This window comes from Brachionichthys hirsutus, chromosome 14 (assembly GCF_040956055.1).
Source record: "Brachionichthys hirsutus isolate HB-005 chromosome 14, CSIRO-AGI_Bhir_v1, whole genome shotgun sequence".
Classification (NCBI taxonomy): Eukaryota; Metazoa; Chordata; class Actinopteri; order Lophiiformes; family Brachionichthyidae; genus Brachionichthys; species Brachionichthys hirsutus.
This window is the reverse complement of record NC_090910.1, coordinates 5,203,650-5,346,801: the sequence shown is the minus strand read 5'-3', so window position 1 is coordinate 5,346,801 and position 143,152 is coordinate 5,203,650. Positions and strand designations below refer to the sequence as shown.

Below are 143,152 nucleotides of genomic sequence, written 5' to 3'. Positions count from 1 at the left end.
TGACGTTGTGTATCTGCCTCACTGCGTGACGGTTTATGCACAAGCAAACACACATTTTCACAAATCCTGAAAAACAGTAATGAGCTCATTTCATTTAAATGTTCCGCGACTGACAAAATGTTCATGAAGTTCTCAGTGCAGCAGCTCCAGCCCTCCCGCAAGCATGCATTATAGTTCATAGACAGATGGATTTTCTCTATGGGGATCCATTCTGCTGAAGCTTGGCTGTAATTTTCCTCTCCACATTGCAAATGGACTGCATTTTTACCCCCCCCAGCTCTCCATGGTGCATCGCAATTGCTCAAAATGCGATGCCAAACGCCAGTCCTGCAATCATAAGTTCACCTGCTCCACCACCTGAGCTGTGACAACCCCACAGACATACTGGCAAGGTTCAAATAAAGAGCACTTCTCTCCGGATTGTCCCAAATAATGGATTGTCTTTTCTGCACATTTTTATTTCTGTCTGTCATCGACATGGCCGTCCAGTGCCCCCCCCCCCCTCTGCTCTTCCCCCCCTCTTCCTGCTTTTGTTTGCCCAGAGTCCCCCCCCCCCCCCTAACGTGCACATCTGTGCCATTCTCCATTCTCTTCGTGACTCCTGTTGATCCCCCCCCCCTGCATGAAAGCCTCCATAGAAACAGCTTGGATACTTCTCAGCCAAGAGGGAAGAAGAAAACCCTCCGGAGTTTATCATGTGCTGCAAGAAAAGAAGGGATTTTTCCATTGTGGTTTTATTCTTTTAGTCTCTAGGAAGTATTTCTTTCTTGCTGTTTAGTGAAGGTTGTGTCAAAACTAGTGTAACATTCACTTTTTTTAAACGACTGTATTTGTACACTTCTTCCTGGTAACATTCCCAACATTTCCTGAAAATTTCACTCAAACATACAGACAAAATATTTTAGGAGTTGCAGTAGGTGAGCACATAGGATCAATTATCAGCTAGAATTATTCACAAATATGCTTTAAAAAACACCAGGTGGCCCAGGCCCGATTTAAATGGATGCTAATGCTGTACATCAGCATATTAAGGCCATCATTTGTTAATGTTAAAACGTGTTGTAATCGAACAGGAAAACAACCAAACAACCAAACAATGATTACATTTCTGTTTCCAGAAACATAGTTCGTCCAAAATGCTAACGGCTAACTCTACATTGTATTGCATGTAAAAAAGAAAAAAAAAGATGGCGAAACATCATCATCTTCCTCTTTTACAACAGAGTAATTCTGCGAGCCGTTTGCTTTCTTCTCTCATCTTTAAACTCAGACCCACAGATATCCGCCGTCGTCTCAACACGCAGCGCTGCCCGGTGGCCTAACACGGCCAGGCCAGGTTAATGCTTCCATCGCTACAACATCCTCTCCTTGTTATTATGGCAGGCGAGCAGACCGTGGGGGCCTTTAATGGCAGACCTTCACCGTGAGGTCATCCACTTTCCTGTGGGAGAGCTCTGCTGATAAAAAGGACCAGTGACAGACAATTACTGTCAGTTAAAGGCTATTAATGCTTTGAAGGTCAAACTCTTTGTAAAATCAGTGTCGAGGCTTCTATTTACCTGAAGCACATTCATACATTATTCATACACATCGCGTTTGATACACCAGCAAAACAGCGTCACAAGTAAAATGGATGAGGGTATAAATAAACAAGTTTTTGATTAATATTTCTTCAAAGCTTCAAAGCACAAAATTGATGGAAAATTCCTGCCTCCCTTTTCAGACAAAGAGAAAATAATAAACTTCCTCCGGGAGGAGGGGGGGGGGGGGGTGCAGATAAGTAGCAACATCCTCTGTTTGACGGCAAGACTCCGGCAAACACTTCAGCTAATGTGTCTGAGGCTCCCAATCACCTGATTTTGTTTGTTCATTAGGCGTAATTTGAGGAAGGTACCGGTAATGATGTTGAGGTTTCTGCAGAGCCGACGATGCATCCTTCGAGCCATTTTTCAGATGTTAAATTCGTCTTTATGATATAACTCATCCAACGTTTGTGACACAGTTCATCAGTGTGTTTGCTTTTAAATGTATTTTAAATAACTCATACCTGCTTGTGCATCTTCACTAAAAATGTCCTGTACTTTTGTATCATGTCTCCCTGCATGTATAGATCTCATTTACATTTTGGTACATTGGCCTGTTCTTCTGTGTAGGATGAATAGAGAGCAGTGCTACAGGAAGGGGAGAGAGGCAGTGACACCTGAATTATTTCACCCACACTGTCTGAAATTCGATTTTGAAAGGGGATGCATTGTCCCTGAGGGAAAGATAAGGAGTCAGACAAGACATTCGTATCCTGTTAAGGATGCATCGTTCATCACGTTATCTTTCCATGTGTTTAAACGTAATTTGATAACATCAGAAATCCATTTCAATTTGCTGAAAAAGTAGATCCAATTGCAAACATTTCCTCCAGTTACGTTTTTGATCACTTGCAATGGCCTCAAGGTTCTTTCATAAACCTTGTCACTATGTGTGCTTCTAAACTGGATGATAGCTCTGGGAATTCAGACTTTCTTTCATCTTCAATTTCCCCCTCATCTACATTTATCTTATCAACCTATGAGGCAGTGGGTGACAGCGTGGAGGTGTGACCGACTGAGTGGATACTCTCCTGACAAACTGTTGAATTATTTCCTAGTGTAAAATAGCGCTGTTGGCCTCCACGAATGAAAAGTTCAAGAACAATTTTAAAACAGCTTACTGCAATTTAATTGAGCTCTAAAGTTTTATGTGAATGGAGAAGATCACAAAGCAATTTCATTCTGCTGAGGTGGGAAATGTTCTTGGAACCAAGTCAATAGCCGCAGCCTGTCGGCATGCTGATTTCAAGCCCTTCCATGCAGTGAATCCAACATGCACCCTGCAATATGGATACAGTAATCTCCCCCTTGATGCAGCACACAACAAAGGCTGTTAACGCAGGTTTATCGCGTTAGTGGTTTGTGTTTTAAAGAACCGAGTTTGTTCTTTATAAATCACAGCTTCAGTCTATCTTCAAATTAAAGCATTCCTTTGTCCAAGAAAGCCATTGTGAAAGTAAAAACACTTAAAATAAACCTTTGATGCTGTCATGTCACTTTCTTTTTCTTCTATGTCATAATTGATCGTTCTGGGTTTGATCCATACAGACGCTGTTGTAAGGAAAGGCTTTATTAGCCTGGCTGTGTGAGCGTGTCTTGTTTCTGACTCACCTCAGATCATTCAAGTCAAAAATAGCTTTCACTTCAAGTTGCTGCAGAGCACCAGCTTCGGAAAATTGAAAACAACAACAACAACACTACAATCAAAAGGAGATGCCGATAGACGACTGTTGTGTTACTGAAAGGTTGTTGCTGATTTCATCCACTACAGCTAAGAAAAGCTCTTTTATAGACCATAAAACATTCTATACACATTAACTAGCTGCAGTTTCACACACACACACACACACACACAAAAAAAGCCTATAAAAATAAATAAATAATAAGAGGAATAAGCTCTAAACACAGCACTGACATTAATAAAAACAATAATACAATAAAACGAAATAATCAGCTAACCCCGCATTGAAAAACGGGTCTTTCCGTCCACCTTTTCTCTAAATCCACAGCGCTATTGGTCTGGCAAACTGTCATACGCCAGGATTATGCAGCAAGCTTCTCTCATGCATATTCAGTCACTGCTGATGTGTCTGCTTCTCTTCTGCAGTAAAGCCAGCAGCCCGCTCTAAACCGTTTGTAAAATGTGAAATGCTCTAAAAACACGTGATGATGATGATGAATATATTTATTAGATAGAATGTTAGAGTACAAGTACAGTCACACAGTAGCATGTATTACAGTACAAATAACGTCAAACATCCTGTCTAAGAGGAGCATTTCAAAAAAGCCCTTGCGGGCTTGTTTCCGTTGAAAGTCCTTCGTACATAAATCATCCACAAAAAACAATACAAATAAAAATAAATCCAATATTAAATTACGCAATTGATGCAACGTAACATTAGAAAGACAAAAATAAAATGTTATTACACCGCCAGTGCAAACTAACAATTAATCTAAAATAAATTACACCACTGATGCGAAATGACAATAAATAACTTACATAAATTACAATAAATTACTAAAGCAATTAATACGTGCAACATAGGATTGAAAGATTATTCACAGGCAAGGATGGACTGAGGTTCTACTCTTGTCACACGAAACACACGAGTGCATGAAAGATGCTCAGGGTCTGAAACTAAACGCAAGTTCATTTCAAGTTATTCAACTTCATTTTAAAGTTTGCCTGCAGGATCCCTACCTGTTTTTAAGGGTTGTGTGTTTTATAGCAGCATATAATAACATAATATAACAAATAGCCAGGTTATATATTTAAAAGACAAAATATTAACTTGATAATTATTTGGTTTGTGAGTGTTAATCTGGTTTTATACTTTATTGAATAGGAAATAAATGAATGATGTGTATACATTATTAGTTAGACTGCTAGCAGTTTATTCTTCACTGACAACTGCCCTGTCAATCCGAGTTTCTTATTATTTTCTGCCATAAACAGGAGAGTTAAAAAAATTAATCTGGATTAAATATTGGAAACTGAAAGATCTGACAAGGATGATGACTGATGTGAAAATGTGTGAACGTGTTTCAAACATAATGAGACGTTAGTTAATTATTCTTGCGGCTGCTTGGTTCTTAAACAACCACATAAAGTGTGAACTGTTACGCCCACTTCTAATAACTGTAAACTGTCTTCTTGTTATTGGTCTTTGATGCTGTCCCACAGAGTCCATATTATGAACTTAAGCTGTGGACCAAAAGGCACAGGTGGGCTAATTGATTTAGCTGCTGCCTGGGCAGGAGCTGATGTAATCAAGATGTATTAATGTTGGATGTTAAGCACATGATTTTATTTTTAGACATCCCCGCATGAGACTCATTGTGACAAGGAATGAGCTGCAAGAGGAGACTCATTGGAACTAAAAAGATTGAAAGCCAAGTTTTAGAGCCAGACGACTTTCAGAGTGCTGGGTAATAATGGCACGATATTTGATTTGAAGTATTGATCTGCAGGCACAAAACTAGCTGACTTCTTTTATTTATTTCTTTAGCTCTGACAGCATCAAAGAAGTCTTTGGAAATGACTTTCTGTCACTGTGTCTCTAAAATTCTCGAATGACATTTTTTAAAGAAGGACAGGAAGTGGATTTAATGCACTGGGATAGTAGAAGAAAAAAAAGAATCTCCGACAGTGTTGTTCGCTGTCTCTCACTCCTGTCTCTCAATCCTGTCTAATAGAAGTGGCGGTGACTCAGCCGGCACTTCTAGAGCCTCGTTCGCTCAAAGACAGTTGGTGTGAGACTTCCCTGCCATCTTTTTATTCTATAGCCGGGAAGCTTTTAGAAGCTTTCTCCTTTTTTTTTTTTTTTGTCAAAACTCAACACTCACAGGAAGTCTGTACACTCAATCTTCAGTGCAGTAAATTCCCCCATGACTTATGAAGATTTTCAAAGGCGTTTGGGGAAATGTAAATTACTAAATTCTACTGGGGAGTAGAAGTAGTTGAGACCAGATGAAGGGAAGATGGAAAAAGCTTTTTCCATCCAAGTATTAAGATAAGATGAGGGGATGTTTTCAGGCTGACTCGTTTATAAAAAAGAGCTTCTGGCATAATTTAGGAGGATTTTTTATCCCCTTTTAAGACATAACGATTAATATTAACCTTTAAATTAAATTATAAATTATGGTTTGAACAACAATCTCACTTTTTGCCAAATACAAAACATATCTGTAGACCCACCCCCCCTTATATTTATTTTCTCATGTTGTCAGGTTGAAAACTCAAACAAAAGTGTCCCAAATGCTTTGTTCTAACTATATGCAAGACAAAAGCCCCACATTAAATAATCTGACCGAATCACAAACAAGCCGCCTCAAAGAGGAAAGTCTCTATATTTAGCATGCTAACTTGGTAACAGTCTTTGTCCTGCAGGGCGTCTGTCAAACGGACTGTGCTTTCTTCAAAAGCAGATTCACCTTCCTGTGCAGCAGCAGCAGGCTGAGCTTCGGTCAGTCGTGATGCTCTGCCGCTGTCACAATGAGCTGCCGCGTGGCAGTTTGGGTCAGAGGTCAGCCGTCCTCCCTCTGACGTGCAAACTCATTGCATTTAACAAATGGATTGATTCAGTCGCGACAGTAATGATCACACAGGTGGATTATAACACAAAATCAATACTGCGCACGTCAAAAGGTTCGACTTTGAGTTACAGAAGCCATTTATGCTGAAGGCCACATTGAGTCCTATAAGTCTTTGCTGATCAGATTAGTCCCTGAAGTCCGGCTCAAGTGACTCTGAACCGGACCGGGATGGGAGGGCTCCTCATCTAACGGATCCATGCTTCTGTTCCTGATCCACGAAGCAAACGCTGCTGAGAAAGTGCTCAGTAATGACCTTAAATTATCCCTGTGATTTACATATCTTTGAATATGAAACCTGTCTAATGGGAAATTTAGATTAGCAGCAGCAAAGATAGAGGAGACGGAGAGATTTAAATTAGGGTCTGAGAAAGTTCCTGATTTGTTGACTGCGATGCTTTGGGATCAAGTTGGAAAGAAACCCTCAAATTTACATTTGAGGGTTTAGCATTCAGTCAAACACCTAGCAGGCAGGCTAATCATAACCAAACATATAATCTCTAAAATTTATGGTTTGGTTTCTTTACAGTCAATGCCTGGACGATGAGAGGGTTGTTAGGTAAGCATATCCATCCGTCCATCCATCCGTCCATCCATCCGTCCATCCATCCATCCATCCATCCAGCACTATGTTCTCCTGTTCTTTGCCACCTCTCAGCTGCAGACAGCCTCCACATAGAGCCTACTACCCCATGGCTGAGGAAACACTGCAATGAATCCCGCCTGCAGTGGGAGGTTGAGGCCTGTGGAGACGACTTCAAGCGGGACATGGGTCTCATAGATTCGCAGTATTGGTGTAACCTCACGTACTTCATCAGGTACGTCAGCATGCGGTGTGATATCGGTGAACAGCTGTGCAAATATTGCCAACGAGGATAAACCTTTTGAATATTGCATTTGGAACGGTTGACACCTTTTTTTCTCGAGCAGAATAATGCTGTGTTTACAGCGAACCATTTCTCTCTTTAAAAGGCCTTGCTGGATTTTGTATACCCCACAAACAGGATTATCAGCAGCACCAAACATTCCTTGTTGATTTCAGTTCAACTGTTTCTTAAATATTTACTTCCTCTCATATCGGAGCTCCTAAATTCTGCCTTTCGGCTCAAAATTAATCTCAGAAATGCCCGAGAATCCGATTAGATGCAGGATGTGGCAAATATGAGTCACCTCATATATATTTTATTTGACAATGATTGAAAAGCAAATGGCTCTCTGATGAAATAACACTGGAGACTCTCACTCAGATGTGTCATTTTCTTTTACAACCTGCAGTATATAGTGAAATATATACAATTGAAAACGGAAAGCTTCTCATGATTGTTAAGTTTCTGTTTTTCTTACTCCTTTTTTCTCAAGTCATATTTGTTTTACTTGATTCTTGATCCCATGCTGCCCCCGAAGAATAAAAGAAAGAATAATCCACCTCTGGCGCTATCCAGGTGGGATAATGGGGACAACAGTTTGATTTCTGCTTCCCAACCGCAGAGCTGTTTTCAAGAATAACCTGAGCCCAGACCACCCGTCCACATCTATCTTTATCTTTTTTTTCTTTAACCACAGAGCCGGAAGAGGCGGGATCCAGGTCCATTAGACTGGTCTAAGGCAACATAATACACACACAAGAGAGTGCATTTAAAGCCAGAATGGTGCCACAAAGTCACAGAATTTCAAGAAAAAATATGAAAGATTCAGAGGACCACCTTTTCCATCCAGCTGTTCTGTTTATCACCATTATTGCTTTCCAGGAAAATCTGTTTTCTAGTAACACAATGTTTTAGACAGATGCAGTGTCACTCTTTGACACTGATATAATTCAGCGCTTAGCAGTTACAGGAAGAGGAAAATGTGAGACGAAGGCAAGCTATGAGTTAGAAAAAACCCCCAAAACTACAAGGACAGTCGTCCAATGTCAGAGGGACATGAAGCCAGATGGTGGTCTGCAACATCTGGGAGGCCAGTTAATTCTTTCAGTGCCAAAAACGTCTAAAGACGTTTTTTATAACCCAAACATTCACTGCCAACCCTGACATTGAAATGGCTGCCACTGAAAGAGTTAAGAGCCGATGCCTGCATTCTGACAATGACTGAGTGCCATCTTTGTAGTGTCTGGCTATCACGCGTGTCAAGGCTAGATGCTGAGGTCAAGAATGTCATCAGAAATCAGAAACAGCTCGGGCTTCATGGTGTGAATGAATGAAGTCGCAGACAACGAATGTTTGTAATGGTGTTCATGTCTGTGTTTTGAATTTATGTTCACAGACGGGTGGGAATGGAAATTGTGCAGCAAATAAAACACAGCGCAAATGTCGATGTAAAAGGCGGTTTTGTAGGATTCATCGGTCACATGGCTTCTTCCAGACCATAATCTTTCCCCTCAGATCTCCTCTTTCTTATCATCGAGCATAAAGGCAGCAGAGGAATGCAAATTATTCAAAAGCACTTCGACAATGTGTTTTGAACATGACGCAGATCCGACCGCGGCTCTCACACTGTGAGTTTAAATTGACTTAGTTCTGGTCTGGCATAAATCAAACGTGACTGACACAGTCACACGGTGGGAAGCACAGAGAGGCTTGCCTCTCATGACTAGAAGTTATTCCTCTGGGAACCTTGTGTATAATGTCACACGACGTTGGAGGATACGCTGATATTCTCAGCTGGATGAAGGTGATATGGAGGTGAGGAAGACTAGAGAGCGGAGGCACACGAGGAACCAGAGAGTGGTGAGAAGGATTGATCTTGGACGGCACACATGAAAGTCGTGCAGTCTGTGTGCAGTTACACCCACCAGTGATTTGCCTTTACTAACATATTGATTTTCTACCCTGATCAGTTTACAGCAGCAGGAGGAGCACGCCTTAATGTTTGACGCGCAGGTGGAACACTGATGATGCTCTAACAGGTTAATGCACGCTGTTCGCTATTATGGTATGGTGTGTGTCTGTGAGCACCAGATGCTCCCCTGAAGCCTCACAGCCTTTTCCTACAGCCACCGATGACAGCTAATTGATCAGTTAGTTGAGCAAGCACCAGTTCAAATGGGTTACGTTGCACAGGGGTTACAACCACACGAGGGCACGTGGAGCTAAACAGAGATATTGTCGGATGCACTGTTTTGTTCACCGATAATAGTCACACAACAAAAGTTACAAAATGTCCCCCCATTTTCTTTTTCCAATTCCAAATGATATTTTTAAACTTAATTTAGGTCAGCAGTTGCAGTATTCAAGATGCTAAAGTGTGCTGATTTCTCATGTGATGTAGAGGTAAAGAGGATGTCAACTGTATTCCACTTTGAACAAGATCAAACTGTCACTAATTATTGTTTTATTGTGAAAACCTGTTAGCTGTGTCCATGAAAGGACGCCTGAAGTTCCCCAAAACTCCTGCTTGTCTGAAATGTATTGATTGTCTGCATTAAGAAAACTTGCCTCTTCGCCAACTTCAATCCAAACAAAATTTGACCGTCCTAAATGTTCGCTTTTAACATGCATAACATGCTGTAATTCCTACTGGGATAATAATACATTATTTCTGAGTTCAGATTTAACAGGAAGGAATATGTCATATTTAAATTCTGCTCTATAATCAATTTCCTCTGTGTTGTGGTGGAAACAGAGCTGAAACGCGTTTTACCAGCTGTGTCCTCTTTGCCGTTTAAATAAGCACATGGAGGATAAAGGTTTCAGTCAAAAAGATTACTGAAGTTCTATTTAATGTTCTGCTAGCAAGAATGCCAATATCTAGGTGTATGAGAATACAGCAAGGACCTGGAAGATTGGGAATTGAAGACAGAGAAAAAGGGAATTAGTGTTGCGTTTCAACTGAACTACTTCATCAAAGCAACGATCTGCACCTGGAGCGCTCAGTGAAAGCAGTGAACGGCACTGAATGCGTGTGGCCAGAGAGGAAAGTAGGCAGGTCAACTGGAAAGGTGTTATATTACCAATCACAATGATGGATTACTTTGAAAGCCGCCAGTGCTTTAACTCTTTCTAAACTCTAGTGCCGTATTAAAGGGATGTGCTTCCAGAGATTGCCACTGTTAAAACAGATCTCAGTGGAGACTTACTTCTAATTTCTCCTTTCTTCCTCCCCAGTGAATACCACCTCTTCACCCTCTGCACGGAGGCGAAGTCCCAGAACGTGCACTGCTACTGGCCCAATCCGCTGGTAGAGGGCTACATCATCCGCATACACAAGCACTTTTTCTCCAACTGCACCGCTCAGCACGTGGAGTGGGTGGATCCACCAGACGACACGCTAACCATCCTCATTCTCGTCCCTGTTTTTCTCACCCTGGCGATGATCGCCCTGGTCGTCTGGTGTAGCAAGAGGAGCGATATCCTGTCTTAGGTGCAGAGGAAAGCTGCCGCAGCTGGAGGCGATTGGAAGGACTGAATTTAGTCTCCACTAAATCAATACTGTACAAAAGAGTCCACGGAGCTCGCAACTGTTTGCTTCAGTTGGTCAAATTACCCCTCAAGTGTCGATAGACCTCATGCAGGCACAATGAAAGTGGTGCCTGGTAAAAAAGTAATACCATATTTCTTATGTTAGTATATTATGTGTAATCGTACACATGTCTTACTATGACTCATCATGTTCAACAGTACATTTGTTTCTGCGTTACTGTAGAATTTTGTAAATTCTACACATTTGCTTGTTGCACAGCAAATTACGTATGCTGTTGGAGCCAGTATCTTAGTTTAGCTTAGCATAAAGACTGGACAAAAGAGGAAACAGCTAGTCTGACTGTGTCCAAGCAAATTTTTTTTACAAAAATATCAGCATCTCTTGAGCTAATTAACACATTACATCACATAAAAGACCAAAGTGTAAAAAGAATTTGTGGATTGTTGGATACATTATTTCCTGTAGTCACTGTCATAGCCTGGAAAATAGTAGAGACTCCAGAGGAGTAACTACAGCTGACAAAAGAAATAGTACAGCATGTAATAATCTCAAAATATTACAGTCATACTTGTTGGGACTGAACGCATGATAACACACATTATTTATGAGATATACAGTTGCTGGTAAATGTATTTTGTCACCTCTGGATGGCTGTTTTCTCTTTATTCCATTATTGAAGATGAGTTTATTAAATTTCTATGACTGGCAGACATTCCTTCAAGAGACAAAGACTTTCCTCATCTGAGGCAACCACATATTTGGTAAAATGACCAGCGGGCCGATCAATCAGAAAATGTTGATGTAGTGTTTGAAGCTCATAGAATCAGACTCTTGATCGGAGGGATGCTTGTCAGACCACTGCTCAAGGCCAAAGCATTTGCCAATGATCAGAAGCAGTGACTGAACTTGTGCTGGCGGGAATGACGTTCCCAGAGGACGCATTATACTATAACATGAATCTGCATGATGGCTTTTCACCACTGGTGTACAACCCAAAGACAAGGTGACACTATGATTGCGTTATTTCGGGACTTGATTAAAGGACCGTTCCGTCACGCTGTAATTTATTGGATTCTGTTGGCTATAATGGCGCAAAGAGGAGCTCTCAGCAGAGACAGAAACCACGAACTCACATTGAGACGTCACACTGTACAGTATACTCTCTGTCCGTGCTGTCTAGTGTATCTGCATTACCACCCCATGTTTTTACTCAAACAACAGATGCTTTGAAATGAAATGAATTTGTGTGGGAAAGGCTCGATTTAAAGTATGAACCTCATCACTTCTTTGAGACGGCCATGGGGGGGGGGGGGGGGGGGGGGCAAACCTAAGGCAAGCATTGCTTTGTCATTTTAAACCAAAGCACTGGTTCGTCTGTACTCCGTTGTCTGTGGAAACCCAGCAAATGTAGCTGAATTAAACGTCTCGTAAAACATCTGGTCGCTGCCCTTCATGATATGAGCACACAAGAATATGTAGACAACAAACATTCGATATGCTCTCGCAGTCAGTTTGATAAACGTTTGTATTCCTTGATTTGATGAGCCAAATAGATAAACTGGCACACAGTAGACTTGTCAGAGGTATGTAAATAACTCCAGGTTTATTTTTTTTTACACATTTTGATCCCCCCCCCCCATTTATTTTTGAATGGTCTCCCTTCATAGGCAATACTCAGTATTCTACTGTGCTGCACAGCCAGGGAGCATTATGCATATGGCGTAATGAGATGTGCTATTTTGCATGAAGTATTGCTGGGTATGAATTCATAATGCATCGTAGACTGTTAAAAGTTATCGCACGCCATAAAACTAATCCCTGCTGATACTGTGTAGACTAATAGATAAAGGACTGATGATAATAGAGTACATGCTCTGCAGCTATGCAGAACGGATCCCGTAGCATGCGGCAGATTGTGGAGAACTAAATTAATTACATCATAATCACTGCCTGGGTGTGTGCATGTACGTGTGCATGTGTAAGTGTCTGTTACAGCGAGTCCAAACAACCTCCAGCGTCTTGGGAATTGCAGCTTACATTGTGTGGTTATGAGAGGGCATCTTAATTAATTATGAAGACCTGCTTGCTGGATTATTTACTTCATTTCCTTGTTGTCACTAAACACTAAAAACACACCTAAAACGAGAAACAGCTGTTTTCAAGTTGATTGTGCAAATATTTTAGACCCAAAAAGAAATATAATCTTTTCACAGCACGTTGAAAGCTTCAGATAAGAAAAGCAAATGGATTTGCTGCTGTTCGAACATCACTGCATCATGCAAACATGTGTGTCCAACTAAAGAAATAACATTTGTACAACAAGAAAATCCACTGGTGCTGTCATCACTTTAATTTCGCCAGCATGTGAAGTACGACCGACTGTGAAGGCTTCTGAGCCCCTTCAGGCATTTCTAATTCCCCAGCGTTGAACTCGCCTATGAAAGACAAGAATCCAGCAGATTCTGTCTCACTGGGGATGGACGCTGTTTTACCTTCAGCTGTATTTAAAAAAAAAATCCAATACATCCTGTCATAGCACTGCAGTAAGTCTTTTATATAATTTTCTGCATACAAAATAGTATTCACACATTTAGTTTTATATATCCTACATGCAAGAGGAGCATTGGAAACTGCAAACGTCCTCCAAGGCTGAGCTTTCCTTCCATAGGGGACCGCCACTCTCTTTTTTATATGCAACACCAGTATTTATTTTCTTTCTCCATGAAAGTACACCTTGAAATAAACCACTCCTCAACATCCTGCCTGTCTTTGATTAAAAAGAAAAAAAAAAAAAAACTTTAATCACAGTACTTTTGAGTTGTAATATTCAATCCAAAATTCTGTGTTTCCTTTTTTTTGGGACAATTCTATTCCATCAAGTTATGTCATGATCCATCTCATAATATTATGCATGAAAGACAAAAACCTTTGATCCAGATTGATCTTTTATTGTAAGTGAAAATGGAACAATTTCCTCTTCTACTCCCTATCTGGGTCCGCTTTAATAATTTGCCACATGCCTGCCTCTTTTACTGTGCCAGGTTTGATCAAAATCTGTCATGGCGGTTCATGCATAGTGGATGGAACTGGTGAAAAAAAGTCTTATCTTGTAATATTAATGAGAGTGGAAAATAGTGATGGATTCATGCCCTTATCTGAATTCCTTCCCAAACAGGACAGTGTAAGTCGATGCAGCACAGCGATGAACAACAACAGCTTGTTGGTGCTTGCTGATTTGTATCTTTGAAGTCCAGCAGCTTATCTAAGTTGAGCATTATTGCTAGACTTGCTTGCTCCGATCAAACATCTGCACACAACACATCTCATTGTTAACATGAGACGACAGATTGTCTGTATATCAGGGTTTCTTTCCATCCTTCTGTTTTCTTCCTTGAGCCTAAAGACCTGACCTTTTTATTTGTGTTGAAATAAAGTGTAACCATTGATATCTGTCCACCCGTCATTTCAGCAAGCTATCAGGCTATACCTGGGCAGCCGGGCCAAAGGATGTAAAGCCTTTCTGTGTATCCTTTTTTTTTTTTTTTTTTTAAATGTAGTGGCGAAGTGGAAATAAGACAATGCGCAACATTTTTGGCATGGCAGGGAAAATGTGCTTTTGGGAAAATGTGTGTGAGACTGCGATATTATTCTTTTATTAAGTCAATATATGCCAGTGTAAATATTTGAAACAATACAAGCACAATCCAGGAATGGCGTTTCAAATCTTATCGTTTCATCACGTAAATACATTCATCGTAAAAACAATGGCGTCGTCGCATTCAGTGGGAGATGGTCAGCAATGTTGATGTGGCTGTCGACCCCCCTGACCACAAAACAATCAGATCATTACTGACTCCACGTCAACAAACAAAAGGAAAAATAACGGGCAACATTTATTCCATTTTAAACTGTCTAGGAATCATGTATTTTGGTGATGTGTGGCCATGAGTGGCCACATCACAGCGCTGCTGCTCTCAAGGATAGCGTCTCGTAAGGCTTCCACGGCCAGCGGCTCGGAGGCAGGAAGGATATGAAACTGTTTTCCCAGAGCCGACAGAAGAATACAGGGAAGTGGGTTGACCCGGCAACTCTGACCAAAAGAGGTGCACCAAGTGTGTGTGACTGCCATGTCGCACACACAGAGTGGCACTGCTGTGACTGCTGAACTGGTAGCAATGGGAGCTGTTAGCCTCTCAAGGCCGAGCTCACTTCATGGCATTGTATTCTGGTTATTTTTGCAAGCATTGTGATATTAAACCTATTGAATTTATGTTGTAAAAAAAACCCAGCAGGCATTGTTGTACCATTGAACGGTTTGCCCTTGTGGGCCAACAGTCCTCAGGTCTTAATTTCAACAATCCTCAGAATGTGATTCCAAGAATTAATTCCTCCCCTTGAAAGACATGGTATAACAAAACCAATGGGTGCGAGTAAAAGGTCTTAAGCTTTGGTCCTTTGGCACATGGTACCCGATACTGGCAACAATCAGAATCAGGATGCTTTACTAATCAGAGAGGGAAATTCAATCGGCAACATTGCTCCACTCGACCAAATCGGAAATACGAAAATTACATTATGCACATAGCGCATTAATAGAAATATAAACGTATACAATAATATTAAAAACGTAAAAAGCAATTTAAAAAGCAACAGAAGGTTACAATGATGTATATCATTTTTAATTGATGGCATGTACTTGATGTAAATTTGTTGTTTTTGGCATGATAAATTATGCTAATTATACATCATAACAACAAGAAACAGTGTCTTGTCTCAGTATGAGACATCAGATACAGGAAATGCATTTTTACATGTGATTTAATTGCTGCCATTTTTTCCCTTTACATTTCTTCGATAGTCTTTACCCCACAACGCACACATGGAGGCAAGATTTCTAAAGAGTCTATTTTTTTATGTGATGTCCACACCGTGACTGATCACTGCAGGGGTCAGATGCTATGTTTTGGTTTTATAAGTAATGGTAAAAAAAAAGCAGTTTCATGCATACGTTTACGAGTCTTACACACAAAAAACAAACACACACTCTCCACATGTACAGAAATACAAGGTTATTACTTTGATGGGGCCTCAATCAATGGCTAAATGGGCAAGAAAATGCATAGACGACACACACACACACACACACACACACACACACACACTTTCCCACAGTAAAAAAGCACATGACCAAAACAGGACATCCCCACGCTTGTATGTTCCCACTCTCTCTCTCCTCCCTCATAAATTACTATGTTGTAGTTTTTTAGTGCGAGGACTGTGTTCACCGTTTCCCTCTGAGGGAACAGTTTACACCAAAATAAAATTTCAGTCATTTAGTCTCACACTGAAACTAAGAATGAATTTTTTTTTACTGGTGGTACGTGCTCCTGTGGAGTGGAGCGGCTGGAAGTCAGCGCTTAGCCGCTATCCCAAAGCTTATGTCACATACACCGCAGAGAGCTGAAGTAGATCTCAGCCGTGGCACACTTTCATGAAATGCCATCATGCGAGATGCTAGCCATGCATGCTAACCACTATAGCGCTCAGGGCACCAGCAGACTTGAGTTACAGCACAACGGCCACTTGAACTTCATTTTGTTTCTTTTATTATTTTTGACTGAAAACAAATTTCCATAATTCGTTTTTTTTGAAGGTAATGCCACGCTGTTTGTCTGTGAGGCTCCTCAGTGAGTAGCAAAGTAACTGGACAGTTGTTGTCCCCCCCCCCCCCATCAGTGGTTTGCTCAATTAACATTGCTCATATTAGAAGCTAGAAATGTCCCCCTCCTTCTGACGTCCTGCTCCCTGGCCTTTCTGTCCCTCTGAGCAACAGTGTCCCGTAAGTCACAGACAAAAAGTCTGTGTTTTGACAACAGGGAATTATTGGCATAATAAACAATCTTGGAAATTCCTGTGAAAATAATCCAGTGTTCTCACAAAGCCTTGAATTTCCCGTGCAAGACAACAAGACTTTAGTTTGATGGGAATGAAGTGATCTCTGTTGAAAAAGACCGTGATTACATAATTCAACTGTTTTAATCACTCTGCCCATCATCATTGGGTTTACCTTTTTTCAATCACTTTCTCCATTCTTCTTTTCAGCTTTCACCTTTCTCATATATTTCTTCTCCCTCCCTCTTCTCCTCCTCTCCCTCCCCCCCCCCCCCCCCCACATCCTCCTCTCTCCTTTTCCCCAGTGATCTCTTTGCCCTCCTCTGTCTGACTCCCCCATTGCTTGCCAAATCACCACACAGCTGGACTTCATCACACTCTCACACATGCTTGACTTGCACACGCTGCTCAATGCCATTACTAAATTAAGTTCTGCCATGTGATAAGAACAGACATTTTTGGAATAGTGCGATTGTGTGTGTGTGTGTGTGTGTCCTTCTCCACAGACTGGGGGGGGGGCACTTCAGGAATCTAGCCCGACATCATGCATCTGTTTCCAATAATAGCATTGACATGTTTAAGTTTTCATGTCTTTTGAGACATTTGTCCATTAAGTTCATTGCAATGATCGTTTCTTATTTGCAGTTCTGTGTATGGATTTAAGTGGCAGGTTTTCTGCTGTCCTTTGCTAAGGCTATGTTCATGCTTCCTGGCTGAAGTGACTCTATTTTGATTTATTTCTCTCTCTCAATATGAGACAAATCTGAGAGCTGTGCGACTAAAAAGTCTATTATTTTGAAGAAAAGATTGAGTCTGTTCCTTATGTGGCTTTACATGGGGTGCGTAAACTGATTGGACTGACCTGCTCCAAAGATAAGATCAGTGCACATCGACGTGCACGTGCAGATGTATTCATGTTAGAACTGGATACAGGTTACTTGAGGTTAATAATGTCCAGTAAAGATAGCAAAATTTCATCTGAGCAGAAATAAATCCAATTTGAAGAATGACACTTCATGTGGACGTATCCTTACCGTGTGTTTTTCATTTAATTATTGCCATTGATATGATACCAAATGAGTGATTTGATGTTGCAGACCGGACCCCACACGCATGATGATCTGAGCATGATTTGACAACATGAGAAAAATCTACACCCGCTGCGAAGTAAATCTACACTGATGTAGATGTCGGAGCTAAACTCTTCACGAGATGAAATATTAATGATTCCAATGTTAAAACTGGGTCATTTCCTCAGTAAGAATGGGACTGAATACGTCTCAGAGAATGTGTTGAAGATTACGATACAAATATTATGCTGACTTGCCGTCGGGTCGAACTCAATCCCATTATCTTTTCGTGTGATGGATTTGTGGGCACCACAGTTGGGAGATTCTCATTATTCCTCTCCCTGTTCAGGTGACAGGTTGGTCACGTCTTTAGTACAACAGATGCTGTGGTGCATGAAAATGTGCATCAGTGGCTCAACATAAGACTCTTCATAGGACTCGTGACGTGACACGGACTTGCAAAGCAGACGCATCTATGCATGGTTCTATTTGCGTTTCCATTTTGCTGCAAGCTGTGCATCTTTCTGTGTAATCTTCATGCCAGGAAGTCAGCTTTCTCTGTCTGCACACCTCATGCTGGCTGTGGCTCTATATATACCCCACAGACATGAAAGTGGTGTGAATCTTGTCATCTCGCTCAAAGACAGAAAGCAGATACGCAATCTCCCCAAAATATTCCCTTAAACCTGTTTTTGGACTCTACACACTGGAAAAAGGGAGATAGATTAGAAATGAAGAAATGAAGGGTCAATTTTGGGTGAAAATTGGTGCTAGAGAAATGATCTGATTTTAATTCTTCAGATTAATAATTCAGAATTATTTATTTAGGGTTAATGACATGGTCTTCTGCATGCTTTTGCCCACTGCATGACTTCAACTGATGAACCAGCTGAGCTAGCTCCCAAAAATAATTTCCCATGACAACAGCAGTCACAATATCTCCTTGTTGTTTGAAGAATTTTAAATTTACTTCCAAGCAAAGAATGAAAACAAACCCCATGTGTCATGCAGGAATAGTTTGACTCATTAATGCCTCATCTAAATAAGTGGAGGAGAGAGGAGGACAGATGTGGATCAGAAACAGGAGACAGGAATAGTGAGGAGGGATCCAAATGAGTCGGGTTGAATTCCAAACAATAAACTCATGAAGACATGAGGATGCTGCCTGGAGCTGGAAGGAGTTTTCCTTAAAGGGGAAAGTCAACTTTAGGAAGGTTTTGTGACTTTGTATCATAAATCGATCTATCATAAAGTGATAGATGGAATACGACTGGTAAAATAGAAAAGTAGAGGTGATCTTTTCTAACCCTTCAGTCAATATTATGTTACTAACAAAATATCTTTGTTTCCAGTGGTCATTCTTCATTTCTCTGAAGAATTGGTGATTATTCTTAGTATTTGCTTTCGGTGATGTTTTGAGTGTCAAAGTGTTCAGTGATGGAAGGTGGTGATCAGTCAACACAGTTGAGAGTTAGCTGGCCTTGCATTTGCATGCATGCTGTATGAGTCACGTCTTAAGTGCAGCATTTAAAATCTCTCTGTAATTATACAAACCATTAAGCGAATCTCTCAGGTAATGAACTGCTCTAGAAGATGAACATCTTTGTGGTACATCTGTGGATTTGATATCCAACTGTCACTTCATGGCGCTACCTTTCTTATTACTGCCCGATGAAGGCCCCATTAGATTCCTGTTACCAAGCAAATAGAGGTTTTATAAAGCGAAATGGTCACTATACAAATCTTTCTGTGTGAGAGAGTTTATGCCTTTAAAGGTCTCCAGGGGTCACAGCAGCTGGGTTTGATTTGTATAGCAGCCAGTATAAATACACACATCAGTACTGCAGCTGTTACACTATATGTCATTTATAATAGAAACAAACTCAACTTACCAAATCTATTGAAATTGGTATACTTGGTTTTTACATCGCCTCTGAGTAGCACATGAGAGTTCACAAAAGCATTTAAAAGACTTGTCATCATTAGTTATTATCAACATTTCTGCAGCTGCCTGTGGGCTTTTCATTGGGTGGCCTATCCTTATAAAGGCTGCAAGGGCTACTCTGACACAGCAACCTACACCGTAGGTTGTGTTGACCTGCTACAGCTAATAAATTAATAAAAGACAAAAAAAAGTCCCCGATCAGAGCAATGTGTGCCGAATGAGAGAGAAAGGTTCAGAGCTCGAGAGGAGAAATGAGGAGCGACAGGCCCTTTGAAAGAATACGAGTTCATGTGTCCTACGGAGACCCTCAGCCCTCATCCCTCAGGGAATAATCCTGCTTTCACAAAGCTGCCAAATATTGAGGCCCGTTAACGCCAGGAGAGGAGATGCAGTCGAGTGTGACAGCGGGTGAAGCTGTAGAAGGTGAAGTTTTCCCTCGACGACCTCTGTAATGCCCTTGGAAACATTAAAAATCAATGCGCCCCTGCAGCATTTATTTACATGCAACCAGCAAGTGTTACATAAAATTAAACACTGGCATGTTGTACTTTTTTATTATTATATTATTATTATAAAAAATCCCAATAAACGTTCAACACAAGTATTGATTCAGTTCTGTCATTGGTGCCTGTAGGCCCAAAATGTGTCTGTGAGCTAATCACTTACGTGCGCTGTATGTTTCCATGGCGACTGCCAAGGATCCAACAAGAAGTTGGTTGGAGTGACATGAAGGGTGCCATGGTCACAAGAAATCTGTAACCATTCATGTGCAGGGTGTGCAACGTGGCTGATCACATCCTCTTTCCTGTTTAGTAATCAAAGCCATCCTCGTAACAGCGGCGGATCAGCGTCATTATTGGCTTTCAATCAATCAATCATAGCCTGCTGAAGCCCAACAAAGCAAACGTCATGGATGCAACTCATCGCTGCAAACGGCACGCCTCAGCCCCGCCTCCGTTTCAGTCCACGGCTGGGACGCTCTCCTCTGGTCTTTGCTGTCAGGGAGACAAAAATGGCATTTTATGGCTCTCAAATGTTCAGGACAATGAAAAGCCCGCCTTTCTGACAGGGCCTGAAATCAGGCCAACAGTCTGAATTATTGAACAAACACTGCTGCGAAAAGCTGCCTGCAGATGACAAGGACTTTGCTCTTCATTCGCTGCAAAGTAGGGCACAGAGCAGAGTCTGAACGCACAGCGCTGCAGCGTTGTGTAGCTTCATCGGTTTTCTGAATATTCTGCAAAACAGAGCAGGATTTCTTCGTGAGAGCACGATGGGATTTACTGCTGCCTAACGTCGCTTACATTCCAATCGCCGCTCTGTGTCTCTCGTCATTCCAGCACCGTAATAATATTGCAATAGTCCTTTTGTGGCTGTGACACCGCATTATGATACATAAATACAAGCCACAGGCACCCTTTACTGGGCTCCTTCTGTTCTGTAACAAGTCACATTTTTATCTGCGCTATCTGAGCGGCGACTGTGATTTTATAAACACAAACGTTGTCTCAGCGTCCTCGGTACTTCCGAGCGGCTCAGCTGGGAGTCTGTTCACCCCCAGAGCTTCAGGGAGTGTCATGGCAGCACTGCATGGTTACAAGAATCCACTTCCTGCTGTCAGCGGAGCGACTTATCGAGCACTCGGGCGCTCCCTCAGTTTCCCGAGGCGCTGCAGTCTTGAGCCTCTTTAAACATTCAAATTTGAGTATCTGCACACGGTAGACGCTGAGCCGTGACGTTGCCATTCTGAAGAGCCTGCTGCTGGAAGCAACAGCCTCGAATTGCTTTTAGCCACTTTATAGACATTTTATAGACCATATAGACGTCATGAAAGGCCTGTACGGACTCAGTTCATCCTCATTATAAAATCCTTTCTCTTGCCGTTGAGAACAGGAAACAAGAGTGGAAAAATACCGGGAGGCTGCAACGTGCTGCAGGAGGGTAAACAGAGCTCCTGTTTGCCAGCATGCTGATTGGCTTCCTCCATCTATGTGAGTAACGATGTCTGAGGCCATGACGCAGATGTTCCAGTCTGAGGGTCAGAACTGCCGCTGACCTCATGTCGGTGACACAGTCGTGTGTTTATCTTCTACTCTGCTGTTAATGTTCGTTTATCATTTCTAAACCCAAGTGTGATAAAGTCTCCGGTTTCACGCTGAAGCTTCACCGCTATGCTTTTTCTTTGTCTGCATAACTTCACAGTAAATTTGTTTAAGAAAATCTAATGCCTATAAAAATAGTTTCAAGCTGTTTCGTCCCGAAATGAATGCAAGTACAAAATAACAGTACACCCGTTATCTCAGAACTATTATGTTCCCTGTATGATGAGGTTTTCATCCTGGTTCTAATCATCTACCAAGTAAAACTGCTCACTCTAATACCCACTACACTATATATTTAAAAAAAATAATGAATAACATATACAGAGTTAATTAAATATGCTTAAAATCACATGACCAACAGCTTAAATTTAGACATTTCTGTATCGCAATGGACTGACATGTTACTTTATTTAGGTGGTCTTTAGTAATCATGAATTTAACATTAAAATGAGACGAGAATTAAACAGATTTTTTAGATGTGACTACACACAACCCTCCTCTGCAAAACAACATGCAGGATTTGTGCTGCTTTAAAGTGGATCTGAGAAGAGACCCCCCCCTTCTCCTTACAGTACTACCCTTCTTGGAAAGGATGTTTGCTTTATCATGCTTCGGGGCCGAAGGCTCTGTGGAGATTTGTTTGTTACACAAACAGATAAAGCAGTTTAGTTTGACCACTGGCCTGCATCCTGCCTGCTGCATAATAAACTCCAGTAACACAATAGACCCCCCATGGGTCATCCTCGGGCGTCCCACACCCTCTGTCTGGTCTGTCCCTAGTGGGGGGGGGGTCCTCTCATGTAGTGGGTGCTTCTGAAATGAGTTGAAGTATGTAAGTAGATTGTTAATCAGCCTCGACCTTGTCGGGCTGTCAGACTCACGTTTCTTGGCTTCGGTCTGAAACGGAAGAAACTGATATCATAGTGTTTTGTCAACTTTTTTTTATCTTCTGGGTATAAAACTGGAGACCAACAGATACATGAAATAATTGTAACAATCTATCTTATATTTGCATTCCAAAGCAAATGAAAGCTTAAAATCTGTTGGACTAAAGCTTTGCATCAGTGATGTGTGTGATTAATGGTTCCTCTGTGATCAGGCGTGTCCTACAAGCCTGACAGGCAATTACAAGATGAGCGTTGCTTTCTTGTTCAGTCACTCGTAGTAATATTATAGTGTATCGATGCATTGAGATTCATATTTCTTTTAAGTCATGATATCGCTGCATCCATCGTCTGGTCGGAGACCGCACAAAGACACTCGTGTTATTGCTACAAACATGGTTGGAAAATCCTCCTTTGTCCAAACTTACCAGTTTTGGTCCTGAAAGATAGCCAGTTAAGGAAATTGTCTTATATTCATGCGATTTGGCAAAGTAAAAAAAATGCACATCGACCTAAACATGCAGAAAATGTAGCAGTGACTCGAGTGCTGAGAATTACAGAGCAAATAGTTCTCAGCATCAGGTTATTTAGGAAAGAGTGATTTAATGCCCTTCTAAATGGTAGATGCCTTTTGAGCTCTGTCTGCAAATAGATTTTAATACATGCCTTCTAATACTGGAAGTCAGAGTCTAATTTTTTATGTAAAGAATTTCTGACAGATTAGGAAAGAGCTTTTAGTCTTTGGTCTTTTAAAAAAAAGATTTTGACAATAAATAAAGTGAATTCCTGGCCTGTGACCTCCATGGCAGGGCTTGTTCTGTTTATTTTAATTGTCTGGGAATAATTTAAACCTTGGCTCAGAATGAATGGATTTCATTACCATGGTTACAACAAAAACAAAAAAGGCAAGAGTTTGATGGCTTCTGTTCCGTGTCCGTCAGCTCACACTTAAAAATGCAAATGTGGGCTGAAGAAATAAGTGAAGTCTCCTCAGCTTTCCTGCATACAGTTTGTGTTTGGGTTTGTTTAAACATGCACAGTACACAAGCAGCCATTACTCCATTTTTGTGCACCTTCATGATTGCCAAGGCTGGTAGCGCAGCCTCCTTGAGGATGCTGCCAGACAAGAGGCACTTATGTGTATGTGTGTGTGGGGGGGGGAGAATGTCGGATTGAAGACACCCAACAGATTTGCCAGCAAACAAGCAGGCTGATGAAATGCTCAGTGATGAAATAAAATGTTCTACACAGTTAAACACGCAGCAAAGCCTTCAGTCCGCGGTAGTTTCAGCTTTTTATAAAGCCAAGCCCGGTTAGCCTGATTCTTTTTTTATTCTGTGTGTTGTATATAAGAACGGCTGCTGTGTTTACATTCTCTACTAACTATCCATTTTGTGTATCCGCTGTTCATTCATTCAGGGTCACGGGAAGCTGTAGCCAATCCCAGCATGCAACGGGTGAGAGGGATTTACAGCTTGGATGGGTCACTGTCCATCGCAGGGGTCTCTCTCTCTCTCTCTCTCCCTCTCTTTCTCAGACGTCTATCTGAAAGAACACAGATGTCTATAATGAAGTACGCTAAATGATTGAGAATTTAATCCAGTCGGAGCTAAATATTGTCTGTTCAGCCTTTATTTCGTGGAGAATGTGACAAATCAGACTAAAGGTCTAAATTCAGATTAGTGGAAGGTATTGCAACCATATTTAGCATAGAGAACAGCAATTCGATTTATTGACAGGATATCACACAAGTCAAGTGTCTTTGTCAATTGAGCATTAGTGATGGGAAAAGTGTTGATAATCCCAGAAACACAGTCACGCTGTCAGTTCTGTGGCATTCAGATTAGATGGCAGGTTAACGGCGCTATCTGTCAAAGGCTGCTGTAGATCTAAGACAGAACGTCTGCTGTCGCAGACAGAATCATTTGTCTTGTCCGTCCGTCCATCCATCCATGGTGTTATCAATATTGGAAAATATTGGTTTAGGGTGACTGATTGACAAATAACTGCTTTTTGTTTCCTTCACTGCGTCCATTTTAGTGTGACTGACAGGAACTTGCCTTTCATGATGATGTCATGTCTCCATCTCCAATTTGGCATGTTTTCTATGGGCAGTGTGACTTTAGTCAGGCACCTTTGGAGATTCTTTGTGGCCTTTCTGTCGTCTTGACAATTTGCTTCACGTGCTCAAGCAGTGCGATAAGATTGATTGCTGTCTGAAGTCCAGTTCTCGCTCAGCTATTGCTATGGACAATAAGAATGGATACTAAAAGTGACTGCTGAGGTGCGGCTGACTCACAGAACTGCTTTCAGCTTCTAACATAATCCAATTGTGGGACGGAAGGAGTGCGCTCAGGCCTATTTCATTTTAATTGAACCAGACAACCGAGTTAATTATAGTTTCGCTTTCAGAGGGTTTTGTATAACTTTTTTTTTTTTTTTAATCTAGTCACATAAAAAAAAACAATAACCAAATGGTGCCAGTTGTTTTCCAATGACAAGTGTACTTTGTACTTTATTGTACTTTGCTCTGGGATACATCTGAATCTGTCTCATGGCTTCTGTAATTATTTATTTCTGATTGCTTGTATCAGCAGGGCAGCACCTGCTATCTGACTTTCTCCATTTGTAAAGAGAAATACTAATTTTTCTCACATTGCTCAGGATGTTATTGGTGATTGTTATCAAAAATGTAGTGACTTTTCCATAAAAGGGCGTCGCCTCTGGGTCTGAACGTTGGGATGCAAGCCAGATGCCTTGCTGAAGGAAACCGGCATCCTACTGGGCTTTATTCTTTGTTGCGATTTTACTCACACTCAGAGGGAAATAAACAGAAGGGACTGAAAACCACCGCGAGGAGATGATAAGGCTTTTTCATACGCTGCGTTCAAATAAGCAGAACAAAGCAAAAGAGAAGCCAAAATATATTTGTACTCGCTATAAACAGGCCTCAAATAATTACCTTTATTTCTTGCTGTATAGAAGCGTCTCTGTATATAGGAAGCCGCAACAAGCTGCATCTGAAAAACGGGGCTTCAAGCACACCTTGCCAGGTTCACAGTTTACTGTGCATGGAATAATTAATGAAATTAATGTCAAAGGAAAGGAAGCGCTGACCTTTACACAGCTCGGCAGAAATAAAACAGATCAAGAATAAAGGCTTGTTTAACATTAGACAGACAGACAGAGAGAGAGAGAGATAGAGAGAGAGAGAGAGAGAGCGCAGCAGATGTGTTCCTGCCCACAGCTGTGTCTCGGTCCCACATGGCGAGACAGAAAACAACACATTTCAATGCAGCTCCGTCTCTTTGCGTCCTGTGATTGCAGATATTTTAATCATTTTTAAATAAATTTTTCATCTTGATTCATTTTTAATCAGCAGTTCGGCAGGCAGACGGCGTGCGTCCATTAAAATGAAGATGGCTGTTTTTCACCACTGCGACCCCGCTTCCTGATTTAAGGTGATATTATTATGATATAAGATCAGCATAGCTCAGCTTAAAACGAGTGACCATTCTGACATGTGAACACACCAAGAGTCCTGTTTACGTTGCATCATTCTGCAGCAAGAGCTGAGGAAACATCACGCCTTAAACTAAAAACATTGATGTAAGAAAGAAGACGTTATTTTGATATGATGTCATAACTATTTCTCCCATTAATTTTCTTCCTCTGGACAATGTAGATGAGGGAGAGGAAAAAAAGAACCAATGAGAGCTCACTGCTGAAGCAACAAATGTTCAGTTTTTATCAGCAGCAATGTGATGCTAAGCAGTCCTTGATTATTTATAGAGGCTTGGTTGGATGTGGTTTGGGATAAATCTGAGGAATATAGATGCAGAAGTCAAACTTTTTTTAACCTCCCATGAACACTGGCTCTTTACCTCACTCATTTTACATTACCTGGCAGCTGTGTCTACATCTGCTCATCCATATTTCATTATACACATCAGCCCGCTCATCAACCAGGTTGTTGTTGTTGTTTTTACAAATAACACGTGTGACATTAGCTTGCATGAGCAAACATGTGTTATGTGTGAGTGTCTGTGGGGTGTGTGTGATCAAATGTCATCCTGCAGAGCAGGGCCATAGCAATCCAGCAAATAGCCTTTTCCTGTCCTTGTGATAAACCAGCACCAGTTGATAATCCCATGTAATCCCAGACTTCCCAGTGCAACATATTTAAAAGGTTTCTAACCTTTGTGCTATTTCCCTCCTCTTTCTATTTTATTATGGGTGTTGGGTTTAGCATTATCTTCTGACCTCGTGTGACCAGTGAACCCCATATTCGCTCGCTCATACCATCCAGCTGGGTGAAAAGACGATGTGCGGATTATTAATTCCAATTTAGATTCAAAATTTAAATTACATTTAAATAAATACCATTACAACGAATCCCGAGTCTTGAATTAAAACCACTTCGGTTTAATCACATGGAAGTCTAAATGCTGCACGTACTATTCACTAAAACAAATGCGCTCGAAGGGTTCCACTTCCGTTAATGCATTTTCAGCAATAACCTAAATTAAAATGAATAATTAACTTAAATAGATATTGTTAATCCTTTTCATTGAGATTCTCTATTTCCCTTTTAATGCTCGCTCCCCCTTTTGTAAAGCACTTGATGAGAAGAGCCGCACGTCCAGAGCCGTCTCTTTGAAGCCTGAGCTACTGAATTAATTCTTTATGAAGTCTCTCGCTGATGATGAAATGTGGTTGATTGAAGTGGTTTCAGTGTCACGGCACCTGGTGCACCACGGCAAACAGAAAAGATAGAAGAAGTCAACATCCCACCTGCAGCTCCTGTGACGCTCCACACGTAGTTGTCATATATGTTCCGTTGCTGCAGTGTTCATACAGCATCGGTATTTTGTGGTTATCACTTTTACTAATTAGTCAAAAGGTGGAATCGTGGGTAAAACTCTCTTTTGCAAGGCTCAGTGTTAATCATTTGATTCAAATGGTAATGTGTTTTTGAATGAGATTGCTTTGCCAACATGCTGGATCAAATCACCTGAAGAACAACAGCTCAGCTGATGAAAGGAGAAAGGTTTTCGTCTGTTCTGGAGCCCCATATAGACCGAACCCTGCACAGCGGGTAGTTGCTCCATTACTTTATTACGTTTCCTAAAACATATTTTTCCATTTCTTATTCATCTCCAGTCAGATTGAGCTGATAGAAAGGTACAGTAATGAGTCTTAGTTATTACCGACAGTGACCGTGACCTTCTCCTCCTGCTGCTAAGGCATTATGTCTATGTGTGGATGGAGGTAAAATAATGAGTCAAAGTTTACCTCTACTCTTCTGCGCCTGCTGTTTTCAGATGATGCTGTGACACACATGACTGCACAACACACACATTCCCATGGAAGCACGTGGATGAATGTGAGATCAGGAGCTGTGAGAGCTGAAACTCACCCATTGGACTCACATTCGTACATCCCTACAACAACATCACTTTATTAAAAAAAAAAAATCTTGGCAAATTGGCAATACATTTTAGTCATTAATTCACAAAATAAAATAAAAAAATACAATAAAAGCTCAATAATTTTATTATCATTTACTTTTAATTATTATTCATCATTTAGTGATTTACCGGTATTAGTTCATTGTTCATTTAGTTAATAAGCGTTTGGACATTTAAATGTTTTTAAAAGAAGATTAAATATATATATATATTTTGGCCAACAAAGGAGCTAAACCTATTTGTCTTAGCACTGAGGAGTCATCGTATCAAAATGAGGGAAATCATATAATTCATTTCAGGAAACAACTTGTCATAGCTGGAACACAAAAACTGGAAAAAGACAATTATTAAATAGTTAGAAAAGAGGTACAATTCAATTTGCCCAGTTTGTTCAAATTGTCTCTCACTGTTCACCTAATTGCAGATTGCCCAATTTGTACTTTCTTGCAGTTGAATACTTTTTGTGATCGTACTACTGTGCTGCTGGGTATGCCAACTTCTTTTGGAATCATTAAAGTAGCTTTGATTTGACTTTGATTTGAAAGATTTTGGTGAGAGAAGCGTGGGTATCGAGAACCGGGATGCCGGGTTTGCGAGTCAGGGTTTCACATAAGTGTGACAACTTTGATTTTACCAGAGGAAGAGGAAGAGGAAGAGGAGGAAGACTGGATCTGGATTAAAGCTGACAAGGTGATGAGATGATTGCAAATGCTCAGGTGAAGTGGCCGACCCGACTGTCGGATAAATGGACATAGCAGGATTGGTCATGATAGGAAAATAATCGGGGGACACCTGCTGGATGGGAGGAGAATAACACTTTACAGAATCATGTAAATGATTGGGATGATTCGAGCTGCAGAACATGATCCCCACTGTTTTATTATTGCAAATTTGACAGAAATAAGTTAATGGATATCACATAGTTGTTTTCTGACTGAACTCTTTAATCTACACATCAGGAAGCCATAGTTTGACATGCACAGAATCTTTATCCCGGCTGACTCAGTGCAAGGTGCCAGGCAATGTAAAAAAACCCAAAAGAAAACAAGACAAAATGTGTTGCTGTTTGAGAGCAGTGAGATAACTATCAAATATTACTGAAGAAAAGCAAAATAAATCAAACACGTTGGACCAATAAACTGTAAGAGAGAAAAAAAATCCTTGAAAGCTAGAAAGAGTAAAGAGAGTGTGAGCAGCAGGAGTGATGATGCAACTAATGGTTTCCAGCCAATCATCCATTCTCGCCCAGTTTTTTCCACCAAGCATTCATCTTCCCTGACTTCTCCTGACATTTTTGTCAACACAGCTTGCATTATTCAGTCATTATCCCCCCAGCAGAGTTTTTATGAAAACTGTTGTGAGGAACAATCCAAGATCTACCTGAGGGTGTTCAGCTAGATATGAACAAACAGCCTCACTGAGGAAAGAGGAAATAGTATCAGGCATAAGATGCTGGTTTTTGTTCTTTGTTTCTTCTGCACACAATTTTGTTGGTAATAGTCAGCGGTCGTGTTTAGCTCCTCTTTGGAGTATCCAGTGGCCCAAAATTAATAAATTGCTTTGTGTCATTGATGACAACTGGTTTTTATATTGATTACCTTTTCCTATTGAGCTGGGTCACACCAGAGGTGATTTTACAGACTCAATTTTGAAAGCAATTAAAAAGGCCATTGGCATGGAGCCATCTGATGAATGTGAAACCTGACATTCAAAGGTCTGACAAAAACGTTTACAGCACACAGAAATCCGAAAGTCACAAAGGGAATATTTACGTTATAGCCTCAAAAGTAAATCTGTAAATGACAAGAGAACAAATAAATGGCTTCAAACTTCCTGCTTTGGGAGCTTTTCATAGCATCGGATGGCACACAAAGGCTGTCCTGGGATAATAAAAGTTAAAATAAACTGCAACTTATTGTGAAGGCCTGCCTTCACAAGGAAGCAGCTGAGACGATGCAACAGGAAGAAACACATTAAGAATGTCTATTCGTCATCAAACAAGCCTTTGATGCAGCAAACCCCGACCCTGTGCTTGATGTGGGACTGAGCCTTATTAACTATACATGTGAGTCACTGTTAAAAGGCTATCATGACATTTTAGTAAATAAAATGTATGATGAGAGACGAAATTGTAGAGATTGTTATGTTAAGAAGCAAAACAGCAGAAGGTTAAAAAAAGAGGATTTATTTAAAGTGACTATTGCTATTTATGTAAAGTTATATTGAAAGGTGCGATATCCTGACCTATTTATGACCTTTCCTAGTTGGATTTTGTTGCTTCTGGACATGGTGCATAGCGCAAAGGGATCCTGACAGATTATCCAGCTGTATTTTCAAAGCTGTTGATGCAGCGTAAATCCAGAAAGATAATTCAGTACGGTACGGGGAAAACGTAATTAACAGCCTGTAAAACATGTAAAGCCTCACATGTGTTAGGGAGCCACTCACCTGCTTTAATGCATTTCACTGGTGAGACTATATGAAAGGAGAACATAAATGCCCCATGGGACCAGCTTCTATGCTTTCACAGGCTTTCGCTCCTTGGGGCATCACTGAACGTTGTACAATACAAATTTCTTAAATAAATAATGAACTAAAATAAATACAGATTGCCATTAGTGTTTTAAAAAAATTAATCTAATTACCGGTACCTATTTCTGCTAAAAGACAAGAACATTATGAATATTCAGCAATGAAACTAATAAAAATGCCCACGATAAACAGTTTTATTGGCAGAATACAGATTACATTAAAACGGAGGTGGGGGGGCCCTGAATCCTGAAAGAAATGGTGCAGAGTGACAAAAGAAGTTTAATTATTTATTGAATCCACTCTGTCAACAGCAAAATGGCTTTTAAAGGAATATTTTCCACGTCATATTCATCGCAATAGTAAAAACACAACACGAAAGAAATGGAGCAAACCCTGACACAAGTAAAAGAAAATGCATTTACCTTGTTTTAAGTTCCACACCTTTTTAAATTGACATGTTTCTGTACAGCCAGTGTTCAGTAATAATTCATTGATTTTCAAAAACCATGTAGAATTAAGAGTTCCACATCATTTCAACTGGCAAAACCAGGTTAAGCATCTGCAACATATACTTTTAATGAGACAAAGGTATTTTAGTGCCTTTAAATTTGTAAATAAATTCTGTGTGCCAATAAATTTGATATTTTAAAAAGATATTTGGTCATTTGAAGGCAAAAAAATAGATATTTTCCTGACAGATCAATGAGCCCTCATCCAGTTTGTTTTCTGCTTAAATATAAAATGCAGATTTTATATTGTTACAATATCAGAATTCAACCTGAAAAATGTGTATAGGAATAGAGAAAAGAGCAATGATGACAAAAGTTAGATAGAAAGACACTGTCTTGAGATACAGATAACATTTTAAAGCAAGTCTAAAGGTCCAGTCTTCCAAGCTCTTCTTTGCTCAATGCTATTTCTATCTTCTGATTTTCATTCTTTTTTTTTCCAGGTGTGCCTTTATAACGTTAGCATATTTCAGTGACCAGCTTCATCCTCTAAAAACGTTTGAAGCTTGGAATAAAATTACCACAGAGCACAGGTGGAAAACAAACCGGCCACAGATGCAGATATTTTCAGCGCATCATCGTGCGGATAAAGCGAAACTGCACGGCCCACATCGCTCTGATATCTGCAGGGGAAAGACGTCATCATGTTCAAGTCACATAACAACAAGCAGGGAGGGACAGAGCTCAGGCAGCATTCGTTCTGTGGTGTTGAAAAAGACACCGAGGGTCACGTATGTTTAACAAAAAGCAGTTGTGAAAATATAGCAGTAGGGCATTTTAAAGCATTTTTAAACACATTATATATATATATATATTTTTTTTTTATTATTTTGCATCAATTGAGTAATTTAATATTGGTTTTATTTTTATTTTTATTTGTATTGTTAAATGTCGATTATTTATGTGCTAAGGACTTTCAACGGAAACAAGACCTCAGGGGCTTTTTTGAAATGCTCCTCTTAGACAGGATGTTTGACTGTATTTGTACTGTAATACATGCTACTGTGTGACTGTACTTGTACCCTAACATTCTATCTAATAAATATATTCATCATCATCATCAGCGGTTATAGAACGGATAGCGGCTGGAAGGCAGTTCCAGTCAGCAGGAGCTTTGAATCTAAAGGCAAGTTTCCCTATTTCCTTTTTAATCATAGGAACAAAAAACAGCTTGTTGAAGACAAATAAAGGTTCTTCTACTATAAATGATTAAAAAGCAGAAATACATGCTATTGTATTATTATACATCCAGTTTAGGATTATCTTCCGTCTATTGATGTTTCAAAATTCCGCCAGCAAGCACAACTCCACATGATTAAAAGTCATCTAAGACACTCATCTTACGATAGAATCCTGCCCTGGAGTTTATAAAATGCATTCATGTCACATGCATCAGCGTCTTTGGAGTCATAAACCCACATGTCATGGTTTCTAATTATCGAGTTCTGGGATTGGAAGGCGTCTCCATTCCTGTCGGACTCCAGGGAACAATCTCCTGTGAGAATATATCATCCTCTGAAGCCTGATATAATTAGGACAGATGCCTAGCAATATAAACCCTCAGGGAGCAGCCAGCCTCATGCAGCTGCAGTCATCAGGTGCATATAGGATGAGAGCCATGTTTGATCTTTGTGTGACGACAGCACTTTTTTCCTGCATGTACACCGCTGTGTGCAGTTTTATCTGCTCCACACATCAATAAAACACTTCATCTGAGGTCATTGCAAAAGGCATTCATTGCTGCAAAACCTTCATATGAGTTATTTTCCACTCATAGATCTTAGCCTCAGATGACATTATGAAGACCAGTAATTTGATTACAGGGATTTTTGTTGTCTGCAGTAGGACTGCTGCTGTGCATTAGCCAGTCAAAAACAACAATTATTATAGAATAAGATAAGAGACAAACAGAGAAGAGGCATGGATGTGAAGGAGGTAATGAGGGAATGAGGTGAGGTGAGAGCAGCAGCGGAGGAGATTAAAGGACTTACTTTCCACACAGACATGAAAGATGAATAAAAAGCTAAGTACAGAGAGACATAAGAAAAAGGGGGTGGAAAGGGAACAAAGGGGGCACCATGGGGCGAATGCTCAGTATAATCCTGCCCCACTGTACTACTATTGGCTAGCAGATCTTAAAAGTCTGAATGACAGACAGGATTCAAGTGACGGCTTTAACATTATCTTCTGATTGCAATGAACAAATATTGCTTTCATCCATCTTAACTCTAATGTATACGTCAATACAATTATTCTCTTGGAACAAATTGGTCAAACATAAAGAAGATGATGCAAAAAATGTAACATTCTATTGTCACGCACAATGTGAATTTACTAATTCATGTTCCTATTTGTATCCATGTTATTCTACAGCATAGACATAGAATGTAGACCAGAGCAAAAGGGTACTAAATGTCTGGTTTTGTTGTTTTCCCTGAATACTAATTTGCATAAGAAATGTATGCACGATAGGTCCACACATTGAGAATAATGCAGGGGGGCGTAACATCCCACTTAAGGCCATGTTAAAAAGAAGTGCTGAAATAGGACGCACCTGTATTCTGTCCGTGCGTGATTGCACACACGCAGTCACGCACGCAATGAAAAGATGCTAATGTTCTGCATTCATGATCTTAGCTTACTGTAAGCAATTGGCATGTTAATGAGTAAGTCAATATCAACTCAATATTTATTTCCTTGAAATACATTGTGTTTGAATTCACCATACTATGGTGGTGGAGAAAATGCTCACAGAGGGTACATTCAGATTTTAGCATCCTGCTTTTGCTGTAAACTGATTAAAAATAGATATATTTTAAAAGCAGAAGAAAGCTCAGCTCTATTTATGATTATGAGGCTTTCACAGTTTGGAAGAAATGCGTTATAACTAATGCTGAAGCCCTGCTGTTTTACAGAGGTTGATTTCACAAACACTTTCTGACAACGTTTGGTTAAAATCATGATGCCATCTTTAATCCGACTGATTCAGATTCAGGTAAATATGTTTGTAAAGTGCCCAAGAACAACCAATTAAACCAATTTTAGGATTGTGATTTCCCAGCTGATGATGTTGTGATCTCTCTATTCACATATTCACCAATCATAAACTCAATCTATGAGTGCGACAGCTCAAAAGCAAAGTCGATTCTAATGATGTATTAAAGGAAGTGGAAACGAAGACTGATGGACATTTGTTTACATGTAATCAAATTCTGGGCGGTAAACAGGAAGGCAATGCCTAATGAAGCCTCAGATCCTATTGGGCTTTGCTTAAATCAATTATAATATTTATAATAACAGCCGTCTCAGGCTGGCTTCTTGTGGTTTATGCTGGTGTGTGTTTGTGTGTGTGTTGAGTTGTCTAGTCTTTGGCTGTGCAATCACCCTCATCTGTCACAGCAAGGTCTTGTCTTGATTGCATTTCTGCCCCGGTGTAAATGTAGACACACACACCTACACACACAGACACGCACACACACACACACACACACACACGTTAAGTTTAATGGACACAGCAATAAAAGTCCTCGTCTCGCCGGGTTTCACGCCTCATTTCCAGTGAGTCAATCACATCACATCATTTCTCCTGACTTTCATGCGTGTGAATCGTTGCCAAAACCCAAACGTTGCTTGAGTTGTCTGAGTTGCTGCACTTCAGTGCTTCTGTGTGGATAAATATTATGTAATAATAAATGGTTAATAATTCATTATCATCAAGCTTATCTGTTTTTAATACACAACCAGCGTTATTCTTGCATGTTCTCAGAAGTACCAGTGTTCTCCCTTTGGCTTTGGATGGTGAAGATTTTCTGTATCTTCAGTTGTATTTCTGGACTTTTTCAAATAATTCCGCACCACAAACTGTACAATAGTTCATCTTTTATCAAGATTCATGTTAGTCTTATATATATAAATATATATATTCTACTTGATGGACACCAGCATGACTGGGTCACTAACCAGGACGGAGAGAGAAACAGGCAGACAGTAAGGTGGATAAAGAAGACAGATAACAGATAGGCAAACAGGCAAATGGAGGACAGGTAGTTACAGCGGGTAAAGATTGACAGGCTCTCTAAAGCAGCTGGTTCCTTCACAGTCTTTGGACAAGCGAGTGAAAAAGATCCCGTTCAAATGTGAAATAACTTTGGTTTGCGGAGTTAGTCCAGTGAAGGAAAATGCTGTTAATTTGAACATTCCTTTTGAATGAAAAAAACCTGAATTACCTTAAACCAGGCATGGGCAAACCCAGGCCCGGGGGCCATATACTTGGTCTCTCTAATCCGGCCCGCCATACCTGTCCAAATCATATTATTAAATAAAATTGTATTATAATTAAACCTCAGTCATTTGACCTTTTCCCTGTAATGCTACCTGTAAAAGGCCAAATCCTTTAATGCAATAGCTTTCATGTGTCATTTATATTAGCTCACACAAACACTCCATCCATCTGTTCTTGGTCCGGCCCCTCTGCCAAATTTTAGAACCTATTGTGGCCCACGAGTCAAAAAGTTTGCCCACCCCTGCCTTAAACCATAGTCCTGTAAGACTATTGCTTTCAGATGATGGGAACGATTGCAGCCTGAAGACACAGAGAGAGAATACAACGATGAAGAGAAAAGACAAGCTACTGACATTAAACCAGAGTCCGAGGAAGAGAGGACAATGTACAAGTACAAGACTTCGTCTTTACTGCATCTTAAAGATCAGTGCAGCAGCATCTCATGTTTCATCTGTTGTAGTTCACATTTTCACCACAACGTGCTCGGCGGAGGTCTGCGCTCTCGGAGTGCTTTTCTTGTTCAATATCTCTTTTTTTTTTCATTTTAGGGATACAGTTCGTGCATTCTGATGACATGTTTAACTCATGTAAATAGGTTGTTGTTGTTGTTGTTGTTTGCAACATTTACATTGGTCTTTTACTGCCCCCTGCAAATAAAGGCATGAACTGTCTTCTCCCACCTTCAGTGAAAGGATCAAGTTGCCCTGCGTGAGGAGCAACCTGTCCCCCCCCCCCGGGGACTCCCCTGGGGTTGGTTTGCTGAGGTTCTGATTCAAATGCCATAACATTTGTGAGAGAATAATTAGTCTCTCCGCTGACTGTGTCAAGAGACCGATGGGATATTTGTGTTGCTGCCATATTGATGAGTCTCTGGAGGGATGAAAGCATTTCCATTTCAGAGAGACCATCGACATATACAGTAGCTGCCATCTCCCAACAGCCCGCAGGTAAAAGCCATTTACACCAGTACAGAAATAATAGCATGAAAACTAAAGGAGAAAATAACACAGCTTCAGCATGAGGCTGAAGCTGACGGAGAGAAATTATTCAGAGCCTGTGTGGCTGTCTAAATTTGGCACACCTAGTTAAGATGCAGGTTTGATATGAAAATGGGAACATCATGGTAATAGTGTGAATATGTAATGTGTTCCTGTCGGTTATTATATGAGGACGTTGCATATTTTACTGTATTTTCATCAGCGAAGGTCAAAGTGACGGGCTGAGGTCATTAAAAAAAAGATACAGTGGACAATTATGTCTACAGATCATAATCACGATATTCTTTATTGGACACAAAAATGTCCGTTCTAATGATGAATTCTTTAGCACTCTGGATTAGTGTGTCCAAACCATGAAATGTCTTTTCACCTCCACCTGCACAGATAAAATCTCAAATGCATGCTTCATTGGGAGAATTAGCAGAATGTATTAAAATGGCTGGAATTAAATCAGGACCTAGAGGACAGGGTAAGGTGAGGACGGGCAAGACTGATAGAATGTTAAATATTGAGAGGATCAATCACACTTCTTGTCAGAATCTCAATGTCCTACGGGTTGCAATCACATAAGTGGACCAGCTGGGCTCTTGTTTCACCCTTGGACCAAAAGCAGTGAAATTACAGGATCAAGAGTAAAGATTAAAGCCGCAAGCGGCGTTGTAGGCCCTCGCCGGCCGACAGGCCGTTGAGCTGACCCGCCGACGCACGCCGCTTTTGTCCTGAGTGCTTCGCAAGTGTTTAGATTTGAGCTGCATGAGTAGCTCACAGTTTAGTCAAATCGTTATTTGGATTATATGGCCATCTGCCGTCAGGAGTTTCAATCCAATATGGCCGCCTTCCTGTGTGTCTGGGGGCGTGGCCACAATACATTTTTTTTTTGCCCTGACATGACGCATGTCTGTACCGAATTTCGTGGCTGTCCGACAAAGTTGGCGTCGGACCCCTCCCCATAGGAGGGGTTGCCATCGCCATGGCAACAGCGTAAAAACAACATGGTTACGATTGTGTTTTTTGATCGGGACCACATGAGGGACTTTTCTGGTAAGTTTCAATCATTTCTGGCAAAGTGTTTTTTTAATTCCCATTAAATTTTTGTTATCGTTCTCTAGGGGGCGCTGTAAGGCTGATTGTCAAAGTTTCTCTTTTAAAGTGTCCAGGTAGGAAGGGTCAATCAGTGTTTAAAATTTGGTTTGGATTGGATTGTGTGTGTGTGCAAACGCTGACTCAGCAGTTTTTAAAATTATATCCAATATGGCCGCCTTCCTGTGTGTCTGGGGGCGTGGCCATAATACTTTTTTTTTTTTGCCTTGACTTGACGCATGTGTGTACCGAATTTCGTGGCTGTCCGACAAAGTTGGCGTCGGACCCCCCATAGGCACAATGCATTGTGATTTTTGTAGGTGGCGCTGACGCGCCACTTTTTCATGCCCAATTTTAAAACACATAAAATAATTAATTTTTCGCCGGTTCTGAGCTTGGTTCAAAGTTTGGTGAGTTTTCGAGCATGTTCAGGGGGTCAAATTGCCGTTTAAACAGCAGAACAAAGAAGAAGAATAAAGAAGAATTAAAGCCGCAAGCGGCGTTGTAGGCCCTCGCCGGCCGACAGGCCGTTGAGCTGACCCGCCGACGCGCGCCGCTTTTGTCCTGAGTGCTTCGCAAGTGTTTAGATTTGAGCTGCATGAGTAGCTCACAGTTTAGTCAAATCGTTATTTGGATTATATGGCCATCTGCCGTCAGGAGTTTCAATCCAATATGGCCGCCTTCCTGTGTGTCTGGGGGCGTGGCCACAATACTTTTTTTTTTTGCCCTGACATGACGCATGTCTGTACCGAATTTCGTGGCTGTCCGACAAAGTTGGCGTCGGACCCCTCCCCATAGGAGGGGTTGCCATCGCCATGGCAACAGCGTAAAAACAACATGGTTACGATTGTGTTTTTTGATCGGGACCACATGAGGGACTTTTCTGGTAAGTTTCAATCATTTCTGGCAAAGTATTTTTTTAATTCCCATTCAATTTTTGTTATCGTTCTCTAGGGGGCGCTGTAAGGCTGATTGTCAAAGTTTCACTTTTAAAATGTCCAGGTAGGAAGGGTCAATAAGTGTTTAAAATCTGGTTTGGATTGGATTGTGTGTGTGTGCAAACGCTGACTCAGCAGTTTTTAAAATTATATCCAATATGGCCGCCTTCCTGTGTGTCTGGGGGCGTGGCCATAATACTTTTTTTTTTTTGCCTTGACTTGACGCATGTGTGTACCGAATTTCGTGGCTGTCCGACAAAGTTGGCGTCGGACCCCCCATAGGCACAATGCATTGTGATTTTTGTAGGTGGCGCTAGCGCGCCACTTTTTCATGCCCAATTTTAAAACACATAAAATAATTAATTTTTCGCCGGTTCTGAGCTTGGTTCAAAGTTTGGTGAGTTTTCGAGCATGTTCAGGGGGTCAAATTGCCGTTTAAACAGCAGAACAAAGAAGAAGAATAAAGAAGAATAAAGAATTTTTGCAAAAACAATATAACTTTTTTTCTGAGTATGCGATTTTTACACAAAATACATTTTCGGAATGGTCTCGACGAAGGCCACGCGTCTGTGGGGGCACACAAACACGAGTTGACGAGCTTCGCTCGTCAACTCGTGTTTGTGTGTGTGTGTGTGTGTCTGTGTGTCTGTGTTGTTCAGTGTCGGGGTGTGTGTGTGTGTGCTGTTGAGTGTCGTGGGTGTGGGCGTGGGTGTGTTGGTCGCCCGATGGTTGACTCGCTGCGCTCGTCAACCATCGGAAGACAGTTACAAACACAGTTGACTCGCTGCGCTCGTCAACTGTGTTTGTCGATGTCTGTGTGTGTGCGTGTGTGTTGTTGAGTGTCGGTGTGTGTGTGTGTGTGTGCTGTTGAGTGTCGGTGTGTGTGTGCGTGAGTGTGTTGGATGCCGAGGGTTGACGAGCTGCGCTCGTCAACTTTGTTGAGGGTTGACGAGCTGCGCTCGTCAACTTTGTCGAGAGTTGACGAGCTGCGCTCGTCAACTTGTCGTCTTCTGCGTTGCAAAAGCAATAGCCCCTTACGCCTAGAATAGGCGCTCGGGCCTAATAAAGAAGAAAGAATTTTTGCAAAAACAATATAACTTTTTTTCTGAGTATGCGATTTTTACACAAAATACATTTTCGGAATGGTCTCGACGAAGGCCACGCGTCTGTGGGGGCACACAGACACACACAAACACGAGTTGACTCGCTGCGCTCGTCAACTCGTGTTTGTGTGTGTCTGTATGTGTGTGTTGTTTAGTGTCGGGGTGTGTGTGTGTGCTGTTAAGTGTCGTGGGTGTGGGCGTGGGTGTGTTGGTCGCCCGATGGTTGACTCGCTGCGCTCGTCAACCATCGGAAGACAGTTACAAACACAGTTGACTCGCTGCGCTCGTCAACTGTGTTTGTCGATGTCTGTGTGTGTGCGTGTGTGTTGTTGAGTGTCGGTGTGTGTGTGTGTGTGCTGTTGAGTGTCGGTGTGTGTGTGCGTGAGTGTGTTGGATGCCGAGGGTTGACGAGCTGCGCTCGTCAACTTTGTCGAGGGTTGACGAGCTGCGCTCGTCAACTTTGTCGAGAGTTGACGAGCTGCGCTCGTCAACTTGTCGTCTTCTGCGTTGCAAAAGCAATAGCCCCTTACGCCTAGAATAGGCGCTCGGGCCTAATAAAGAATTTTTGCAAAAACAATATAACTTTTTTTCTGAGTGTGCGATTTCTACACAAAATACATTTTCGGAATGGTCTCGACGAGGGCTACGCGTCTGTGGGGGCACACAAACACGAGTTGACGAGCTTCGCTCGTCAACTCGTGTTTGTGTGTGTGTGTGTGTGTCTGTGTGTCTGTGTTGTTTAGTGTCGGGGTGTGTGTGTGTGTGCTGTTGAGTGTCGTGGGTGTGGGCGTGGGTGTGTTGGTCGCCCGATGGTTGACTCGCTGCGCTCGTCAACCATCGGAAGACAGTTACAAACACGAGTTGACTCGCTGCGCTCGTCAACTCGTGTTTGTGGATCTCTGTGTGTGTGCATTTGTGTTGTTTAGTGTCGGGGTGTGTGTGTGTGCTGTTGAGTGTCGGTGTGTGTGTGCATGGGTGTGTTGGTCGTCCTCAACAGCATGGCAAAGTTGGATGCCGAGGGTTGACGAGCTGCGCTCGTCAACTTTGTCGAGGGTTGACTCGCTTCGCTCGTCAACTTGTCTTCTGCGTTGCAAAAGCAATAGCCCCTTACGCCTAGAATAGGCGCTCGGGCCTAATAATGAGTTCAACCAACCTTAATCTTGTGCTGGTGGGTTTGTGGACCGCTAATATTACAGGGTTTGACTCTGCTGAGTGTTTAACAAGCTCAAATGCCCGCACAATGACAGAGTTCTTCTCACTGTGGACAACGTCTGCTAAGCGCTAACTCTGTTAGCTTCCTCATTGACTGATGGAATGAATGAAACAGGCAAAGTGGACTGAACGTCTTCCTGAATTGTTCAGGATGCTTCACACTGGAATATATAAATGTGCAGTAGCCGAGACATTCTAAAATGTCTGGGGTTCCCCAAGAGTCTATTTTGGGCCCAGAACAGGGAGTACAAGAAAGAACTGAACATGCAAGCCTGTTTGGGCCGGGCATGTTGAGACTCAGGCTGGAGGATGTGTTTGCTGCCTGCGCGGACAGCCTGGGTTCTGCCTGTCAAGAAATTCAGGGTCATCACGGAGGGCGTTGTTGAGCCCAAGATCTCTGAGTTTGATGATGAATGAGTTTCATGAATCATTAAAGGTTCCTTACTCATACTGCCTAAGAGTCCAAACCATCTGTCAATACCATAAAACACAAACGCATGCGGAATTATTCATTATTGCCCCCCCCCCCCCCTTTCTTTGGGGGGGGGGGCTTACATATATAAAACCTGTGAGACAGGACCTACTGGTTGGAACACTAACAAAACAATTGATGTGTTATGGGAAATAAAACTCCTCAAACCAACCAACTGATTATATCCAATGAAAGACGAACAAAAGTACTGGGCCCAACCCAAAATAAATAAAAACTGAGAGTCATTGGAAATTAAGGGGGGGGGGGGGGGGGGGGGGGGGGGAGAGGAAACCATGCACATTACCTTATCTATATCTATATAATTCTGACCAAAGAAGAAACACAGAAAGTTAATTGATCAAGCTTACTCTCTGGAGATATCAACCAATTGTGGGGAAACATCAACCTCCTAATATACCAATACAACAACCCCCCCCAAACACACACACATACACACACACACACCTCCTCTGGGCTGTCATAGCAGCAGCAAATTCAATTGATCATGATAAAGGAGGGTGAATCCTATCACATTCAGTCCATGAGAATCAATGCACTGAGGAGACTAAGACCTCCATCTAGTGGCCACCATTGGAAATATATTGAGACATGCCGTGTCAGTATTGATGATCGATTGACGATCGATCCTAAAGCATAAGCAGTTACACAAAATGAATGACTGAATTAATTGATAATAGTTTATTATAATTATAGATTCTGGGTTTAAACTTCAATATGGGATCCAAGACTTTACATATTGGGTATACTCCCAGATATGTTTAAATAAAGTTTCAAATTATCTGTTGAGATTTTCATTTGATTGCACAAAAAAATAAAAGTTTCAAGGCTGGTAGTAATATATGTAGAAAAATAGATCTAGCTTTATATCTTCTTCAATTCAATATTGAATAATACAACGCTATACAAACATGTCTGGATATTTTTATAGATCTATTTATTTGAGGAAGGAACACTTTATCTGACCTTAAGTGAGGGTAACGAAAATGTAACCTTATTTTGTTGAAAAGAGGGGGCACCCGGATTTGAACCGGGGACCTCTTGATCTGCAGTCAAATGCTCTACCACTGAGCTATACCCCCTTCTCTAACGTAAGAAACGTATCAAATTATTTCAGGATAACTAGGGTATCATAGTTCTTACTATTTAGGTGCTGTGAACGCATTATGTACAATGTAATAAAAAATAAAGAGCACAGATTACATGAGACAGCGCTTTTTTCTATTGAGTACATTGCTAATTGCTACATGGCACCGTAACCATGAACGCAACAAGGGCGAGCGGTAGTTCGTCACCAATACGCGACTCAACCGGATATTCAGGAGTGCAAAAAAGAAAGTGACAACAGAATCGCGATGGTATGGTTGTAGTCATTCTCTCGTTTATTATAGCCTGGCATATTTTTACAAGGTTACTTACCTTTGTTATCTGAAAGTTGAGTTAATTGTACTACATTTTGCGTTTTGTCTCATCAATCTCTCAAATCCAGTAGTGTATTTGATTAGTCATTCAAGCTAATGCTAGTTAGCGCTCCGTCACAGTTACCTCGCGGCTCAGTGAATTTTGCCTGTACTCTTTGCAAACTGGAATTAATGTAAGCGAATTTAAACGCGTAAAAGTTAACATTTAACGCTGTTGTTCCTGTCTTGTCACAGAATACTCGAGGTCTCCGCTCTCAGCTGGAAGACAGCGTGCCGGTGGCAGGTTTATCTCCACAGGGAGCTTATGGAATGCAGGACACCCTGCGTGGCGGGTGAGATAATAGATTACACTTGTCTTAACTTCAACTTACTTGGTATTTATTTCCGTCTGTATTGTAGGGTAGTATTCATCAATGTAGAGTAATTGTATACCATTAAATTATTGACTGCAGTAATGGACAAGGATCACTAGGCCCCCGAGCAGGGCCTGCTCTTTCTTAAAGCCTTGTCTTGTTTTTTTCCCTTCATTTATTTGTTTATTTCAAAGTTTCAGAATAATATCAATTACCAAATCACACGCATGTGGACAAACTTTCATCATAGTATTAAACTCATTCAGAGCTTGTTCAAGGTCAGTCTGCAGGTTAGTCCAAGAAATAGGTGCAGAAAATCTACTAGCCTTTTTTTCCCCAGTTCTGCTTGGCGTTTGGGGAATATTAAAATGCAGGAGGTATTTGTGTATATAATTTGTTTCCCGAGAGGAGATGCTACAATCTTTCTGTCCTTTTGGATATAACTTTTAATGATTCTAGCACAAAAGATGGATGTAAATGGCACCAATTTCTATTTGACTGTTCAATTTGTGTTCTTACTAAACAGCTTCCACAGTGTAAAGAATGAGCTTCTTCCAAGCCATGCATTGGAGCTTTCAGAAAAAAATGTGAGTAGTCTGAATCGCAACATAATATGTCGTCAGAGCGTCGCAGTTAACCTAGATTAAGCCAGGACTATGGGTATACATTTTCTGCTGAACTGGCATCTCGGAGCAACTATGAATAGTTTTGCTAAACTTGACAGAGACGAGAACTTGCGCCATAATCATGCAGGGTAGTGTTATGTGAATGCAACCACTAGTCCAAATGTCGCTTGAAAATTTGCAGGACTTTAATAACTGCCACCTACTAATTTTCTGGCATGATAATGGGAATAACTTTAAATCATATCTACATAAGTAAACATGGGCTGGCGGTAGGTAAAGCACAAGTGGAAAGCCATCCATAAATATATATTGTTTATTGACTGCTAGTTAAAAAACCTGACAGGCTTAAGTGAACTGCTTAAGTAGCTATACTTCACTTACCCCAATTTATTTAGAATAAACTACAAGTTAACAAGTAAATTGTATATATATATTTTTTTGTCTCTGTGGCATTAAATGCGTTTGTTTCTGTCGTGTGCAGTTCCAGCTGAACCAGGATAAGATGAATATTTCTTCGCTCAGAAACATCCAGGGGCTTCATGCTCCACTTAAGTTACAGATGGAGTACAGGGCAGCGAGACAGATCCAGCGGCTGCCATTTTTACCAAGTTCAAATCTGGCTCTCGATACTCTGCGAGGCAGTGATGAGGTCATTGGATTTGAGGATATCCTAAATGGTGAGAACCTCAGCTTTTCACGTACGCAGAGTCTGTCTGGATATGATATCTAACCTCTGTGTCCTCCCACCTTTCAGATCCAGCCCAGAGTGAAATGATGGGTGAGCCACACATGATGGTGGAATACAAACTGGGATTGATGTGAAAGAAGATGGATACACACAGTACACAGCTACATAGATTTAGTGTTCTTTGTCTACATTTGTTCAGTAAATACCAATTCGGGTTGTGGGGGAATTGTATTTCTTTCTAATAAACTCCATAATTGTCCTCATGATGTGGTTTCCTTGGATGACTTACTTTACAAAATTGTGTCCGCTATTTAAGTAAAAAAATAAAATGAAGGTACCACTGTGTCAATAATAGCTATACAGTACATATATTTAATGTTGAAGCTATGAAAATCCAAAAGAATAGTGTGGTATAGTTTAACAGGTCATGACTTTTGTTTGCTCTGATGTCATTTCCTAGTTTAAAGTGATAATGAGCGATGTCAGAAGATAATGTTAGTGTAGATTTACACACCGATGATAAATATTAGTGATACAGAATTAACGACAGTAATGAGTTTGAGGATCCCAGAGTGATAGCACAATAGCAAATCAAGGGTCTAACATTGTTATACTTCTGGGATATTTTGATTTTGGTGTATAATATAAATCGAATAGCTCATATATTATGCATATAACTTGACCAAAAGAACAGAAAAACTGTTTAATAGTAATAACGTGTATTAGAACCGATGGGAGAATTCGCCAAGTCTCACTTCCTCAAAAGTTAGTTAAAAAAAATACCCTGAACATGTCTTTATTGATATTTAAGCTAAGCTCGTATAGAGTGTTCTGAAGTCGACAATCATGAAATGTTTTATTATGCTTAACCATCGTCTTCCGGGCTCCATCGTACTGGCTCTTATTTTGAAATCCACCCCGGTGTCCCGATTCCTCTTCCTGCTCTGCGCGCGCGCGATGGTTTTGAGTTCGGATGCGCGCAGGCCGGACTGACCGTAGTTCCACACACACACACACGCAGCTGTGAGAGAATAGTTTTCACTGCTAGTTCAATGTGCATTTTGCGATACTGACGTTAGCTTAGCACAACGCTGCGGCCATCATGGCTGAGGGCAACGCCGCCGGAGGCATTCACGGCTTTCTGCTGAAACTACACGAGTCGCTTTCCGAAGAAGACTCCAGAGCGGCCGCCTTGAAATGTCACGACACCGTCGGAGACCTGGGGCAGGAGTGCATGCTGACCCCGACCGAGAACGAGCTGGGTAACGATTGTGACGTCACGCGACCCTCACGTCAATATTCACGTTCAACGCATCGCTACGTCATCTGCCAGTGCGCGGTGTGGTGGGCGGAAGTGAATAAATATAAATAAATACATGCTGCCTGGATAAAAGTAAAGATTACAACAATTAACTGCATCTTCTGCAAACTTCTGCCCTGTTAAACTCAGTGATTTTAAACGACCTGCTTTTGTTGTGTTCCGACCTCAGCCTCCCTTTATGGATTGCGTCTTGCTTCTCAGGGAGATTTAAATCATTTCTACACGTGAACAGTACCGTCCTTTAAAAATAAAAATAAAATTCATTCTGATTTTGTCACTGCTTCTTCATCCCGAAGCTTTGCAGACATCCCTATTGTTCTCCAGAGACTATGGATTGCTCATCTTCCTCAGGAAGTCTCTGCCATCAAATGAGGTAGAATGATCAGGAATAAAGTGCATTTTTTACAAGCTGACATGCGTCTAATGCTGACCAAATAAATGCCTCTTTTTTTCCAGTTTCGTGACACCCGAATCGAGATCTTGGGTTTTCTGGAGAAGTTCTTGGACAGGGTCTCTCCGAGAGTCAAAGGCTGGGAGAAGACTTATGCCATTGACATTAGAGTGAGTTTACTTTTTTTTTACAGAAAGGTTAATGCTTTCCCCTGCCTGTCTGACACTTGCTGCTTACAGTGACGTGTGAAGATGCTCCTCTATAGATCAGAGGTGAGACAGACGGTGGGCGGTCGAATCCATGGATTAACAGTCATGGATTTATTTAGTTTAAACGCACCAAAAACTGCGTAGAATTTTTTTTAAATGGAAAAAAAAAAATTTTCGGTACAGTACAAGACTTTTGAGGGATTCATACATTCCATAGATTGACTGTTTCTTTCTCTTCTGCAGGACACATGCATGGCTGTGTATACAAAGGATAAAGCGGCTAAATGTCGGACGCCGGCACTTGAGCTCCTGACGAAGGTTGGATTCTCTTGGGATCTCATGTATTTTCTTTGACATAAACCCGAGTGTGCAAAAAATGAGAAAGCATAAACTTCATTCTAACCAAAAGCCGAGAGCCTGCTCGTCCTTCTTTGTGAGATCGTCTCAATAAATACCCTTCACAGGTTCTCCAAAAAACAAAGGCTTCCAGCGTGGCTGCAGACCTTCGAATCGGCGAGATATTCAACCGATATTACGGTGAACTCTTTCAGAGGGGCAAACAGTCAGATTCTGGTAAGTCTTGCTTGCTGAAAGCAAGTTTTTTTTTGGCGCCATAATTAGATTGTCTTTATACGTCCATTCCTGTTAAGTACACAATTGTGTTTTTTTTTCATATGTTTGTCAGTCCTTGGCAAAATCTATGAGTTGCTGGGAGTTCTTGCAGAGGTTCACCCCAGTGAGATGGTCAGCAACTGTGACAAGCTGTACAAAGCCTATCTAGGGGAGCTCAAAGAGCAGGTGTGTTTATGGTCTGTGCAGCGATTCGGAAGCCATTCGGGTTCCGCTCAGTTGTTGTTGTTGTTGTTTCCCAGATGACCTCTTCAACTAAGGAGCCAAAACTTATTGTTGTTGCTGGCTGTTTGAGAGGGCTCACTGCTCTGATGGTCAACTTCACTAAAACCATGGAAGAAGGTAGGCTGCTGTGTGTGTGTGGGTGTGTGTGAGAGAGAGAGAGAGTCACATTAACTGCACAGGTTATGCAGCGTCTGCCTCTGACCTCCAGACCCGACAACATCCAAGGACATTTTCCAGTATACCCTGAAGGCAATCAGTCCGCAGGTGAGTCATTGTCTTTGTGCCGTATTAGACATGGAAGTTTGTCGTATTGGTACCTCATAGCCTGTTTTAATGTGTCGCAGATGGAAATGAGTCGCTACGCCGTCAGATTTGGTGAGACCTGCCGTCGCCGTCGCCAAACAAACACGACCTCTCCCACAGCTAACGTCGTCTCTTTGCTTCTGGAGCAGCTGGGCTCCGATTATTCGCCAGACACGCCCCCCAGTTCAGCAGCTGCCTGATGGACCACTATAAATCGTTGTTTGAGGTCATGTCTAAGCTCTGTGGACATATCAACGCTGAGATGAAGAAGACGAGCTACTCTGCGCTTGAGGCCTTCCTCAAACAGGTATAAAACTTTAAGGGATATTTCGTTGATGAATTTCAGTGTCTCTGAATTCCCAACCGCCACTGTTCCCAACCTGATGGCCGTGCTCCCCTGAAGGTGGCCACGCTGGTGGCAGAGAATGTCGAGGAGCACAAAAGCAAGTTGAAGTTCTTCATGCAGAAGTTCTGCGCCATCATTAAGACCATGGACTCGACACACAAAGAGCTTTCCATCGCCATAAGAGGATATGGATTCTTCGCAGCCGTAAGTTATTGCCTCGTTTGGTGTCGTCACAAAATCGTCATACAAAAATTAATAAATGCACAAACGCCATGTCGTTTTTTTTTTTTTTTATGTGTGTGCAGCCGTGCAAAAAGGTTTGCCCACAAGATGTGGACTTGATGTACACTGAGCTGATTCAGCGCTGTAAGCAGATGTACCTGACCGAGTCTGACAGGGATGAAGACAGCTTCTACCAGCTGCCCAGTTTCCTCGACTCCATCGCCAGCGTCTTGATTCAATTAGACAAGGTAACAGTCGAATTATGCTCCACCAAATGTTGAATAACTCAAAATCCTCACAAAGACTCACCCCCCCCCCTTTAATGATTGTCTGGTTTTAACTCCTCCCCAACGTCTGTAATCTCAGATTCCAGAGGTGTACACGCCGCTGCTCGAGCGTCTCCTCGTGGTGCAGATCGACGTCTTTCCTCAGTACGGCGAGAGAATGCAGACCGTGTGCTGCCGGTCCATCCTGAAGGTGCTGGTGGCCGTGGCCTCCAAAGGACCAGTCCTGTGGGGTTTCATTAGCTCAGTGGGTAAGTCCGACATAACGCGGCTTCGCGTGTGCGAGCTGGTTTGATGCGACGTCAGGATGAACCTAGTTTTAAAGTTCCATCGACAGATATTAAGCCTTAATAGTTAATCGCTGCTTGTCGTTCTAGTGCATCAGGGCTTGGTTCGTGTCTGCTCCAAACCCGTCGCACTCCCTGAGGTCAGTCGATGTTTTTATTGAAATTAATTCGAATAAACTTCCCCAATGTACAAGGTCTTTTTACGGCGGCCGTAAAATAAATATGTCTTTTGGTTTTTATTTTCGCAGGACAAAGATGGCGGCTCCTCTGAAGCTTCTGACGTCGGTGCTGGAAAGTGGAAAGTTCCATCGAGTCAGAATTTTCTCGCTTTGTATAAAAGCCTTCTCGACTGTGATCGGCTGAAGGTGCGGCTGCTTCACTTTGAAGTGTTGTGATTTTATTGTATGCAGAATTAACACGCTTGCCTGCTTTATATTCCACAATACATAATATCAGAATTATTTTGGAAGACAGTGTTCTACGGTATTTTCATGGACATGTTCACTATTGAGTTGTAAATATTTAGGCACTTGATGAGGGAGGTATATTTACTATCCAGTATTGGTCCCCCTCCATTTTCCTTATTTGGTGTAAGAGTACCGGTACGTTACTATGGAGACTGTCGCATCATTCTTGGTTGAACAAATAAACATTCATTCATTCACATGCCGTAGGATTCAAGATTTCTGGAAGGAGCTTTTGAAAGTCAGAACACCGCTCTGCTTGCTTTGAGCCACCTCCTTTACGACGAGTTGGTGAAATCAATTCTCAGAATTGTGGAAAAATTGGACTTGTCGGTCCAGAACGTGTTGACGGGAGAGGAGGTGAGGTCTCAGATTACTGAGGAAGACTTGAAAATATAAGACTTTCAACTCGCGTATTAAACAACATTAGCGTGGATTCAGTGGCCTCTCGTCTGCTGATCGTTAACCCATGACTCTCTGTTTTTTTTTAGTCTCCAGATGATGCATCTCATGCTCTGCCCTCTTCCGACCCAACGGCTCATCTGTTGCCCAATAGGCTCAAAGATTTCACTGCCTTTATCAACCTGGTTGATTTCTGCAGGTAATAAAAAAAACGATAATTTATCAGTGATGCTACTAGTACTACTACTACTAGTAATACCGCTGCCTGTTGATGGTCAGGAATAAAGATGAGGATCTCAGGTGGATACTCTTTTCTCCTTTTTTCAGTCAGTTGCTACTGAACACGCACGTGGAGTTCTTTCAGTGCTGGGTTTATCCCTTAAGCCATGAACTCATCCTCCACTCGATACGAAACCCACTGGTCAGTGGCTTCTACAAACTGCTCTCTGTCGCCATGACGATTTCGAAGAGGATCCACTACTACCAGGTAATATTTCCACGCTCGCATGTGCAAGATGTTAGATGTTATCAGAATAAAAAAAGGGAAAGCAGTAACATTACAAATACAAATCGAGTAAATCTGTTTCTAAACAGGGCGTTGGCCTGAGAAGCTCCACGTCTCCCCAGAGGGACGCAGTGAAAAGTGAATGCTTTGCACTCTTCTCTAAGTTTGGAAAAGAGGTAACCGCTCTTGGCTGTATTTCCTGGGGAATGTTTAAGACGATCCTTTTGCAGGAGATGTGACTGATGCGTTTTTCCTTATAGGTGTGTGTGAGAATGAAGCAGTACAAAGATGAGCTCCTGGCGTCCTGCTTGACTTTCGTTCTCTCTCTGCACCACAACATCATCAGTCTGGACATGAAGGCTTACTGCCCTGCTCTGGAGGTGGGAGTGGGGGGGGGGGTCCTTTCATTTTCTCATTGCATAACGGTGAACTAGACTAGATGAAGTATCAGTTCTGACAGTCGTCCAGTGGGACAGTACAGCGGTGTGCATGCGTGAATTCAGAGCTGTAGGAGTACAGCAGATAATAAAACATGGTTTGCTGCGGGTCCATGGTCATTGATGTCTGTGTCTGTGTATAGACGGCGCTGAAGTTGGGTCTGAGCCATGTCCCTTTGGCCAACGTAGCCCTAGATGCTCTAGAAGACTGGTCCTGCCACATTCCCTCTGAGATTATGCTGCCCTGCTATACGACCGTCCTTCCACTCCTGGATGGATACCTGAAAACCCCCTCGACCAACAGTAAGCCCACGAAAGCCAATAGTCGGGGGCATTTGGTTACATTTTAGCAAAGCGAAGACGAATTAGCCTAATTAATAAGCTTCATCATTCCCATGTTTTTTCTGCTTCAGACAGAGATGACAGCAACTGGGAGGTGATGTCCTCCGTGTCGTCACGGAGTGGACGAGGATACAGCAGGGTGATGACGAGGCTGCTGAAGAAAATGAACCAGCTCTCCATGGTACTGAACGGCAAAGTCGTTTCACCCTTAGTGTTATTTCCTACTCAATGCAAGTTTAACGTTTTATTTCTGACGTGTGTAGGAATATACTGACCCCTGACTAAAGGGTGACTGGGGGGGGTCCTGAAATACTTTTTTCTAGGCACATACGCTTCATGTTCCTGTGATCACTCATGACCTGTATTTGATTATCTCTTTGTGACTGCAGGAAGATGCTCCTCTTGTTGCCCTGAGGCTCAGGGTGGTGAAGCTGCTTGGTCACCTGGGAGGAAAGCTGAACAGGAATCTTGTCACGGGTAAATGTTTACGTTGACACCTTTGGCATCTCATGGTGACTCTACACATTGCTGCATTTCTGTGTCTCAAGAAGAGCAAACAAGAATCAACTCAACTTCTATTGATTGCAAGACCTTTTTTTACTTTTAGCGGTTTCTTCAGAGGAAATGATGAAGAAATTTGTTGCCTGGGATTCTGAGAAAAGGCTCAGCTTCGCGGTGCCATTTGCCGACATGAAGCCAGTCATCTACCTCGACCCCTTTCTGCCTCGTATCAGTGAGCTGGCTCTGTCCACCAGCGACAGGCAAACCAAAGTACGTGGGCTAATATAAAGGGGACATTCATTTGTCAGTTCAAAACGCAAATGGAATTCATTCCTCTGCTCGATCATGGCAAAGCTCAACACATGTTTGATGCAGGTGGCAGCCTGTGAGCTGCTCCACAGTTTGGTGGTATACATGGTTGGGAAGAGCGCTCAGATGGTTGAGGGAGAGCACAGCCTACCACCGATGTACAAGCTGCACAAAAGGCTGTTTCCTGTGCTACTGCGTCTGGCCTGTGATGTGGATCAGGTATATAAACCCCTACTGTGATTAGGAAGGATTGTAACCCAGTCAGGTTAAAGGTTTTTTAGGTCTCACACATATTTAATGTGGATGAAAGCTGCCTTCTTTCTTTTTTTTTTTTATCTAGTTTACATTATTTTGTTAAAAGTCTGAGAGAGATTTATTCCATACCCCTTCACAAAATAACGACTAACAAACACAAGAGATGCCATGTTGTACGTGATCATCCGGTGCACGCAGTCTGGGAGCGTGAACCTGTCTGGTTGCTCTTTCTGGATCTCCAGGCGCCTGGATTTATTTGGGTCTTGAGTGAAAAGTGTGTGTTGATGTCATCAGTCATGTTTGTGAGTTTGAATTTGTTTTACAAGGTGACCAGACAGCTGTTTGAACCATTGGTTATGCAGCTGATTCACTGGTTCACAAACAATAAGAAGTTTGAGAGTCAAGATACGGTCGCTGTTCTGGAATCCATTATGGTGAGTGTCCAGAGCCGAAGAAGGGCTTCCTAGAATAAACATCACGGCAGGTTTCTGTTGCGTTGCCTTCCGCTCTTGATCGCCGCGTTTCTTATTCTTTTTTATCCAGGATGGTGTGGTCGACCCATTGGACAGCACTCTCAGAGACTTCTGTGGCCGCTGCATTGAAGAGTTTGTAAAATGGTCAATCAAACAGACCACCCCCAAGCAGCAGGAGAAGAGCCCCACTAACATGAAGTCCTTGTTTAAGCGCATCTACAGCTTGGCTCTCCACCCCAACGGCTTCAAAAGACTGGGTGCTGCCTTAGCATTCAATAGCATCTACCGACTATTCAGGTACGACGCCCTCCGGTGTTTTGACAGCTTCTTTTTGTCTCTGTAGGCCTCAACTTTACGATCACTAAATTCACATTTAGTCATGCATCATATTATTACCAAGGAAAAGTCCAGTTATAATTTAGATTTAATTCTTAACATGCTGTATTGGTTGTATTTGATCAATGCTACCTGCTTGTCTCTGCAGGGAGGAAAGCGCTTTGGTGGAGCAGTTTGTTTTTGAAGTTCTTGTCATATTTGTGGAAAGTCTGGCTCTGGCTCACTCGGATGAGCCGTCGATGGGTAACTGTCCTTCAGAGTTACGCACTGCACTCAGAGTTCATGTCTTCATTAAATAAATCTGGTTTATCAGAAATGTGTATGTTATACCTTAGAGGCAGCTTTTTCTTTTGATATGTCAAATAGCATAAATTGTACTTTTATTCTAAAGTTATGTACCTATGTTTTAAGCCTCTTTATTTTCTTGCTTTTTTTTGTGTCATTTATGAAAGGTATTTATTTTCGTGAAGCTTATATGCTGCGTTTAAATTATATTGTGCACAATCAGAAAATTCAGATGATTGAAATCTCATTTAATTCTCCTCAGGCACTTTGCCACAGTGCACCAGTGCTATTGATCGCCTGAAAAGAATCATCAAGCACAAGGCTCCCGTTCTCAATCAGTTTTCGGCAAAGAGGCGCATCCCAAGGTCGGTCCTCCATGTGCAACTACTGTTTATAGATGGATTTTGGCAAGCTGGGACACTTCTCATACGTTACAAAGAGCAAAAACCAAGCATCAAGTTTGATTGAAGACGCTCATCCAATAGGCTTCTTCAGTTCTGAGAGACTGGTAGAGAGATGCTTATACTCCTGTTGGAGCAGAAAACAAAGAAACCAAGAAGGGACCGAAACCACCAAGGCCATAAGACTCCCCAAGAGTCATTAGCATTCGCCTAATGAATGTTATTGGCTCCTCGGGAGTCATTAAAACCTGTGAGGATTTATTAGCCTCCATAAGGTTGATGCCCCCGCCCCCCAGCTGAGTCCAGTTGATTCTTCATTTTTACTCTCCGTGATTTACCTCAACCTGGATGACCGAGAACTTGCACAGATCTCCCAATCATTGGCTTCAGTATTTATAATGTAACAAAATATGTAGCATCTTGGAAACAGAATTCAACAGCTGAATTCTTATTTTTAGCCTCATCTTTAATAGATTTACGCTCCATAACTAGGTGTTGTGGATATCATTTAACTTTTGGCCTTTTATATCAGTAATGCTCATGCACCGATGAGCTCATACCTTTTTAATGGAAAGTTCCTTTTTTCTCTTCAGGGGCTTCACCCCTGGTGGAAAGCTGTGCCTCTCTGATGTGGTTTTGTGGCTTCTGGAACAATGTGGACGCCCTCAGACTGAGTGTCGCCACAAATGCATGGAACTCTTCTATGAATTTGTAGCTCTCCTTCCAGGTGAGCCCCAGTTTGCTACTACAATCTGGATTTTTTTGAATTTGACTTTCATTTTAAATGACTAATCGTGACTGGACATAGGAAAGAAGTCTCCCCCTCAGTGGTTGGACGGCATGCTGAAAGATCACGGCATAGGCTTCTTGATAACGCGCTTCGAGGGCGGGGGTCTCCTCTCCCAGCCAACTCTCAGGGACCTGAGGGGCTCTTTCAGCGTGCGATCCACCCTGCAGTGGATGGACCTACTGCTGGCAGCTCTGGACTGCTACAACACCTTCATCAGCTTGCATGTAATCAAGCCCGGTCACATTATTGGTGAGTCATTATTATTAATTAAGTTATTTTGTTAACAATAAAAAAAAAGGTGCTGCTATGATAGAATCATCTGATGATGCTTCTTCTAACACAATTTCTTACTCACTATACACACATATATTCTGTATGAGTAATGTGTGTATAAATAGTTGCCATGTTGGTCCCTTTTAACAGTATTGATTGTTTAACATGTATATCAACCCTATTTTCTGGCGTTGTTGGATTTCACTGCGCTAATGGAAACAAATGTTGATTTTTTAAGAGTCCAAAGAGAAATCGTGCTTTCTCAAGGCCGTGAGTTTCTTTTTGACTGAGCTGGCGGCTTGGGATCTGGCAGCAGCAGAGAGCTGCTTCCCTCACGGTGGGAAGACCCCTCACTTCAGCCCCCGAGAGGTGGACCAGTACAACTTCAGCAAGTGTTCCATCACGGTCCGCCTGCTGGAGTTTACCAAAATGATTCTGACCAAAGCAGACCAGGAGTTTTGGAAGGTATCGCTTTTACACTCTGACATCAACAACATCATGACTCTTGCTTTGAAGAATTGTTTTATTTGATTTTTTTTGCTGATTTGTATCCATTTTCTTTTTTTATCGCAGCTGTTGGAACAAGACATTTTTGTGCCAGGATATTTCGATCTGACTGCGCTTGTGGTGTGTGAACCGTCGTCTGTGGGTTTCAACATGGCAGATGTGGAAGTAATGAAGAACCTTCCAGACATGTGTGTGGATTTACTGAAGGCCCTGCTGGCCTCACCTTACCGCACTCGCATTGAAGGCAGTCTGCGAAGCAAACTGTCACGTAAGAGGTATGTTGCTCATCTGAATATCATAGAATAGGTGAGAATGCACCTCAGTGAAGATGAACCTGTCATTCATGACTGATTGGAAGGATTAAATAGTTGCACATGACCTTTCAAAAAACCCAAAATTTAAACGTACATTTCTTTTCTGACACATTTCTGGATTAATTTTGATGCACGGTAGAATTAAGGGGGAGTTTGAGGATCAGAAAATAATGAGCAGACATATCTGGTAACCTAATGTCAGACACAAGATGTGGTTATCCTCTGAAAGGGTTAGGGTTATATGTTCTGGGAGCATAATAATTATCACAATAATACAATAATTAACACCACAGTTCAGATATGAATTTCATTCTTCCTCTCTATACTGATCTCTCTAGTGTGGAGGACTTGTGTGCTGTAGACCTCTATCATTCCAGCACCCTGAGCCACTGTGGCCAGATGGAAATGGTTCTTTCTTCTTGTAAGCAGATCCACAAAGCCAACTTCCTGAGCAGCATTCTGCACAGCCAGGTATTGATTTGATTCACATGTGACCATTAAATAATTTATTTTTTAAAAAGACCAGGAAATAAATTAATCTTTTTGTGTGTGCTTTTTTATTTCCTTTGTGTTGTAGGACGCCTCCTATGCCAAATCACTTGGGTCCCGACTTCTGATGACTGTCTACAAAGGTATAGCGCCCGGCGAGGACAGGAAAGCACTTCCATCACTGGACATTAACACCAAGCGGCTCGCGGACGGCCTGCTTCAGCTTGCCTTTTCGCTGAGTCAGCAGGTTAGTGTTACCTCTGTTTAGGTTGGACTTTATAAAATGGAGCGCTGCGCTGCAGTTATTTAATTAGAACGGAGAAAAGTAATGAATATTACTCATCCATTAACGTTATTTGTTTACTGGATGTTGAGCCTCTTGCTGTTTTTGCTTTTTCTTTATTTTTGCACAGAGTGAGGAACTGGTTGACTTGTTGCTGAATACAATTGTGCTCTCTGTGCCAATATCTGGAAGCCATGGCCACAATTACCTGAGCTTCTCACACGGCGAGTACTTCTACAGCCTCTTCCAGACGACCATCAACACCGCGCTGCTTAGAAGCCTGGAGACCACCGTGCCACACCTAATGAAGGCTTCCTCGCAGAACCCCAGCATGGTACCTATTAAAGCTCCAAATGCACAGCAGAGACAAGTGAACAGGATCAATCAAACAACATTCTTCATCTGTCAGGTGAGTTTGTTGCTGAACGGCATGCTGGACCACAGCTTCAGGGAGCGCTCTACGAGGAAGACTCGGGGGAAACAGCTGGGCGATGAAGTCCTGAGGAGATGGGAAAGCTTGCAGTCATGGTGGGTAGGATCGACCTCAACGCCAGAGAGCAAGACCGCCACTCTTCTGCTGCTCTGCAAGCTGCTGCAGGTATTGAGAAGCTGGAAGCTTTGTTTGAAGATATATCAGCACACCTGAGTGGGGAAACAAATACAGAATGCATTTCATCCTGTTGTTTCCCCTCTATCAGCTTGATTCTTCTGTTTGCTTGGACGTCAACCATGAAGCGTTCAAACCCGTCTTTTCCACCTTCATTATGCTGCTGGGTGACATAAACATGCCACTGAATCTCAAGGTAATTGAAAAGGGAGTACAGAGGATTTTCTCAAATGACTGATGGGATAGACTGTCTGAAACGTAATTCATTTATGTGGTGTTTCCGAACTTCTTTAGAGCCAGGCCCTATTGGTGTTGCCCTTTTTCACAACCCTCCCAGAGGACCGCCTGGCTGAGCTGCAGAGAGGCCTGGACACCCTGGTCGCGTCCCACTTCCCCATGCAGTCGGATGAGTTCGCTAAGGGTTCGCTTCACCGCAACAACTACATGGACTGCATCCGAAAGGTAAAGTTAGAGCTTTGGGGGTTAAAGTATGGAACATAGTCAGAACTTTGGTTAACTAGTTACTCAATACTTAATTCTTTGTATTTCTTTTTACCAAACGATGCATTTCTTTCTCAATCGTAGCTGCTGGATGCTCTCGAGCTTTCTCATTGCCCACTCCTGCTCAAACTGATGGCAGGGATCCTCTGTCGGGATAGAAAACACATCATGGAGGAACAATTCCAAACCTGTTTCCAGAGAATTGCAAAGCAGTCAGTAAAGCATTTGCAACCATTCTGCATTAATGGAAGACGTTGCTTATTTTGTGCCCGCTTCTTTGTCTTTGTCATCGTCTGATAGGTCGAGCCATGAGCGGCAGATAGAGCTGCTGTTTGCAGTATATGGCGTGATACAGCAGGGCGATGTTCCCATGAGCTTCATGCTGCAGGCCATGATGGAGAGGGTTCTGCTGCCTCTGGCCTCCCACTGCAGCAATGAGGCCCTCGGGGACTTCTTTGTGGCAAACGTCTGTGACATCACCGGCTTGCTGCTCAACCGCTTCACTAAGGTCTGCTGCTTAGCGTTTCTGCAAAAGGGTTTATATATAACAGCTTTATTTGGGGTTTTATTGTTCACTATTAGGATATTCTGTGATTTCTGGGGTACCGGTACTTGGGGCTCAGTGGGTTGGGCCTTGGGCTGGGAAGTGGAGGAGTTCACTGGTTTGAGTCCCATCTTAGACGAAATGTGTGCGCTGGTGGGTCCAGTCCACCTCCAGAGCACGGCCGAGGTGCCATGAGCAAGGCACTGTCCCCCCCCCCAACCGCTCCGGGTGCACCGACCATGGCGGCGCTTTCACCCTATTCCCTCTCCGCGTGCTGGGGCCCCTATGCATGTGTGTGGCTGTTTCAAGGGGCCCGTTGCACACGGGTGTAAATGAAATTTCGTTGTGTTTGCAGTGTGTAATCATTACAATGACAAACTAAAGGCTTTCTTTCTTTCTTTTCTTTACTTTGCCACGCAGCAAAACACAGTCATGAATATTTTTTTATACTCACAGCTTGAAGTATTACTTTGCACTACATTTTGTAACTTTGGAAAGACATTGGAAATAAATTTATATGCAGTATATTTTTGAATTTCAGTCAAATGAAGCAGATTTTGAGCTCCAGCTGCTGAAGAAGAACGGCTGCCTCAAGCTGATGGAGCTCCTTTATTCTCGTCTTCCGAAAGAAGAGGTTTATTCCAAGGAATCTCGCGTCAATCAAGCCTTTTGCCGCTCGGCCCATCCACAGGGGAATGAGTTATCCAAGACCTTGATCAAGTAGGACTCGCCGGCTCTTTTTGAATTGTGATTATTCTCCATGAATAACTGATGATGATTTTTTACCATCAGAACATGTTTCGAGGCGTTCACTGAGAACATGGCAGGTGAGACTCAACTCCTTCACCTTAGGAGGCTTTATCACTGTGCTGCGTACAACTGTGCCATCGCCGCCATCAGCTGCAGCTTCAACGAGGCCAAATTCTACCATGGCTTCCTCTTCAGTGAGAAACCAGACAAGGTACTGGCTTTCGTAACCGTTCCCATCTCAACTCTGATTGAACTACCTTCACTTTGGTTTTCTCTCCTTGTCCAGAACCAGTTTATTCTGGAAAATATCATTGATGTTAAAAGGACCTACAACTTTCCTGTTGAAATTGAGGTATTTTTTATCATTTTTTTTTTTTTTATCATTCTTGTTGGATACAATGAGTTGTGTTCCTGGTTTATTCATTAATTTTTTTATTTAACAGGTCCCGTTTGAGAGAAAGAGGAAATATGTGATGATTCGAAAGGAAGTGAGCGAGGAGAGTGGAGGTATTTGCTCCTCCTAACATTGGTTTTGGCCGTGCTTGTTGAGAGTTGTGTTTCCACCTTGGGTACTTTAACATACATGTATCCAAACATTTGAAGATGGTACTTGGTCATGAGATTCATGTTGTTGTTTCCATAGAGGCAGCGGTGTATCTCTCCTCCCAGTCTTACATGGCCGACAGCAGCCTGAGTGAAGAGATGAGTCAGTTTGATTTCTCCACTGGAGTCCAGAGCTTTTCCTACAGCTCCCAGAATCCCGAAGGGCACAGACGCACCGCATTAAAGCGAGTTAGTCTGGATTTTTTGTTTGTTTTGTTTCCGCTTTTCACACGGCTGTTTATGTTTTAATTCCATGTGATTGTCATGATATGATTGTTTAATAGTTTCATCCACCATGCCAAGATGAAAATCTGTGGTTCTGATTGCGATAAGGAAGGTGGGCGTGTTTGTACATCTAGGAAACGGAAGAGAAACATCCCTCCCTGGATGCAGTGGTGGATCTGGAAATGGATGAGCTAAACCAGCACGAATGCATGGCAGCCATGACGGGTCTTATCGGACACATGCAAAGGAACAACATCACCCCCGAAATTGAACAGGTCAGCGCACGAGTGCAGTTTATTTGATCTGTGGAGACAAACATTAATATCATGCAATCATAAAGAATTATTAATTTATAATGGAGTCACTCAAAATGCTTTATTTTTGTAAATGAAACAGGGGAATTCGACTTCTGAACTTCCTCCGTGGATGAAATTCCTACATGCAAAACTATTAAATCCAGCAACTCCTTTGAATATAAGACTCTTCATCTCAAAGCTGATCATCAACACAGAGGAGGTAAAATGTCGCCACGTTAGAAGTGACTGTCCAGTCAGTGATCAGGGAAGATTTAGCAGTACGGCTATAGAGGAAGTTGGTGCTGCAGCATCGCATAACAAAATAATCAGATTTGGGTTTAGGCATTCTTGAGCTAGTCCTGTTACTGTTTGTTGGGATCTTCTTATGTAAATGTAAATAAAGATTTAAGTTTGCCACATCGAGTAAACTTTATTTTCTTTATTTTGCAGTCATGTTCCAGAATGTAATTTCTGCTGTCAGAAACGGCTAGTTTGCAAAACAAGTGTTTTGCCTGACCAGCATCACACAAACCTAGTCTCCAGAGGCCGAAATCTGAATTTCAAAGTAAATTATTCTGCAGGTTTTTGTTGTTGTTGGCATGATGACGCCACTTTGCTTCATGGTTGCGAAAACGACAGCTTCAACTGTACCTATGGTGATAACTACGTGTGTGACGTGCTACGCTTTGCTCCTCTGGCTTGTTTGTGCATTTGGACATTGCTGTCGATCTCTCCAGGTTTTTCGGCCGTATGCGAAGCACCTGTTGGGGCCGCTCCTGCAGCTCGTTGTCTCTGGGAACAATGGAGGAGAAGGGATTCATTTTATGGTGGTCGACATTGTGGTTACGGTGCTGTCTTGGACGAGTCGGGCAAATCCAAAGGTTCCTAATAAAAAACATACAGATCATTCATACATGTTTGTCATGATCTGTGCCTCAGCAGTGTAATTTTCAATTCCAACGTGTATTATCAAGTAAATCAATGCAAGTAAAAATATTGAAATCGTTTTAATGTGGTTATGTAATTGAATCATTTTGTTTTAGGGTAACCCCAGAGATGAAGTGCTCGCCAATCGGCTGCTGGAGTTCTTGATGAGGAACTGCTTCCATTCCAAGAGGGCAGTATTCCGCCACAACCTGGAGATCATCCGTACTTTGGTTGAGTGCTGGAAAGACTGCCTGCACGTGCCTTATAGGTTGGACCTGGACCATAGCGGTTTATTAATATCTTAATAATAGTAATAGCAAATTTTACAATTAAAAGATCTTGTAATCAATAGCCTTTTAAGAATTAACACATCATGGACCACTCGGTTGTTTGTTGTGCAGACGTCTCGTACCAACTACCGGTACCTTTATCAGTGCAACTTCCCAGGGAACAGTTCCTCTAAAAGTCCTAATAACTTTTTAAAAACGCCCGTTGTCGGCAAAACGGAACAGACCAACCCTAACCCCAAGTGTTTGATGATTTTTCTGATCCTGAATTTTTTATTCAGGAACTCACCTTTACTGACTATAAGCAAGTTAGTAAATGATGTTCTGGTATCTTGGATTAATAGACCTTTGGCTTCTTTTCTTCCTCTTGCAGTCTGATATATGAGCGATTTTGTGGCTCTGACCCGAATAGCAAAGACAACTCTGTTGGGCTTCAGCTGCTGGGAATCATCCTGGCCAACAATCTCCCTGCCTATGATGCTTCCTGTGGAATCGAATATGAGAGGTAGAAACTTTGTGACAGTGTCTCCTGTCTGAATTTGCAGACTGCAAAATTAGAGGAGCATATATGTGTGTAATGTGTATTTATATGTACAATTGTTTTTCAAACATGTTGTTTTTCAGATACATCCAGTCTCTCACCAACAACATGTCCTTTGTAAAGTATAAAGACATCCATGCAGCTGCTGCTGAAATTATTGGTCTCATTCTTAAGAATGCAGCGAGAATGGATGAAGTAAGAGACTTTGGGCTTTTTGTAGGTTATAATTAGTTTGTGTATGAGCTCAATTCACCTTAAAATAGTGATTTTAATAAGTTAATGCAATGATTCTCATGTTTTCTGCAGTAGTTTAAAATGTGTCACCTCCTCACATTAATGTAATTTTTCTGTTCTGGCCTCAGCGTCATCAAGAACTTCTCAATAGTGCCGCAAGTCAAATAACAAATCTGAAGAAAAAAGACATGGATGACAAGTTCATCATTTGTTTGAGCAAAGTCTCAACGCACTTTCCTCCCTTCATGGATCGGTGAGTTTGCATCTTAGCGGTGAATGATAATGAATGTATCGCCTGAACAAAAGCATGAAATGTAAATTATTTCCTCATCTATCGCTGTCTTATTTTAACTGCAGATTTGTTTTTCCTTTTTTTCAGTTTTGTCAACCATGTTTTCTTCCTGCTGCCTAAGATGCACGGCCTCTTAAAGACTCATTGCTTGGAGTGCGTGCTCAGCCGAGCTGATGTTATCCCTGACATCTTTCTGCAGCTAAAGACCACAGGCTTCATCCAGATGATGAGCCACAGGTACGGCAAATGCATGATCTCCTTTATTTTCATTGTGTCTCTGGATTAATTTTTCACATCTATCGGAGACATTTGAGACAAGTGGATTTGGTGACATTGAGAGTAACGGTAATTGGTTTAGTATGTAAGCTTACAGAAACAGCAAACTGTCATATTATTAAAGACAATAATTGTAATTTCCAGCATTCTGTAAAGAACTATGATGCGATTTTATGCTGCATTCTAAAAGAGTCAACTATCAACAGGACACAATAAATCAAACTCATCTGCTGTCAACACACACTGGAAAAAAATCTAGTGTCTTCTTTTAAGACACATTCTAAAAAAGCAATAATGACTGCTGGTCAGCTCACTGAAAAACACAGCAATTCTTGTGACTCCTTTCATTACTAACACGAACTTAAATTAAATCTCACAAAGTTTGTCTTGAACTCTATGAGGATCAGCTACAGGAAATCAAAAGAAACTGGAGATCGGGCATTCTCCCTTTTACCCATAAGCTGTTAAATAACAACTGTAACTGCACACATTTGAATCCTGCCTCTGTTTCTCTACATCGCTCTCTGCCCGCAGGGATGAAACGAGGCAGAAAGCTTGTCTGGACATCATCCACAAGATTATCGCCCTCCTAAATCCAGTTCAGCTTCAGGAGCTTCTCGGGCCAGTGACGGCTTTTATCGGTCATCCCTCACCAGTGTGCAGAGAGAGGATGTACGACATCCTCATGTGGATCCAGGACAACTACAGGTACTTGGAACCTTTTTCAATCATATATATATATATATATCTTACATAATTCTTTTTCTTTATTAATTTTCTGATTTGACCCAAGCTGTTGTGTTGTTTTGTGGGCACTACTGTGCATTGTACATCTGTAAGGACAGGTTTTGTCATGCTTGCAGCCCTTTATGACCTCTCTGATGTGATAATGATAAATATATATATTTGTATATTGTTATCGTATACAGTATACGTTGTTCAATTCTTCCAGTGATGCAGAGAGTATGGAAGACGCCACCTCAGTGGAGATTTTGAATACGGCTAAAGAAACATTACTACAAGGATTGTCCGATGAAAACCAAGGCCTCCAGTAAGAAGCTACGATTTCTTCCATTCATATATTTTATTTGGGTTGCTGATATATAACTCAACGGTTGACTTTAATAACACATCCCTGTCGCGTTTGTTTTCAGGCTTTACGTTCATAACTTCTGGAGTCAGGAGAAGCGCCTCCCCACGACGACCTTGGAGCGGATGCTGACAGTGCTCGGCTCTTTGTACTCCTGCCAGATTGAAAAGTGTTTCTTAAGCTTGGCTACCAATCTGCTGCTGGAAATGACCAGCCGGAGTCCTGACTTCAAACGAAACATATTTGAGTATCCTCTGTCCGAGTGCACCTTCCAGGTCAGTTGAAACTTTTGATTATGCTTCAATGAGACATAAATGAGCTGTTTTAAGATTTCTGATTCAATGCCACTGATGAGCCTGATGCAGTATTTCCTTTTTCTACTCCCTAGGACTATGTGATAGATTCCAACTGGCGCTTCAGGAGCACAGTGATGACTCCGATGTTTGTTGAAACGCTAAGCTCTCAGAGCCCAGAGAGTTCACCAGCAGCCCAGTCTGGAGCCCTGGAGGGGAAGCTCCGAGCCACTCAGACCTCATTGGAGTTCTCCCAAACTCAAACAGCAGGTGCAACTCAAAGCCAATGATACAGAGATAGGGATTTGCCGTATCTGGTTTTAGCTTGAATCTGCTTTTCCCCTCAGGTCGACGTACAGCATACAACTGGCTCACCGGCAGCAGCATTGACACACTAGCAGAGTACACTCCTGGTTCCGAATCTCTGTCTTCATTGTTGATATTTGATAAGAAACCTGAGAGGAAGGCTGCAGCGAGAAAACCTGTGGGAGAAGGCTTCGGCGTGAGGCGTCTCACTGCAGCAACAGATGAGGTGGACAGTCGCACCAGAGGTTAGTTCCTTTGTGTTGGAAGATTTCATTTGATTTGATTTTCACTTAAATATTTAAACGTTCTAATTCATTTCAATTCTATTAATGTGAATATATGGTACTGTGTCCTCATGTTAACAGAGCAAAACGAGCAGCGTAGGAACATCCTGAGACTAAGACGCAGATTTCTCAAGGATCAGGAGAAAGTCAGCTTGAATTACGCACAAAAAGAAATCCAACTTCAAAGAAAGAAAAAGGTATCAGAGATGCAGGACCTCGTATAATGTTATGTATTTATTCATATATTCCTCTGTGCCGTTTATCTCAGAACGCTGGATTGCAGAGCATTAATGCATTAGGTAGATCAATGAAGCGTTTATAGCCACTAACTCCAAATTGCCATGGTGTCTAACCATCAGTGGTTCTTTTTGGTGCTCAACAGGAAGAAAAAGCTGATCAAAGGCTGCGAAAAGAGGCTGAGGTGACTCTGTATCGTAGCTACAGAGTGGGAGACTTTCCAGACATCCAGATCGCATACAGCAGCCTCGTCACCCCTCTGCAAGCTCTATCCCAGGTGATATCGCTACTGAAACTGTCCTCGTATACACAACATAAATACCGTGAGACAGACAAAAAAATATATATATATACAGCAAAATCCAACAGTTAATAAAGATTTTTGTGCATGTTCTTTCAGAGAGATCCCATTTTAGCAAAACAGCTGTTCAGTTCCCTGTTTGCTGGCATCCTGCAAGAAATGGAAAAGCAAAAGCCGAGAGGAGAGAGTGCGAGGATTAAAGAGGAACTGCGTGTCAACATGAATAGATTCCTCAACAAGAGCACCCACTGTTTCCCTCCTTTTATAGCATGTGTGCAGGTATGAACTATTGGAAGGTTTTCACTCTGCTGGCCGTCCGAGGTAGTGTTTGTAATCTAACGGTATTTGTATCCACGGTGACGTAATTATGCCCGGTATTATTAGTGTCTTTTGGATCAATCTTTTAATAGATGGCGACGTCTCCATTGAGCACCAGGTCTCTTATTGGTAGAATCTGTGATGCTATAGTTACCTGGTAAACCTTTGGGTTAGTTAACACTCAGATGGTTGTGCCATTAGGACATGTGCTACCAGAATAAGGAGCTGCAGCACATTGATCCTGCGGCCATCAGCTCCACCTGCCTGATGAGTCTCCAGCAGCCCTCCGGCATCCTGCTGCTGGAAGAGGGCTTGCTGCTTCAAGGGCAGCTGGAACCTCCTTCCAAACAACCTCGAGGACCAAAGGAAATCCCTCCAGACACCAATAAATGGATTCACCTGGCAAGGTATTACTTGTGTCACACGTGGTATGATCCAAACGGCTACATTGACATGTTCCTGCACAAACTATCCCGATACATTTAGTCAGATTGTTATTGTGAGCAGCTCAGTTGCATGTACATGTTCCATGATTATAAATACGCCACAACATTTATTAAGATGGAAGTTGTCTCTGTTCCCTTTGACCTCTAGGCTTTACAGATCTTTGGAGGATTATGATGTGGTGCGCGGCATCTTTGGTGGTAAAGTCGGCACCAAGTCCATCACCTGTGCTGCACTTCAAGCTGAAGCCAACTCTGACTTTGCGGAGGCTGTTAAGCTTTACAATGAGGTATTATTTTTTCCTCAGGACAGTATGTCGGCCATAGTGCATAGTGCATTCATGCCTGCTGTCTCCCACGCTGGCAGGCTTTGAACATTGCGGATTGGAGTGATGGTGAGCCGAACGACTCCGAGAAGGACTTCTGGGAAATAGCTGCTATGGAAGCCTACAATCACCTGACTGAGTGGAAGTCTCTGCAGTACTGCTCCACTGTGAACATAGATGAGACCTCCCCACCCAGCCTTGATAAGATGTGGTCAGAGCCCCTCTACCAGGTCAGGACTTCTCAGTTTGCCTACCAGAATTTAATTCCAACCAATCACTTTGAATTATGTGACTAAAGAATCTTATTTTGGTGCCAGGAAATGTACCTGCGGCACACGATTCGCAGCATGCTGAAGCAGTTGCAGCTTGGTGAGACAGACCAAGCGCTTCTCACCTTCATCGACAAAGCGATGAAGGTGGCGGAGCACAAGAAGCTGCTGGAGAGTCATTACAGCCAGGAGCTCAGCTTGCTGTACATCCTGCAGGAGGACTATGACCGTGCAAAATACTACACCAACAATGCCATGCAGCTCTTCATGGAGGTTTGCTCCAATGCGTGCTTTCACCTCAGATTTTTGATTGACGTGGCTCATTCATTCATCGGATGCTCGTTGTCTTTGCCTCCTCCCAGAATTATTCCAGTGTGGATACGCTGTTGACTCAAAGCCGACTGACCACCCTGCAGTCAGTGCAGGCTTTGACTGAAATCCAGGACTTCCTGGTGTTCATTAAAGGAGAGGGTGAGTATACATTTAGTTTGACATCTGAAATTCAAACAAAAATATATAAAATCGGTAATGTCCTATTTCCCTAATGCTGTTTTCTTTTGTCTTTTCTTTCTTTTGTGCGTTCCATTTATCAGTGTCTGTGAGCTCCCTCAAGAGTCTCATCAGACTGTGGACTGAGCGTTATCCCGACGCTAAGGTGGATCCCATGAACTTATGGGACGACATCATTACAACTCGGTAACAAAAGTCAAATTAAAATAATCATATATAGCAGGGGTCCCCAAACTATGGCCCACCTCCACATTTGGCCCGGCCCCCTGAACAATACCAGAGACCCCCCAAAAAAATAATTTATTTTCTAATTTTCCTTTCCATACAACGTGAGTAGCCGGTGGGGGGTCAATAATGGTATGGGGTGCAATTAAGAGGGGTCATTAATTGGATATTTTGTTTCCTAAAAATAATATTGATAGTGGAAAATATATTAATATTATGAAGAAAATCATTCTTCCTTTCGTTTGGGACAATTTTAATGATGGTCACATACGACCAGAAAGTTAATGTTCCAAGAACCTTTTTTCTGTGACGAACGGGTTATTTGGTTATTTGGTGGCTGTCTGGAAAACAATAAATGTTTAGGCGATCGTCACACTTTTCCTGTACAAACTGACCCCGGCCCCCGGCCCCCCAGGGAAAAGTTACGTGGCCCTCACATGAAAAGGTTTGGGGACCCCTGATATAGAGCATCTGCAGTATCAAATGTGATTTTTATGTTTCAGGTGTTTCTTCTTGGACAAGATCAGGGAAACCCTTCGAGGCCACTTCAGTGACAGCATGGAGGTGGACGGTTCAGAGGACCCAGCAAGAGGCACCGAGACGTTAATAAGTGATTGCAAGTTCAACATGAAGCTACAGATGGCTGAGAGTGCAAGGGAGCAGGTGAAGAAGCGGCTGTGGAAATAACATTTTGTGCTGAAACTTATTCATCGAGCTCACCTTGTGACTCAAAATGTCATTTTCAGAATAACTTCCCTGTGGCCACTAAACTGCTGAGGGAGCTTCGCAAAGAGGCCAAAACAAACCGAGACTGGCTGCTTCGGTGGGTCCACAGTTTCAGCCGCTACAGCCATAAACGCAGCCAGGCTCAGGGTCCAGTGGATCAGATCAGTGCCATGCTGAAGACCGTCACACACCTTGGTAAGACTCCTGTACGTGACAAACAAACAAGAACACAATTGTCCTTAGAGTTTGAAGCAGTATGTTAATTAAACAAGTGACCTGATTGACAGCGATATTTAAATGGTTGAAGCAATGCTTGTGAACACTTGTGCTTATTAGGATACTAGTAGTTTCAGCTTGTAGTTCAGTTAAAGTTATGTTTATATTAATTAATTTTAAGTTTCTATAATATTTACCCTTTATTCATTGCAATTGTACCAACAGAGGACCTTCAGAGCGACTGGCTAGCTACTGCTAGCTGTCAGAGAGCCGCATCGAAAGTCTTCCGATCCCAAAAGATACTCCTGGGTACGTCGTTCAACATCCTGGCCACAGCTGTGAGCAGAAGCCCTTCAGTGTTGGAAACTATCGAAGCAGATAAAGCAGAGGCGGTAGCAAAGCTGTCTGGAGCTGCATGGCCCACTGAAAGTACAAAGGTACTTTTCTCATGTAGTTTAATTATTGGAAAATGCATTTGAAATGTCTGATTAGAGCTGGTATTTGAATTACTGACCCTATGATCTGTCACAATGTGATCAATAGCACTGAGGGCCACTGTGTTCACACATCGTCTATATAAACGTGTTGATCCCAGTCGATTATGGGTTTGTTTTAAGTCAAACCCAATGCATAGTGTCGCTGTGGTTTGAAGATGACCACGTTTTTATTGACTCTAAACCGTTTACCCTGCAGGAAGTGGAAGTGGGGCTGCAGCTGAGAGCGTTGAAGCTGCTGTGCGATGCTACGACGAAGGCTGATGAAGAGCTTCAGTCTTACACTCAGGACTGTGTAGATAGCAGCAGCATCATTGAGACGTACATGGCTTTGGCTAACTTCTGTGACAAGAGACTTAGAGAGGAGGAGCAGAACGATGGTGGTGAGCAATAACGAAATAATTGTTCATTTTCCCACTGCATTTCTGCTGTTAAATAGTATTGGAAATCTGTTTTGTGAAATACAAAACAAAGTTTCTAACTGATGCTAAATAATTGTCCTTCTTTCATCATCCCACTTTTTTTTTTTTTTGTCTGTGTTTCTACAGGAAGCCAGTTTCCAGACCTGTTGGCGCTGCCCGTTCATTTAGTGGAGAGCATGTTGAAAGCGCTGAAGATGAACTCTGAGGAAGCTCGCCTCAAGTTCCCACGTCTGCTGCAGGTCGTTGAATCGTACGCATCGGAGACGCTGGATCTCCTGACGAAGGAGGCAAGTGTGTGAAAGTGTTTCTGTAGCAGATAGTCTCCAACGGTTTTTTAAGTTTACTCATATTATACTACTACAATAAAGTGATGCAAGGAAAGCATATATTGCTGCGCGAGCTATTCCCCCTATTCAAGATTTAAGAGTGTCATAAATCATCTTACCTAACTCTCCATCAAAAAAAAGAAAGAACATTTATAATTTCTTCTTAAAATGTTTAATTTCTTTTGTTTTAAGGTTTATTGACCATGATATTCATTCTCAAAAGTAAATCTGAGTGTGCAATTAAATAAAATGGCTTTAAAAATGGCTGAATAAGTAAAACAAACAAACAAAAAGCAACACTATAGGGTTGCGTATAAAAACACTAAGTTATATCTTCTCCTGTATTTTCTCCGTTCTCTCAAGATTCATTAGAATTATGAGCCTTAATTGTGAAACAATCTGTATGCACCTGTAGATGATGTCAGTCCCCTGCTGGATGCTGATTGGATGGATCAGTCAAATGGTGGCTCTACTGGACAAACCGGAAGCTGTGGCTGTGCAGCACTCGATTGGGCAGATAGCAGAGTGTTATCCCCAAGCTCTGGTTTACGCTCTAACGATCAGCAGTGAGAGCTTCCAGTTTGAGGACTCTGCTATGGGATACAAGCACCGGGAATTTGTTAACGGGTAAACTTCCGTCTTTTTTTTTTTTTGTCTTTTGGGAAGGAAGGAATATTCCAAATGGATTTTCACTGGTTTTCTGAGATCTTGTGTGTCTGTTTGTGTCAACAGGCTCAAAAGCACGTTGGAAATGGGAGGGACTGTGAAGAACTTTGTGGAAGCGCTACAGCAGCTCACAAACCCTGAGATGATTTTTAAGGTAATAAGTTCACACGTGAATTAATGAAACTTCCGCTTTGTTTTTTGTCCCGCCATTAAATATTGTCCTTTTTCCACACAGGATTGGTGGGAGAGTGTGAAAAATTGTTTGGAAAAACCGAGCTTTGACAAGAAGCGAATGGGTGAATTATATGAAGACATGTACTTGGCACTTGGGGATCATAAATCAGGCCATCATGGAGGGTTTCGGAAGAAATTCATCCAGGTTTGTAGTTTTATTTTATTTTTGTATGACATAAATATTTGTACTCTACAAATATGTGTTTTTGTTCTTTTTGCGAAACTGTTTCTTTCTGTGCTCTTATTCTAATGTCAGGCTTTGTTTTCCAGCTCTGATTGTTGCAGCCTTTTATTAACTGCCCAGCTCTTCATCGCTTTTCTTTTCCCAGACGACATCGTTTAGATTTTTCCTCTGAAAAAAACTACCAGAACATGATTCTCCAAAATGTATAAAAAGTATTAGGTCGAACAAAGTGAAAATGTTAACTTCAATGCAATAAATTAATTAAAAAAAAAACAATCCTTCACTGAAGAATGATTTTAAAGACCATTTATTGCCCCAGTGTTTTTGCCACCAGCATCACATCAGTCATGTTGCTTGTTGATTACTTCGCTGATTCATGAAATTGTATTTAGTTTAGTTAGTTTCGTGACATCATACAACAATTTAAAAAAGATTTCAAGGGATAAATAAGGATTTAGTTGTGGTATTAATCGGAAAAGTCATAAAGTCATAAAATGCACTTATTTTTGTTTTACCCCCTTTTTTTTATTCCACAGAAATTTTCTAAAGACATTGAAAAGCTGTTGGGACCTAAAGGCAGCAAGCTGTTTGAGAAGAGGAAAGACAAAAGCGCATTGCGGCAGGTGGATGGTCTGGCAAAAGACATGTGGGGATTTCAAAAGGAGCCGGGGAACCTGAAGGAATACTCGACCTGGCTGAGTGGATTCAAAGCGGACACATTCAGCAATGAGCTAGAGATCCCTGGTCAGCAGAAAGTTGCTTTAAACTGGGAGAATTTCAATGTTAAACTTTGCACTCAATAATGAAGATGCTCTCTCTCTCTCTCTCTATCGCCTCTTGTTGTAGGCCAGTATGATGGCAGATCCAAACCTATGCCTGAGTATCATGCAAAGATAACTGGCTTTGATGAAAGGGTATGCTTTCGCTGTTTGATGTGTGATGTTGTTTCGGATATTATATTTGAAATATCAGCAGCGAGTGTGAATTTATGCCACACAGGTAAAGGTGATGGCCTCCATCCGGCGCCCCAAACGTCTGATCATTCGTGGGGATGATGAACGCGACCACCCCTTCTTAGTGAAGGGAGGGGAGGACCTCCGTCAGGACCAGCGCATTGAACAGCTTCTAACTGTCATGAACATTTTGCTGAGTCATGACACCGCCTGCACATACAGAGGCTTGCAGCTGCGCACTTATCAAGTCATTCCCATATCCACAAGGTACTTGTTCATCCAACCATGTTTCTGTGCTTTCACTTAAATCTGATGAGTATGACAACTAGAAAAGCACTCGGACAGCACAGACCTCCGCCAAGCAGCTCATTGCCCTCGTAACTGGATTCACACCGTCCACATGGTGATCTGGATCATCACCAAAAGGTTCTAAATTGTTCTTGGTGTTTTCATACACCAACCATGAAAAGTAAAAGTGAATCGGAGTTCATGTGTATTTTTAAGAGATTTTTGTAATCCATAAATGGAGTTTTCAATGTTAAAATGTAATATTTCTTTCTGATCTCATTCTGGATCTGATCCGGATGAAATTCGGTGGTAAGATAGAAACCCCCACCCTACATGACTATGTCAAATTCCATGAACATCGGTCAATAATCAACCGAGATATTAAGGAAAAGGTTTTGAAGCTCCATTGACTGCAATGTTACTGGACATTTCAAAGTGATCCAGAATCCAGGATCTCTTCTGGATCTGTTCCTGGTAAGATTTCCAACTAATCAAGATCAGTCCAGAACCTTTTCAGTTATCTTGCTAACAGACAGACAGGCAAACAAACGCAGGCAAAAACACAACCTCCTTGGTGGAAGTAATTAAGAAAGCCATAAAACACAATATGGGTTTCAAACACCACAAAGAATTCAAATCAGTCTATAATAAGGATTTTATTATTTTTATTAAGACTCCAGTAATCTTCTGGAGTAAACATTTAAAATGTTATTTGCTTTTTTCCCCTACTGCGTTTACAGAATTGGTCTAATTGAATGGATGGAGAACACTTGTACTCTGAAAGACTTCCTGTGCAGCACAATGACGAAAGAGGAAACGCAAAGGGCAGCAGGGTACGGAGACTCTTTTTACCTGAGTGTTAGCCAGCTGTCCGGTAATAAATGACATCTGCATATCTGTTGAAGCAAAGCAAACCTTCAGACAAACATTTGATGGCGTTTAATTTTAAAGCAAATGCTGTAGTTTATGGATGATATTCATATTTTAGAATATGTTTGTGAAAAAGTGACCAGTTGTTTCTTTTGTTTGTGATTTAAACTCTTTCTCTTAAAGTGCTGTTGCAGTTTACAGTAAGTGGCTCTCATCCTTTGCTCCAAAACCAAATTTGAAGGATATTGAACTATACGGACACGCATACAAGTAAGTTTCATTTTTGTGTTTCTAAAAAAATAAATCCTAAATAAGTAAAAGTTTTAGTACTTTTTAATTTACTTTTCTCGCTCTTATAATAAATAACAACAACAACCTGTTGCGTTGCATTTTATTTCATTTTTTCTTCATTTTTTCAGGAAAGCAAAACGTGCTGAGACTGTCGGCAACTTTTTGAGAATGTTGCAACATGCACCCAGTGATCTTCTAAAGTAAGCTGGATCTTTTCATCTGTATCGTAAACCTGCTAGTGAGAGTGAGCCTGACAATTCAACAGTTTGCATTTATGTTAAATTCCTAAGGAGAGGATTTCTGAAGATGTGCAACAACCCCGAGGCCTTCCTGTCCTTGCGCTCCCACTTCCTCAGCTCGCACGCCTTGCTGTGTGTGAGCCAGTGGGTTCTGGGCATTGGAGATCGACATCTCTCCAACTTCATGGTCAACATGGAAACGGGAGGAATGATCGGCATCGACTTCGGTCACGCATTTGGTTCAGCCACGCAAGTGAGTTCAACTCTTACTAAGGGAAGATGACCCATGGTACTTGTATAGATAAAATAAAATGTAATCTGGTTTAGCTTTTAGTTGGGTAATCCAGGTGTGACCACTCAAGGTGAATCACCATAAACATCCGCCTTCTTGCATGTCATTTCTGCTCTTTAAAGATCTTCTATATCCTCACAGTTCCTCCCGGTGCCTGAGCTCATGCCTTTCCGGCTGACCCAGCAGTTTGTAAATCTAATGCAGCCTCTGAAGGAGTCCGGTTTGGTCCACAGTGTCATGGTCCACTCCCTCCGCGCTTACAGCACCGAGCCAGAGCTATTGCTAAACACCATGGACGTATTTGTCAAGGAGCCCTCGCTGGACTGGAAGGTACCCCATCGTTCCTGCTAGAACAGCATATTCCATGAGCTCGCTTCATTTGAGGAGTGAAATGTAGATGGAACAAGGACAAAATCTCTGGTGCTTTTTCATTTACCATATAAAAATGAAAGTGTGTTTCCCGTTTATATTCGATAGAACTTTGAGCTGAAGCAACTGAAGAAAGGAGGCTCGTGGACCAAAGAAGTAAACACCAAAGAGATCAGCTGGTATCCATTACAGAAGGTGAACTTTGCCAGAAGAAAGCTAGAAGGAGCGAATCCAGCTGCTATAACCAGGTCAGGCATCAAGTCCGGATGTATTAGACTAGACCGCTTTGTTCAGATTATGTTAGATTATTATGTTTTTGGTATTTCACCTGTTGCATAATGCAATCCGTGTTGACAACTCTAAACTTAAAGACTACATTTGTGACACAATATTCAGTATTTGTTGCAACATACCGGTACATTGTTTTCTTTCCCATCATATGCTATTTGAAGCCTGACGTTTAGTTGTGTGTGTGCGTGTGCGTGCGTGTGTGTGTGTGTGTGTGTGTGTGTGTGTGTGTGTGTGTGTGTGATCAAATTCTCTTTATTCTTACCAGTGATGAGCTGAAGCTGGGGTTTGAGAAAGATGCTGCCTTCGCAGGGATGCAGTCGGTGGCTTTGGGGACGAAGGAGCACAACGTCCGTGCTCGGCTTCCAGCCGCAGGCTTGTCAGTGGAGGACCAGGTGGACTGTCTGCTCGACCAGGCAATGGACCCAAACGTGCTCGGTAGAGTTTGGGTGGGCTGGGAATCATGGATCTAATTCTTTCATTGCTGAAGTGCATCAGAATGGTCACACAGGTCTCTGTAATATCAGACACGACCTCTTCTTGTAGCTGTCACAAATAATTCTCATGCTAACCATGTCTGTTGTTTAAAATCATAGATTGTATGTGACGGAGCGTCGTAACACTGGCCATGAACGTCGGTACTTTTTGAGAATCTGTAATTGCTGTCATCTGTTAATGATTTGGAATAAATAAAACGATTTTAGAAGACGCTGGAGTGGGTTGATTTATGGCAGGTTCTGGGTTCAAAAGGAGGTTCCCCAAAGAATCGCTGTTGCTGTGTTTGTGATCCCTGGACCCGTGCTGTCCAGTGCAATTAACCCTTTGTTGTGTCTCCCAAAACAAGGGGCTTCCGTAGGAAGCGCTGTCACCTTGTCTGAACAGACAGTCTGTCACCATTAAAACAATTTCTGAATGAAACTTTAGATCTGGGGCAGCACAGTGGAGTAGTGGGTAGTGCCGTCACCTTACAACAAGAATACCGGTTTAAACTCTCTCTGTGTGTTTGTATGTTCTCCTGTGTCTGCGTGGGTTTTCTCCGGTTTCCTCACGCATCTAGAAAAAGGCAATTTAGGTGAACACATTACTCCATATTGTCCGTAGTGTGTGTGTGCGTGTGTGCGTGAATGTTTGTCTGTCTCTGTGTGCCCCTGGGATGCGCTGGCGACTCACCCACAGCAAGCTCTGGGATAGGCTCCAGCAACTCCCGTGACCCGCAAAGGGGACAAGCGAAAGAAGATGGATGGATTTTTAATCTGCACAGGATAATAGAGATTGTAGAATGACCACTGGGTGGCAGTACCTAGTCCTAATTGTAAATGGTCTGTCTCATCCACGCTCTCTCAACCCTAAAAATGAAATAACCAAACAAGTTTGCATATGAAGAGACTGCAGACATTTTAAGAAATACCCTTATGTACCATCGAACCGGTTCTTTTTTATTTTCTCATGTATCTCCAGCTCCAAACATTATCAGGGCCTTCTTGACAACCTAAATAAAGCCTCCGGAATGTGTCGTAATTCTTATCTGGACAGTCAAATGAATGTGTCTCTGACTTCGTTATTAATGTCGTGGGCTTTTACAGAGCTTGCGATTTTTAAAAGTGACGTCTTGAGCTTTGGCGTATTTCAAGGTTAAGGTAAAGTCGGCCAGAATCGCACCGGAAAAAGAGATAGATTTTCAGGATAAAGGTTTAACATCTATAAAGTACTGTAGTTTATTCAGGATGTATGGCTTGATTTAAGTATTAAATGTTTAAATTGCAGTTTTATTTGTGATGTGTATTAAGTTGTCCTGTGGCAAGGATATGTAAATATCTTTTTAAAGGAATTCCACCAAGCACAGCCTGCAAAAAGGTGGTAAAGACTACAATGTTTTACTTTGAAAGTAATAACCGGATGTTTGTAGCTTAGTCGGAGGAGTCTTTCTGACACCTGTTAAGGGAGGACTCCCGATGAGTCCCCCAACAGAGACTCATCACAGACCGCCGCCTGCAAGAGGAGGAGGAGGAGGAGGAGGAGGAGGAGGAAGAGGAGGTGACAGGTCGGGGCTGTAAATGACTGCGGCTGTGGATTCGTCTGTCTCCAGGCTGGCCGCCGTGTCGTTCTCTTTTATTCTGGAATGTTTCGGGATCAAACGGCAGGTGTGTGATTTATTCTTTCTTTCTTTATTTTTTTTTATCTGAAAATGAGTTTGTCTCGCTAGAAAGTAAATTGATGAGTGATCTAAACACGTCCAGAGAGATAAAGTTGTATTTGTATTTTATTTGTGTATATGATTTGCTGTGACGTTACTTTAACGCAGTAAATTGTGCAGCAAATACTTTCGCGTTATTTGCTCTTGAGGAGACGCGACTTTAGAAGTTTTTTTTTTTTTTACACACTTGTCTGCCCTTCAGTAACATTACACGGAACACGACTCACTGAAGCCAATTTGCGCTAAACTTAATCAAACAGTCTCGGTGTCAGAAGTCGTGATTTTAGGTTCTATGAGTACTGAACGATCCCGTTGCCTTTTAAATCTTCTTTTATACGAAGCATTTACAAATAATTGTTGTAAAATAGGATTTCTCGGCGCGCGTCTGTTGAAGTCTCCGCGTGCGTGGAGATGCGCTCCGTGCAGCGTGGATGGACAACGCGTGGACGCGTAATCTAACTAAAATATACACGCGATCATATCAAACAAGATTATCATGTTTTCTCTGAGAGACGGCCATCATCGCCCACTTTAAATGTATCTACTATTATAATATGTTTGCATGCGTTATACGTCATGGGGGGGGGGGTTGATAATATACTTGTTTAGTCAGGTGAGGTTTTAACCTGAAATTTGTATTGACAAATGTATTTATTTATAATATATATGAGGGAGTGACCAGGTTGGACAGGATTAGAAATGAGACAATAAGAGGGACAGTGAAGGTTAGACGTTTTAGAGACAAGGTCAGAGAGGACAGACTTTGATGGTTTGGACATGTCCAGAGGAGAGACGGGGACTATATCGGTAGAAGGATGCTGAGGATGGAACTGCCAGGGAACAGGGCTAGAGGTCGACCCAGGAGAAGATACATGGACGTAGTGAGGGAGGACATGAGAGCGGCTGGTGTTGGGGAGGACGATGCAAAGGACAGGGTGAAGTGGAGAAAGACGTTTCACTGTTGTATGTCTGGTATGACGGTCCCGTTCTTCCTGCTGCTGTTTGGGTGTATCTTACAAAATCTGGTTGCTGGTTCAACGCCCCACCTGTGATACAGTCAGCATGCGTGCGTCTTCCAGATGGATCTCGTACAGATTGTTCTCTTTCCTTTTGCAGCATACCTTATTCCTGTTGCGGTGCCGTCCCGGGTGCGAGAACGGAGCTGAGCCACCGAGTAACAGTCGCCAGGCCTGGGGGGCCGCTTGGATCAATAAGACATGCTTGCTGCAATGTTGCGCCAAAGCACTGGAGGAGGATCAGGAGCCGGCGGCGGAGGCGGCGGGGCAAAAGCTCCCCTTGGTGTCTCTCGGTTGCCTAGCTCCTGCGTGGGTCCTCCGTTGCCTGGCCGGGGGTCCAAAAGCGGGTCGGTTAGCTCGGACAGCCCCTCGGATAGCCCCTCCTCGGACCCAGACTATATCATGCAGCTGGTCAGCGATGTACGCAAGTTTGCTGACGTACTTCTACAACTCAAAGAAGTGTTCAACGCCAAAGGTACGTTTGGAAAGACGGATCGCTGCCATTAAGGAAATATTTTTGTCATTTCCCTGTACATTTTTTTTTTTTTTTTTCAAGCTTTTCTTGTCACTAAGTGAAATAGCTTTCAATGATTTGCCGTTGGAGACTGCGGACCTTTTTCCACATGTGCTTCCACGTCTTGGCTATGACTTGTCATTATGGTTCCTCGTTTCAAGTGACACAAACACATCATCCGTGACCTGCCTGCTTTGCAATACCGGTAGTTATCCCCCCCCCCCCCAGTGCAGGCACGGCCAGAGGGATTTGTAATGCACCTTAACTGCCCGTCGGCTCTCGTGTGCTGACTGTTTTTACCACAATGTACACAGTCCCAGGTTTATCCACCTGTTCTGTTCCACTGTGGCCTTGACAGCGTGGCCAGTCAACCGGGGCTTATCTCACTTTCACTTTTTCTTTTTCTTACAACTTAATGAGGATGAAGTTCCAAATACCTTGAAAAAGCAGCAGTTCATTCTCTGGCTGTGGCCGGATAACACAACAGCAGTGAGTTTCATGCAGGACATTGATCATGTCAAAGCGTAAACGCACAACTACCCTTGTCTTTAGGAGCACTTCATTTGTCAGTGTTGCAATAGCTCTTTTCAAAACCACAAGGAAAGTTTGACATGAGACTAAGATGAACTCGTGCTTGTGTTACTGCACACTATGTGGGTGGCAGCTGCATTCCTGACCCTGGTATGTTCAGCATTGGCTTTTTGGCTCCTGCTAAGATTTGTTAATCATAAGACCTATTAAAGAAGATCTAAGATAATGACATAAAGGCGTGTATGATTTTAGCTTTCTTCACCTTGTCACCACTATACCACGACACCCAATAAATCCTAGGCTTCATTTATTTGTTTGTCTGTTTTTGTCTGCAGAGGTCAGGAAATGACCGAGCTTGACATTTTGGTTTTCATGAGCAGGATTTGCAGCATTCATCTTTCTTTTCTGTGAGTTGTTGGCATGATGAGGATCAAGATATAATAGTCTTCGCGGGCTGGCTGGATTGATTGAAATCAGAATGTTCCAAAACATGTTTAAACATCCGTTTAAACTTTGTGCACCTAAAAGAGTTCAAGTGTAGCACAATTTTGCAACATTTAATATTTTAAGCTATTTGTAACCTTTGCAAGTAGTCCATTAAAAGCCTGTTCGTGCTGCTCCTCCTCTATTTGTGCTGACTTAAGGAGCTTAAGTTCCTACCTATATTATAAGTAATGGCTCCGACATGTACCAAAAAACAAACAAGTCACATTGACAAATACTTCTGGGGTTGACTAGCAAGCTGAGCAAGCTTTTTAATAATGACACAGCTCTACTTTTGATTACAGTGCAGCAGATACTGTTGCAGTTGTGGTGTGTCAAACAGCAGATGAAAGATCAACACCGCACGGCACGCAAACAAAGGCTCTTGCGCTGCAACAAGATTTCATAGCTGTCATACTCGACATTTTGTTCATGATGCTTGTCGTTAAGAAACCAGTTCATGCTTTGTGCTCTCTCCAAATACCAGTCAAACCTTAGAACATCACACTTTAAATGGAGTGGAAAAAAAAGAATAACTCACTAACAATGCAATTCCATGACTGTCAGCCAACTCTCGTAAATTAAAACTGCCTTCAATTCACAAGTCCTGCAAGCGCAAGCTGAATTTCTGCAAATAGAGTTGCAGAGATATGAGCTGGTGATTGCAAAACAAAGTATTCCCATTCGAGGCCTTGTTTTGGGTAAATGCAGGAAAGGGCAGATTAGGGGAAATGGGCGGATTACAATGTAGAAAAGGGAACCCTATATGATTGACGAAAGCAGCAAAGGGGACTATTGTGCCTCAAACCTAAAAAAAAAAATGTTGAAGGAGAATGTTTAACAGAGTAGTAATTTTTTGCATCGCAACAGGAAGCAAAAGTGTCATTGTTGAGATTTAGTATTCTAAGGATTCAGCAGAAGCTTGCTGACAACATTTTCAGTCACTGATTTTTGCTGTTGGATGTGGTTTCAATTCCCTTTACTTACAACAGTGTCACTTCATCATGCGCCGACTTTCACCGCAACCAAAGTAAAATGATATTACCCAGGGAACAATGTTCTTTGCAGCCTCTGCAAAAGTATCTGCATTCAGCCGGGGACGTGAATCTAATGTCCACTGTCCCTAAAGACTTCTGCACGCTGACGTGCTGCTGCTGACTGACCGCTTTTGCACAAATGCTACTTTCCCAAAGTCAAGAATAGCTGCGGCCTGTGGGATTGTTCTCTTGGGGGGGGGGGGGGGGGTTACTCAGTGAATTCCTCCATGTTTATTTCTCTAGCAATGCACATCAACCATAAATGGCTATTTAGTTGTGATTGGAGTCAATGATGTATGACTGAATTGGTGTTACGAGTGCTTGGCTTGGCTTGGGAACCAAGACCAGCTGGAGAGATGCCCTTGAGCAAGGCACAGAACCTCAAACGGCTAACATGGTGCTCGCCACATGCCTGCTTATCACTCCCCCCATTTCTCACCACATTTGTTATATAATCTCTTGTGTGTGTGTGTGTTTGTGTGTGTGTAATTACCCCATTGCAGGATGAATAAACTTGTTCTGTTCTTCTAATATTTGGCCCTTTAACAAACAATGGAGTCCAAACCTGTTATGGAGTGGCTGTGTTTTTTTAAGGAACTGTGCAGGTGATTGTTGTGCGTCTCCCCACCTATTATAATAGTGAGGGTGTTAGCATTCTGGCTGCCTGCCTTAATGGGACGGGTGTGTCGTAGGTGTGTTTGTGCCAGATGCTGCAAGGGAAAGTGATGGTCAATGTCGTGCAGCTTAAAGAGATCTGCACCAGGTTGTGAAGACTAAGACTGCGTCCGCAAAAAGGCTCTTTACTGTCTGAACACTGTTTTTGTCTTTTATTGTAAAGTCAGTTTTTTAGTGTTGCACGAGATTTGCAGTCTATCCGAACGCGGCTGTGGCTAATGTGCTTCCAGCCAGTGAAACTAGATCTGTGAAACTAAATATTGTACAATCCCAGAAACACGTTCTCAGAAGGATGAGTGTTCCTTCAGCATGAATGAAAGCTGTGTTTAAAAAAAAAAAAAAAAGGAAAAAGAGATTTCATATGTTTGTGTTGATCGAAGACAACCTTGTCAGCAGTGTGATTTGATCACAGGCAGTGAGTCATACAGTACATCTCTTCAGTGAATCAGTGTGGGATTCAAAGGGGTTGCCTTACTGTGAGCATGTGGTTGTGGGTTTCAATGATTAACAGGCCCCTACTTAAAATGTCTTGCAGGTCTTGCAATGACGCGCTGTAATTTCACCTGCCCACTATATTATGTTTGTTTCTCTCTTCAAAAACAGTTTGCAAGCACTGAAAATTATAACGTGCATGCAATGGTTTCAAAGTTCTTTATTTATTTAGCTATAGTGAAATGTGCTTTTTTGATCTTTTTGGGTACCTGTGGCGTAATCTGCTGTGATGCTTCGTGGGAAAGTGATTTTGTCCTGGGTTGTTTGAGAAAACCTAAATGCTATTTTAGTAAATAACCCCTTGTGAAATACCAGCCTAAATTTAGCCATACTTGGGCTCTTCATGTACCATTCCAGACTTTCTTAATGACTGTAACTATGCTCTGTTTAGACAGTCTATCCCACTGAGTCTGGGATTCACTGTAAAGCATTGCAGGCTTCTTCATGCCTCCAAAAAGTTCCTTTTATGGTTGTTATACTGTGTCTATTTGTAATGCCACTGCAAATTATCAAGCACAAAACGGCCTGCCGTCTTTAGTTTTAAGTTACTTTTAAAGATCAAGGTACATTCTCTAAATTAAATTCTCCTAAGATCTCAATTTAATAATGTATACTTATGTTTTAACTGAGCTCCCTAAGTCGATTTAGCAGGGCTAGATTGTTGGTCTCATAGCCCCCGGGATTAACGGCGCTGTGACATATGGTTGTTCCATTTATCCCTTCTGCCCAAGGAAACCTAAAATCATACATTATGCTGAGCACCATCCGCTCTGTATTTAAGTATTGCTGTATTTAGGTGACAAAAAGCATGCTTTACTTGTTCTGTTGAATTATACACCACCTGCAGTTTAAAAAGTTGTCTCCTGAAGGATCTCCCTCTCTGTGTGTGTCTCTCGTCTTCCTTCCCTTTGCGAAGATTTACTGTTATGGGTTCTGTTTTTTGCCGGGGTAGCTTTGTTCCGGGAGCGGTTTATATCTGCCGCACACCAAGATGAAACTGCAGGATTCCCACACTACACAGGGTTGTGGGCTTCCTGCTTTTGGTTTGTACTTTTAGACACTCCACACTGGTGCCTTCTTGCATTAACGATGTGGAGCAGGCGGCGTTTAACTCGGAGCAGGTAAGATTTAATCGACACCCGTTTGTTCTTTGATCAGATTAAGCGCCTTAATGCAAAGAAGTCAAATTTATCCTCTGAATAAGATTAAAGTAGTCTTTTAATCTGCAGCCTCCAATCCTGCATTGGATTAAGTCATTTAGATTTAAGAAAGAAAGCATTCATTTTACTTAGTCAGTATGTTTTGGAAATTTGTTGAGCCACATTTACATGCAACTAGAAGGGATTCAAAGTCTTTAATTGATACATTTTTAATGCATATTCATGAATTATTTCAATCCTAATTTGCTTTAACAAATATCCTTGCAATCTGAAGGATTTCTCTTAAATATAATGATGCTCTTTGAATTCATGAGGTTTTATATTTCTACATTTCTAGGACAGCATTTTTTTATTCCCCTTAAAGTACAGACTCAACCATTAATTGAAGAACTGATTAAAAATGTTAGTCCAAATAATTTCGGTGGAGGAACTTTGTTTTCTCTGCTTGGCAAAAGGGAAGAGAACCTCTGCTTGATGTGGAGGTAAACAGTCATGAAGCATGAAGCATGGCCAGGACCAAATGGGGTCTGTCCTGTCTTGTTACACTGAAATGAGGTGCGATTGTGCTTTTAAAAAAAAAGAAAAAAAAGAACTGTGTGTGACTGAACTTGCCAAAGCACGTAATGCATAAGCAGCCTCTGTTCAATCGACCTCGCCGTATACTGATAATAGGTCCCAACCCTTTCTTGGGGAGGTATTTGAGCTCTGGCTCATTCATGCTGGAGGTGTCTCGGCGTTGTTGTGTTTACGGCCCTTGAAAGGACGGGCAGGTGGAGATCAACACGGCCTTCGCGCGCCGCTTAAGGCCTCGCTCTGCTCGAGCTGTTAATTGTAACCATGGCAAGAAACAAAACAGCGAGTGCCCCGTGCTCAGAGAGGTTGTTTTCCTTGAACTCATGTGATGTTTTGTTTTGTCATCCAACTGAGCGAAGGTGTGTTTGTCTCAATCCCATTTTTCCAGTGAAAGCCTTCAAACGCAAGAATCCCATTCTCTCAGGATTAGGATGCTAGTAAAGATAAACAGTGTCCTCTTGTTTTCAATGCTGTGTGTTTGCCCCCCCCCTCGCCCCCTTGACAGGTGTACTAAAGGGGCCTGTACTTGCTGGGCGGCTCTCCCAGCTCTCTGGCCTCCCTGCATTACGCAGCTCGGGGAGGGCTGCAGTCTCTTTATCTTAATGCCTGACTAGTTTGGCTACTAGCTGGGGGTTGCACGGTGGGGGGATTTGGGCTTCTCTTAAAGACAGCATAGTTGGAATGCCAGCCTTCAGAGCTTTGCATCAACAGTAGGCGGTGGTGATGGGTGAGTGTGTGTGCGTGCGTGCGTGTGTGTGTGTGTGTGGGGGGGGCATCCAGAGAGAAAGGATGCCTGTTTTTCCTCATTTTGACAGACATCTCCAAAGAGAAATGAAAGAGGGGTAAAAGAAAAAAAATCTTCACACTACCTTTTATATGCCAAATTAAGGGGGGGGGGGGTGAATATTTTCATTGAATATAAAGGTCTCTAAAACATTATACTACTTATCCTTTGCAGTTTGTGGAGGGTTTTAATTCCTTGCTATATTCTTAGTACTTTTGAAGTAAAAAAAATCTTGTTTTTCCCCCAGAAGTCAATATTTATAACAGTTATTTCTTTAGCTTTAAATCTTCATTCACGTTTGGTTTTGTGAGCTAACCAGACTAACAAAGCAGTATGGCTGCAGAGTTGGGACATAAAAGCCCCCCCACCTAGGTGGAGAGTGCTGTTTGTGTGTGTGTGTGTGTCTTTGTGTGTCTTTGTGTACGCAGTCATGGGAAAAAAAGAGTTTGAAAGGTTAAGCAACAGGGAATACCTCGGTATGAGCATAGAAGTCTAGGGTGGTGGGGTTTCTCTGCTTTTAACCAGCTTCATGTAATCTACAGAGGTGGACGGAAGTATGTTGGGGAGGGGAATATCGAGGGGTGAGCGGCCCACCCATTGCGTTGACCACAAGTCAAAGGTTAAGTGGAACCATTTTGGAGGCCGCTTTGTAATCCGGCAAATGGTTACAATTTCAATTCAAGCGATGGGGTCATTTTTGAGATAACAGCTGTTTTGAAAAAGAATGTGGACTTTCTCCTCAGCCAATTAAAGAAGAAAGTAAAGGTTATTGAGTCACGCAGGGATTATTGAACCCACTTGATTGGGGAAAAAGGGAGTAAGTCTCAAATGGGCCCCTTGAAACACCTTTTGATGAATACATAGTGTCTTTGAAACACTACCACTAAAGATTCCTGTCAGAGGACGAGGAGCTGGAACGTCTCGCCCTGGTCCGATTCGATGGGATACATGGAGATGTTCTGGTTGAACGTGGTCAAAGCTTACCCCGGTTGAGCTTCCTATTTAGCCACCTCTGTTAAGAGCGGCTTCCATTTGTTGGGACCTTTGCAGACCCAGTTGTGACATGTTTAATGATTTGACACTTGCTTTGTGACAAACACCCCTCCATTCTCCCAAATGTTTTGAAGCATAAATAACACATTGCTCCCGTGATTTTCAACGCATGACTGAGCATAGCTAGGGTCGGAGTGGAAAGGAATGCTGCAAAGTCATTTTGTGTCAGCCTTTTGTTGACGTTTTGTGTTCCAAAGAGTCAAGATCTTGATGCTTCCTAAAGTGAGTGAATTTCCTGATGCTAAATATGGAGATAAAGCCCCAGCATCCTCTTTCAGCAATGGCTGTTAATCCGCTTTTTGCTGTAAAAACTTGCAGCTCATTCTATTCATGAAAATGACTCTTCATTTCAGGTTTATACACTAATTAAAACAAACATTATTTTCCATTCCTCCTTCTAAATCTTAAATTCTATTCACACAGACCTTTTAACACATCAGTGGACATTTGTAACTACAGATGGGCCTTGCTTCCCTTTACTGAGACACTGTCCATGTTTGAAACTTTTCTAACACTTGCATTACAGTGTTTGTCAGAGTAGAAGTTGCTTTTCCCATTTTTTGATACATGGTGCATGTTAGCTCCACTGTCTTAACTCATTCAGTGCCAGCCATTTTCATCTCAGCTATATGCTATATAGTGCCCCAGTTTTTGCTCATTTTGCCTGATTTTCCAAGCCCCACAGAATATATCTTTACTATGACTATGCAAACACCGAACCTATCAAATGTAAGATTAAAGTCTCTTCTTTCACCATTTTGTGTCCCAGAGTCATTGGCGGTTGAAGAGAGGCAGGTTTCAAAGTCAGGGTTGGCAGTGAATGTTTGGGTTTCAAAAAACGTCTTTAGACGTGAATGGCAGTGAATGAGTTAAAAATACACACTTGTGCTAACCAAAAATGCTTTATCCTGAAGCTTCATGTTGAACCTGCATAGGGGCTAACATTTTGGTTCTATACCAAAAAAATAAGATTTTATTACTGAGGTGTCATCTTGATGGAGAATGATTCAATATTGTTTTCATTATGGACCCCCCCCCCCCCCCCAACCCCCTCCACCCTCACTTCTGCAACTCCCATAATCGCTCCCGAACAAGAGGCTGGAATGTTGGGTTTCCACAATGCTAATGAAGTAAAAAGCTGGCAGTGTGTTACTAGCAGGCTCATAGCAGCTCCTGATCCGCGGCCTCCTTCTCATCAGGATCAGAGACCGATCCCCTGTAGCCTTCTTTCACCAGGGCTTATTATGCCCAGGAATGTCTCTTTGCGCTCTCTCTCTCTCCTTCTCCCAAAACCCCCACTGAAGCAGGGAAGTGGGGTGCAGGGGTAAGTTCAGGACAAATCCCAAAGGAGAGAGCTCTATCCCAAGTAGACCCCTCCACCCAAAAAAGCGCAGGCACCATCCCCACCAAAACTCCTCCCCTATCAGTTCTTGGAATCATTTTGCCAGTGACCATCATCCTTTGGCAAAGCGGCATACACACACACGTAGTCCAATCTTCCTTTCCCGTGAAAAGCCTCCCTTGTGATTTATTGTTCCATAAATGCTTCATGTGGCCCGTGAGACGACAAGCTCCTCTGTTTGATAGTGACAGTATAGTGCCTTTTCTGCCCTCAAATATGTTCACACCTAAAAGCTAACTGGTCTTTCACGAGGAAGACCTCACAATGCTTGCAGCAGCTTTTCTGGTTTTTGCCACTTACCAGTTTTTAAATCGGCTTCTATCATTGCATTTTTTTTCCAACGCAATTTTCTGCAACTGAATTTTCTTCTCTTAAATGGAAAATATCACTGCTGAAACAAAGTGGTCAGATCTTGCTTAAAATGGTCCTCCCTGGTGGAAACAAGTCTTTTTCTCGTTGTGTCTTGTCTAGAATGGCAGTTGAAGGGTTAAATAATCAGTCCCTGTACATTATTCCCGTTCCTGCTGAGCTGGTGGAGGCAACCATTAATGCCTTGCTAATTACCCTCCATTTAGGATAATCCAACAGGCCACACAACTTCCATTGAAGATGGAATCCCATGGAGGTTTGCAAAGGGAAACCCATTCCGCAGAGTCTATGCTTGTCCCTAATAAACCTTGCTGAGTCTTGAGGTCTCCAGGACTTGGGATTCAGTTACTCGGTCAATGAATGGGGGGTATATAACGTTTGTGGGGTGATTTAGGCCATTGTGTGTATGTTGTCATTGAAATGATAATGTCCACAAATGGGCTCTGAAGTGATCAGCAGCAATTAAGGGCTTAGTGATTGAAGCAGCTCGCTGTGAAGTCGGACCCCTATCAACTTATTGTGGATTGGGGTCCACGTATAAAGATGTTGAGATAAGATCAATGAGAAGACTGGTTTCTCTTTACAGCTGAGGATAAACAATGTCATAAAAGCACAAGCACACAACACATTGTGTGCTTGTGCTTTTTTATTTAATAAAGCTAAATGACCTCATAAATTAATTAATGCCAATAACTAATAATTATATTTAATTTGTGAAATAATAAATTGCCAAGTAAGGCATATATTTAAAGGTGTGTGTGTGTGTGCATTTGGTGTGAATATATATCAGAAATATTTCATGTGGAACAAAAAAAAAAACAGCTAGATGTAGTTCATACATTCATTTACATTTGCTCATTTCTTTAATCAGTAAATATTTCGTGACCTCTTTCCGCCACCTTGACATGAAACCATTTAAGGAGGTTAATTGATACCGAGGAGCATTTTGTTCTTTTTTTTCCCCAAATGTGGGTTACTCACTGTTGGTAAATAGGTAAAACCACATACCTGAGATGCCATACTTTCTCTGGGTAACTGATTAACCAGGTTAGCAATATTCCAGTTATTATGTATGGATTTGTTGATGTTCTTTATTTAACTGTTTCTGCAGTCTCTACATCACTGTAGTGAATCTAAGATTACGTTCAATGGTTTATGACCATTTCATTGAGGAACACTAAAACTGATTGTATCATCATTAGTTAGAGGTTAACAAGACTCATGGATAAAATAGCTGACATTGATATTTCAGTGCTTGATACCAAGAAGACACTGTGGCAAGGAACCGGTCATGGATAATTATTTTATTTTTGTCCATCACTGGGTGATCCGTAGTCCCGCTCATGCTACATTACAAAAATAGAATTTGAATAGAAAGTGATCAATGAGAATGAAATGGAATATGTACATTCTGATTTAAGATCCAATAAGGAGTAAATACATGCAATTTATTGATCGAACAAAGATTCTCCATAAGACGGGCACTCTGCGTAATAAAAGGCAGCCTGAAAGTATCCCAAATAAAAGCACGATGAAATGTACACATTGTGACTTGGGAAAATTGAGTATACTGTACTTCTTACTGTGAAAATATTATTTCTAACTTCCAGAGCACCAGGACTGCCTCCACCAGGCAGTCCATGAGCGTCTTGGGGAGTTGCTCCGAGTCCTGAAAGCCATTATCAACAAACACCAAAGCCTCAACTCGGTGGACATCCTCAGTACGGCTGGAACTATCATCGCCAAGGTCAAAGGTGAGCTCTGATGAGCAGATATCCCTTAAATACATACACAGATCTGTAACTCTTACAACTCGTGCAACTTTCCCATAAAACAGCCCAACTACTCGTCAATCAATGCTTATCTTACCCTCCTTTGACAGTTTTATCTACTGGGCATCCACTACTAATATGTCCTCTGTAACTGTCCGCCCATGTCCTAAAAATAACTTCCATTGGAATGGTTTCTGTGTAGTTTCCTGTTCTCAGATGCAGCAGCATGCGTTTTAAACCCCATACTGTGTGCAAGAAAATAATATTTTGGAATCTGATACCTGATTCAGAAGCAAGGCAAGTAGGTTTCCTTTGTCCTTTGTCTGCCAGTCCGGAGGGGAACTACACCGGAGAATCTCATTCAATCTCCCTTCGAGATCAGAATCTGGCATACAGGTCGCTTCTTACCCTGGCCGGCACACAAGAATCCCTTGGCAAAATCTTGTCTCAATTTGCAATGCAATGAGTGGCTGCATGGCCTTTTTGAAAAACCTTCACCTGTGCAGCAACTTTAAGACATTAATGCATGTTAGTGCACTTCTTGAACCCCTGTTACACACATGATATTGAAACAATGACAGACTGCAGACTCTAAATCTAGCTTTTCAACCCTATAGCATCATAATTTAGAACATCAGTATTCATTATCGTTATGCTTAAACAGTTTCCTATTGAGTTAAAGAAAACAAAACAGATTTTTAACAGTAGCTGTAACAATGTAGTTTTTACATAATTCTGTGCACACTGCAAGCCATGTTGCCTTTTCTGCCACTAGGGGGCCAGAGTTGGACACTTCTTGACCCTCTCGTCCTGAAGTCTGTGATTGTGCAGAAAGTTATTCACATACAAATCTGTCATGCTGCTATTTAAAGAAGCGTCCGCACCAGGATGTTCTTTTGTTCGGACATCACTTTAAAACAAAAAGACTAAGAGCAGTCAGTTGAAATGTTAATGAGCCCAACATTATATCAAGTAGTCGTTTCTTCAGATTCGTTACTTCCTTTATCCTGTGATACTCGTTCGAAGGAACTCCTCTTAGACCCGAAGTCTGCGTAGGACTTTTGCAGCTGATGACTGTTTCGGCAGTGTGGAGGTTCGCTACTGAAACAATACCATATTTCCCTGATGATGTAACTTCCACGCTTGGACCACTGGATGGGGCCTGAGCGAGTACTGGCATTGTATTCCAGAAAGCCCCAGGATGTCCTGTTGGGGGTAGGGGTCGGACAGCGGAGGAGATGTAATGGCATAAAATAATTGTGTGCTGGCCACCATAGCTGGGCTGGGTTTGGAAGAGGCTCCCAGGAACCGGTGGACATTGGGGCACATCAAAATCCATTTTTTTTCATTTTTTCAACCAAGCCACTTTCAACATTTGCGATTCTGAATCTGAGAGCGGACTTATTACTTTGGATTTTGTCACCATTTGCTGGATAGTGGAATATTTGGTTGGACCCGCTCAATGAATCCAACTTTCTTAGCGGCTGGATGGATAAATTGTATTTTATTTTACAAAGGGGTCGTTTTTAATTTTCAAGGAATCAAGGAATTTTTTTATTGTCACTCCAACATTTCCACGAAGGAATGCATTTTAGTGCCACATGGGAATACTAAGGAAAACGTTGAGGTGGGTTATTGTATTGACGACTTACAGGTTTTTGGAAACATTTAAAACAAGTTAAATGTCTACTTCTATAGCAAAGACATAATCACTTACTAAGTTTCTATTTAAAATGTCAGCTCTGTGGAACTCGAGACATTTCCATTGTTCTAATGAAAAGGAAAGACCGAGGAAATCATGGAGCCGGTGACCTCACTGATTTGTGTGTCCTGTCTTGTTTTCTGAACATCTCGCTACTAGTGTATTTTCTCCCTGGTCATTCAGGACAGGAAGTTTATTTTGAGGACTGATTACAGCCATATTTACTCTGGTGTTTTTCCTCTGTTCTGTCCTCAGTCATCACGTTGTTTAGACTTGCAGCAGGAAACTACTGCCTTACCAGATTACAGCCAAATATACACACTTGCAGTCTGCTTATCTCTTCTGATTTAAGGGACCGATGTTTTTGAATTCCTCTAAGGGAGCCGTTTTTGTAAATCTATGAACACTTGAGATGAAAATTTCTCTCGAGCTCACAGTGTGATTTGAGGAGTACAGCATGACTCAAAAAAATATTCATCCATGACATCATGCACAGGATGATGAATCACACCATGAGGTCCATTCTTTAAACAAGTTTGTGTTAATGCAGGATACCTGCTGTGTGCAGAGTTCAGGTTTGCTACAAAAATGTGACTTACTGCTGCTTAATTACATTTTGACAGGCGTGAACTTTAAGGAGGTAAACGAAGACAACAAACAGGAGCTTTTCGGAGAGATCTACACCTCAATTGACACTTTGGCATTCACCTTTGGCAATGTGTAAGTGTGACTCACTGATTGGAATTCCAATGGCTAATTTCAAACTATGGAACAGTCTGAGTATAGATACTGTTTGTGAAGTGCAGATAAGGTGAAATGCGAACAAAAAGAAAGGATAAGGGATCAGCCAAATCATTTGAAGTTTAAAAATAAATCAACACATGAACTGTAACTGGCGTCAAGGAGTTTGGAACAAACAGATACTACTGATTTGCATTGTGAGAACTGGACCATTCCATGTATTTTTAGCTCCAAAGCTTTGACCAGTGCCTGGTTTGTCTTCCAACTGCAGCTGTATGGGATTGTAATTATAAGAATTGCCCCTTTGAAACTCATAAAACTGACTCCTGCAAATGCGCTCTGTGATCTCTTTCACCCTTCGTCACCTGTTCTTTTGTGTTTGATCTCAGAGTGTCTGACTTCCTTATGGGAGATGTAGACAATGGATCGGTGTTGGGGCTCCCCCTGACTAAGAGAAGCAGGGTAAGACATGTACAATATTTTCATTGCGTAGTCTTGTCCATCGCCCCAAGCAAATTATTTGCTAAATATTGGTGAGGTAAGAAATTCACCAAAATACAATTGGCATGAAAAAATAAGAGATATTATTTTATTCAACATTAGTTTGTTAGTTCCCTAAAGGACACCAGGTTGAGTCCTGCATGCCCTGAATTGTCAAGCAAAAATATCTGAAGAATAACCCAGCAGAGTTCAGGGGTTACGCGAACACAACTTCTGCATTGTTGTTCTTCCTGCTGTAGATTTCGTAACTGTTCTTAAGAGGAACTTTCCGATGGGCCTTGTTTTGAGCATGTTGGCCCAACTTACCGTGCCTTTACTTGCAATCTCCTCACTGTAGATTTCTTTGTGTTTTTTTCCCCCACACAGTCTTTTGAGAATCTCTCTGTGGAATCTGGAGGATCTGGTCTAGAGAAAGATGATCTGCCAGGTAAGATTGAGCTGTGTAACACAGCTAAAGTGCTGTGATATAACTCTGTGAAAGTGTCAGTGAAAACTAATCCTGGAAAATTAGCTGTGAACATGGTTGTTTAGGAATGAATCTTCTCTTTTAGCTGTGTGGCGATAGTGTTTTATACGTGTGCTGTTAGTGGAGTGAGAGCAAAGCTACTTCACATGCAGCAGTAGCTCTTGTCAGTTGCACTTAATTTAAAATGGTATTAGCTCATGTCTCACTCAGCCAAGGTTTACTGAGGGGATTTCTGTGCGACTCAGAATCAAGGTATTTAAATTTTACAGTACATGTACGTATTGCAGCAGCCGTATTTCACGGTGAGGCTGGTTACTATCGGTCATTTTTAAGCCCATCTTGTAAAGCTTTGCTCCTGGAATTCTGCTGGTTATCACAGGGCCGAGTCGGTCTGTTGGGACAGAAGAGGTGGACAGGACACTGCAGCGACAGGACAGCGGGGTGGAGTCGGCACTGCTCTACGCAAAGACCTGGTCCAAGTACACCAAAGATCTGCTGGCATGGGTGGACAAACGTCTCAATATGGGTGAGGGAGGTCGCATGAAGGGATTCAGCGGCTTGTAGCCCCCTGTGCAAAAGTTAAATGTCATGTGTGAGTGTCATGAAATATGGACTTACCTTTGCACTGAATTACACACTGTCATGTAGGTGGCCAGGTTACTTTGATGAGAGATTTTATTTTTCAATTAGTCATGTGTGAGTGTCATGAAATATGGACTTACCTTTGCACTGAATTACACACTGTCATGTAGGTGGCCAGGTTACTTTGATGAGAGATTTTATTTTTCAATTAGTCTTTTTTTTAAAAAAAAGTACTTTTACTGTTCAGGTCAACTTTACTTTGATCCATTTGCAGATATCGAGTGCGCAAAGAGTTACGCCAAAATGGCAGAATCTGCCAAGACGCTGGCAAGTCAGCAGGTGAGTAGATGCTGTGACGGTCTGACATTCACAATGCGACGCCGCTGCCATCTTTTAGCTGCTGAGAGCTGACATTCAGACATTCCCTCACTTGAAGGAATTCATGCCTTTCCGTGAGATCTACATGACCGCCTTCAAAAATGACATTGAATACAGCCAGCTGGTACTTTACACCACTGCAATACTCCAAAGCAACAAATTCATGCAGGTAATCCATAAAGGGATGTGCTTCCACGTTGGAGCAAATGAAAACAAAAGGATTTATTGACTGCATGTGTTTTTTGTTTTTATCCCCAGCCTCTCCTGGCCAGAAAGAATGAGCTGGACAAACTCAGAAAGGAGGTCAAGGAGCAGTGGCAGAGGCAGCAAAAGAAGATGGTGAATTTATTGACACGCCGGTTCCATTGGTCCATCCAAGAATGCGCTTGAAATCCATTAAATCTAGTTCTGCACATGCTTAAATGCATTTCTTTGTTATGTAATCATAAAACCAGAGCATTTAATTCATTTGCAAAGATATTTATTTAATTGCATTGTGACGTCTTCTGTCGGAGTTGTAGCTGTGGGTTTATTGTTAGCTATATTTACACACTGAGCTTTAAAGATAAAGGCGGGAAATGGCCAAATCCACTTCTGGTAGAGATTGCTGCGCCATATTTTTAACTGAACTTTACATCTTCTGTGTGTGTGTGTGTGTGTGTGAACTGTACATGCATCTTCATCTCCAGCACGAGGCAAACAGTGCTCTGAGGAAGGCTCGGCTGCTGCAGGCTCAGCGGCAGGAGGAATATGAGAAGGCCAAGGTGTCCACCAGCCGCCTGGAGGAGGAGCAGATTGGAGGAGCAGCAGGAGCCAAACAGCTAGAGAAGAGGCGCAGGCTAGAGGAGGAAGCCCTGCAGAAGGTAAAGCGCCTCCCCTGTTTGGCCTGTGTTCTTTTGAAGTAGCAGGTTGTAAATCACTGACACAACTTTTCCCATCTTGTAGTAGTTTTTTTCTCTCCCTGAATTACTCTTTTTAATCTTTGCTTCACCAATCAAAAATTCATCCTATTATTTTGTCCTAATCAGAACTGACTTTTGATGCTGAGGCGTCTTTCTCATGTTGACAGGCTGAGGAGGCCGGAGAGCACTACAAAGCCTGCCAGGCCGACGTCGGGGTGAAGAGAGTTGATCTGGCCAACACTAAGAGCGAAATCATCACTAAGATACGAGAGATGGTCTCTCAGTGCGACCTCACCCTCAAGGCTGTAGGTTCCGACTTTTACGCTGTAAATGTTAATCGGCTGTTTTAAATTCAGACCAAGCATTGTGCATCGAGACGGACTGATGATGAAGCACGAATGCCTGATATACAGGTTGTCTGTTCCTTGCCAGGTGACTGTTAACTGGTTCCAGCTCCAACAGGCCCAGGTCGTGTCCCTCCCAGTCAACCACCAGAGTCTGTGTGAAAATTCCAAACTGTACGAGCCGGGTCAGCGCTACATCGAGTTTGTTAGGAGTCTGCCCACCGAAGGACCGCGCCTGGAGTCCCTCTCCTTTGATTCAGCTGTCACACAAAGCACAGGGTGATATATCAGCAACATATATGTAATATAAAGAAAGAAACACGTGGATTCAATGACCGGTTTAGAAATGATCACAGCAGAGGGTTGAATTCTAGGAAGCATTTTTCTTAACGGAGAAAACTAAAACAGTTTTTTTTAAGCCGTCTCAGTGGTTGAAAACTGTTATTCGGTTATCCTTCTAAATAGTCTACAAGAGTTTAAATAATGTCCGCAGTAAAACAAAAGCACGTTTCATTGTAGAGGGTAGGTGGCGACTTTAGAAGTCATGAATGAGGTCACTTGAAATGGCGTGTTCTTAGGCTAAAGGGCGATACTTCTGCCAGTATTGAGATCTGACAAAGTGAACCCCTTCGGATTCCCTGCCTTAACAAGTTAAGTTAGTGGCAATGTCATCTCATTAATTTAAAGAAGAAGAAGAAGCCGTGCTTGTGGTGAAATGAGGTGGGCCTCACTGCTGAGATGTCGGGTAAGGAGAGAGCGAGCTTGTTTTGGAAAGCGTAAAACAATTGGGTGTGCAGAGCTTCCTGTGGAAATGACTGTAGTCACGGGACGGGAGCGAGGAGCTGGGGGGGGGGGGGGGGGGGGGGGGGGGGGTCGCTATCACCTAACCTCGTGTGCTGTAGTCTTCAAAATGTAGCCAATGGATCGTTTTGAGGAGGATTTGGGGAAATGTTTTCTTGCTTTGATCAGAAAGCTCAGTTTTCATTTGAGAAAGTTGTGATTGTGGCCACACACACACACACACACACACACGAGTTGATGATGAGTGCTTATGTGAGATGCAGAAGGGTGATTTTGTTAACAATGGCTGGCAGAGTTCTTCAACAGCGTTTATTGTGAATCTTAATGAGTCTGCTAGTCATTTTTAACCTCGTAATCAGCTGCTGCCATTGAATGGAATTATAGAGTCGGATCTCATTTAAAAACGTTTGAAGGGAAGAATGTTCTTATCTAAGCCCTATAATATGAATTTAATTATCACTGTCAAATATAGCCAGAAATCTAAAAAAAAACAATGGCAGGTTAGGTTAAGTTCAAGTTTATTAACAAAATTGTGAGGAGTGTATTTTATGTTTAATAAACCTCTCTTTTTTTTAAATATTGGATTAAATGACAAAAAAAACCCCATTTCCTTTTATGCATTAAATTGCATATCGCGACAGATCATCAGGATATCTAGAGTACGGAGTTAAAGTTAAATCCTGCCTCAAATGTATCCCCCCCCCTCACTAGGACCCACCTTTCCACAAAGTTCCATTGAAATGTATACTAAAGATTTTGAGTTGTCCTCAGAACAACAAACAAAAGGGCACAGACCCAACTCTCCTTGTCTGATGTAATAAAAACACAAAGTAACTGAGTTTACGAACAACAAGCATTTATTTTCACCGTTTTCCTTCCCAGGATGCCCGTCAGCAAACGCTCACTAACTGGGAGCCACTCTTCCCACAGTAACCTATCCCAGATGTCCGTGGCCTCTGAACTCCCGGGCGCAGATGAGGTGGGCAGTCCCACCAACACCCAACACACCAAGGCGGCAGAGAGGCGATCCAACGGCAGCACTGACGTCCAAGGTATGCAGGTTGAATGACATGGAACTACAGGAATGTTTGGGCACACTTTAACAGGCCGTAAATAACGTGGAGCAGAGAGGAGATAACAGCGTCCACATTAGCTCCACGTTTTAATGCGTTAGTTTGTGTGTTAGCAGGATTACACAAAAATTCCTTGATGGATTTTACCAACATCTTATCTGCACGTATGGCAGAGCAGAACCTTAGGTTTTGGAGTGGATCCAGATAAATGGGTAGATTATTTCTCCACCTTCTTTCCATTCATTACACACAAACTGCCTGACGGATTTTGATGGAACTTTATTCACTGGTTGTGCGTGTAGCCGTGAAGACGATGTTACATTTAGAGTGGATCCAGATAAAGAGGTGAATTCAGGAATTATTCTTTCTTTTTTTTTTTTTAAACTTCTTTGAACATTGCTAGATGAGGCTTCAATTATATTAGAGGGGAGTGTCCGTTCTTGGCAGAGGGATGGACGCTGTAGAACTCAGTTTTATTTTTAGCTTATGTGTTATTCATGTGTGTGAGACCATCAATCAAGCAAACTTCAGTTTTACAAACTTGTTCATAAAACAAAGTGCTAAACAAAGCTCTGCATCCATCTTGTTGAAGGCAAGACCACCTCAATCCATGTCGTCCACGTCCGCTTTAAAATTACCTAACAAATAATTCACTTGCATTGGAAACCAATCATTCGTTAACATTAGTATATCATCTATATTCTGTTAAGAACATAAAAGCAAAGTTGGCTTGTTATTTTCTGGGTTTCAGTCTTTGATTGTTCTTTTTTAACTTTTTATTCAGCACTCCGGAGTCAGGCTCCGTTTCGTCCGTGGGCCTCTTCCAGCCAGGGTGGGGGGATGTGCAGCGACTCGGAGAGTGCAGGAGGGAGCAGTGAGTCGCGGTCCATGGACTCGCCCACTGCAAGCCCAGGTAAAGCCAGACTTCGTCACTCAGACCCAACTTCATCACTATTTTAACCGCATCACACGGAATTTAGCTTTTGTCACTTGATAAAACATTTCGATGAGTAAAACTTGGGGGGGAAAAAAAAAAGAAACCTGAAAGTGTGCAGTTTTAATCCTGACTTTTAAGATACCAAAGAACTAAAACACATTAACATCCTTTGAAATCTGAATGTTTGTGTTTATTCCCACTCATCCAGGCCACAGTAATCCTAATAAAAAAGGAAGTTCACTTGTTGTCTATTCAATTCAGCCCAGGAAGACGGAACATCTGTTTTCCCACCACATTTGGCTCTCAATATCAGGTTCATCAGTCTTGCATCGTCGATAAAGAAACCGCACACTGCAGTCGATAGATGACATAAAACATTCTGCAGCGCTGACCGTCAGAAGGCCCCCTGGGGGCCTACACATGTTGTTTCAGATTCATTTCATGTTCATCCAGGTTTCCTCTCACATGCTTTTCTTTTACATTGTGCAACTCTTCAGCACGCAAACATGAAGTAAAAGATTTTGTGTCTGCAAGGTGTCATCAACACTTCCTCTGCTTTTCAAAAACACTTTCATTGTCCTAATGCAGGTGTGTTTTCTAAAGGTTAGAATGCAGGTTTAACCCAAAGACTGTGTGAGACCTTTGTGGGAGGTCAGAGCTGTCCTTGTGTGAAGGAGACATTACTACTAGTATAAATACCATCTCCTCCGCCCTCATACTGTCCTACTGTGTAGACTCTGACTAGCCTCCTTTCGGGGCTTATAAAAGCTCTATTTGGGACCGTTAGTCGAGGTGTGAATCACCAGCAAGCCTCAACTAGGAGGCTCAACAACAAGGAGCGCCCGTCTTCATTTGGCACCTTAAAGAAAGTTGTCTCAGCCAAAAGTTCATTGCTTTCGTTTTCCCACCACGTCGGTACCGACCACAGGAGACTGAGGGAAGTACTGACTAGATTTGACTGAAGATGTGGGCTTACAGGTGTGTCCTGTCTTGCTGTTCAGGAGACTTCAAGAGGCGACTACCCAGAACCCCCTCCACTGGCACCATGTCGTCGGCTGACGACCTGGATGAGAGAGAACCGCCCTCTCCCTTTGATAATGGTAAGACCCTCATTTTCCGCTCATGCTTGTGGGTTTATTTGCAACATATAAATATTTCCATTACCGTACATTGATGCTGGGACATTTATTCCATTGTGTATTTCTTTGGAAACATTTTCTAATAATGCACACAGTGTCTTGTATTTCTGTATGAAAATGGCCCTGTTGCTTGGGAAGATCCAAATGTGTTTCTATGTTACAGAAAAGACAAAAAAATGAATTCTAATGATTTCTTTTGTTTCCTTGCTGCTTTGTTTGTGTGCCACCATTCTGCAGCTTTAAATGACATTGAAACAGCCAGCTCCCCGGGTCCCTTTAGAAACACCCAGATGTCTAAAGCTGCGCAAACTCACAAGCTCAGAAAGCTGAGAGCCCCATCCAAGTGTCGCGAGTGTGACGGCCTGGTGGTGTTTCACGGAGCAGAGTGCGAGGAGGTAACCTTTGTCTCTTCTCATTTAGTTGCAGAACTCTTACCATGATCCTTGTTTAGACCTGCATTAAAAGTACCACAGCATTCAGACTAATTCAAGCTTATTTAAAAATATGGTCACTTATGGTAAGCAAAAATCAAAATCACCTCATCAAAACTTAAGGGGAAAAGTTGATACTGGCCTCAAGAGACCCGATTCACCAGCTGGTCTGAGTCGGGGAACGAGCAGGGGGATGTTCATCTCCATCACCCTGTCACTGTTTAATCAACATGTAGATTCAAACTAATTATTTTGAATTGTATATATTTTGTTTTTATCATTAATGGCTGTTAAATAGCAAATGTTGAGTGTTTTATCCTTATTTTATCATTTTAATTCTCTCACTATAATGATGAAGTTCAGCTCTTTTCTTACATCATCAATTCCAGCAGTGTGTCCCTTTCATACTTTTCTGTTTGCAGTGTTCATTAGCCTGCCATAAGAAGTGTCTGGAAACCCTGGCCATCCAGTGTGGCCATAAGAAACTCCAAGGGAGGCTTCACCTCTTCGGCATTGACTTCACGCAGGCAGCCAAGAACAGTCCCGACAGCATTCCCTTCATAATACGGAAGTGTACATCGGAAATCGAGAACAGAGCCCTCAACATTAAGGTGCTGCCCATCAAAAAATGGAAGATGAAATAGAATTATCAATATTTTCTCTTTTACTTGATTGAACAGGATCAGTAGTTTAGCTCAACGTCTGCATGAATATCTCTTTTCCCCCGTAGTGAATGTGTCTGTGTCTTTTAGGGTATCTACCGGGTGAACGGTGCCAAGTCTCGCGTTGAGAAGCTGTGCCAGGCCTTTGAGAATGGAAAGCACCTGGTTGAGCTCTCTGAGCTTTATCCTCACGACATTAGCAACGTGCTGAAACTCTACCTGAGACAGGTGGGCTGCTTTTGAGACCACGCTGTAAATATACTTACACCTGGAAAGACAGTCATTTGGATCAGGACCTGATCCATTTTCAGCAGTAGTATTAATTTTTCTTTGTTTATTTTTTTGGCACGACTCCTCATCCCTCTTATCTCGCTTCTAATTCTGTCCCGTTTGTCTGTTTATTTTCCTCTGTTTATCATTCCGTTCTTGTATTCATTTATTTGTCTGCTCCCCCCCCCCTCTTATATTCTTCCTTGTAGCTTCCAGAGCCACTGACTTTATTCCGCTACTATAACGATTTCATCGGCTTGGCCAAGGAAAGCCAGAGTATCATAGTGGAGGAACTGGAGGCGAACCGGCTCAGTCCCACCCCAATGACTTCAGCCCAGACCAGCATGGCGCTCAACCGGGTCCTTTTCAAGATCAAAGACCTCCTGAGGCAACTTCCACCGGCCCATTACAAGACACTGCAGTTCCTCATAGAGCATCTGCACCGGTACGCTGACCGCATTCAGATAATGCCTTTCGCTGAGTGTATAAGTATAAAGGGAAACCTCATTAGGAATCGTGATATCAGATTCAGCAGACGGAAGATCGTTCTGATCATCTTAGCCCCTCCTCTCTCCAGGGTGGCAGACCATTCGGAGGAGAATAAGATGACGGCCAGCAACTTGGGCATCATCTTTGGCCCGACGTTGATCAAGCCGAGACACGCAGACGCAGAAGTTTCCCTGTCCTCTCTGGTGGATTATCCATACCAGGCGCTCATTGTTGAACTGCTGATCAGACACCACCACGTAGTCTTCGACAAGCCCCTCAGTCCCCTGAGCGCCATCGCCACTACAGACACTGAAGCTCAGCCCCACCAGGAGAAAGGAACACAGCTCAGCAGGCACTCCAGGTCGCTGGGAGACATTAAGGAGGTAGTGTCTTATTTTATTGGTATGAAATGCAATGTTTTACATGAATATACATTTTTTTTACCCTGTTCTTGTCTGTCTGTTACAGCAGAGCTCTAAGGTTTATAAGAGATATTCCTCCATTATTCCTTCTTCACACCTACTGGCTGAGGTTCAGGAGACCCCGCCAAGCCTTGATGGAAGTGACTTTAATCCTGGTCAGTACTGTTAGAAAGATGGGCAGCCAATAGAAGGCATTTTGTGCAGTACTTCAGTGTCTTCTTCTGGATGCGGGATTACATATAAATGTCATAGTTTCTGAAATTCGAATTATTTCACCCATTATGTTGCCGTTTAACCTCCTGTTAATCGCTCTTTTTTTCTCAAAGCCGATGAAGTGGATTCAGAGACCTTCAACGGGGTTTTGTCGTCGAGCCTCCCTGAGGTCACCCGAGAGAGAGAGCTCAGCCGTTCCAAGCACATCACTGTCACCAGGGTCCAGCTTCGTCACCCTCACGGCAAATTCTCCTCCCGGCCAGCGAGCGCACCGGGTCCAGAGATGAGCAACCAAGGCCACGTAGACAAGAACAACACTCGGAATACTTACAGCCAAGATGGCAGGAAAGGCGGGAGTTTTGACCAGTCCATCGAAGAGGTGGATGAAACGGACAACGCAAAATTGCGAGTGAACACGCATTACCGGAGTACATTTATTGACACTCAGACGTTACGCAGGACCTGGCACAAACAGTACAAGCATGAAGTTGCTTCCAGAACAGTCAGAATTGCCAAGTCCGGTTCTCCCACACAGGGCACAGCAGGGGATGAAAGTAATTTATCCGCTTTTGTTCCACTGACTTCATCATCAACCGTCTCCACTGGGGATGCTGAGAGTGCTGCTAGCGACATCTGGCCCGACAGATCCTGCACTGTGGAAGTGCAGCCCAGCAGGACTTTAAGAAGAGAAGATAATGTAATCAATTACAACTGTGTCACTACAGCTTCCAGGGCTCCAAGAACTCTGCAACCTCCCCCAGGGACCTTCTACAAGCCCCCATCAGGGACCAGAGCAAAAGCACTGCAGAACTGTGCATTAGCCAACAGTGCTGAGGAAGAAGAGGAGGAGGAAGAGTTGGGAGTTGAGATAGAGGCGTCTGTAGATGAGCCTGTTGAAGACGACATTGAGCAGGCCGCCACTAGTCAGTCTCCCAGCTCTAGCCCTGAGGGACTGGGCCCAAACCAGGCTAAACCGGTTTACCAGAGACTAAGGTCCAGACACCTCCCCGAGGTCGAGCACCGAGAGGCTCACTTTGTGTGATCGATCGCCTGAACATTGGGGCGAACACAGCGCGAGGATGTGACCAATGTGTACCATATTCTACTGGACAAGGATCAAAGACGTTTCCCAGGCGACCATGGCGCTGTGTTGGCACTTGCATGGACTCGCAAAAGACAAATAAGATGCACTTAAACTCCTGCATACCCTTAAGACATTTTACCAATAGCTCATTCACCAATCACTCACTCATCACAGCCTGGCACCTTGTCAGAGTATTTGTACATCTTTATTTTTTATTTTGTACACACCTCCTAAAGGCTTAATATCTATGTATGTTTATATACCCCAAAAAAAATGGTTTCAAATTGTTGCCACAATATTGAAATAAGTTTGGTGGACTTACCTGGCATCAGTACTCGCACACAAATCCTCCGAGTCGTGTTTCCTGTTCGTCGGGATGTTTCGAACTGTTACCTGTTAGTCATGATGAATGAATTAGTTATTGTCTTGGGTTAAAAGCAATCACCTTTGTTACACACTTGTACCGGCAATATCTGTTGCCGTTTGCAAATGTTTAAGCACCAGTTGCGAAGGGTATGCATCAACTCTTTTTTAAAAAAAATATATATACATATTGCTCAGCCTGTATGGTGCCGCTGAATTTTATAATGTCATTCTGTCTCTTGTTTTAAAGTAATATTTAAATTTCTCGATAGTCAAAGCTGTTTCTTTTTCCAAACCGGTGTAGTTTTACGATTAGCCCGAAACCGTGCATCATTTATTTAAATTGTATCTGTTTCTCGCTGTGATGTACAAGGTTGACAAAGAGCGTTGAAAAGCTCAGTGTAAAACAAAGAAAAAAACAGGTACATTAAATCAAATGCCCTTTTGTAACTTATTAAAATATATCTGGCAACTTTCACAATCTTTTTTTCTTCTTTGCATTATTAAAACTTGCCGCATCTTTTTTTATTTAATAATTATTTTTTTATTTATTTATTCTAACTTTTATTGCGTTGCCATGCAAGACCTGTTTGATCCAGGAAATTAAGTGAGCTGTCACCAAGCAGCATGATCCACCTGTAAGTTTACAGATGACTTTCAGTTTGGTTACTTTATTGTTTTACATGCACTAGGATTATAGCAGAGGTAGGATTATACGGTTTAACAGGCTCGTTGGTGAGGTCATGTGCGCCTCCACAGAGTGTTTAGTCTCCCAGCACTGAGAAAGGAGATTAAATCAATCTGCTTAACTATTCACAAGGTCTGGATTCTAGCTGCGTTAGCAGCACTGAGTGGACTATGTGGCGTTATGCTTTATATGCTGGGCATCAGTCTACAGTGCAAGTGTTCTTCTGAGGTAAGCCATACATCATATTGAATTTTTGCTACATGCACTATAACGTTGTAGTATTTTACTGTTTATCTGTTGACGCTCATCTTGTATAATACCACTGAGAAACAAATGGTGGAAAGGGTTCTAGCTCTTAACGTCTGCCACATTTCCTGCTTGGAGCTCATTTACCTTAATGCAGCACTGTGGCTGTAGCCTTCCCCAGGAAGGAGCACCCACTTCACGAATGGGAGTCACCTTTGAAAGCACTGCATGTTTCCAGCAGGATGAAGCTCCTTTTAGCGTATTAAGGGTATTGTGGACTGGTTTCATGCAGTGTCTGGTGGCTGGTGCCTACCCCCACAGGGGGGGGGTGTGTGAAAAGCAGGAGTCATGGGGGCAGGAAGACAGGTCAAGCTCCTGCTGTGGAAGAACTGGACGATCCGCAAGAGGCAAAGGGTAATATCCTGTCATCCATTAATTATTCACTCCATTTATTATTTTGAGCATTTCAGTTTGAAAATGCCAGGTCTCTCTCTTTCTCTCTCTCTCTCAGCTGCGTTTCTTCATGGAGATCATGTGGCCCGTCGTGCTGTTTATGGGCCTGGTGTGGCTGAGGAGAGTAAACCCATTGTACCGTCAACATGAATGTGAGCGAACAACTCTTTCCCGGAATAAACTGCAAAGTGTTTCAACTCCAGTGAGAAAAACACGATGTCCCGAATGATTGATGACATCCTCATTCCTAAATATTTATACCGGTGCATGACTCGTGCGAGGCACTAAAAGGTATATCCTCTCCTTCAGGCCACTTTCCCAACAAGGCCATGCCCTCCACAGGGGTCCTGCCATGGATCCAGGGAATCTTCTGTAATGCCAATAACCCTTGTTTTCAATACCCCACCCGTGGTGAATCTCCTGGCCTCGTGTCCAACTACAACAACTCCATGTAAGTTTCACCCTGGGGTGGAAAGATCAGTTAAGGCCAAAGTTGGCAAGAACATGTGAAACTCTTGATCTGATTTGAGAGAGAATGATCTTCCTGGTTCATAAAATTGCATGCATGTGCTTAAATAAGGCTGCATGTTCTTTTTTTGATGTTTCTCCTCAGTCTGGCTCGGTTATATTCCGATGCCCAGGAGCTGCTTTTTAGCGACCCAGAGTTTCCACAGCTCGGTCGTCTCTGGAGGCAACTGAACACCATGAGTAACTTCATGGACACCCTACGTGCTCATCCAGAACTGGTCGCAGGTCAGCGCCCCGGTCTCTAATTATCACACTGCAAAAAAATTATAGCTGTCTGTGGACTCGAGCCCGTTGTCATCAGGTAAGTCTGATTAGTTAATGCAAAGTATGAAGGAATGAGCGCTGAAAGCCATTTTGGGGTTTGGTTAAAGGTCATTAGACTTTTAACGATCACTTTCACTTTACATTATATTGTGTACACATGAGATGGTAACGTGCAAATCCTAAAATATTGGCAATAAAAGGTAAAAAAACAAATCATCATTTGTCAAAGCCTGCTTCAATCTCTGCCATGTCAGCCGTTTTCCCAGCTGCCTCCGTCTACACATCCTAACAGGATTACGTCACATGGCTTGAAGTGAACTGTTGTAATGTAATCTGCTTACTTTCACCACTAGCCAGTTTATTTGGTTGGGAAGTGATCCATATGTTCTTCATCTTTGACCGTCTCTCCTGATTCGGTCTGCTCATGTCATCATAGACGAGTGTGTGTGTGTGTGTAGCAAAATAAACCTCCATGGTGGGAGTAGCATGAGAGCATTCCAGCCTGTGAATGATTGCATCTGGTTGCCCTTCATGCTGTCACTCATGGAGAAACATCCCATGTGAGTTCCTATCTCACCAAATGTGTGTCCCATTAGTAATGAGGATGCTATTTGTCCTATTGGCTAACCTTTTGGCTCATGGAGTCAACGTTAAACTCGTTTCCTCCCCCAGGTCTTGGTTTTTGGTTTCACTGTGGTTTCCAGTGGTTTCGTGGGAACTTCAAAACCAGGCAATCCAGGAATGAACCCAAATACAGGCCACATAGTTTATTCATGCACAGACAGGTCACAGAATATAACGCGGCAGTGTGGAGGTGGAGTGTCCTCATCCCGTATTCCTACAATTTTAATTCAACAGATTTGTCACAGCCTGCCCACAATGTTGAGAAACGAGTATCCTGAGTTACATACTCGGTCTTTAAATGTCTGTGAGGCAGCACAAAGTCATGAAACGATGATTTATGAAGAGGTCGAGGGTTTAGGTAAATTCTGATCTGATCTGTCTTTCCGATCAATCGCGCCATCTGTGTGTGTGTGTCTGTGTGTGTGTGCAGGTCGGGGGCTAAAGGTAGAGACTATCCTCAAAGACGATGAGATGTTAACGTCATTCCTGCTGAGAGACATTCCTCTGACACAGTCTGTGGTGAATCATCTCGTCAGTGCTAAAATCAGGCCCGAACAGGTACACGAGCTCACACGTGTGAAAGGATTGACGACGGGTTTGAATTGATGAAGATGCAACGTGAAGCCTGATTTCATTGTTACAGTTTTCCATCAATGTTAAAACCTTAATGCATTAATGCGGAACAAGTATATTCGGCATTCACTCTACTTTTCATCCATTTATTCAATCTCTATAAAGCGCCTGCTTTACAGCATCTCACCTCTGTGCCTTTCCTCTTCACTTCCATTCCTCCAGTTTGTCTTTGGGGCTCCAGATCTGCATTTAAAGGACGTTGCCTGCAGCGTCGACCTGCTGGAACGATTCCTCGTCTTCCCCAGCCGCCGTGGAGTCCACACGGTTCGCAACGCCATGTGCGTCCTCACCCCACAGCGGCTGCAGATCATTGAGGACAAATTCTACAGCAATGTTGACTTTTTCAAGCTCTTCCAGATGGTCAGTGATGGGATGGATTTAAGGGGTTAATAAGGATAATTATTATAACATTGAAAACTGATCTCATTAAAGATATGTTGAACTGTTTAATACTAACTGCTATATATGTAACTAAAAAGGATTGTCTCGCCCACCCGGACGGTACGGGGTACGGTGTCTCCTTCAAGTGGAGGCCGAGCTGGTAATCCACATATATATATATATATATATATTATTATATTCTTACACCAATCTGTAGGTAAGTCATTTTTTGTGATCGAACATTGAAGTACTTTATACTTTAATAGTCCTCATACTCCTCCTATCTGTATCCTCACACAGCTTCAGGAAGTTGTCACGTCTTGCACTTTTAGCGTATTAGCCATTGGTCACAGCTTGTCTGTCTTAACATCGGCAGTTTGTGTTCCAATCGCACCCAGACCGAAACCCAACAAGCTCACACAGGCCTAACGTGCGGCGCTGTCGAAGCCAGGAGCCACGTTGGGTTACCAGCTGGCCTTGTTTTAATGACTCATAGGGTGAGACAAATATGTCTCAAATTCCCTTACTGTCCAGATCATACTACCGGTACACCATTCTTTGTTTCTATCTCTAGGTCAGAAGCTACTCCATGTCTGCATAGCGTTTAATAATTAGATATTGATTTAGACATTAAGAGAAGTGTCTTCAAAACAAATTTATCACCCTATAAATTCAGGACATTAATTCATTTCCGTTCATTTCTTTTCCAGAAGTGCTCAGAGGCTGAAATAACAGCTGTAAAGTAACCATGGTTACGGGCCTCTGTGCTTCTTTTCCCTCATAGCATTCAAGCAGAACCTTATTCATGTGCAGCAAGCTAAATGAAGCCAGCGCTGCAGGTCTGCTAATGAGCTTTAAATAGTACAGTCGGGGTGATGCAGACAACTTGTGGAACTGCAATGCACTCGCTAAGCTGACTTGTCTCTAATTAGCTTAGTGTATGGACACTCCTGTCTTTTGTAATTACAGGGCACTGAGTTTAAACATGGGTCGCAGTGAGACAGAGGGTTCAACAATGGCCATCCTCTGCCCCGACGTAATCCAGGCGCAGTCGCAGTCGCACCGGGCCAGTTGTGTTTGTTCAGATTAAGCCACCTATAGATGGTCAATTCCAATCCATGATTTGCATCCACATAATTGCAAAACCAAGATTCTTGATGTCTGAGAACAGCTTCCTGCTTTTCTTAATTACCCTCGCCGAAGAGGAGGTGAGGGTATTGCAATTGGGTGCGTTTGTTTGTTTGTTTGTTTGCTTGTTTGTCTGTCCGAGCGCATAACTCAAAAACTAGTAACCCAATTGACTTGAAATTTTTACACAAGCAAGGTTCTGTCTGTGGCTCGGTCCTCCCCGATCTGGATCCAGATTCGAGAATTATTTTTACATCTGGAATTGTGCCTGTGCTGTAAACTGCCACTTTAAGAGGGAGGGACACGAATGGCATGATGGGAAAAAGAGTCCAGAAGACGGCTTGTAGTACATTCCGGAGCAGCAAGCTAGAGCAGGTTTGGCCCCTCTGATCCGGAAGCCCTGTTTACTGTCTCACAAGATCCAATAGTCTATTGGAGGCGAGGGTCTGCAATCTCTGATTGTCGTTTTCTAGTTTAAATGTCTTTATTCTGAATTGCACCAGACCACGGGAGCGATTTCAGTGGACCTGGAATATACACCGCTATCAAAGTGAGCGCAGCCAGATGATATTCCAATGGTTGTTGTCTGAAAACATGAATGGACTCAACTTGTCAGATTTGGTGATAATGACTGAAAAGCAAGCTCTGGAAGTTTGGCTTCCATCCGCTATGGAAAGTCGGCCTGTGCTTCATGCTCTGTGCATCTGTACATGTATCAGGGAAGGGAAACTTCTAGAAGGGAAGTTTCTTGCTGTTTCCTGGACCTTTACCTTACTTTGTTGGATCTCTGCACAAACTATCAGCTCCTCACTCGAAAGCAGCTCCCAGCAGATATGAAGAAACATGTAGAATGCAAATACTTCAAAAGAATTTCCCTAACCCCCAAAAAGATGTTGAAGTAATGATGATAATGAGAGACACATTCACATCTTCTCTCCAGCTTCCACTTGTGCTGGACAACCACTCTGAAGGCATCGACATCCGTGTCTGGGTCCGGGTCATCTCTGCCACCTCTGCCAAGCTGCGAGAGGTAAGGCACGGCTCCCACCCGCCATCGACCGGGGGCTCCGTTCAAAAGTTCGCCGCCTGCTATGTTTAGCTGTCGGGGGAAACAGTTGTTTCCTCTCGCCTGAGTTTTTACACAAACACAGACAGTAAGGGTGGGAGGGGGGGGGGGGGGGGGGGGTCATTCATTTTAGTGCGTCTGAGGAAGGCTAAATCCAGAACAGACCTCTTTCACCTCAAGTACATCATCATTGTCACTGGACCATCCCTCTGGGAACGCCAACACTGCAAGAAAAGCTGAAGCCTCCAGACATGGAAACGCGACAAGCATCTGTTTGTGTGCCTTTGTCCTACTGACATTAAAATGAAACTGCATCTGTACATCTGTATCCATATATTCTGTGCTGCACTTTTATTTACATGTGAGGAATTACTGTTATGGGACTTTCCAGGGAATGTTTAGAGGCCGACAGTCCGGCATCCTGTCTTTGTCTAAATGATAGACATTCTTCCGTCAGGACGGTCAACCTGATGAGTCAGCTCTTGGTTTTTAAGTCTCAGGTGGAAGAATCCCAAAAAGGTTCCAAAACATTCTTCAGAACATTAAAAATAGTCAAAACTGTGTGACACCAGCCACTCTCATGTCCTCCCTCACTACGTCCATGTCTCTTCTCCCGGGTCGACCTCTAGTCTTGTTCCCTGGCGGTTCCATCCTCAGCACCCTTCTACCGATATAGTCCCTGTCTCTCCTCTGGACATGTCCAAACCATCGAAGTCTGTCCTCTCTGACCTTGTCTCCAAAACGTCTGACCTTCACTGTCCCTCTTATTGCCTCGCGTGTATGATCTTGAAGGCGTGTTTTCATTCATTCTATCTCCACAGCTGCACCAGAGGAGCAGCTCCAGAGAACTCCTGCAGGTCATGACTCCTCTGTTCCAGAGCAATCTCTCCTTCAGGCATGTGATGGCCGCCGCCTCCAGCCTGGTGTGTGGCTACACCGAGGGCGCTTTCTCCCGAGTCGCCTCCTTTAACTGGTACGAGGACAATAACTACAAAGCCTTCCTGGGCATCGGCAGCAACGGGTGGCAAAGCCACTACACGTACGACAACAGCACGAGTGAGTGGTCCGGACATTAGAACTGTACGAATGGCATCGAAATAGGGATCTTTCCAAGAGGTTGGACTGACTTCAAAACCAGATGTTGATATAATTTCTATTTTTGGATGAACGTTTTAGCAAAATGTCAACAGAAAGCTGATTCTATCTAACCGACGATTCCCCTTTCACCCACAAGTTATATCCAGTCCTACTCCATGCCCATATATGGTATATTTGGAGGAGCGAAGAAACGAATAACCTCTTTTTCTCTGCAGCATCTTTCTGCAACGAGTGGATGAGTGAACTGGAGTCTGACCCCACTACAAGTATCGTGTGGCACTCTGTCAAGCCCATGCTGATGGGGAAAATCCTTTACGCCCCCGACTCGCCGGCTGTCGGGAGAATCATCCGGAATGTAAGCGACACTGACATTTTCTTTAAATCAGAATTGATGCATTCTAATTTCAAGGGTTATTTTTGAAAAATCTGTGTGAGAATTTTCAAGTAAAGACAGAAACACAGAGATGGAGAGATACCGACAAATATAATCGCCATCTTTGAAAATGTTCAGTGAGATCCATCTTTGATGTTATTTACCGCACCCAGGTCCCGTGAACAGGCGGATCAACTTTCCTCCTGTCATGTCCAGCCCTTTGTATCTAGATGTTAGATATGTGTTGGTCAAAGCCCCTTGGGGGTGGGGGGTGGGGGGTCATGGATGGCTTGGTCGCAATAGAAGAACGCAAGTCGAGCGGTTGCAGTGACTGCTACAAAGTCTGCTGGCGCCATGGCCTTTGCAGTGTTATGTAAGCAGCAAGAGTCAGTCCTTAAAGTAGTGTGATCGCACAAAGAGACACACGCACACAATTGCTTCCTCCTTTTGCTGACCTATAAAGCCCTCTTCGCTTTCTTCCTCCCACAGATTGGGATCTTTATTGCACTTGGAAAGTAATGGCTAAGAGGTTAATCCATTACAAGGCCAAAAGCACGTCATCCACGGGCTCTTTGCTTTTCGTCTTCTAAGAGAAGCGCCACACGTTAAGACAAATGTCTCGCATGATGTGATTGCTGTTGCCTGATGAGCTCTGCAGGTCCCCTGACATGTTTCACATTTAAATTCCTTTGGAGCCCTTTTGGCTTTATTTTTTAAACCCGCTGCAGACCAAAGTTTTTTTTATTTTATTTTGACAATAAATCTTCATGCAATCACACAAAACGCCAATAAAGACAGAAATTGAATATAATCACACGACTAAATTAAAAGAACTAAAAAGGGTAGAAAAACGGTTGAAGTGTGGAATGGAATAGAATACATCACAATATGTGCCCGTTCTGAACTCCTCCAAGTAGGAGCTGCAAGTTATATATATATATCTTCATCTTCATCTTCATCTTCAACCGCTTATCCGGGGCCGGGTCGCGGGGGCAACAGCCTAAGCAGGGAAGTTAGCTTGTTAGTCCTGTATTTTTTTGTATTGATTTGTTTCATTATTTTTTATAGATAATATGTGTAAAACATATTTTGATATTTAGTAAGATGAACCCTGAATATCTCGGCACATCTTGGCGAGCTGCAAGATCCCTGGACTGCTCTCGTAAACACACCACCTTCAGGAATGCCCCCCCCTGCTTCAGCCTGCTGCTGTAAACTGCCTCGGGAATAAGGAAGCACTCACTTGTGGGAACCTGACTGGGATTCACTGGAAAGACTGAATGCATTCAGCCAGTTGTCACCAACGGCCCCCATTGTCACCCCAGTTCCATTGTCCCCATTGTCACCCGAAATCAGACACACACAAGAGGAAAGCATTTAATTGGGTGTACTCCCGAGCGCTTTCATCCCCCACTGCACATGACTGGGTGCTGGAATACCCTGCCTTTGGGTTTTGGCCACACAAAACACTGTACCCACTTGCTTCCGGAGTTTCAGCAATAAATAATTTGACAATTTGTGACTCCGTTTCTTTGCGAAGTTGCCGGTTATCTGAAAAGGGCTGAGCGGAATTCTTTGTGTGAGAATGTGCGTGTTGTCTTTGTAAAGCCTGTTTGTACAGAGCGTTTGATTTGGGAATGGTATGTAGTGGGAGATTAGGAGACCTGTGACAATGTTTGTATTTCAGTTTCTGAATGTGTGTGTGCATAGACGTGTGTGTATGTGTGTGTAGGTGTGCGGGTGTGTGTGTGTGTGAGAGCAACACTCAAACACAAACGCACATTTCTGTCTGTCCTGCAGGCCAACATTACATTCGAGGAGCTGGATAGACTGAGGACGATGGGGAAGGCCTGGGAGGAAGTGGCACCACAGATCTGGGCGTTTTTCCAACACGGAGTCCAAGTCAAGATGATCCGGGTAGGACAACAGTATAGTGCTGCTGAATAAATAGGTCGACACCAGAACACTGGAAGCAATGAGGATACATATAAAGTAACTCGAGTGATTGATGAGTTTCTGGTAGAAGCGATCCAAACAAAATGCAAAATGGCTGCATTTAGGTCATTCAGACAAACAGCTGAGTTACCTTGACCTGCAGTTTAAAGTTACCTCCCAGCCCTGCCGTTCCTAATACAGTAGATACAATCAGGATCTACCTTCAGCTCACGTCCAACCCCAAACAATAGTCCCTTTGAATTTCCAGGATTCAAGGAAGGGTGAAGTGACTAATGATGTTGATATTTTAACCCCATCTTCCTCTGGCTGAGTTGGTTTTTTTTTTGCTGAAGTTTACGGTTTCCTGCTCAACTTTAGAACCTTATCTAACGAAAATATGCCACTTCTTTCCCTTCTCCATCCATCCCCTTTCTTTCCTCTTATTTTTTCCTTTCTCTTGCCATGTATGCCATCAAAGGTATTTTTTTGGTCCTTGCTGGCTCACCACTAATGGTCTACTTTTTCTCTTTAGATCACATTTTCAGTAGATTGGAATTGAATTTACTGTCATCGGTTACCCTTCCCTCATCTATGTATCTAGCCTTTTTCTGTGAAATCTGAATCACTAAATCATCAATGCTCTTTAAGGTTTTTTTTCTTTTTTCTTTTCTTTATTTCTCTTTTTCTTCTGGATTTACTTTGCAGAAATGTTTTACTTTTGCGATTGTTCCTCCATTTCCTTTCCTGTCAGGACATCATCCGCAACCCATCAGTGATGGACTTCATAGACCGGACTCTCGGGGAGACTCCATTCACCTCCAAACACATCCTAAACTTCCTGCACAATGGACTGTCGGAGGACCGCCTGGCTGGAATGCCTGATTTTGACTGGCGAGACATCTTCAACCTCATTGACCGGGTCATCAGGACGCTCAACCAGTACGGGGATGTGAGTCCACATTTCTAAAAGACATTTATCCCTTTGGAGTTTAGAATGTCCTCCAAGCGCTTCGGTGTGTGGAATCATAATGACCAGTGAAAAGAACTCCATTGTAGAGAACACACAAGGTGCCAGGATCGTTTTTAGGAACTTTTTTTTTCCCTCATTGGGCTATGGCAGGAAGAATCTGGACTGTTTTCTACATTTCTCTTAACCCGTGGGGTCAAGTTCTAGGACAGAGTTATTCACGAAATAATCCAATTAAGAAGAAGGTCTTAGCACTTGCCGATTTCAATACCCCGGTTACCTAACTTATTTGTGCTCAATGCCACCTTTATGTGATGCCTTCCAGCTCTGTCATTTTTGGGCTTCATTCAAAAACATGGAAATCTACCCAGGTGGGGGAGAGCCAGAGTAAAAAAAATAAAATAAAAATAAACTACCTGTCTGCTCCTTTTATTTGTGCTGAGGGAGAGGAGGGTAAAATAAACTAACATATCGAGGGCTCTCTGGTGAAGAACATTTATTGGATCAGTTCACGTGAAACAAAGCTAAAAATCATGCTTTTCCCTTTTGGAGGCTTATCGGAATGAGGGGGCCTTCATGCTGGGAGGGTGACACAGGGGGCACCTGGGGGGGGGGGCATGGCTGGGTGGTAGTCTTTCTGTTTGTCCAAGTTGAAGCTCACAGCCCTTGAGTGTGACAGAAAGAGTGGGAAAGATTGAGGCGGATTAGATTCAGCTGTCAGTCCATCCACCCTCCATTATGAGGCAGCAGCAATGACAGGGGGGGGGGGGGCGGTTGGCTGCACGTTGGTGGCATGCATGCAGATAACGGCACGCAGCGGGGCTGCAGTGGAATAAGGCATGGTCTTAACATTTAGCTCAAAGCTTTATAATGCTGCTGCATGGGTTAATCATGCTAAAAAAAATGTGTGTGGAACCATGGCTTAATGTAAGACTCTAAAATAAAATGATGTCTTGCTCACTCTCCATCGACAGTGCGTGGTCCTGGATAAGTTTGTAGCTCTCCCTGATGAGGACACTGTCACTCGCCGGGCCCTGGACTTGTTGGAGGACAGCAAGTTCTGGGCAGGCCTTGTATTCGTAAATATGCACCCTTGGACCAACGAAGTGCCGCCTCACGTTAAGTTCAAGATCCGTATGGATATTGATGCAGTGGAGCGCACCAACAAGGTCAAAGACAGGTCAGAATCCAAGTTCAGTGAAGTGTTGGGTCTGGTGAAATGAAGTTAAACTGAAGACGCTGAATTCATGTGTGTTTCTCAGGTACTGGGACCCCGGCCCCCGAGCAGATCCCATGGATGACCTTCGCTACGTTTGGGGCGGCTTCGCTTACCTCCAGGACGTAATCGAGCACGGGATCATCAGGACTCAGACAGGAAAGGCGTGGCCACAGGGTGTTTACCTGCAGCAGATGCCCTACCCTTGTTATGTGGATGATCTGTGAGTGGAAAGCATCATTACCGCCGCCGAGGAGGTTGTGTTGTGGTCGGCGTTGGTTTGTTTGTTTGTTTGTTTGTTTGTTTGACTGTTAGCAAGATAACTCAAGAACAAAACAAATCAACTCTGATTCACTTTTACTTTTCATGGTTGGTCTCTGGAAAGATACCAAGAACAATTTAGAACCAAGAGCAATGAGCTGCTTGGCGGAGGTCTGCGCTCCATGATTGCTTTTCTTGTTTAATAATTAAAAACAAAGTTTAACAGCCAGAGCAGGCTTCTTTTTTGTTTCCTTTCCTTAAGCTTATTAAGGTTTATCCCTGATTTAGTTCGATTTACACTGATTTTGGTTCATGAATCTGATGTTTTCCTTCATCCTATTTCTATTTCCTTGTCTGTGCCGCCCAGCTTCATGCTGACATTGAACCGCTGCTTTCCCATCTTCATGGTGCTGGCCTGGGTCTATTCTGTGTCCATGATCGTCAAGAGCATCGTCCTGGAAAAGGAACTCCGCCTGAAGGAGACACTGAAGATCATGGGGGTCACCAACGGGGTCATGTGGTCCACCTGGTTTATCGACAGCTTCGTCTTGATGGGCACGAGCACGGCCCTCCTCACCGCTATCATCATGGTGAGGAAACGTTTGGTTAGAGGCTTCTAAAGATCCTCTTTCCTGCATGTGTTTAACATGCAGGAAAGACAACGTAGGCTTTTTGCTCTCAAATGTAAAAACCCTTATTTTTACTGTGACTCATTAGCAAATCATTTTCTGTTAATGATAGTGACTCACTGAGAACATCCTGATAAATCATTGGTCAGGAGGTGCGAACACGATGATGTCATGGCAATTATGTCAACTCTTTGTGGAAATGTGTTGGCCAATAATTAACTGTTGTACCCAGGATACATGTCAGCTGTTGGAGTGTCAGTGGCTCAGATTATGTAAACTATTGTAAAACAGGCTATTCTGACCTCTAGTGGACGCTATGTGTAACTAAACATATTTTCTTTCCCAGATATATTAGATGTATTTTAAATGTTAACGAATAGGATATGGTATTTTTTTTCTCTGTACATTAATTGTCCTTTATTTTCCAGCGGCCGGATGTATTTTGGTATTCCTCTGCAGAGTCAGTTATCATGATGACCTTCTGTGTGCGTGTTTCCATCTCTGGCTTACAGGGAGGAAGGGTGCTGAACTACAGCAACGCTGTCATCCTCTTCCTCTTCTTGCTCACCTTCACGACTGCTACCATCATGCAGTGCTTCCTCCTCAGTGTCTTCTTCAACCATGCCAACCTGGCAGCCGCCTGCTGTGGCATCGTTTACTTCGCCCTCTACCTTCCGCACGTCTTCTGCTTTGCCTGGCAAGACCACATCACCAAAGACATGAAGATCCTGGTGGTGGGTGGGATTTATAATCACGCCTTTTGGAGGATTTCAAAAAACAGAAATGATTGTACCATCTCTTCCTCCATCAGAGTCTGCTTTCCCAAGTGGCTTTTGGCTTTGGGACAGAGTACCTGTCGCGGTACGAAGAACAGGGCCTGGGTCTGCAGTGGGACAACATCCAGACCAGCCCCCTGGAGGGGGACGAGTTCTCCTTTCTCACCTCCATCTGCATGATGGGCCTGGACACTATACTGTACGGCGTGCTGGCCTGGTACCTGGACAATGTTTTTCCTGGTTGGTGCATCAGAGATGAGAATAATTAGTAGCAAATGGTTCATTCCGGCTTTTTCAGACAAAACAAAAAGCATTCTGATTTGTGCTTAACTATAGATGCTTGTTTCGCTCCATCACAGGCCAGTATGGAATCGGTCGACCATTTTACTTCCCCTTCCTGCCCTGCTATTGGCTGAACAGTGTGGCTCCAGCTTCAGGCAAGCCTCTTCACCCTTTACTCCGCATGAGAAAATAGATTTAGACCATCTAAATAGCTACTACTAATATGTCAATTTATGTTCTTCGCCCAAATTCCCTTTTTTCTTTTCTTCAAAGGTGATGGCAAACTGAAGTCGGATAAAGAGAGATTTGATAAACTTACAAAGAAAGAGCAAGGAGATCAGCCGATAAAAGAAGAGGTGGAAAATGAAGACCAGGAGAAAAGCAACGCCCCGGCAGAGGCTGCCTCGTGCGAACATCAGGATGAGCGCGAGCGGCTGGAGAAGGAGAGCCAGGCTGGAGCTGAGGAGGACCAGGAGAGAAATGGTAACACTTAAATTCACTGTATTAGAGGTGTACAGCTGGAATATAGAAGAGGTGATTCCATTTTGAATCTGGGATTTTCTCCCGTGGCAGAGCTCTGGCCTCTCGGTGTAACTAACTTACTAACTCATATCTTCAATCAAACACTCGATATCCATTTAGAAATAAGGCCGCCGTTATTTGCGCCTACCTTTACCTTTAATCAAATACATTGCGTGGGAACTCGGTGCCCTCGTGTGTGTGTTTGTACTTGGTGGCATATTTATCTTGCATGCTGGCTTTGTGTAGTTAATAAGTAATGGAAACAAGTTTTGTTTTTACACCTGATAACATTCCAATGTCCTGATCTCACATGTTTCATCCACATCACAGAAATGAAGTCACTTTCTGAGAAATGACCATGATGCTATTTGTGATTGTTACATTTCTCATTTGGTTGAAGCCCCCCCCCCCCCCCCCCCCTGTTTATTTTTAAACTTTCATTCATGTCGCGTTATTTACAGGACAGATTTGCCCACAACGGTCGATTTAATTTTGCTTCTTTTTTAAATGCTTAAATTCAACCCTAACCACATGCTTTAGTGACATGTGATAATTTCCTTGATGCATGCAGGCCAGTCGTTCTTTGAAGCAGAGCCATTTGACCTGGTGAAGGGTGTCTCTGTCCAGCACCTGGTTAAGGTGTTTAGTGGCGGCTCCAGACCGGCTGTTGATGGTCTCACCATCAGCTTTTATGAGAGCCAGATTACAGCCTTACTTGGACACAACGGGGCTGGAAAGACCACCACCATGTACGTCCAGCTGATGCTGCACGAACGCATCCTCAAACCAAGGATGAAGCTGTTGAAGAAAATCTCCACTCATTTCCTTCTTCCTCTGCTGTCCAGGTCCATCTTGACTGGTATGTTCCCCCCCACCTCGGGCACAGCCACCATTTATGGGAAGGACATCCGAACGGACATGGACAGCGTCCGCCTGTCTCTGGGAATGTGCCCTCAACACAACATCCTCTTTCAGCAGTGTGTGCCTCTCGAGTCTCGTCGTTTATAACAAGTGTTGTAAAATGAATCTTGCACAACGGTAAAGTTGCAGTCGCCTCATTGCATTACTGTTGCAGCATGACTGTGGCGGAACACATCCTCTTCTACTCGCTGCTGAAAGGCCGTCCTGTGGCCGAGGCTGGAGAGGAGGTGGAGAATATGCTGCTGGATCTGGGGCTTCCTCACAAGAGAGATGAGATGACTCAGAACCTCTCAGGTCTGTCTGGATCGTGATTCATCCCCAAAATAAGCTGCTGTGCTGTTGGGATGCTTTTGATTTATTTTTTAAGCAGTAAACTATTCACACTGATGTCTGTCATCTAATGTTCTAATCTAATCCAAGGGGGCATGCAGAGGAAGCTATCGGTGGCCTTGGCTTTCGTGGGTGGGGCTAAGGTGGTGATCCTGGATGAGCCCACCTCAGGGGTGGACCCTTACTCCAGACGCTCCATTTGGGACCTTCTGCTCAAATACCGCGCAGGTAACACTGACCCCTGCTGGCAGAAGAGGGGTATAGGTATTTCTATACCGGCCCCTAACAGAAGAAATTATCTCTGAGCTTTATTTACTCAAAACTGAAATGCTATTTAAAGCTACTGTTGCCATGATGTGCTTCTCTTCAGCCTCACAATGATCATTTAATAACAGTTTAAAATAGTAATTATAGCAATGAGCACGTGTTATAATTAGTTTCTGCTTAGGCCACAAATAAGTCAGCCTTTGATGCATTTATAATACAAAATGTTCATTTTCCTGCACTAGACTCTCGCAGTAAACCATTATCAATAGATCATGACCATAACACATCTGTCGTCCGTGTTGCAAGGACGGACAGTGATCATGTCCACCCATCACATGGACGAGGCCGACCTGCTGAGTGACCGGGTCGCCATCATCTCTCAGGGCCGCCTTTACTGTTGTGGGTCTCCCATCTTCCTAAAGAACTGTTTTGGCGCTGGCTTCTACCTTACTCTTGTCAGACGAATGAGACACGATGCTCCAAAGGTGGGACAAAATGTAACCCTGAGCCAGTAGATAAATTGATGACGCTTTGTTTAATCGGCTGCCTGTTATGATACAACAGTATAAGGAAGAGAAGTTTGCTTGTATAATTCCAACATTTATCATTGATTAATATATAAAGAGACAACATTCAAAATAATGATATAGACTTGATTAATCCAATTAGTAGTTATAAACCTGGATAATACAGTTGTTTCACATCTTTGAGACCCTCAGTGATTTGTAATTTGATTTGTAATTTGATAAGGATTTCCTGTGAGACTGTTGGGGAGAATAAAATCAATGCATGAGAACTAAAACAAAACATGGTTGATTGTGTCCTTTAGGTCAGTTGTGACTGCACTGAGGATTGCTCCTGCAAATGTTCAAAGTGTTCAAAGTTTCAAGTGAGCCCGGAGGAGAGCCAGACGACAGGGAGGCAGATGGACGGTAAGGTTCAAGACATCAGAGAATCTGAATCTGAATTTTATTTTACTCCAATAAATCAGTTTAAAGGTTTTAGCTTCTCGTAACTTTGCCAAACCCGATAAATAAAATGTGTTGTTTTTATGATTGCTTTACATAACGTTTGTTTGAATCCCTCCATCATTTAAAGTAGTTTAAATTAGATCTACATAATCCAGCTGCTACAGTGATTTACACGTTAGCATTAATGAATCAATCAATTCCATTATATAATATAAATGATTATTATTGGCGTTATCGTTGATCGAAGCAACCTTTACTTTTTGTACTTTAAGCATATTGTAATGTTAATAGTTGGCTGCATCAGCGATGGGAGTCACCTTTGGATTCCCTCCTCCTGCAGGCAACATGGGGAGGATCACCACCCTGGTCCATCATCACGTGCCGCAGGCTCGCCTCATTGAGGCCATCGGCCAGGAGCTGACCTTCCTGCTGCCCAGCCGCGGCTTCCAGCCCAGGGCCTACGCTAGCCTGTTCAGGGAGCTGGAGGAGACGCTGGTGGACATCGGCCTCAGCAGCTTCGGTGTGTCCGACACGTCGCTGGAGGAGGTCTGTGGAAACTAGAAATCCCAAAAGAGGAATCCCCCCCCCCCATGGAAATCTTTGTTGGTTTGACTTGTAACATCATGCAGGTGTGAATTATGTGGAAAAGCCAAATGAGTACCGGTAATTTAGACGAAATAAATATTACACAAATGTATTCATTTTAAATTTAATATATTTAAACTTTCACTTTGGCCTTCATTGGATTCTGTCTCATGAATCAAGAGCATCTTTTGATCTCAGGTCCTGACAATAAAATCTGTTATTTCCTTGCAGATATTCCTAAAGGTCACTGCTGATGGGAATGCGACCAACAGAAAATGCATACACGGTAAAAAACAAAGAAACCAAGTAAACGTTTTTGTACTTGCGTTTTCTCTTCCTGTTGATGTGTTATGTGTCTAAATGCGAAGCTTTATGTCTCGCAGTCCTCTTTTCTTTATCTGTGTACCTTATCCTCTTTTATTTCAACGCTCTCAGGCAAGAAATCATTGCAACAGATTTCTCGAAGTAGCCTCTGTGGATTCAACAGAGTGGCCGTTGATATGGAGCCACCAAAAGGTGACATTAGCGCTGGATAAATGCTGCTGTTGGGAAGAAAACAGCGTTACGCAGTTTGCTTTGGCTGAAGCATTTGTTAGAGACATGCTCCCAGCCGCTGCATTTATCATAAATATACTTTATATTTAGATCAAGACCTTTCACTGGCCACAAGTTGCAATGCTGCTGGCAAATCCTTCTTCCTCCTCTGCACAGAGGACTCAACCTGCTTGGCTTGCTGGCTGGCCGGCCTCTTTGATGTGGCGTTTACAGACGTCTAGCTGTGATCTGACTTGAGCTCTGCATCCTAGACACAGATGGAGCTTTGCCCACCGTTGGTCGGGGCCTCTGCGATGCCTCTGAAGGAAGTCCTGGTAGAGGATCCTGCCAGGTGAGAGGCCTGAGTCTAACCATCAAACAGTTCTTCGCTCTGCTGATCAAGAGGTTGCATCGCGCGACGCGCTCGTACAAAGACTTTTTCGCTCAGGTAGACCTTGTTGTAATTCTTCAGCCCATTTTGTGTTCTGTGGAATGTTGTAGAGGATCTGAAAGAATTTGAGCACCAGTGTGTGTCATGTTTGGCCTGGCTTTTAATTTGCAGCTATATCTCTGCCTTTGGTAGATCGTGCTGCCAGCCAGTTTCGTTTTCCTGGCGCTGACCTTCACTCTGATAGTTCCACCTTTTGGAGAGTATCCAAGTCTGACTCTTAGTCCCTGGCTGTATGGCAGACAGTACACCTTTTTCAGGTGGGCATAACAGCATTTAGTTGCTATGGGCAAACTTACTAAATTAATGGGATCAGTACAATTTGTATTTATCCTTTGCAGTAACGAGCTTCCCACAGATGCTCAGATGAAATACTTTGGTGAAGTGTTATTGAACAAGCCAGGCTTTGGGACTCGTTGCATGCTGGACGAACCACTAGAGTGAGTCACCTTTACATCATCTGTCCTCAGAGCTTTTTTTTGTTTGTTTGACTTTGATTAGTTTCTCCCACTTCCAGAGATTTCCCATGTAACAACATCACCACGGAGTGGGAGACGCTCCCGGTTAACCCTGTCCTGATGGAGGTACTGGCTGGTCCAGAATGGAGTTTCATCCAACCATCTCCGGACTGTCAGTGCAGCACAGCCAGGAAACTCACTATGCTGCCTGTGTGTCCCGAGGGGGCCGGAGGACTGCCACCTCCGCAAGTGTGTGGTTGAATCGCTAATAGCGCGGCTTATGTCACGTCTATGGATGACTGGTCTCTGCCATTAAATGCACACTGTGCGTTATTTCATGCATTAGAGGATTCAGTCAACAGGGGATGTTATCATGGACCTAACGGGCAGGAACATCTCTGACTACCTGGTGAAGACCTACCCCAGTCTCATCAGGACCAGGTAAAATGAAAAGAGAAGCTGAAAGCAGACTGAGATGAAAAGAATTACAGACGGTCCTCACTCAACGACGTACTCATTTAACGAAGGCCCGGAGTTACGGCGGGCGTTCTGAAATTTAAAAGCCGTTTTTTTTTAGCAATAAGGAATCGCTGTTACGGTGAGTGGAATGCACTGGCTGCGGTGTTGAGTGTAACGCAATTCACGGAAAGGGGAGGAGGCTAGATGTGAAAAATGGTTGCTTTTTTGGCGCAGGCGCTCTGTACCTGAGCTGAGTTCAGGTGCAGAGCGGCTCAGCACCGTCCGCGCAGCGGTCGACAGGAAAAACGAGAGAAAGAAAAATCAGATATTGGCATATACATATGCCAATATATAAAAAAATTGACCAGACAAAATGTCTGCCACGCTGCCTGTTAACAAAATAATTTAGCGACCGGGTCTTCGGAACGTAACTCCGTCGTTAAGTCAGGACCACCTTTATTTATCACTTCTTTATAGCTTCTGTCTCTGAATTCAATCTCGAACTCTCTTGTTATCAACTTTGGATAATTGTCAGAAATTGAAATGCAGTAAAAAAAAAAAAGATGTTGACTTATTTAGTATTAGTAAGGAACGTAAAAGGTGTGGTGTTTAAATACTTTATTTATTTATTATTTCTTTTTTGTTGATCACTTTGCAGCTTGAAGAGCAAATATTGGGTGAATGAGCAAAGGTAACTTAAATGTGTATCCTTCCTTCCGCTCCATTCGAGTTTCAAAAGGCTGATTTTCATGTATTGTGAAATATATTAACTTGAATGAAAGCGGACAAAGAGTGAAGCTTTGTAGAAATCAGCAGGTTTTCTACATGGTCTCCAGGTATGGAGGGATATCAATCGGCGGGCAGCTTCCAGTGTTAGAGCTGCAGCCAAAGAGCATCCAGGACGTAGCGGCACAGCTGGGACGTCTGCTCAATGTCACCGCGGTATAAAACGTTATGATATATATTATATTTTCAGTCGTCCCCGTCCTACCCAAGCCTTAAATCTTTTGGTTGCAGGGCCGATACTCCGAGCGAACGCTGAGGGACATCGGGGCATTCCTCAGGTATATGGAGACCCAAAACAATGTCAAGGTCAGCCCAGCTTGCTTCACCATTCACGGTGTAATCTGGCTATTTGGACGTAAAGTAAATCGATGGTGCATCATTCACAGGTGTGGTACAACAATAAAGGCTGGCACGCTCTGGCTTCCTTCATGAATGTGGCCAATAACGCCATCCTCCGTGCAAACCTGCCCAAACGAGTGAACCTGGATGAATACGGAATCACCGCCATCAACCATCCCCTGAACCTTACCAAGGAGCAGCTCTCTGAGATCACTGTGTGAGTTTGCTATCACAGATTGGTCTGATCCGGGTTAATCTTGTATAAATCTTTCCCGTGTCTGTGCCAGGCTGATGCTTCCGGTAATTCCCTGACTAATTCCTCTGTCCTCCTCGCAGCTTGGCCACCTCGGTGGACGCGGTGGTGGCCGTCTGTGTCATCTTCGCCATGTCCTTCGTTCCAGCCAGCTTCGTCCTCTATTTGATCCAGGAGCGGGTCACCCAGGCCAAACACCTGCAGTTTGTCAGCGGCGTCAGTCCGTTGGTGTACTGGACGGCCAACTTCCTCTGGGACATGGTACTGCTCCGTAATAATGGTTACCAGGGTTACGAACGTCATGGCTTTTCTGCTCTTTATTGATGAAATAGCTTTTAGACTCTATTATGGACTGACTGCGTCTGACCTCCAGGTGAATTACTCCATCAGCGCAGCAATGGTGGTGGAAATTTTCATCTTCTTCGATAAGAAATGCTTCACCTCATCAACCAACCTCCGGCCGCTCATTGCTCTGCTCATGCTTTATGGGTAGGTGTTGATGTACAGCTAAATGTCACCTCATCATCGCCCACAATTTCCCTGTTAGCTTTTCAGGATCAGGGACAAAATTAAAAATAAATGATCTCCCCAACCCAAATGTCAAAAACGTAACGCTAATGGCTGATTTTCAACAGCAGTTCAAAAATCATTAAACGTAGGCCTCGGTTGTTACCGCTTTGACAGTGATTTGAAGACAGCATCGCTGTGGACGTCTCTGGGGGTCTAATTGTGGGCTTAAGGAGGGAACGATGAAGACAAATAAACGCTCTAGTTTTCTAACATGGACTCCTTCAGCCTCGGGCCATGACCTTGCCATTCACCCTCAGGCAGGAGAGCTCAGACTGCTGTCATTTTTAAAAACATGAGCAGAGACTCTACTCTGAGACCTTCCCAGACAATCCAAGTTCCTCACCCGATCTCGAAGGCTGAGCCCGGCAAACCTACGGAGGAAACTCATTTCGGCCGCTTGTACTCACAACCTTGTTCTTCCTGTCATTACCAATAGCGTTCCAATGAGGATTGGAACGTAGATCGACTGATAATCGGCTTAGCTCCCTCTTCACCACAACCGCTTCAGCATCCGCAGCACCGAAGACGCTGTCCCAATCCGCCTGTCGATCTCCCACTCCGTCCTACCCTCACTCGCTAACGACACCCCAAGACACTTAAACTTCTCACCCTGAGGAAGGACTTATGTCTGAACATGGTGTTACGGCCAAACTGCGACTCACACAGAAGCCCAATAACAACACCACTCGGGTTCAGATTGATTTAATCAAACATGAAATCTTTTATTTTTTAAGATCACTGTTTATTATTAACATACTTGTTTTACTGTCCACTGTTTCTCTGGCATTATCAGATTTGACATTTATGACTAACTGATTCTTTTTATTTTCCGATGTGTGTTTTCCTCCCGTAGCTGGTCTGTGACTCCCATGATGTACCCCATGTCCTTCTTATTCAGTGTTCCAAGCACCGCCTACGTCTCTTTGTCATGTATCAATCTCTTCATCGGCATCAACAGCAGCGCTGTCACCTTCATCCTGGACCTTTTTGAGTCCACTACAGTGAGACCCTTGGGATTTGTCTGTGTACATCACATACTGAATTACAAGCATCCTCTAAAGTGGGAGTTGCGTTTCTTGTCTAGGCTCTCTACAAGCTCAACCAGCTGCTGAAGACCGTCCTCCTCGTCTTCCCCCATTACTGCCTGGGCCGGGGTCTCATCGACATGGCCATGAACCAGGCTGTGAGTGACATCTACACTCGCTTTGGTAATAAAACACACACACGTTCTTGTATAGTCACAACAAAAGCCTCCTTTTTGCTGAAACATATTTTAAGATAATCATTTATTATCATTATAAAGCATGATTTGGTGGTCTGGATTGTGTATCTGTACGCTCTTCCTCAGGTGAAGACTACAGCCCAGACCCCTACAGCTGGAACTTTATTGGGAAGAACCTCTTTTTCATGCTCATAGAGGGATTTGTCTATTTCACCCTCAACCTTCTCGTCCAGTATCGCTTCTTCCTGGATCACTGGTAAGAGCTTCAATTTGAAAAGCAGATCACCCCAAATGTATCGCTTTCAAAATTTCAACGAGTTTAAGTATACCACAAAATGTATAATGAGTGGAAGTTAATGCACTGAGAAGTATATTTTCCATGAGCCAGGATACCTGACTGCCCAAAGCCGCCGCCTCCGGATGAAGACGTAGACGTGACAGAGGAAAGAGCGCGAATCTATAAGGCCGAAAAAACAAACGACATTCTACGCATGAGAGATCTCTCCAAGGTGAGACATTTTGATTTACAAATAGACTTTTATTTTATTTTTTTATCCAAAATTCATTCCATCTGTGAAGTCATTGTGTTCCCATCTTTCTTTGCCAGACGTACTCGGGAACAATCGTCCCCGCAGTGGACAGGGTCTGTGTTGGAGTGTCCCCTGGAGAGGTTTGTGTGGTGAATCCATTGCTCTTTATTCAGGTCCCTTTTATTCTGCGTCCGTGAAGCTTCATCTCTTGACCCATCTGCAGTGCTTTGGTCTTCTGGGGGTTAATGGAGCTGGAAAGACCACGACGTTCAAGATGCTGACGGGCGACATTGATGTAACATCAGGAGAGGCCTCGGTCGCTGGTCATTGGTTAGCGATATATTATTTCGCCAATTGGAAAGCAGTTTCTGAGGCTCGTAATCGGCGCTCTTATTGTTGGACTTGTCCCCTAACCTTCAGTGTGTTGACCAACATCCTGGATGTCCACCAAAACATGGGCTACTGTCCACAGTTTGATGCTATAGACGAGCTGCTGACGGGAAGAGAGCATCTCCACCTCTACGCCCGTCTCCGTGGAGTCCCGGAGGCCGACATCAGCAGGGTGAGGAGCAGCAGAAATAATTAATAATTGAAACAGCGCTGCAAAATCTCAATTACGACAAGTCCGTCTTATATATTGTGAATAATATTTGTATAAAATCACATGATTCCAAGACTTTTACAATAAAAAGTGAAGTTGAAAAGGTGATTTTTAATTCAGTTGCAGGCAGAATGAAGTAGAGAATAGATAAATCCTTTCACCATGAAGAGTGAGGAAGAATAAGCCAGTCCAATAAATAGAGTATCGGGCATTTACATATACGAGCTAATAATTTCAGTTATGCCAAAAAGGAATGAGTTGAAGACCCACTGCCTAAATCTTTGGCAAGCTTGCTGTGTTCTACAAAATCTACAAAATGCAAATTTCATCTCTAAAATGAAGAGAAACGGACACCGAGAAACGGCTGTTCTAAAAATGGAAGCAGAAGAAGCCACACGTATTTGTGCCATTAGACCTTTAAACCTGCTGGATCTTGAATGTACAGCTCTACTAACCGGATTGCGCTTTGAGCCCACCGTCCTTCTGGCGTTCAGGTTGCAGATTGGGCCATCCAGAAGCTGGGTCTGTCAGACGATGCAGGCCAGAGCGCTGGGACCTACAGCGGAGGGAACAGGAGGAAGCTTTCCACGGCCATTGCCATGATAGGCTGCCCTGTGCTGGTGTTGCTGGTGAGATCAGCACAAATGACAGCTTGTTTTTGTTAGGGTTGGGAGTCATAGTTACGTGAGCAGGGTTCAGCGTTTCTGCATGCTTGAATGCGTTTGTCCTGAACGTTAGGACGAGCCCACCACAGGCATGGACCCTCTCTCCCGACGCTTCCTGTGGAACTCCATCATGAGCGTCATTCAGGACAGACGAGCTGTGGTCCTCACCTCACACAGGTAGCCCCGCCCCTACCTGCTGTGCACTGTCAACACGCATGCATATGTACAGAATGTGTACAAATTTGAATTCTGATTGTTTTTTCTTCTGTTTTTTTTACAGTATGGAGGAATGTGAGGCACTATGCACCCGCTTAGCAATCATGGTTAACGGATCATTTAAGTGCCTGGGAACCATTCAGCATCTGAAATACAAGTTAGTCATTTTACTTCACCTGTCTTCAAACCAGATTACACTTTAAGATTTCACACAAACAAAATTGCCGCATTTCCTGCCGTTTGATTGCGCTTCCTGTGACATCAACGTTGACGCAGGTTTGGCGATGGCTACGTGGTAACCATGAAAATCAGGGCCGACAAGCCCGGCTGCGCCCCAGACCTGAACCCTGCCGAGGCGTTCATGGAGAGCACCTTCCCCGGCTGTGTCCAGAGAGAGAAGCACTACAACACCCTGCAGTACAAGATCTCCTCCTCCTCCCTCGCCAGGATCTTTCAGATGGTTCTGGCTAACAAAGACAAGCTCAATATAGAAGACTACTCGGTGTCACAGACCACTCTCGATCAGGTATATGAAGTCAGTTTTTTTTTAAGCTGGTTCAGAGTACGGCATGCTCATCCTGATATTTCTGTCTCCCCGGTAGGTGTTTGTGAATTTTGCCAAGCAACAGTCAAGAGAAGATGACGCTATTGTGTTGCATCCAAAAGCTGCAGGGGCGCAGCGGTATGATGAAAACACAACCATCAAGTCTGTAGGGAAGTGAAGCGAGCGCATTTAGCCCAGCTGGTCTCGGGAGTTTGCGTTAAAGGAATTCCACCTATATGAATGTGTGTTCCCCAGTGTAGCCAGAACTTGAACCTTTCCTTCAAATCAAATAGATGATTGTCATCCTCAAACTGTAAGTGGTGCAGGATTCACTTCTGCATTCAGCCCTTGTTGATCCATGGGTTTAGACCTTACAATGCAGTCTGCACAGGAAGCATCTACTTAAATGTCACGACATCTTACGTACGACTGATTCGACAGATGGCAATGCTGCACATGTTTTTCTCTTCTTTTTCAGAAAACGAAGTCAGTGAGTTTTGAATTTGGAACGTGTGGAGCATTTGTGTGCCTTGCAAACTAAATGAAACGTAGAGTTTTAGAGCAATGACAAGGGCCGAGACTTTAATAATAATAAACTTTATTTCTATAGCACCTTTCAAGAAATAAAATTCACAAAGTGCTTTTATAGACAAAAACAAGAGTCCAGAAAATAAAACAGTGCAAAACAGCAAGTAAACACAAAGTAGGTAGGCGAAGTTAAAATACATTTTAAAAGCAACAGTGGCATCAAGGGACACTGAGAAGACGAGTTGCCCAGTTTGAGAGGAAATACCATAAAACAATAAAACAATGTGAAGATAAAAATGTAAACATGTAAATAAGAGGACAACATCAGGTAAACAAGGGGGGGGGGGGCATATGGTATGGTATTAAGAATTCATAAATATGACTTGCGGTCAGACCCATAAGAGCTTTAAAAGTGATCAGTAAAATCTTAAAATCGATTCCAAATTTAGCTGGCAGCCAGTGCAGTGATGTTAAAACCAGTAGGAAGCCTAGCTGTTGCGTTCTGCACTAGCTGGTGGCGGGACAATGCTTTGTTGTTGATGCCCAACAGGAGCGAGTTGCAGTAACCAAGTCGTGAGAAGATGAGTGTGTGTGGATTACTTTCTCCAGCTCTGACTGTGTGAGCATGTGCTTACTTTGAATGCGAAAAAGCTCAGCATCATGTTTAATGGTATTGATCTGATTTGTGAAGAATGCATGAATAACATATGTTTTGTTTTTATGCCAAGCAAGATGTTTTTTTTCCTTCCAGTTGCAGAAACATAGTCTGAGTATTTTAATGATGCTGCTTTAATTTAAGAGTCAGGCTTTTTACCTGTGCAATCTGCTACTGCAATGCAGCTAATATCGCTGCTATAAAGTTAGTTTGATGTTTTCACGCCTCCACTTCTTGTTCAATCTTTGTGCTTTACCAGGCGTGAGTTTGATCAACATTTGGTATTCGTCAATTGGAAAGCAGTTTCTGAGGCTCGTATTCCAGCAGCGGCTGGTGTCATTAAAGCGAGCTGATGAAAAACATTCTGTTCCTGAAAGGACCACCACGTCAAATAGAAAATAAATTCTTCAACATTCAACTTCTTTTACGTTGGAATCACTTGAGATTACTCACATTGAGACTGTTCTTGACACCCAACACATAAAACCTGAGTTCAGTTTTTATCACTGATTAGTGGAGAAACCCTGAAAGCATTAATGCCAAAACCACACACACACACACACAGAGTTAGAAGGATTCGTGGCAGATGGCCCAATAATAATAATATTTGACCACAATTAAATAATGTGAAGCTCTGCTTCCCTGCTCCAAAGCTTGTGGCCTCAGGCTTGGCAAACATTTGGGAATGTTTTCAATGCTAATAAAAGACCCACGGCTAGATTTGTAGGAGTAAACAAGAAACTGTTTTGAAGTGATGTGACGGGCGTTCAGAAAGGTGACCCTCCTGCTTTGCTGAGGTCTAAACGTCCACCTCCTAAATCCATAATCTTTAATTGCTCATCACATGTAGGTTAATATGGATGAGCTAATGTAATGAAATATCTTAAAACTAATACATGTGATTCAAACGGAAACCGTTTAATGACTCGGATAATGTTTTGTTTCCAGCCCTCTTTTAAATCTTCACATCTAAACTTATGAGAACTATCTTGTAAAACAGCCTTTAACTGGCAGCCTGTATGTAAACGTCATTGAGCGCACGGCACACAGCCCACAGGCTGTTACAAATTAGCTTGAGTTCATTGGCCTGTTGCAATTAACAGCAAATGACTTGTCGGCTTCATTGATCTTCAGACCTTGTCAGACGGGACTGGGGGCGACAGAAGCTTCACTGTTTTTTTTAAATTCAGCAGCCTGTTTCCAACATGTAGAGTAGCGGAGCAGATGTTTCATGTCACGAGGCAAGGCATTCATCCTGTTCCAACAACAGGCAACGCTTTATGCTACATGGCTCAGTTGACCTGACAATGTTATATATATATATATATATATATACTGTATATATATATAAAGAAGTTTCTTGACCTTTAAAAATTATTCAGACAATATTAAAGTTGTCTGGAAATGTGGCACAAATTCATTTTCACCTTGAAAAAATTATGTTTTGTGTGAATGTTTTTGTGAAACCAAGTAAAACCTGTAAATGTATAAAATAATTAAGCTCTTATCCTAGCTTCAGATAATCTAAAAGCAGTCAGTCAGACATGGGTTCCTACTGTTTTGAGTCTAAAGAGGTGACAGCGATCTTAAGCATCAGTGTTAGAAGGAACCATTACACTTATTCCTCATACGTATAAAGAATTAGTTCCTCGTCCTAATCTATCTCTCAAGTAGATTCCAAATGTCCCTCTCACTTGCAACATTTTCTGTTCCTCCTGGAGCTTCCCAAGGCATTCCTGTACCAGATGTGGTATAACATCTGTCCAGTGGCTTCTGGGTCTGCCCCGGGGTCTCCTCTCATTTGTATGTCCCCAGAAGACCTTCAAAGGGGGGATGCAGCCTGGAGGGAGCATCAGACCTCAGCTCCGCACCTTATCTCTGAGACTGAGCTTAGCCACCTCCATAAGGAAACTCATCTCAGGCGTTTGAAGCCTATCGGTGATCTTATGTTTAAAACTATCATTAGACCATAAGCTGACCAATAGCTCCCTCAATTCTTAGGTATCTGCTAGATACCACAGCATTTGCTATTTAAGTTTACTTTTCAGTGTGTTAATGTCTTTGATTAAAGTCATTCACCTAGCGACAGTCAGACCAAAATGTTCATGTATACACAAGAAATATAGAAGCAGAGAAAAAGGCAAATATCTGGACATTCAGGTCTCCTTCCCATTTAGCCCACTTTAAATTCCAATTTAAACCCAATTTAACAAACTGTGTTGAAGTCATGATGTAGAGAGTCATGGTAAGACACCCAGCTGCGAAATCAACCTGCACAGGAACTACAGGCGCTCTAACCTGGTATGATGCATCTCGCTTCTCTGGTCAATGTTAAATTGTACGTTGTCCCTGCACAAATAAATAAAACCGAACGAACATCCATTTCTTTTGTGGCAGTCGAATCTATTCTCTGGTTTGACGGGTAAAAAAAAAAATCTGATTTGTGAGTTCAACGATTACATTGCAAGAAAACCTGAATTTGCCGTGGAGACTTTCTGAATGTCTACATGATATTATGTCGCTCAATAATTACCGTAATTATATTGTTATATTATGTATTATCTATTAATTGCAGCTCTACCTTCAAATGTCCCAATAGACATAACAGAAGGCAATGTCCTCATCCAGTCAGTGTGTAAACCTCCCATTTTCAGCTCATAGTGATTCAAATGATGATTAAATAAGATTTGCTACAGGTGGTACTGTGTGATATTTCTTACTGCAGCAGTCTAATATATTCAAACTTTCATATACAGTACTGTATTTCCATAGTTTAGTGGAAAAAGCTTTTATTTTGGCAGGTTGCCTGCTGGTCTGGAGGGTCATCATTGACTTTCCTATCAATCCCCCCCCCCCCCCTATCCTTTCAGGGTGCCCATTTATCATAGTTTGGGGCGCTCTTTCCTTGTAGTCCTTGTAGAAACACTAAATCGGCAGCATGCAGACAGAACGGGGCTGGAGGCTACGGCTAAGTGTAATCGACACACTGCTGTTGGGAGATTGATGACAGGATATCTCCTGCAGTTGCTGATGAATACTAAATAAAGTACGCCATATAAAATACACTGTGCATGCGACGTGTGTGGACTGTGGATTGATGCTTACAATCACATTTACATGTTTTTGTTCATTTCACAGGGGTCCCTGAAGCATTCACTATTTCAGTGCTGCACATTTTCCCACCATGGAGATGACAATTCTTTTTAAAACTTCCATTAACTGCCTTCCTCTAAAGGAAAAGAAAAAACACCTTTATAAATTACGGCACAAGAAGAAGTTGCCCTTCTGATTATTACGATTTATTGAATGATTAAATACATTGTTGAGGAAGGATACACTCCCAGGATAGTTAGTGCGCCATGCCTTCAAGAGAAGAGAGTGTCTGATCCCTTCTACTCCTTGCAATAAAATATAATTATGACGGCCCCTTAAGGGTACAGGTTTAATTCAGGCTGTGTTCCCAAGAAACATTAATCATTAAAAATCAGCATCCCTCTCCTTCAATGAGTTGCAGCTCACCACTCTGCGACATAAAAATGGCTGCAGGCCCTGCAGCGTTCGTCCCACCTGGTCCCCATGTGGGAATCTTGTGCCAGTGTTTGAGGGCTTGGAGGCAAGGACTGGAATGAAAATAAGGCTGGGAGCTGGCAATGCAGATGGATAACATGTTCTGCTCTCCACATGTTAAACCATTTATTTATTATTTGGCATATGGCCGCAGTGCTCACCTGGATCACACTGTGGTCCCTGCTGCAAAATGTAATTCATAAACTAATCTACAAAATAGAGACTGTGTATTAGTCTAACATGCTCCACTGCTCATCGGCTGATTGTGTCCTCCAATGAGAATGATCCCCCTCCAGCAGGGGGAGATGGTGACCTATGCATTCGAATGAAGCTGAGCCTCATCAATTCTTTCTTCCAAGTCTTTGTTTGATTATCTCTCAGATAATCGGTTTGTTTTGAGATATAGCTGAGGAGGGACTGACTATTCTGCCTGTCTATTTTTCTTCTGTTTAATGTGAATTGAAGTTCAGCAGCGAGATAGAATGAATTTGATCAGATTTTTAGGTGGAGGAGAAAATTATCACTCAAGAGTAATTTGCACTTTGATTGCAAGACTAATTAATACAAGCGTCAAGTAAATATCAAGCTATGATAACAGCAAATGGTATTAGCGTCATATTTAAATATGCATTTGATTTATTTTGTAGTACTTGTGGAATATGATACATATCTGTAAATACAAACCGTAAGGCAACATTGGCACCATTAACATGTGGCAGTACGTGATTACAGAGATATAAGCACTCCGAGAGCTCAGACCTCCACCGAGCGCCTCAGCCTCCCTATATTGTAATTTACAGCAAAAAATAATGGCCCTACATTTATTTGATCTGTATTTTTAGATTCCATTAAAGTAGACATTGATGTCATTACTAGTTTAGAAGTTATTCACAAAAAGCACACTTTCATTAATGGTGGTTTCTTCTGGATTTTGACGATACAACAAATCCACTTTCCCACTACTAATTCCACAGCGTCTCGGTAAAGGCCGGCAAAAACGGAACCTCCTTTGTGGAGAGAGATATTATTGAAAGGGTCAAAAAACAAAATTTAATTTTGTAAAAATTTACCCCGATTTTAACTGGATCTGTTTCCTCAGGTATTAAAGATAGAACTAGGGAATACGGGACGACACAGAGAACGGGAGAGCCTGAAAGTACTGAGGAATCAGAGACAATGTTCTGTCAGAGAAAGAGGCAGCAGCTGATTAGGTGAGATGTGCAACAGGTGCGTCTCGTTCAGTTCAACATTCCCTCCTGTGTGCAGGGCAGAAATCAACCTGCAGCGAAAGTCACCATAGCAACCCTCACAAATGGGGTTTTAATGTTAAAGGGGGCACTAATTTGGTGGGTTTGGGTTATTATCAACCCAAAAACAGCTAAATAAACCATCCAGTCAATCCTGCGTGGTTTGTGTAGTTCTGTAATCAAGTACAGAAACGCTTCTGGAAGAAATCTCTCGGACTGTGACGAAAATGGTAAACATGTCTTACTGTGTGCGAAACACATTGAGCCAGACTGCTTTTAGAACCTTGGACAATATAACGCTGGACTTGCCATGAAACTTTATCTAAAAGACGGAGCACTACCATCTGTCCGGGAGAGAAGTAGAGACGAGGCAGCAAATGTGAGTGTTTGAATGTTATTTGCGCTCTCTGCTCGGTTACCTGTATGTATCTTAGCTACATGTTGTAATCAGAAATCACACAGGGACTTTTATTTCAGACCTGTAAGACATTTGTCTCTGTGTGACAAGAAAGGGAGAAGTGTAAAATAAAACTTTCATGATTCAAAATATCCAGAGATTAATCGCGTTGTGTGTGTGTGTGTGTGTTTACGGAAACTTTCCCCCTGATTGCGCGCCGCACGTCCAGCTCTCCCTTTGTCTCCTGCATGAGTTGAAGATGAAGAGCAGAGTGGATGAAGTGTATTTTTGTGGTGATGTTACGGCGTAAATTGGCCGACATGTACGTGCGAGAAGCGGGGCACACCCTGGACACCCACTCGTACTCACACCTATTTAAAGTTCACCTAAATTGCATGTTTTTGGTGGTGGGAGGAAGCCAGCGGACCTGGAGACACAGGGAGAACGAGCAAATGCTGCACAGAACGGTGGAATTGAACCAGCGGCCTCCTCATGGTTCAGAATGAATTAAAATAATTTAAAATCAGCCTATGTTTGCATAAACCTCTGCTCTATGTTGAATAGCAATATCAAATGCAATGAGTCACAATGCTCCTCAGCGATGAATCCGACTGCCATTATTTAGGATTCGTTTTTACTACATCGGATAAACAAAAAGAGTTTTTTTTTTTTTTTTACTCTATATTACACGTACACCCAACCGACCTGAACGGCTGTGAGACCCTTTGCATGTAGAGGCTGCATCAAATATGTCTGCTGCTACTCAGAAGTCTGCACCACAACAAAGATGAAGTTAGTGCTTCGGCACATTAAGCGCAGACGCCAGCCTCTCACAAGGAGGGATGTCATCACCGCTATTTGCTGTTCGTCAGCGTCGCAGGGAGAATATATCACTGCTGTGGAAGGGAGCCTGAGTAATAGATTACGATGTGTGAGTGCAACCTCACACGCCATTGTTTTCATTAGTTTTACTTATTTAACATCATATTCCTCACCCAGACTCATGCTGAGGCAGTCAGTCACAGTGACGGCCTTTATGCAACTTTCATTGCCCCCCCTCTAGACTGTGGGATATGCACCAGCTCAACCCACCACCGATAATCCTCAAATCTTGCTGGAAACTCCGCGTTTATTCTCTGGCATTTGGCTTTAAAGTCGTGTGGGCTCATCTGTGGTGTGTGTGCATAACGCATTCTCATTCCAGCTCGTCTCATTCACATGATTTGTCACGGCCCTGTGAGAATTTGACTCATTGGGATCCTAGACACACGAAAATCCTTCCCGATGTTAAGCCTGTCTAACACACGCTTAACATCAAATGGCTCTCTCTTTGGATTTAGAAACAAAAGCTACACGGTAACCTGGTTCAACCTCGGACAACAAGTGTTGCGCTATTGTTCAATTTATTGTCATACTTTGTTCGTAAGTGATCTCATGCAAGCACCAAACCTTTTTATTTGCATATGCTTTGTCGGATGTAAATCTATTTTCTTCCAACATCCCAAATAAATGTATTCAGTTCAATGGAGCAACTATTCAGAATCAGGCTCCATTTCCTTTTTGTTCCTCACAATCGTAATTTGGAAAGGAATCATTTTACTGGCATTTGCTTTCATCGACCAGTGAACACCCAGTGCAGTGACTGTATCCTGCATCGGCTATCGTGCTTCATCAAGCAGCGGCTCCAGCAGTGTTGACTTCACAAAGTCACCAAATAATAATCCACAGCCCCATTTCTTGTTTGAGGGAGCTGTCGATCAATACCAAAGGCTCAAAGATTAACTGGCCTGGTTGAGTGAATTCTGAACTGTTCAACATGTTGTCACAGATAGAAAAAAAAAAAAAAAGCCTCTTTAGCCCATAGGTTTGATACGTATTTTAGAAATGGTGCCACAGCCCTTCCAGTCCCGCTTGGGCATTGTTAAGCATTTTCACTACTAATGGAATAAAAGCTTCTTTTTAAATGAATAATTTTCCAGGGTGAAGTGTTACATCTTCTGTATTTTTTTTAGCAACTCTTGTGTAATTTCAACTTGTTAGCTCACCTACTCTGGTCACTCTGGTGACCAGGTTATTAAATGTGATAAATGTGCATGCAGCAGTTCATTGATCACCGTTACAGGCTAATGCCATGGATTCATGTCTGCTGCACACTAATGCATGGAGTACTAGTTTGTAAATCTGTAGCTTTATATTAGATTAGACTTGTAGCAGTACTGTTGAAAACACCGCCGCATACACCAGAAGCCTTTCAGAGTGAAATCTGGAGACCTTCCTGAATCTTTGTGGGTTTTGTTTCATCCAGAGACATGAAGGTTGGGTGAGATTCTAATGTATCCGAGGAGTGTTGCCTGTCTGCCCTGTGATAGAGTGCTGATTATTCCAGGCTTTTATCCTGACGCTGCCTATAAGACCTGTGACAGCCAATCTCACGCAGAATCCTGGTGAGGATAAAATAATAAAATAGAATAATAAAAATGTAGAGATGAATGTGAAATTGAGTGGATCAATATGGTAACATGCTTGGAGCGATGACCATTAAAGGCACCCTGGATGCTCTTCAGGTAGAAAATGGAAACAAAAAGGAGAGAAACTAACTGAAACACATTTTTAACCAACATCCAGAAAGATTTTTTATATAACATTGTTAGATATTTTCATTAACTAAAATCTCTCTTTGGTTCTATCATCTCCATTGAGAGGCGTGAATTCAATGATGAGTTAAGGATTGTAGCACCGATAAAGTTTTACTGAAGGCAAGTACAAAGTTGCTAAGGAAATACACCGCTGGACTCTTCAACGGACGCGGCAGAACTCTGAAGAAGAGTCCCGAACATTCTACAGCGGTGACCTTTATACTGGTTGGTTACTCCCTCCTTCTAGGATGGGCTAACCTTCACCTTGACCCATTCAAGCTGTAAACATGTGAAATCTGTTATTAATGCCGTAGCCTTTCTGTCAAGGATCCAGCCAGACCCCCGGGCGCCTGGCTGGATCCTTGAACAGTCTGAAAATGTATCAGTCTGGTATGTGTCGTGCTTTATTTGTGCTTAATACTGAAAGTGAAGAAATAAAGGAATGCAAGCGTTATGCAGCCTGTGTGGTGTAAGCGTGTATTCCATGGATATTTCCACTCCGTATCGTCTGATACTTCGTCATTGAAATAACCAACGACATCACATCCAATACCTGGGCATATGGGCTTGCTGTGCATGTGAGCAAACAGCAATGGTTTGTTCCCCCTGGAGAAATTAACAGAGATACATACGGAAGAAAACAGGAAGCAGAAATGCAGTATGCCATTCAAAGAGAAAGGAAACAGATCACTTGGAGAAAATTACAAGCTATGTCTGGAAGCAGATTGGCGCTCTAGAGAAGGCGGAGAAGCAGGGAAACATCAAATAAGTGCCAGAAAAACTAAAGTACCTTAATAGATAACCGCAGAATTTTATTAGAGGAGAAACAATGACGCTGATGGGATGAGAGACGGGACAAGGAAAGAAGATTTGAAAAAGGAGAAGGAAAAAGACAAAAGAGGAATTATAGGCACGGAAATTGATAACTGTGCACGGGTGGATGTGGATGTGGATGGATGGAGCACAAAAATATTAAAGAGTATCGCAGGAAAAGCTGGTTAAAATTACAAAAGGTTAACGTTGGTAAAGGATAAAAAGGACATTTTTTAACTTGTTGCTTCATGTTAACTCATTTTTCTTTTCATCCTCATCTCCTTGTTTAAATACCTGCTGCTGTTTCTCTTTTAATAGACTGCTGTTATCTAATAGCTTCTTGCCACAAAATATAATTCTGGCTAAGACCCTCTGTAACACTAGAATTAAGATAGCTTTTGAGATCTCTACTTGTAGTTTGCTGTTCCCGTCGAAAAATGAGGACAGGGGGGTCGTCGGCTCGCGACCTACGCGACTCGAAACTGACATACCGGAAAGCGTGCGAATCAAGTGGGCGACAGTTTCTGCATTCTCACCCACGATGTCTACCGAGAGGGAATTGTCTCTTTCTACGACGATATTCCCATATCATAACGCAGCATAAAACACTTAGGGTAATTTAACATGGGGAGACGTACGACCGAGTCGGCATATGACAAAACCCTCGGAACCAATTGTCATCGCAAGTCGACGACCCCGCTGTACGTCGTTAAGTGAAGACCACATGTATGAGGGGAATGAGCTGCTTGGTGGAGGTTTGCGCTCTCCGAGTGCTTTTCTTGTCAATCCTCTTTTCCAACATATTGTTACATCTGCTCTGGAGTTTAAAATATTATGCATTATTTGAATGATTTATTCTTGAGCTCTTTTGATGTCTCATCAAACCCAAACCCATCTCATCATTATTCCAGCTGGAATGAGAGTTTGGCAGTAAAAGTGACCTGAAGGTTTTCTGCTCTCCCAGTGAAGTCTGATTTCAAGCTTTATGTCTACAGGGTGGAAGTGACCTCGCCTGGGGCTAAATGATCTCTGTGCGTCCCAAAAGTGATTGCTATCCAGCGCAGAGAGGAACCTGTGGTTCAAACAGAACCACCAAACAGACGAGCAGGAAAAATGCAAACGAGTTAACATCGGTCCCTAATGCATTACATACTAATTGCTGCATAACTCAAGGCAGCTAATGAGGAATGGTGACTCGAGAATTCGCTTTGCATGCAGCCAGTCTGAATCCGTGACAACATCTGTTGTGGCATGCTATTATACCTGCATCCTTTTTCATGTTTTCGCACAAACAGAACTAGCGTGCTGCTCTTTCTTCGCTGTTGTAACAGAATGTCGGTCAGGGAGACTGTAGGCCTAGCGGTATGCGCGAACTCCGATCACTTCCTTACTTCTTCATGCACACCAACCCCCCAAAGGATAGCAAGGAGCAAGAAAGCAGTCGGCAAATACAAAGTCAGGCCTTGAGGCAAAGCCGAGGCTGCCTCTGAAGAGAACAATGAGAGAGGCTGTTTCTTATGTATTTTTCTCATCCCGCTGCTGCAGTAGCAGGCGACATGCTTGGGTTGGCCACAGAATGAAGGATTTATTAGTCAGGACCACAAGAGGCTTGAGTTTTGACAAACTTTCTCTCAAATAAATTTATTATGCTGATGTAAAAGTGTCTACTGTAGCCAAAGCTGTTGTATGTTGACATTTATGTTTTTTTAAAATACATTTTAAGAAATCTTTTCAGCACAATGCCCAGTTGAGTTAATTATTATGCTCGATCTGATTACACCGTTTTTGTAGTTTTGTTTTTATTTCTCCAAACAGATCAGTGTTTTCAGATTTATATTCCTGTGCATCCAAAACCAATAGCATGTAATGATTAGATGAAATTTGATTTGCGGAACTCAACAAATCCTATGCATAAATACTTAAGACATGTGTTTCCTTCCCTCTCTGCATGTGTTTCTGTCTCTTTCCAAACCCAGGCTGTAGGAGCCTGATAAGGAAGCATAAACCAGGACAGTAATGGTTTTCCTTCCTCTCAGATGTTCCATGTCTTTTATAGTTGACTCCTAAAAATGCCACAGCAGCCCCAGAATCTATCAGTTATTTAAATCCACCACACATAGATTATTTTATGGAGAGAGGTATTGCCTCCTCATGATGCTCCATAATGGTTCTGGGACAAGTATTCTCCCACTGATGGAACATGGCTGGCAGTTTCAGATAACATGCATTGACTGTTCATTTCAACACTGTCCCTGCAACCCTCCTTGCAACTTGTGCTTGGTTACAAGTCATGTAGTGTGATCGTTCCAGCAACTGTTCAAACTGTTCTCTCGAATTAAACATTATTATTTTTGCCTTTCTCATTCTCTCCTATGTACCACATGCCTCTTTACAAAATTCATAAAGGGTTACTCGTGCTGAGAAGAGAGCAGGTGAAAGTGTAAATATACAAAATATAGAAAGATAATGCAGTATTTTTGTCATTTCTGTGACCTGGATAGAAGCATGTGGACTCTATGAATATTGCGAATACTCTTTTTTTCTGTGTGAATTAAGACCCCTGTTCTGACTGCCAATATGGAATGTACAGTGAAACTAATTGCAGAGTAGAAGTGGTGAAGTCTGCAGTCTTTGGCCGTCAAAGCAAATATAGGCTTATGTCTGCATTGCCCATCCATCCTTCCATCTTTTTTCTAGTAGATGAGACGCAATCGTCTTGTCTTGAGCCACTTATCCTCCTTTTGGGTCACGGTTCTGCTGGATTCTATCCCAGCCGGCTACAGGCAAAGGTCGGGGCACACCCTGGATAAGATGCCAGCTTATTGCGGGGCCACACAAAAAGACAAACAAGCACTCGCTCACACTCATCTCTACGGACAGTTAGGAGTGACCGATTCACCTAAACTGCATGCTTTTAAAAGTGGGAGGAAGCCGGAGAGACCCCTGTGCTTTTTATGTAAAATGGATTAGTAGTGTCGAAGTCAAATTAATAATAGTCTGATCTGATTGACTTGAATAGTCAGTCAGGATGACTGCATTTAAATGTATTAACTTTTGTTTGGAGTTTTTCCAGGATAATAATAGTATGTCTCCTCATCTTACTGATTAATGCCTCTCCTGCACATTTTTATGCACTACATCCTTCCTCTACCTCCCACGCTGTGAAAAAAGAAACACTCATCCATGCCTACCCACTGACTCCGCATTGTAAAGCTGTGAAACATTCATTCTCCTTTAAAAAAAATCAAGTCAAAACCTTACAAGCCGACTCCAGCCGCCCACTTTACAAGCGAGTAAGCAGATCTTAGTGTTTTACATTTCTTGGAAACATGTATTTTCATCAACAAATATGGATTAAGAATAAGAAATGTCTATTTTGTCATTGAGCATGCAATGCACACACACACAGCGCCTTGCATGGCAGCAGTCGCCCACTGGTGTGTGAATGTGTATGTGAATGGGTGAATGTGAGGCAAGTTCTATGGACACCGCAATGGTGTAAAAGGCGCTGGATAAGTGCAGTCCATTTAGAGTTGACTGGTGAGGGTGCCACCATAGTAATTACCCTAGAGCAGTTGGGGGTGTGGCTATGTTGCATTGCTCCAGGGCACTTTGGAAGTGCCCTGCAGCAATGCTATGTAAAGCAAACCAAACCTATTTTGAATATAATCGGTGGGATATGTAATTTATTTTAAACTGGTTTGCCAAATAGCATAAAACTGTTCCAGTAGTTCAGGCAGGAGGCTCTGTGGCGGTTAGTGCCTCGCAGCAAGAAGGTGACGGGTTCGAATCCCATCTGTGCGGAGTTTGTATGTTCTCCTGCGTGAGGTTTCTCCAGGTTCTCCGATTTCCTCCAACCTCCAAAAACATGAAATTTAGGTGAATTGGCGGCACTAAATTGTCCGTGGTGTGTGCGTGAATGGTTGTCTTTCGCTGTGTGGGCCCCGCGATGCGCTGGCGATACATTCGGGGTGTGCCTCGCTTCTCGCCGCGGAAGGAAATTACGGCGGCACTGTCGCATCATGATCCATCAAGAGGTGAACTTATGTGTTAAAGCTACATGAAGGATTAATGCACCATTGATGACATGGAAAAAGCAAGGCAGGCCCTTCATGCAGCGTCCATGACCTCATTCAGGTTCCGTTCAGTGTGTCCTTGTATATCTTCATTTCCTTGCTGAGCTGTTTTTTGCTGTTCTGTATTCCTTTCTATTTTCTGCCTTGTGAGCTCTCTCAACGTGTCACCCTTCCCTGAACTCTTTGGTAAATCATGGCTTGTTGCTGAAGCATGCATGAATACGAATTAGCTCTCTGTAACCCAGTTTCCAGCCTTAGTCTGTCTTTTAATGCTGCATTGAATTAAACACTTCAAAGCAGCACATTGTAGACTTCTGTACGACGCAGACCTGCACGCTATAAAAACTGGGATGGAGTCTGAGTTCCGCATTTTCATGTGCCCCAGCTGCGTGAGACACATGAGACACTGCACTTGATACAAAATAGGGTAAATGTAAATGTGCAAAATATTTATATAGTAAATCATAATGTACAGTACACAAATAGCCCTGATATGTAACTGTGTAAACATGCTTGAAATATTTTGGGGAAATAAAAGAAAAAGGGAAAAAAGAAAGCCCAGACATTATTAATACATAAATACAAACACTACACAGTTCTGTACCATCTGTATTCTGGATGCATGATTACATTCAGAAACACTGCATTGTTGAAGATGTTGGAAAACTGATATGATAGTTGGTAATATTACAATACTTCTTTTTTTCCCAGTCTCAGCATGTTTTCATATTAATCTAATACTCTTCAGTAGCTTTGCTGTTATGCTATGACCCTGGCTGTCATAGCCTTTATTGTGGGCAAACCTTTTATATACCATAGGTCAGGTGATTTGTGCATTTTGGAATAAGGATTGCTTGGACCCGGAACATAACAAATTATTTTATGAAGCGCTCTCTGGATGTGGGCGGAGCAGCTGACGAGTGCAGCCTGGAGAGTGAATTCAGCACCAACGGAAAACATCATTTAAGAGGCTGGTGCAGTGCAACCCAGAATACAGATGAGAGGGATGTCACAAGGCCAAACCAGATGAAGGGTTTTAATTAATGATGGCGTCTTTGATTCTTCCCATCAGAATGTCCATGCAGGGTTCAAATGCTGAAATTATAATGTTATTATATTTTGAAATGCAGCTCAAACTCTCCCATAATATTTATTGATAGATTTCCTTGATGCATTTAATGCATTGAATATATTATTTTACTGAAGGCACTGCTAACTCCAGCCGAAAACCTTATTCATATTAAACGCTGTCACCTGGCAGAATACGAGGCCTTGTTGGATTGGCTTCACAGAACTGCCAGCATGGCTGAATATTCTTACGGTAATCTAGCTGGCATAATGGTTAGTGCTGTCGCCTCACAGCAACAAGGTACCCGGTTTGAATCCTATCTGTGTGGAGCAAATTCTTTTGTGTTTAATTATCACAAATAGAAATAGCTCCTTAAAATCTTGCGTGAATGCAGTTCTTCTACAACATGAGAAGAAAATTAGTTTGAATGTAGAAAAAATCCATCACATATCCACATATCTGAAGAGTCTCCAGAATAAGTGAGATCAATGACAATAATTTGGCTGACACCACTGCCACATGCTGAATGTAAATCACAGCAGGAATGATTAATACGCTCCAAAAACTGACATAGTGAGCAGAGTGCACACAGAATAATGACTAGGGTGGTGAATATATGGAGTCAGAGTTTATTATCGGAGGAATTACTCTCTCTTCTCTTATTACGAGTGCGATAAGGACCAGCCACAGAGTTCTTGAACTGCACTTCTGACTGCTATACCGTGTAATCAGACGACTAAACATAACTGTGCTGCAGCTCGACTGTGCACAGATTAAATATTGGAAACATAGACAGATTTTTTTTTGTGAGAACAACATCAGTAATCTTCCATTCACATGATTGTTTTTAGGCTTAAATAGAATTTTAAATCAGGCAAATTACAACAAACTGATCCAGGGGTTCCCAATTCCCAATCTAAGTCCCAACCCACTGAGCCACTGCTGTGTGTGAATAAGATAAATACAAATGCATTTTCTGTGTTTTTCACAGTTGCAAAAAAAATAAAAAAAATAATAGGATACAATGTAATTTTTGAAAAGTGAATTGCCTCCTCCAAGAGTAATATTTAATTTGTTTGTCTGTTTGAAAATATACATGTCAATCTCAGCGGATGCGTATCTGCAAGATTTAACTTGAATAAATCTTGAATAAATCAGGTTTTATTAAAATTTCAATTTAAGAAAAAGTACTACATTCAGAATATTTAAATGAACACTAAAAGTATAAATAATTCATCCCATGATTAAATGAAGGCATCGCTTATGGTACGCAAACTTGGGTTGGCTGCATTACAGTTGCCAATCTTAATCTTGAAAGACACCTAATGTCTGTAGAGATGACAGAAAAAAGATTTATGGGTGCCTGAGAAGTGTGCAGGATTACTCAAAAAAAAATCACGACCCGATTTTTATTGATTTTCTATTTTAAGAGTTAGGGTATGGTCTAAGGCATATGTGTCAAACTCACGGCCCGGGGGCCAATGTGGCCTGCCACGTCATTTTTTTGTGGCCCGCAAGAGCTTTGAGCAGACATTTGTTTTTGTAAAATGCTGAAAAGTAAAAGTGAATCAGAGTTTATGTGTATTTGTAACTGATTTATAATCTGTAAATAGGGTTTTAATGCTTAAAATTAAATATTTGTTGCCGACTCCATTCTGGATCCGACCCGGATGATATTCAGTGGTGAGATAGAGACCCCCACCCTACATGACTGTGTTAAATTCCCTAAATATTGGTCAATAATCAATGGAGATATTGAAAACAAATTACAGACAGACGCCGGCGATTACATAACCTCGGTGGATATTTTTACAGCAGTAAGGTATCGATAAATTTTTAGAACAATGCAATTGCATATGTAATATTTATAATTTAATTAAGTATGTAGTAGTAAATACAGTTATTTAGCAGCATGTTAAGGAGTAGTTACATTTTATTTATATTACATTACATTTAGTTACATTTACACAATGTTACATTTACAACTGGCCCTTTGAGGGCAACCATAATGCTGATGTGGCCCTCGCAGAAAATGAGTTTGACACCCCTGGTCTAAGGAGAAATTAATTCGAGTTTGGCTTTGATCCAGATCATTACAGGCTCACAACCCACTGTTCATGATTTGCTGCCTGCTCAAGGAGATGAGTGGAGCATCACATCTGCAATTTTCCCACAAGTTCAGGAAATCAGGCTTCTGCTCAGAGAAGCTTCATTTCAGATCTGGTTTTTGATGGGGAAACCCTCATTAAGTCTGGGCTATAAATAAATCCGGCCTGTATTTCACAGCAATTACAGTGCAGCACGGGGAAAGTAAATTGACTAATTTGATTTGAAAGTTTTATCTGAAAAGGGAAAGGAGCCTGCTGTTCACCCCTTCATCGTGCCATGCAATTGTTATATTCAATTTGTGTATAATTACACAGTTTCATCCATTTGGACAGTACAATTTAATCCAAGTCCAGAGAGATTATCATGGTTCAGACTTTGTATCCAATGGGACACCAAACTGTAAATCTAGATTA

At 42.5% G+C, this 143,152-nt stretch overlaps 5 protein-coding genes and 1 non-coding gene across 6 annotated transcripts; 5 read left to right on the top strand and 1 right to left on the bottom strand.

Moving 5' to 3' along the window:
- The first annotated feature begins 6,375 nt into the window (after positions 1-6,375).
- On the top strand, positions 6,376-10,535 carry LOC137904049 (receptor activity-modifying protein 3-like). Its single transcript, XM_068748214.1, has 4 exons — positions 6,376-6,424; positions 6,706-6,735; positions 6,835-6,994; positions 10,280-10,535. Exons 1-4 carry the CDS (start codon positions 6,376-6,378, stop codon positions 10,533-10,535), a joined length of 495 nt encoding a protein of 164 aa, XP_068604315.1.
- Positions 10,536-42,113: 31,578 nt separating this feature from the next.
- On the bottom strand, positions 42,114-42,185 carry trnac-gca (transfer RNA cysteine (anticodon GCA)). Its single transcript has one exon. It is a non-coding gene; the product is annotated as a tRNA-Cys (tRNA).
- Positions 42,186-42,307: 122 nt separating this feature from the next.
- Positions 42,308-44,450, top strand: pomp (proteasome maturation protein). The gene is made up of 5 exons (XM_068747952.1): positions 42,308-42,461; positions 42,759-42,856; positions 43,404-43,464; positions 43,985-44,180; positions 44,258-44,450. Exons 1-5 carry the CDS (start codon positions 42,459-42,461, stop codon positions 44,323-44,325), a joined length of 426 nt encoding a protein of 141 aa, XP_068604053.1. The 5' UTR covers positions 42,308-42,458; the 3' UTR covers positions 44,326-44,450.
- Positions 44,451-45,293: 843 nt separating this feature from the next.
- Positions 45,294-73,923, top strand: prkdc (protein kinase, DNA-activated, catalytic subunit). Its single transcript, XM_068747806.1, has 86 exons — positions 45,294-45,453; positions 45,809-45,885; positions 45,969-46,073; positions 46,356-46,430; positions 46,577-46,685; positions 46,798-46,910; positions 46,985-47,084; positions 47,176-47,231; positions 47,312-47,342; positions 47,420-47,577; positions 47,674-47,820; positions 47,922-48,086; positions 48,205-48,373; positions 48,500-48,549; positions 48,658-48,774; positions 49,084-49,233; positions 49,365-49,474; positions 49,603-49,762; positions 49,870-49,956; positions 50,041-50,160; positions 50,361-50,520; positions 50,631-50,740; positions 50,949-51,036; positions 51,167-51,330; positions 51,436-51,588; positions 51,951-52,058; positions 52,168-52,394; positions 52,582-52,676; positions 52,981-53,083; positions 53,713-53,846; positions 53,928-54,158; positions 54,421-54,647; positions 54,756-54,964; positions 55,342-55,474; positions 55,581-55,739; positions 55,906-56,109; positions 56,185-56,373; positions 56,474-56,578; positions 56,677-56,844; positions 56,968-57,095; positions 57,184-57,391; positions 57,969-58,147; positions 58,220-58,388; positions 58,464-58,529; positions 58,621-58,684; positions 58,821-58,969; positions 59,140-59,280; positions 59,402-59,521; positions 60,039-60,182; positions 60,345-60,496; positions 60,889-61,020; positions 61,140-61,251; positions 61,419-61,543; positions 61,670-61,819; positions 62,393-62,566; positions 62,811-62,909; positions 63,013-63,223; positions 63,337-63,511; positions 63,589-63,792; positions 63,913-64,028; positions 64,214-64,345; positions 64,469-64,648; positions 64,889-65,094; positions 65,282-65,420; positions 65,498-65,686; positions 65,774-65,998; positions 66,088-66,196; positions 66,319-66,421; positions 66,964-67,123; positions 67,207-67,381; positions 67,628-67,839; positions 68,096-68,279; positions 68,445-68,605; positions 69,060-69,271; positions 69,377-69,464; positions 69,546-69,689; positions 70,265-70,472; positions 70,575-70,642; positions 70,728-70,948; positions 71,710-71,802; positions 72,023-72,109; positions 72,259-72,330; positions 72,421-72,622; positions 72,803-72,991; positions 73,139-73,278; positions 73,587-73,923. Exons 1-86 carry the CDS (start codon positions 45,294-45,296, stop codon positions 73,789-73,791), a joined length of 12,348 nt encoding a protein of 4,115 aa, XP_068603907.1. The 3' UTR covers positions 73,792-73,923.
- A 2,806-nt stretch (positions 73,924-76,729) lies between these two features.
- On the top strand, positions 76,730-101,348 carry arhgap29a (Rho GTPase activating protein 29a). Its single transcript, XM_068747757.1, has 22 exons — positions 76,730-77,003; positions 87,212-87,355; positions 89,699-89,795; positions 90,206-90,278; positions 90,684-90,744; positions 91,163-91,309; positions 91,640-91,704; positions 91,802-91,912; positions 92,002-92,082; positions 92,433-92,606; positions 92,813-92,950; positions 93,078-93,268; positions 94,673-94,842; positions 95,648-95,776; positions 96,802-96,900; positions 97,177-97,334; positions 97,793-97,981; positions 98,123-98,260; positions 98,512-98,747; positions 98,880-99,174; positions 99,260-99,368; positions 99,540-101,348. The coding sequence occupies exons 1-22, from the start codon at positions 76,730-76,732 to the stop codon at positions 100,466-100,468; spliced, it is 4,008 nt and encodes a 1,335-aa protein (XP_068603858.1). The 3' UTR covers positions 100,469-101,348.
- An 807-nt stretch (positions 101,349-102,155) lies between these two features.
- Positions 102,156-127,201, top strand: LOC137903699 (retinal-specific phospholipid-transporting ATPase ABCA4-like). Its single transcript, XM_068747836.1, has 50 exons — positions 102,156-102,221; positions 102,319-102,412; positions 102,570-102,711; positions 102,874-103,013; positions 104,107-104,234; positions 104,472-104,669; positions 106,759-106,848; positions 107,706-107,940; positions 108,198-108,337; positions 110,156-110,272; positions 111,042-111,239; positions 112,232-112,437; positions 112,520-112,696; positions 113,102-113,324; positions 113,876-114,097; positions 114,175-114,379; positions 114,499-114,576; positions 114,695-114,904; positions 115,515-115,692; positions 115,789-115,920; positions 116,019-116,158; positions 116,285-116,422; positions 116,768-116,946; positions 117,291-117,393; positions 117,773-117,978; positions 118,249-118,303; positions 118,453-118,533; positions 118,824-118,999; positions 119,135-119,259; positions 119,341-119,439; positions 119,517-119,706; positions 119,804-119,898; positions 120,575-120,607; positions 120,753-120,858; positions 120,934-121,008; positions 121,089-121,258; positions 121,378-121,555; positions 121,668-121,783; positions 122,718-122,865; positions 122,949-123,072; positions 123,213-123,342; positions 123,475-123,595; positions 123,694-123,756; positions 123,840-123,946; positions 124,037-124,178; positions 124,712-124,846; positions 124,956-125,059; positions 125,163-125,255; positions 125,375-125,624; positions 125,701-127,201. The coding sequence occupies exons 1-50, from the start codon at positions 102,156-102,158 to the stop codon at positions 125,818-125,820; spliced, it is 6,981 nt and encodes a 2,326-aa protein (XP_068603937.1). The 3' UTR covers positions 125,821-127,201.
- The last annotated feature ends 15,951 nt before the right edge of the window (positions 127,202-143,152 follow it).

Coding starts and splice junctions, on each gene's coding strand:
- LOC137903699 (XM_068747836.1), top strand. CDS start 102,156: ATGGGGGCAGGAAGACAGGTCAAGCTCCTGCTGTGGAAGAACTGGACG. Junction 103,014..104,106: donor TCATCCAGAACTGGTCGCAG/GTCAGCGCCCCG, acceptor GTGTGTGTGCAG/GTCGGGGGCTAAAGGTAGAG. Junction 119,000..119,134: donor ACAAAGACTTTTTCGCTCAG/GTAGACCTTGTT, acceptor TGCCTTTGGTAG/ATCGTGCTGCCAGCCAGTTT.
- prkdc (XM_068747806.1), top strand. CDS start 45,294: ATGGCTGAGGGCAACGCCGCCGGAGGCATTCACGGCTTTCTGCTGAAA. Junction 48,550..48,657: donor AACCCGTCGCACTCCCTGAG/GTCAGTCGATGT, acceptor TTATTTTCGCAG/GACAAAGATGGCGGCTCCTC. Junction 50,161..50,360: donor CTTACTGCCCTGCTCTGGAG/GTGGGAGTGGGG, acceptor GTCTGTGTATAG/ACGGCGCTGAAGTTGGGTCT.
- arhgap29a (XM_068747757.1), top strand. CDS start 76,730: ATGCTTGCTGCAATGTTGCGCCAAAGCACTGGAGGAGGATCAGGAGCC. Junction 95,777..96,801: donor CTCGCCCACTGCAAGCCCAG/GTAAAGCCAGAC, acceptor CTTGCTGTTCAG/GAGACTTCAAGAGGCGACTA. Junction 98,748..98,879: donor CTCATAGAGCATCTGCACCG/GTACGCTGACCG, acceptor TCCTCTCTCCAG/GGTGGCAGACCATTCGGAGG.
- pomp (XM_068747952.1), top strand. Junction 42,857..43,403: donor CAGGACACCCTGCGTGGCGG/GTGAGATAATAG, acceptor CTTACTAAACAG/CTTCCACAGTGTAAAGAATG. Junction 43,465..43,984: donor TGGAGCTTTCAGAAAAAAAT/GTGAGTAGTCTG, acceptor TGTCGTGTGCAG/TTCCAGCTGAACCAGGATAA.
- LOC137904049 (XM_068748214.1), top strand. CDS start 6,376: ATGCTTCTGTTCCTGATCCACGAAGCAAACGCTGCTGAGAAAGTGCTC. Junction 6,425..6,705: donor CGCTGCTGAGAAAGTGCTCA/GTAATGACCTTA, acceptor GTTTCTTTACAG/TCAATGCCTGGACGATGAGA. Junction 6,995..10,279: donor AACCTCACGTACTTCATCAG/GTACGTCAGCAT, acceptor CTTCCTCCCCAG/TGAATACCACCTCTTCACCC.